Consider the following 144,179-nt stretch of genomic DNA (forward strand, 5'->3'; position numbering starts at 1 on the left):
TATATTACATTGGAATGGAAAGCCTTATAGATGATATTTATCAAAAATATTATATATTATTTCTTGTATTTCTAAGAACAAGTGGGCAGAAACATTCAACTTTCCTCCTTTGTGCCATTATGTCTTGTTCCTCTGTAGTATTTTTATTCTTCTCTGATTCAAATTATTACAGTGCTTTGGTTGTCTTCTCATACAGATGTCTTTCCCAAATTTGTTTTCCATTTGTTCTCTTGACCATTTTTGACATGTTCTTTATGTGTTCTTTCACTTAGTGAGTCAAGGTAAGTTGTTTAGGAGACTATCTCACTGACAGATAAAAGATGTTGAAATACACTCTTCTTTCCTCTCATCATCTTTGTTGTTTCCAAGACTGTTTGCATTGTTAACTGTCACAGCACATTGAACTGAGGCTTTAATGTCAAGATTTCTCTTTGCTGAGATGTAAAGTTAGTTTAGAACTCAACACATTGCTCCTTTCTGCACACATTACCTTGCATTTGCCAGTGCTTAATGTCATCTGTTTGACATACAGACTGACTGACTCTCTGAGGTCCCCTTGACCTGCACTAGCATGAGATTTCATTCTGCATTTCTCAGTTTAGAGGAAATGAAGGCTGGGGCCCTTTAAAGCAGGTTTAATGTTTCTGTAGGAAGCATGCTTATCTTTCATTTACTCTGTTTGAAAAATCAGGTGTTTTTTCCAAGACAATATCTACATTTTGGGCACTGATAAATACTCATAACTTTGTTTACTTTAAAAAGTATTTTTCCCTGAAATAAGAGATTGATATACTTGGGAGTACTCTTAGAAATGCATCAAGAAAAAAAATCATACATTTTGAAAATGTCAAACGTTTGAATTAATGTCTCAGACCATTCACTTTGGATCTTGGAGAAGTGTTTCTGTTCCTCCCTTTCCCTGAAGAGGATTTGAACTCACAGCACGCAACCCTTGAAGCAGGGAATTTTTGCTCATTGAAGGAGTGCTTGCAATCTCTACTTGAAATTGTTCCACTTTAAAATTGAATATTTAAATATTCTCTGGGCCATAAGGAGAGAATGTGTTTTATAAGGCAAGGCTTCAAGCTTAATGCCCTATGATTGGTTTGTTTCACTGTTTTCTGTCAAGAAGAACTGTGTGTATCTCCTGTACTGGTAGAAATGTGGGGGGTCTCTTGTTTTGACTGGCACTGCTGGATTTAAGTACATGTGTTTGATTTAAATTCCGCTTTAGACACCTACATTCTTCTATGAAACAGGAGTTTAATGTTTCCTGACATAGGCAACAGCTGAATGAGTGTTTTAGAATTTAGATTTTGGGCCTCAGCACTAAAGACAGATAGTGGAGGTACCTAAATTCTGCAACTGCATACATGTATGATCTTTGCAGCTATTTATAAGCTTATATTGTTTTTCAGCTTAGCTCAAGCATGTGATTTGATTAATCAGCATTAGATGTTTTGATTCTTCTACCTAACTTCAAGCTTGAGAAAGCTCTTGTGAACTCATATTCTTTCAATATATAACACCTTGTATTTCAGGTTTCCTGTCTTATTTCTGTTTAAATCAGTGGCTATAGGAGTAGGAATGTTCCCATGTTTTGTTGGAATTATGAGAAATTTGTTTCTCTGATGTAAAAGAAAGAACAAATTCCTTTGAACTCCTTTGGATTGTTTGGGGTTTGCTGGCTTTCAAAGCTATTAGAGCACTTGCTTAATGGTTAATGGATTTACTCTCAGGAAGTATCATCCTCTAACAGGAAGTCTTTGTTATCTCACCATGGAATATGCTTCCTGCAGTTCAGGGTTAGGTAATACTCCATTAATCTCATCAAGTCTATGTTTTCATTTAGATCCATTTGGTTACACAAGGAAAGGGGAGAATATGTTGACATGTCTGTGGTACAATGCCAACAGTCAGCAAAAGTAAGATGATCACATAGCATTTTAAAAGAAGCAATTCCTGGATTATTGGCATGGATAATCTGGTGAAGATTTTAAGATTTTTTAATATTGTGGAAATGTAGGACTATAAATAATTGCACTTTACTGTTCTGAGCCTAGTCATTACCAGGAAAATAAAAAAAGTTTCCTGCAGTAATATGTACCAGTTTTAGTTCTAGACTGGGATTATTTTATACTTACTCACACACCAGTTTTAAATGAAATTTAATTAAACTAACTCCTTAAAAATTTGAGGATTTAGCTTCTGGCACATTCATACTCTTGCAACAATAATGGTATAACTTATAACTCAAGTAAGGTAGAATATCAAAAGTTCCTCTGAAATTTCTCTATACTGAATTGTTTTAAAACATTTTCCATGTAGAAATTGAAGCTGTCTGCTTTCATATTCCTGATTCAACATGAGCTGAATGCCCCAGATTTCTAAAGCTCTTACACCTTGTTCCTGGAGTGGGAAGATCTGTGTTTCACCAGAAAATTATTCCCTGGTTGTGACTGAAGGCAGTGTGACCATATCTTTTGTGCAGCCTTCACCTGTGTAGTCTTCACCTGTGAGGTCTTCCTGTGTAGTGTTTGCAAGATATATCACATCTTAACCCACACCTGTATCAACATTTGCACCCCTAAAATGAGATTACTACCTGGGAGAACAGACTATTTGGGGTGCTACAGAGCTGGTAGCAGTCAGCATCCTCTGGGAGGTGCTAGTGCTTTACAGTATTCCCAGACTGTATGTTGTGGGACCTAACCTCCTCAGGAGGCTCTGAATGCTGTTTATTCGTACACAACCTGGGGAAGCTGAGCAGTCTTGAAAAACTGGTCTCAAAAGCATTATACTCATTATATTCAAAGAATTAAAATATTATAATTTTCTCCTTTTTATTTCAGCTCTATGTGTGGCACAGTTACAGTATTTAGAATTGCTTCTAATAAAAAAAATAGAATGTTTGCAAATTTCCCTTTTTAGAAATTGGTAGAAAATGGAAGACTTTTAACATAAACTACAGAATATTTAGCTGCACTTAACAGTATCCTCATAATCTATGATGGTACTAATCAGGAAAATAATCTCAGTCATTTTATCCAAGCCTAGTTGCACATACTTTGTTTTCAACTGGCATAGTTATGACCATAATGCAGCAAAATCTGGCATCCTCTGTTCATTCAGAGAACCAACAATCTAAAGAAAACAGATTTACAAAGACTATATCAATAAAGTTGTCTTAATATTTTTCTTGTCCATCTATCACATGCTTAGTGGCTATTTAAGTTTGCTAAAAAGAGACATTATTGTAACATCAGAGTATTTTAATTTTCTCCTTATAAATAACTCAGAAAACCACTGTGGCTACCCAGTGACCACCTTCTGTACACCCCCGCTCTTGCTTTGGAGAGCTCTCTTACTGTCTGCTCCAGGTGGAATAGTTTTTGAAGCTATGCTTACATGGCTCTCACCTCGACATTAAAAAGCTCCTACTGTCTTTTTTTCACAGACTAGAAACCAGTTTTGTTCATGTGACAAACCTGTAGTAAATGAAAAGAAAAAGAAACAAAGGTTAAATTGGATTTTCGCATGGTTATCTTTTTCATGCTTTTGTGAACACTTATAAAAAATTAGCAGACCTATTGTATTACCTCAAATAATTTCAGGTATTTAGCTTCTTTTAAAGCAGCAGTAAAACCTATAGTGAAAATACTTAATCTTAGTATTAAGTTTCAGGCTTTAATCTAACCTGTAACATCTTAATATTGTATTTTAAAAACATTCTCAAAAGATGTTTTTAGTTTGCATTGAAGTTCCTTTTTATGGTATGACATATTAATGCCAAGGGTTAGGGGACTTTTTAAAAACTATATTTATCTGAAGAAAAGACACTGAATCTATGGCCTGATTCTCAACATTGCTTAGTATCTGTAGTGCCCAGAAAACCCAGAATTGCAGAGTTCGATTCAGAGCCTAAATGTAACATACCTATTAGCCCAGGAACTTTTCAAAGTTCTTGAGGTGAAGCTAAGATAATTTTTAATGAAAACAAAGCACAGGCATCTCTCAGGCCAAGTAGTGTCTGCATGCCAGCTTTCAGCCTGGAAATACACAAATAGCAGTAGGAGTAGGAAGAAGCATTTGACCAGAGGTGTGGCTCTGAGCAATTGCGTAAGAGCACATCACTGACCCTTGGCAGCTGAGCCAATTGCTCCAGAGCGAGACGCTGCCCTCCCTCTGCAGGTGGTGGTCCCAGCGGTGAGGACACGGCCTCACTCTGTCCCCTTTGCTGGCAGCTTTCCTGCCCCAGTTCACTGGATCAATGGCTTACTGGTGCAGATAATATGGAGTTGTACCTGCTCAGACCTGCCACAAGCCTCGGCTCCCCAGGCAGTGCCGGCACGCACTACCCAGACCGAGCCGGCAAACCCGGGAGCTCCCTGTGGTTCTGGGAGATTACTGGCCTTCCATGTGGAGTTTCTCCACTTTCACTTAGGTTTTACACTGTTTGCTCTTGGATGGTGAGGTACAGCTACACTGAGTACTGGAGCTTGCTGCAGAAATTTTGAAGCCTGTCAGGCAAGAGCAATAAGAAAGAGGGTTTTACAAAGAGATTTCTCAGCAGTTATTCTGAATTCGTACCTAAGATGGAAAGGACATCCGCAGCTTATGCAAAACAGTAAAATTTACACACCTGATTTCCTTTCGAGTGTTTTTGGGAGATTTTATCTAGGCCTGGACTCTTTTGACAATCAAGATAGCTCCTTGACAAAATGTATCCTTTAAACCTCTCATCTGAAGGTTTAAAATCCGGCTCTGGCACTTATTTTCACTCCTTCAACTCTTTAATTTTCCTCTTTTATATCTCTGTGGACAACATACAGTGAAGCAATTTTCTAACCTAAGTCCCTGCATATCTTTTTCTGGATTGATTGCCTCATAAGGAGAAAATCTGTTTTCTAATTTCCTGTCCTGACACATGCCAGTTCTGGTTTAAAAAAAACAATTCCAGAAAGCATAAACTGATGATTTTACGATTGCATGCATAACAGAGAGTTTATAACATGCAGGGTTTGTTGCTTTAATATATGAAAACATCACGTCTGAATTTTGCAGCAGATAGAACAACTCTATTTAGTACTGAATGGAGAAAACAAACCAGCAGACCAATTTTCATTTCAATCAATGAAATGAAATGATAGACATGAAGTATTTTTTTCTTTTCTGCCCATCCTATAGCCTCATTTGATGAGATCAGGAGAGGAAAGGCCTAAATCTACTAATGGTCTTGGATATCACAGTGTGAAGTAAGTCTATCTTCCTTCCTGCATGTGTCAGTTAATGCTTAAGCATTCTAGCCAGATAGGTCCTGAAGGTGCACATACAACCTTGTTCTCATCCTCACCTGTCCCAGATGGGATCTCAGAAATACAGATGGGAAATTTTAAACTACATTGCAGCAATTTTGGACAGAATCCCAAGTCAGCCTGCACTCAGAAAATGCAGCCAGAGAAGGTGATCTTAAGACAGTAGGTCTGTGCTAGGTTTGTTTAGAATAAGAAGGTAAAATTTCATGTCTAATGTAATTAAATGGATGGAATTTGAATTCTTAAATTTAGCTACTAAAATATGTGACCTGGTTTTCAGAGATTCTGTAGGCACAAGAAAATCTCTTTGAAATGCATGAATCTTTTTGGTCAGTATAATCCAGTTTGTTGCTGTAATGCAGAGGACTTGTCATGCTCCTGTTTTCTGCCCTGCTTCTTCCATTTTTATTGTGGTCTCAGATGTGCCCGTTCCAGCAACTGAATGATTGCATTTCATGGGTAATTTCTGTAAATCTTTGACATTTTAGCAGCTGTTGCAGAGGCACACCTGAAGCAGGGCACCTTAACCTTCCAAGAAGATAAGTCACCATAATTCCCATGTAATCTGTGCATCCATGAATTACAGTCTTTGTCTTCATCTGTGGATCACATTACAGTGCTGACTGCTAGAACGAAGCCGATACACCCTTCAAATGTAAAGAGTGGTTCTTTTGGAGGTCTAAATTCTACACATGTACTCAAGACTACCTTGAAATCTAGCATGTCCTGTACTTTTGTGGAATATCACTTATGACTTAAATTCAGGCAGCAGTCCTCAGATTCATTTTCCATTTCATAAAACAGGACTTTTTAAGTGCTAACAAGTGAAGAGCCCATCTTTTGTGAGGATGTGACCTGCAAATCATTAATTTATTTGTATCTCAAATATTCTTAGTTACTCAACACTTATCCTAGCCAGAAAAAAGTACCTTGTGCACTTCTGAGGGACTTGCATGGAGAGCTTAATTCTCTCTTTAGAGAGACTGGAGGAGGTCTCTTGGGTCAATAAAATGTGGCTTTGTGAAGTGTCCATTTGACAGTGACTCTGGTGGTGACATATGGTGGCCACTGAACTGCAGCACCATCCGGTTTATGTAATGTTCATGCTTGTCATTGACAGAAATAATTCAAAGTGCTGAATTTAGAAAGGACTGTTGGAGGAAACTGTCTTTCTCTTCATTTAAAGGAAATGCCTTATGAAATTATCTGCTTTACATGAATTACAAGTCAGATAATTCAAAAAGAAACTACGTGTGACGTTTGCCATGGGCAGAGACTACAGGATGGAAAGCTGGGGAAGAGAAAACTTGGGGCTGCAATGAAGAGAAGGACAAATTATGAGAAAAGGTGAAGTGTTGGGACAGCTCTGGGGAGAATGACCAGCTGTGTAAGACTGGAGAAATAGGAGGAAGTGGATTTGTAGAGGATAGAGGTCTGTTGTGCCTTACTGTGTACCAGGATCTTGGAAGAACCCATCTATCGTGAGACTGTGAACCTGGTGTCCTCCTGTGAGGCCAGACATTAGGCCTCTGACCTTAAAGAGTAGGAGAACCACTTATCCTCTAATCACCTCGGTCTCCATGTCCCAGACTCCACCTTGAGCAAGCTGTGGAGGGCATTAGACACCACAAAGCAACCTTCAACTTTTGCCAGCCACTTCTTGTTTTGTCAGTAAAGAATAATGCCGGCAGGCTCCAGCTTCCTGCTTCCTTTACAGGTGCTCAGCACACAAGCAGCCAACTGGGGTGGAGGGCAGGGGCTGCTGCTCAGTTATGGTGTCTGTTCTGGGCTCTCCTGAGATGGGCATGTGATACTGCATTACCCACTCTGTAAAAAATCCCATCTGAGGGTACCTGTTTTGTTTTGGCTAAGTCATTCCACTGAGTACCATTAACTGCCACACAAATGTGTATTAAACATTACTTCACAAAACAGTTTAAGAAAGTGGTATAGAGAATGAACATTTAAAAACAGCTATTTTCATGTGCCACTGCAACATTTTGGATGAGATGACAAATCCAAAACTAAAGATCTGTCTTCACAAGGGTATTTATTTCGCATTAAGCTCAGCTACTGCTCATAAAAGAAGCTGCAGTGAACTAACAATGCAAACCAATTAGAGTGTACTGACTGCCAAGACAGTGTTTGTTCTTTGGTTTGTTTTGAAGGTACTTTCAGTTCACTGCTTATTGATGTAGTACAGCAAAGATAAGCTTTAATGCATGGCAGCCCTTCTGCTGTGTTTCACAACAGGACCAAGCAGTCCTTTTGCCTTCAGGCCTTATCCAGCTGTGGAGAAAACCGTGGGCATTTTTACCTGCACAGCGCTGGCTTCAGCAGCAGCAGAATATGACAGTGGTACTCCAGCACTGTGTCAGCCAGCAAGGGGCAGACTTCTGTGACTTCGGGAAGAAGGGAAGGTTCCAAATGGACTTGTGAAATATCCCCTGAAGGGGTACCTGAACCAGGAGACGTCTTGGTTTGCCCATTGTATTAACCAGCGAGGTAAAAGAAAATTGTAGAATAGCTAAAGAACAAACAGCAGGTTTAATGAGTAGCAAAACTAAAAAGAAATTAGTTACCTGCAGATTTGAATCTCCTAGCTGGACCCTCTGATGATTTGATGGCACTAGCCATGTTTTACACTATGGCAATAGGACATTCAGGATGTATTTACTCCCCTATGTGGTAACCAGCACCCAAAGTCCATTCAGCCTTTCATTCAAGAGGGGTGCTTATGAAAGGTCCCCCTTCATATCCTCTGCATACTTTTGTGAAACCTGTAGGAACCTAACATCTCTAACATGACATGATACTATTTTTATATTGATTACTGAGAACACACTTGTGCATACACAGAGTTACTAAGTGCCATCTCCATAGGAAGCTGGGCAAACTCCAGGTGTCCAACAGTACTTTTATTGTTTTCTTTTTCGACAAACTGCATGGCATTTTATCAGAGAGCAGCCCACAGTGAGCCTCTCTCAGCTGCTGACAAAGTCAGGCCCTCAGAGCTGAGGACAGCTTCTTGTGCACAGGGATGATGAGAGAGAGGTCCAAGATCATCCCTGTGGCATCAGCAGACAACCTATCTACCCTGAGAGTGTTTTTAGCATGCCACTTACTAGATTTAGGGTTATAAAACCTTCCAGTGAAGCAATTTTATGGATCAGTCTAAAAGCAAAGTATCATTTAAAGCAGTTTGATTCATTTTTTTCATTAGGTTGTTGAGATGACACATACGACAGATGACTCAGAATTATGTCTCAGTGATAAAGCATTTAATTGCCTAACAAGGCAGTTCTACAAGGGAATCCTACAGAGGTTGTTATAGCTGGTGAATGAACTTTGTACCTATCTGCAGGAGACACTGAAGGTACAGCTGTAACACTGCCAAGCAGCATTCCCTTCTCATCTGCTCCCCTACATCAAGATATACCCTTTCATGCCAGCAGCATTTTGTGAGGGAATCAATCTGCCTGCATCTCACTGAGTTTCCATTTGCCTCCTTGAACAAGCACATCTGTGCTTTTTAACACTAGAGACAGTCTGCAAGTGGAAGCCACAGAACAATGTTAGCTTACTTCCTGCAGGCATTCAAAGCATGACATTTCTTCCATGGCCTTCCCAAGCATTTCCCTGCCAACATCCTCTGAAAACTCTTCTTCCTTTTCTCGCTGCAGTGATGGGAACTGTTTCTGCTGGCTGTCAGCTCTTCTTGATCAATGGTCCACAACAAAAAATCACCCACCTGCCCCTACTGGCCATATGCCATGGCAACACACAGAGAGGACTCCTGACCATATGGTGGCATACTTGTGGAAAACAAAGTGGGGAAACACATTTCTAGGGAACACAGTCTAGGGAAGATGCAAACTTCTCTTAACTGAAGCGTGTGGGACATTGTATCTTTTAAGTAATCCAAATAAGAAGTTCGTGTTAGTCTGCCTGCTTTTCACAGTAATGCAACATGAGCCATTTGTGCTGTCAAGCACAATTCCTCCTTCTTGGCAAATCTGAACATAAGGAGAGAAGAATCAAAGGAGGAAGTGCTTGAACAATATGTAGTAGCTGAAGTCCAGAGGTGGGTCACAAAGTTGAAAAGGAGACTAGAGCAACTCTCCTATGGAGACAGGCTGAGAAAGTTGGGGCTGTTCAGCCTGGAGAAGAGCTGCTTGAACACCTCCTAGCATCCTTCCAATACCTAAAGGGGACCTGCAGGGAAGCCAGAGAAGGACTCTTCATCAGAAACTGCAGTGATAGGACAAGGAATAATGGGTTCCCACTGAAAGAGGGGAAATTTAGGTTAGAAATATATAAAACAAATTCTTTACTGTGAGGGTGCTGAGGCACTGGAACAGGTCACCCAGAGCAGTTGTGGATCCCTCATCCCTGGCCAGTGGGAAGGATCATCCCAGTGTTCAAGGCCAGGCTGGAAGGATTGTTGAGCAAGCTGGTCTGGTGAGAGGCATCCCTGTCCACAGCAGGGGCTTGGAACTAGATGATCTTTAAGGTCCCCTCCAACCCAAACCACTCTATGATTCTAAGGTGCTGACAAGCATTTTCAAGGCAGTTTTCAGGATCTTGCAAGGTGGGAAAGAGAAAGATGAGGGGTTAGCCATGTTACAACTGAAGAAAATCTCATCATAAACAAAAAGACTTGGAAAAACAAAATGAGTGGGTATCACTACTTTGTTTTCTTAAATGAAGAAGTATTTTTCCTCTGTGTAATTGAAAAAAGTTCTACAAAATGTAACTTTCAGCCAAAGAAGTCCTGCTCTCATATTCAGCAATTTTCATGAAATATCAAAAGTATTTTAAAAAGACTCCCTGATGTTTGCATAAAATATAGATGCCAGTGTATAAAAAAAAAAAAATTAAGATCTCAGTGAAATGTGTTCTAAGTTGGGCATACTCCAAGACAACACATGCTCAGTTTTCATGAAATTATATGTTGCATTTCATGAATAGTTCAGACTCCATATTTTACAATATTCATTACATTTCATAGCAATATTCATGGCATTTAATAGCAATGTGCATACAATATTAAACAAAGCATAAAAAACCCCATCAAAGCCACAAGCTTAATGAATCACAGGAATATAAACTCTCTTCCAACATGCAAGGAAACAGGCAACTTCCTTCATATTTCTTATATTTTGTTAAAGGAAGACAAGCAATGTTTCTAAGTAGATTCACAAAATAGATCTTAAATTCTCACCATCTGTTCATAGGCTGGCCATTCAGAATTACAGAAAGCATGAAGACAGTATTGCTGCAGCTTCACTGGAATTTATTTCAAATTATTAACTATTAAAAATAACCCCTTTCCATCGTAGCAAGGAGCTGACAGCCTTGATCAGAGACAGTATAAAGCTCTTCTGGAGAGAGCAATTTTCTAGTTGCTCACAATTTCTACCTCTGTGCCTTCAAGTATATAATCTTAACACTAAACTCTGTTAAATGGATGTCTCCAGCCTTGCAACCTGCCTTTCTGTTTTCTAAATTCATACTTCATCCTTACCTTGCAGCTAATTAGACATTAGCCAGCCATTCAGGACAAGGCTTTGTTGTTCAGGGAAGTGGAGGATAAGGTGGGTCTCCAGAGGGAAGGTTGTCAGTTATAGCAGTTAGGGTAGCTGAGGGAAGAAGCAGGTGCTTTACAGCACAGGGCATTAATGCTGACCAACATCATGGCACTAAACAATCCTTTGGAGGTGGGGACTCCACTAAAATACAGACACAGTGTAACAGCAAGGAGGAGTAAATAAGGTTCTTTAATTGCTTCTGCCCTTTTGAAATCATGTAATGTCCTACCCACCCCAGCTGAATTTTCTTTACATCAGCAGAGCCCAGTCCCACCCCCAGCCAGCAAGTAACCTGCTCAGGCCCTAGTGCTGGCTGATGAGCAGAGGTAGCAGGCTTCTGGGTGGTGTGAGTGACTGGCTTCTGCAGAGCTTGGGAGCCTGGTACCGGTATGCTGCTTCCCCAGCTTTGCTGGCTTTATTTTATTGTATCCCTAGAGACATGATCTGTCCCACTAGGAGGTTCTTCAGTTGGGGCAGGAAGAAATGCATCCTCCCTTCATCCAAAGAAATTACTTCTCCCTCGTTGTTTCTCTATTTTTGTAATGTTTTGCTATACTCAGCTGTCAATGCCTGTGGATGGCAATATAGTACAAAACATATCAATTAATGTGTGCAACTACTCATGAGTAATAATACTCTACCTGTAATGTTAAAACACTGGGAAAGTACGTTTTTCTTCTGCCGGGATGTGCTGTATTTGCTGGGCAACATGGAGAGACACTAGGATTCTTTCTGGAGTTACTGGAGTAACTATTCTGTTACTTCTTAGGGAAAGTATCTTCTAATGGCAGTTTGTAAGAAACTAGCTCAGAATTTGTCTCATTATGGCTAAATTAATAGAGAGAAAGCAGTGTTTTGGTTTAAATTTTTGGTTCCTCCTTAGAGGAAAATACTTACTTGTCAAGAGAGGCCTTAAAGTATTCTCCTATTCTCAGCTCCTGCTTGGCCAGTAAGTGGCCACCTTCAGCTTTTTCACAGGCAAAGAGCATTTGGGCTGAGAAAAGTCTTCAGGGTAATTCATGTAAGCACCTGAAGCAATTGAATCCCACACTAAGTTTTTCTCCTGTGTATGAATGAGAGGTGTTATGTTGGCATTTGTGATCCATAAATATTTAATAGTAGTGTTTAATATTTCCAGACATGACAAAGCTGAAGTACAATATACTAAAGTGACCTGCTTTTTTAGTGTGTGTAGTGGTTGAGAGAGGAAATTCCCATGCGTACTACTCGGAGAAGGGTAGAACAAACTGACAACCACATGCAGGAAAAAGAAGAGTTGGCATACGGTGCCAGTAATGCCTGGAAAACACAAAACATTGCTGACAGTAGGATGTTCCTGTGAAGCCATTTGGTGCCAGCTCATTACAGTGCTTTGGCAAGGTTATTTGGCATAAAATAGATCTTATTTAGAATTAGGGATTCTGCTGCCTTGCTCTTGGCATGGAATGAACTTGTAAATTAAGCTGTCTTGTAATATAATGACATTGCCTGGTATTATGAATCATTTTAGAATTAGAAACATTGATCTGAATAAGAAATAAAGGCTTGCTAAGAAGTGGAGAAACATGTACAGCTGACACTGAGGGCTGGTAGGCATAGGCCTGTGGAGGATGCATTGCATGCTGCCCCACCACTGCAGAGTGTGTTGCTTCTGAGCCTGTGGTTAGCACCTGGCTCCTCATTTGCAAAGGTTTTCAGGTACTCCAGGGGTTGCTTTAGCAATTAGCTTTTCCTCAGATTCAATTTCTTTAAAAACTTTTCTTCTTCACTGGATGTCTCAGGTGGGTTAATATTAAAATTTTATATTTGCCAGGGGCTTACTTTTCAATTAGCAAAAGTTTGAAAAGTCTGGGTTAGGGTGGAAGAAAGTTTTAAATACAGGGAGAAGGTGGCTGGGCATGTGATGCCTCTCTAAATGTTTGATGAGGCAGAGGACTGTGTTCTTGTTTCCCATACTCTGTACGGGGCAAAATCCCCACGGGGATGTTTGTACATTTTTGGAGCAACTCTCTAAGTATAAGTTTGGCTCATTTCCTAAAGCAAATTCAATATTTAAAAACCACCCCCAACAAAAAACATGAAAAAGAAGCCTGAAACAGTGTTTGGGGTTCCTGTCCTTTTTATAAGAAATGGATACATTCTCAGTCTGATCAGCTAATTTCCCTCAACATCCCTCAAACTCACAAAACTACAAGTGGAGAGAACTTTCTTGGTATTTCCTGGCAAATATTTCTCTCTCAGATCAAAGACACCACCCAGTCCTCTGAAGAGAGCTAAGTTAGGGAGCACTGCAGCTACTTTCCTCCAGCCTGAGCATATGGGAATGCAACATGTTTTTCTGCATGTGTTGTGCTTTAGCATTCATGGGTATCTTTATGAAGGCAAGTTTCGAGTCACATGCTGCGTCACACTACAAGGAAGAAGAATATCAATTACACAGCATGCTCAATCATGAGAGGACATGGATTTGACTAACTGAATATGCAAATGACAATTCAAAATAAAATTATGAGCTCTTCCTGATGTGTAAATGCCACTGGTGAAAAACATTTTAATGTATTAGTGCTGGACTTGAGGAGAGTGTGGTTTATGAAGGGAAAAGAGAAAAATGTAATTTAATTTCTTCTTGCATTGTATTATTCCTGTTGGTATTTTTCTAGTTTGGAAAAGCATAGCTGATGTGAAGCTTTAAAACATATTTTGACATTTAAAATGCAGCTTCCTGTGCTTGCATTCATGCATGGTTTCCTGAGATGAAGGGTGGTAAGTAAATACTCACTGCTAATTTTCCTGTGAACACCATGAGACTGTACAGGATGGGATTTTGTTGTACACAAGGACAAGCTGCTTCTGGAATCTTATACCCTCTTGCCCTACTAAATCAACAGCTGTTTGGCAAGGAGACGGGAATTTTCTTATTTACCCACAACTTAGTATTTACAGCTCATCCCCCACGGTGTGGGTGGTCATGATGCCTCGGAATGGCTACCTGAAAACAGAGGCTAGACAAGATTAAGAGAATAAAAGCAGGTATTTATTGAAGTGCCTTCAATAAAGGTACACTGTGGGTACAGAACTCCAGGGCTACACCCAAAATGGACACTGGGTCATGAGTTTTCCACACTTTTATAAGTTTGGTCCATTTGCATATCACAGTTAATTCTCCAATTACAGTTTCAGGTAATGATGTCATTACCCCAGTGGCTTAGTTCACATATTTCAGGGCCTGGGACAACAAGGTGTCCTTGAGTCCAGGCCCAGAGAGGACTTGTTATGTCTAACCAGAATGGGAGAACAGTAGCTAACAGGCTATGGAGTTTTAGAGTTACAGAATAAAGCAGTACAGCATCTGAAAAATATAAAAGCTAAATCCTAAGGCATCAGTCACAGTTCACTTCCTGAGGCTGCTCAGTGAGACCAGCACCTCCCACCTGCTGTTGCAGAAGTCTCTGGTGCAGCATCTTTTCCAGTCCTGATTGCAGAAGTGTTTCACTTCACACAGTGTGGTGAGCTGGCTCACAGGAAGATGATGTGCTGTACTCAGGAGCATAACACTCTCCTGAGTGGGGAAACCTAATCCCAAGTATCTTAAAATACTGTTTAATTTAGCTGGAGCGCTGGCAATCAAGGCCAGTTTCCAATGTGCTCAGTGAGTACTGGAACCTGTCATTGAGTTAAATAGGAAAGTCTCTTTCCCCTCTTACCAGCTCTTGTATGGAGCTCGTGTTTGGGGGTCTCATTTAATCATACCCACGAGCTTAACTTTATAAGGCAATTGTGTCCAGCTGACTCTGGAACCCAAGTGCCCACCAAAAGCCACTCTATCTATTCAGAGTTCATCAACCTTGTCCTGCCTTGCTGGTGGCCTCAGGGACCGGCTTGCACACCTTGCTTTCTTGAAATCCTGGGTGTGGGCAGCACCGCACCTTCACACCATGCGCTGATAGTAGGTGGAGGCTCTGGGGCAGGTCCTCTCTTCTTCTGGAGGGGGGGAAATGGCCTGCAGTGTTTCTCCACAGAGCAGCTCTTCTCTAGCCCTGCACATGCTTCAAGGTGCAGCTTTGCTGTGCACTGCATGTGAGGCTGTACACAGCTCAGGTGCAGGAACAGGATGTTGCTCTACACCAAGGAAACCCAAATGGAGGGCTGAAAGCAGAGTTGAATTTGTTTAGGTGGCAGAGTAACATTTGGTGGAAAAGTGCAATCTGGGTCCTACTATGTATCCCACCAAATTGGGACATTTTAGGTTATGTTTCCTTTTGACTTGTCAATAAGCAAACCAGTGTTTCGTAGACTGTAGGCAGAAGCACCAACGTGGGTGTCCAGAGCTTTACAGACACAGGAGGCTCTCATGAGAGCACTGGGATGCTTCACTCAGCTGCCTGCAAGCTCAGTGGTTACTCTGCTGGTGCCATTCTCATAACAGTATTGTCTGAGTGGGGTTTGGGGTAAATCTGTGATAGCTTGAACAGGAGCTGTATCTAAACCATGCACTCAGACCGGGGATTTCTGCTGTGGGAAATACTACCACATAAATAAATGAAAAGTGAAAGATGGATGAGCTGGAACGAGCTGTGAACTGACAGCTTTGTGACTGGTTTTGACTTATTTTCTTTTTGTGGTCTAAAGCCGAGTGCCTCATAAATTCTGAAGACATCAAAACTCTAATCAACCCAACTAGAACCATCCTAGGTTTGCTGGAAATACAAAGAGCAGTGACTAACTAGAAGACAAGAGACAGTGAGAAGGGAATGAGTTCTCTCCTCAAAGTGCTGGTTTTGGGTATTTACTTCAGTTTTGACACCAGGATCAAACCAGAATGCAGACAAATTCTGGGTATTTGGGATCACATGGTGACTGTCCTACAATCTAATATGGACCTAGAGATGAAAATATTTTACTGATGGATCTTAAAGGTCCTGGGATGCCCAAATAGATACCTGCTAGTGCACCTCAGCCGTGAGGTGACACATCGTAAGACGCCATTTGGCAACTGCTGAGCAGTGTGCTGGTCTTGGGGGCTGTTTCCCACTTTGCTCACTGGGTAGACAGGAGGGCAGCAGGCTTTCTGGGGGGAAGGAGGATGTAAAATGAGAGCAGCTGCATTGGATCTGGTCAGAGCCCCATCCAGTCCAGCACCATGGTTCTCAGAGCTGCCAAAATGGGATGAGCTTTAAGAATGGTTCAGACGGTCCTGATCTTAGGTTACTAGCTTTGTGTCTAAGAGCCCAGGGTGCAGCCTTCTCCCATGAATCTGCCCCAGATCCCTCAAATCAATACAAGCATCTGGATCATCCTTTGGCAGGACTCATAATTTTACTCTCTATTAGGGTTATTTAGTGAACAGCTGGCTAAAAAAATTGGAAAATGAACTACGGTAACAATACTCCAGCTGCAACTTGATATCCAGCATCATGCAATGACCAACAAAACTTTTCTCCAGGGTGTGCACAAGTGAGAGCTGTTTACTTTTCTTTGGCAACAGTTCATTGTGCAATTTTGAGTAGCAACTTCCCAGCTGCCAACAATTTCTTTTGTTTCCTCAAAAGAGCCACTGGGCACCTGATGCACAGCAATGAATTGCAGAAAAGTACTAGTTTTTCAGATGCTGGGGTTCTGGTTTTGCCCCCTTCATAGGAATTGTCTCTAAATAACATAATTTTGTAATATCCAATAGACGTTTTGGAGCAGATGTTCAGGAGTCCCACACTTACTAAGCTTAAGTCTGGCATAACCCAGCAGGACAAACTGCTTGCCCCAAAGTGAAGATGCCTGAACACTCTCTACATCTACTACAAGTCTCCAACAGCTAATCTTGATGTTTATGTACACATTTTTGTGCATCAAGAGCAGGCTCATTCAAAAAGTTTCTTCCTCTTGTCTGTAGGTGGTACCAGTCTGTTCTGGCTTGTTCAGACAAGGACAAGTTGTGGCCCATTGTGCCCTTCTGTATTTGTAGCTGAGGTATGCTGCAGGTCCATCATCTGAATCCTTCCTAGTACTAGTCTTTCTTTTATACACCTTTATCTCTTTTTACACACCTATGCCAAACACACAGGAATTACAAAATACTTGACTTCCTGCCCTAAACCAAGCAGTCTTGTGGTACGTCTGGATGCAAGACCAGCAGGATGCGGTTCCTTTATAGGGCTCTCTTTCCAGCCCTGTGTTCTGTCCTTCTCCAGCTCATGTACATCGTCAGTGTATTCCAGCACTGTACTGTCTCCATTCATCAGATCTCTCACATGCTTGATCTTGAGACAATTTAGTTCAATGAGCAGTTTTTGATATTAGAAACTTGGTTCAAATTCAGGCTGGAAGGTACCATGTTTCCTCATCCACAGAAGCATCTGGAGACTCACCTGAGAGTAAAAATGAAATAGAGGCAGAGACCAAGCTTAAGAGGTCTGAGCTACCTTTCCCATCAGCCATGGCAGAAGATGGAATCTTCTGCATCCTCAGTGCTGCAGCAGATGTTTCATGCACAAACACCACTGTGGGAATGTGCCTGATGGCAGGTAACATCTACTACTGCCTTGTACTATAATAAAATAATAAAAGCCCCACTGCTCAGCCAGATGTAGCTGTGCAGCCTTACCTGCTTTCAGGCACTGTATTCAACATATAATCATCATAATTTTTAGACGCCATCTTTAGAGTGTTAAACGGTGCCAGGACACAAGCCCAGAATGGAAACTTGCCTGTCTATCCTGTCAGTTTGTTAGGATGGGCCACAGCATGCTTCTAGTGTGAGTCCATACACAGGTTGCCTCCACAAGAAACAAAACAGATCAGTCTGAAGCCTTTCTCCAGTTCTAGGTCTGTGATTCCCATTCTTCTGGCCACAGCACTGAACATGACCCATCTGATACTACTTTTTCTCTTGGCTTTTTTTTTTCTTCATTCTTTTCTTCCTTTTCTTCAGCTCCTTCCTTCCTTCCTTCCTAAGAAAAGGAGTAACCTTTGTCTAAGGATAAAAATCTTTATACTCTTTTTGCAAGGCAGAGGAAATCTTTAGGGCTTTCAGCTATAAAAACCCAATTTGTCAGTTTTTTTCCCCCCTCCCCATCTCTCTTAATGGATCTCTTATGCATTTATAATGCAGTCAGTACCACAGTATCTAGGGACCTTATAAAGAATTTATAGAGCAAACATTTTTTTTGCGAACATTTTCTACTTCTCTTCTGGCTATTGCCAATCTCTAAATCAGGCTGTTCTCTTTGATTTGCATAGGAAGGCAAGTTGTCTGTTTTATACTCTTAACACAGACTGTCTTACAGCATCTTGGCTTTGCGTTTGGGATGATAAAACCAGGTTCACTGGGATTTACTTTAGCAGTTATTAACTACAGAACTGTCTCTAATAAGCAGAGCTGGCTGTGTTTGCCCATCAGCATCAGCACTGGCAGTTCCTTAGCTCCATGCAGAGTGGTATGTGAGGTAAGAGCCCAGAATATTTCACAACACCTTGAAGTGACTATATAATCACTATGTAGAGAAAATAATTCAGTGCTGGTGAGGAGTGAAATTTTAAATTTCTGTGTCACTAGTAGTAAGTAGCTGGATGCTGCAGGCACCTGTAGGGGATATCTTCCTCCTCAGTATCCCAAAGATTTCAACTGCTGCCTGCAACGTGACCAACCCCTCACAAACACCTAAGGTGTGTGCATATGATTGTGTGAGGAAGTCATACTCATTCAGTGCCTGAGTCTGTAAAGGTGAGCTCTGTAATAGTGAGGGCCTTTACTGATCCAGCTTTCTGGGCTCCAGCACAATCCAGCAGTAACAGTTTGATTTTGACTTCGCAGCGGTAGTGAGCAATGTGTTCCAGAGCCAACAGAGACCAGGTGAGGGCAGTGCTGGTGCAGCAGGTAACACTGATCAATGCCTTAGTGCTTTTCTTGATCCAAATCAACAGGCTGAAATTTTTGCTACACTTGTTTTCCAATAATAATGTATCTGTGTAACAACACCGAAGGAGAAACATTCTTTCAACACTGACAGAGCTATTTGCACTGACTTTTATTTCCTAGGTAACCAAAACAGTTGACCAAAACTCCCACACCCAGTGCCATGGATGGAGATGTGTATTGGGTTGTTAAACTCCATTCAAAGAGCCTTAAAATGAGCTGCAGGGCAGCACTGAGGGTGAGCTGTGCTGCTCTCTAGGGCTACCTCTGGATTTGTGACAACAGAAAGGATCTACTCAAGTAGGATCTACTAAGGAAGGATCTACTAAGATTACTAAGAAAAGAACACTGATTAGTAAATTGCATAATTAAGGAATTCAATCACGAAGTACAAGAGTTAAAATTAAACTCCTTCTGTTAAAAAAAAGCCCAACCAACCAACCAAGCAGTGCTGCTAAATCATCCTTGTACTCAGCCAGTCAATGTGCCAGAGGCACTGCCTGTGGTCAGTGCCCTTCTCGGCAGCTCGGGACACTGGATTACCGCTGAGATGCCCATCACCCCGAATCACAGTAACCACTCTGCTTCTCCATTGCCCACCAAAGTCTTCACTTAGCAAGTCCAGGCTTGTTAGGAGGAATGCTGGGACTGTTCCATGAGGACGGAGTGCAGGAACCTCCTCAGCAATTTCTGTGAGAAGCGGATGTGCGGATTTGTCCTCCTCACCATTCTGCAGCAACAATTTCCTTCTGCTTCCTGTCTCAGGCTTGATCTCACACAGGAACCCTCCACTAACTTGATCTTACTGGTGATAACAAGTTTGACTAACTACAAGCAGTCATGTAAAGGAAGTCTTCAATTATATCTCTATAAAATTATGTCCTGAAGTATAAACAGCATTTTTACTAGCTTGTTGAATAAGTGATAAAAAAATGACAAGGTGAAAAGTATTAATAATTTAAGCTAGTATTCCTCATTTCTATTAAATTATTAACCTAAAAATAATCCTTAGAGTATTTTCAAAATACTCTATTGTCAGTAAACTCTTGCAATTTCTAGCTATAAAAAACCTCCTGTGAAGCAAGCTGTACAGAAAACCCCCATGTAATTCAAGAGGGAGCCCAGAAATCTGGGAAGGGATCAAGACATAAAAAAATGAAATGGAAATGAGCATCCAAACCAGCAAAATATATTTACGTAGTATCACAAATACACTCAAAAAATCCATTTACATATCTAAACCCCATATATTCAGTAAAAATCCTCCCACAAAAGGTATTTATAAACAAGAAAATTAACCCGATTTCATTGTCTACTGCTGGCAATAGAGGTGCTTGACTGCTAGCATAGCATTAACTATGCCTTTACAAAGTATTCTGGGAAAAACCTGAACTGAAGACTGGACAACAACTAAAAGGCATACAAAGCATAACAAACTGCAAATACATAACTCTAGTAGTGCAAAAATCAAGAATGGCTTTTTTTTCCTCCAGTACTTGTTCAGAGAAAAATACTACTGTGAATATGCAATTTGAACTCCTTTAAAAGATGGAAATTAGCAGAAGTCAGTGCATTTGCATGTTCCAGCAAGGCTGATACTACACGGGAGGTAAATGAAACAAAGTCAACATAAAATTATACTGTGACACAAGTTTATAACAAACTTTATAGCAAATAGTCTGAATATACAGTACAGAAACAAACCTCTCAAAAAAAAGTTTTTCTCTACCCAGAAATCTGTACATGTTACCACAAAACAACGTGTGCATAACTGATAGCATATGTAACATTCTTTGGAATTAGATTTAAATTTCTTTCAGGCCCTGTCTTTTATACAGGAACAGCAGAAGGATAACTCCTCACTTGGATTACAGGATCTCCCAGTGTTCGTTCCTCAGGCACATGCCTGAGGCTGGGCAGAGACCTGCAGAGAGGTGTAAGCACCAGGAGCTGGAGAAAAACTCCACCTGGGAATGTGGGTCACTGTAGGATGCCTTGACAAAAGTCAGTGCAGAAGTGAAGAACTGATGCAGTTGAATTCCTCATCATCCATAGCCCTGGTTTGATTGTGTTTTGAAACACATGACAAGTCTCTTTCTACAAAAAGGCCTCGTAATTTGAACAGCTGTAAACATTTCTAAAGTTAGCATTTTCACCATGCCTTTGCTGTTTAAAACAGTAACAAAATCAGAAGTAGGAACACCTTAGCTCATGTTAGAACTATTTCAAATTCCGAAAACCAGAGGTCTATAATTGAGAAAATAGAAACAAATCTGCGAACACGATTAGTTTTGCAAATAGTATTTTTGCTCTATTTTTCAGCTCTTTATCTGCCTTTCAGCAAATAGCTGAATATCACCCAGCCTATCCTAGAAAAAAATCTAACTTTAATAAGTAAACTGGAAACCATTTAATATCCAGAGGCAAAACAGCAGCACAAACTGTTGCATTTATTCTGCCCAAAGCTAAGTCCATCAGTGCACTGCATAGCAGATTCCTGCTCACAGACTCAGGACAGGTCAAGAATCTCACCCTTTTCCTGTTCCCCTTCATGTACAAAAAGAAAGATACAGATGATGTCCATAAAAACGTAACAGTAGCAGGTAGAGATTTACCCATTAAGATCTGTCCAGTATAATTAGCGGCAAGTGTTGTGGTTGATATTTAAAGCCTTTCCAAAACAGAAAGGACTTCTTGACTTCAAATGTTCACAGAGTTACTATCAGGTGTTTATGGGGACTTTATTAAAAATTTCTAAGGCTCAAGATGCAACAGTTCATGATGCAATCAGGTGAACTTTTGCTGAAAGAGAAGTCAAAACAATGGTGATTTTACAAACCAAATGACTGCCTTTATGCATCTATACTCAAGGGCTGTTGACCAGGAATGGAAGACACTGACTTCTGCAGGAGGCAGTGCTGCTTTTCTGCAACCTGACGGATGCTAGTTCAACCCAATTTCAAGTATCCAGTTTATGTGCTTGAACAAGGAACTTAGGTACTCAGCTCAGGCTCCAGAGAATGGCTTACAATTGCTATAAAGTTATTCAAGAGACATATGGCATTTGCCTGCTTGACCTTTGGCACGGGAAAGCAAAACCAAGAAAAATGTAATGCCCTCAATCACAGGAAAATTCATCTTAGAATAGAGACCAAGTCAAGTCTTCCTCTGGAAATATTTACTTCTCCTTGCTAATGAGCAGTGGAGCTGCTGAATCCATGACAGTGGCTGCTAGTGACTTCAGGTCACTAGCATGGATTCAGATATCTGGCTTTTGGACATCTAAATTTAAATGAGAAGACTCCTATCTCTGGCTCCCACATTAGGAACTTCAGTTGGATACCTGAAGTCAGACGGTGTGAGCACCCTCTGTCCTTACTGACAACAGCCACCCCTACAATCCGTGACAGAGCTGCAATCACAGCATTTACTCAGAGAAGACCCAAAGGCATTGAGTCTTCATAGGATATAATTTCTCTCTCATTTCTTTATCCCTTTTTCACATTATGGAAGGGAATGCAGAAAGGGAAAGCGGTGTGTGGGGTGGTGTCTTGCTAAACAACATTGTGTAATACATACTAATGAAGAAACTTAATGGCTGCCACTTCTAGATCTGAGAAAATCACCATTTTGAAGTTGGTGGGTACAAATTGCTTTGGCTGTTTTAGCTCTCATTAATTTATTTTTGGAGTTACTGATGGGTATCAGTGTTAGCAGGTTCTCTAACTTAGCTGGCTAAAAAGCTCAAATGGCATTAGAAAAAGCCATGACGGCAAAGACTTAAAGAGCTACATGTTATTTGCATGTATTTAAATCAAAAAAAATCAGTAGGTTACAATTTAGACAAATATCAGCTACTCCCTAAGATCTTAACGAAAATACTGATAGAAACACAAGGAAGTAAACTGTAGGTCTACTGAATTGCACACATATATGCAAATAAATCACTGCAAATGGTACTGTCTTAGCCATTTACTTGTTTCACCCCTAATTTTCTGTACTTGAGAAAATGGCATAAAAAAGCTGTGCAGCTTCTATGACTAAAGGAAAGGCCATGACAGGATTTCTAGAGTCCCATCCAGCTCTGCAAGTGGAAGGATTAAAATTAGGACCTTGTGGGTGGGAGAAAAGACTTAAGGAATACTGAGGATTCCCTCCTGTCCTAAGGGAATAATCCATTCCGACAAGCTTTGCTTGTGGTTTTAACAGATAATGAACTCAGTGGTCTAACTCTGTACTCAGAATTTCACAGAATCAAGGTCTCAGGCACACCAAAGACTTCAGATAAACACGGAAGCAAGGCAACACTTGTATTCCCATTTTTAATCTATGGATTATTTTCTTCGTTAAAGTCCTTGGGTTTTGTTTTGCTTTGTTTTCTTCAGGGTAGCTTTTCAAAGAACAAACTAGTAAGAGCTTGGAAAATTCAGAATCACCTTAACAGGGGAGGGAAAAATGCTCAGTGCAGCTTTTATTCCATATATGAATTAACTACTGGGAATGTATGCTCAAAGATCACCAGCAAGATATTTGTTGTAACATTGAATGTTGAAATTAATACTGAATGTTTTTAAAACTCACTTCAGAACACATTGTCAGAGAAGTGTCAGAGCATTAGAGAATCGTCTGATTTTCTTGTTTTCAATGTCAAACTTCCACTGATGGCAGTAGAGAACTGAGGCAGGGCAGAAGATGTAAAAGCAAATAAAACTAAAGCATCTTGGTAGCTACTTACATACAGTAGCTATATATTCTGGGGGTTTTTGGCTCAGTGACTGCACCACATAATTTCAAGGACATGTAAACTGATCGGAGTATTTATTAGCTTGGTTCCTTTCCTGTATTTAAACCGTATAGTGGACATAAACGACAGATCAGCCCGGTGTAACTAACAGGAGCTCCTGTCCATTTAACTGGTGTCTCTAAACAAAGGCTGCCTTAAGTAAGACATATGAACATGTGACCTGTCTCCAAAATGCATGGTCATATTAAATAATCTCTTACATATGTACATACAGACCAGTAACAAAATTCAAAATATCATAGTTCTACCCTCTTCTGTTTAAGATTGCGATTTCTAACTGTTTCATATAGTGTAGCTGCTCAAAAAGCTGAATAAAGTGAGTAGAGCAGATTTTTTCAGAGAAAAATAGTCACATAAAAAGTTTTAAGTGTGGTACAGTGAGAAAGTTCACAGAGCTCTCACTTCATTTTCTCTTTGGTTGCTGATTAGGATTTGACGAGTTTGAAACCCTGTCCTGTATCCAGCACTGTGGGAAGAAACCAACTCATTTTCAGTCTTTTCAAGCACCTAAAGCATGCTTTACAGACCCAGAACAGATTGAGACCACAAAACCAGTTTGCCAAATGTACTAATGGATAGGTGATGCGCGGGAAGTACATCATCCAGTGTTTGGCAACATCACTCCCTGTTGGCAAATGCAAAGTGTAGTCGCTCCAGTGCTTCGACACACCATACACTGCTTTCACCGTGCGGCCCTTTTCAGACCAGCTGATGTTGCTGTCAGGGTTACAGTTGTACTCAACCCATTGCCTGGTGAAGTCACCAAGCTGTGGAGGGTCTGCTTCCTCGATGTCTACGACTCTGGCCATTTCTGCTCCTTGCACGGCAATATACTGGTCATTTACTTTTCTTACTTCTTTAACCCACGGCTGAGAGTTCTCACAGTCTAAAACAATGATCAATCGAGAACAGAAAGTGCCATTCTTTTCTCTCCACCACTCCAACAGTGTGTCAAGTCGTAAAGCATCACCCCCTGCCACAAGGACAAAAAGATTTAGTATTAGGATGAAGAAACAGAAACTTCTGCAGAACTTTAACTGTTTTGACTGGTTCTAAAAATCCCTTACTTCAACAATTTGGACAGATACAGCAGATGTTTTCAATTGATCCTTTCTGTCTGTAAATGGTGCATATCTCCACAGAGGTATTAACTGCATTCACCTGACTTGCTGTGGCCCACAAAGCCATTAACTTACCCTTCATTATACAGAAAACCCACCACCAATAACAAAAAAAGGAATTCCTTCACAGAGTGGAAGAAATTATAGCCAATTGAAGAAACCTGGAAAATACAGATAAACAGGGAAAGAAAACCCAAAATAAAGTTTATTTTGTATTAATAACCTTAGGAACAGGAAAAGGACTCCTTTTTAATATGTTTTTATGAATATTAAAAAAAGGCTCCTCTCAAAGATAAATTTAGAACAAAATACATTTTCAAATGGTGGGAACCAAAACAGTTTTAAAGCACTATGAGAAAGCCACATGCAAGCACAAAAATTCACATGATCAGAAATGAAGAGATTCTCTCTATAGAGACAGTTGTTCCAGAGCTTCAAGGAAATTAGTATGGATTTACAACTCAATGAAACAAAAATCTCACTGGGATTTTTCCACAATATTTTTTTCCTATGAGATCAGAAGACCCTTGCAACTAGTGTCCAACTTCTCATGTTCTCAGCTCCAACAGGAAAGAGGAGATTGTAACTAAACCTGAAGTGTTACCTATAGTGGGAAGTCCTTCTGCTTAAGTGTACTGGATGCTGCATGATCTACGTAGCTTTGAAAAGCAGACTACTTCCTCAGGTACCTAATGACAACATCTTGCTAACAAGTCAATAAATCTCCATTAGTTCTACAGTGATATTAATGTAAAGAACTGGTATGTCTAGGTTTTGGCTAGTTGAAGCTATGATACAGGTTTACAACAAAACCACTCCAGTTTGAAAACGTCAACTTAAAAAAAAATGAAGAAGAGGAAAGGTATAGAAATGTGATTTAAAATAACTGAATTTTAATTCTAGAGTGATTTTTCACTACGGAATATAACTAAGCAGTGTTTAAAACATTGTTAGCTGCGTATTTCAGCACTTACAGTTCTACCTGCAAGGGGTGACAAAAAAGTGCTTCAAATTAATATCTCAGAATTAAAGTGTTGTGCATGCTATTGCAGTTAAAGTAAAAGCAAAATTACAGAGCTGCAACTTTGTCCAAGAAAATGAAAAACTGGAAAATTCAGTACCGAAGAAAATCTCTAGGATACAAACCTAAAGTAATGACTTGTCTTGGTACATGATCTTCAAATTGCTGTAGTTATTTACCGCAGAGACTTATATAGAAGCAGTTTTGCTTTTCTAGGTAATTGACCTTCTGTGTCAATTACAAAAATTTCTTTATTTGTTCACATTTCAAAGGCCTATAAATAAACTTTATTTTAGTGTAGCTATGTAGGAGTGCAGGTGATTTCAAAACAGCATTGGATAGAATCACCCAAAGAAACATCTCATCCTTCACAGACACAAGTGAACACATGCTTGGCTTCCAACCCTATGGACCTCAAACACATGGGCTTATCACCCAGCACAAGATTTAGGCACCAAGCTGTGTAAGAAATGCAGATGTCTGGCCACCTCTAGCTCTGTGGCAGGTTTAGAAGGACAACAAATATGCCAACAGTTTCAGGAACAGAGACAAGGCTTTATTAGCCCAGCTCATGCCTTTGCCTTCTCTCAGAAAACATGACCTCCCAGGTTGTTTGACTGCTTATACTTTATGCATGACTAGTTAAGAGTTTCTTTTATACACCACTGTGTTGCATCTCAGCTTCCAACAACAGAGAAACATCATTACTGAATTAATAAATTCAGTAAGCCTCCTTTGAAAGATGTCATTACAAAGCAAAGACTACACTGCTACTGCTGTGCTGTACCATGGCATAAGCTGGCAGTGAGAAACTACTTTTTCAATCAGATATGAACATTTTATCTCATTGTTGTCATCTCTTTTCATTGTCTTTATGGGTCAGAGGATAAGTACACATTACTGGAGCTGATGACCAAGGTTCCATCTGTCACACAATGCCAGTATCCAATACATGGGGCACAACTACAGTCAAACAGTCTTTATCTTTTCAGTTTATGCTTTCAAGTTACAAGTGGGAACAGTGCTTTCTGGAAGGAGGATCATGTTACACTCCATCATTTAACTAAAATTAATCACAAAAAAAGCATGCAAGACCTGTGACTGCTGCCTGCTCCTCTCCTTTATGTGACTATACATGTATCCAAGTAGAAGCTGAAGATGTGGTTGGACAGAGAACTGTAAAGGAGCCCTTGAGAAAAAATACACACTGCTCTTCAGCAAGTCTAAAGGTTCAGGGATGGAGCTGCACCAAAACAGGTATAGAGCCCCAGATGGAAATCGACCTGTGCCTGAACACCTACCTCAGCATAAGAACACATTGAAGGGTATGCCCTACTGAAGGGCACATGTACCTGGAGAGACACTGCTGACAAAGAGCCCAGAGCACACAGGCAAAGTGCTATCCAAAAGAATTAATTCTATCCCAGGAAGAAAAAAGTTGCAAATTTCCAGTGTATTTACTATGAGATTCCCATTCTGCACACAGTGACCTCAGTTGCCTACAGCAGCAGAGCAAGGCTAAACCTTGCAATGACTTGACAATTTCATTAAGTTTACCAAAGAAATGGTCCAAGAAAGGGGAAAATGGTGAAGTCTGTGCCAAGCACATGATGAGGTATTAAACTGGCCCTTTAAATAGAGGTTTACAGTCTTGAGGCTACACTGTGTCTAGAATGTCAGCAAACCATACCTGTTTTTATGATACAAGGTTTGTTATACGTTTGAAGACCTGTTTTTCTAGTGTGGATTGTGTATCTGCCTCCTGTTTCTTTTACTGATTCTGTCTTTTACAAAAGAAAAGCAAACCACATCTTAAGGACATAAATGCAGTCCTTCGTGACAGTCTAACTGACACAGTGACACAGAGCACTCTGTAATTCACTCTGTCATGTACAAGGAATGAGAAAAGATTATACTTGTTCATTACAGTGAACAGATACTCCTCAAAATACAAGGAAAAATCTGTCTTTAGAGCAGGAGCGTGTTAATTTCCACATTTAATTCTATGTGGGGAAAACAGCAATCTTTAAAGTTAACTTCTTGAATACAAAAATCATGCGGCAGGAAAATCAGGGGAATATGAAACTGTGTTTAAACCTGAAATAATACATGTGGGGTCAACAATATTAGACAATTTTGAGAACAAGTGTAAGATTAGCTAGCCGTAAAAGGATTTTTATCAAAGTCAGTAAATACTAAAATGACATAAAGTTCATGAAGTAACACACCTGACTCATACAATGCAAGGGAAGAAAAGAGCTACCTCTTAACAACAACTTTGCTGCATACCAAATAGGTTTCTGCATTTTTCCATTCTCTCCACTAGCAGAGGTAGTCAGCCTGCAACCTGGCTTGTTTTCTCAATTTCTTGTAGTCTCTGAATCTCTCAACAGTCATGCTCTGTAATATTGCCTTTTCCTTTCTTCCCTCCCTGCCAGGAGCTTGTATAAACCTGTTCTCCAAAGACTGATGGTTCTTTGCCATTCTGAACAATCTGACAATAAGTACAACCAAAACTTCCAAGTTTTGTAACACAGTATTATTTTCTACAGAATTAATGAATTGATTTGGAAGGTTTATCAATACCAAAACATAATAAAAAAAAAATCCCCAAACCACTTACCTGCCAGTGCCCATTCTCCAGTGCCATGTGAGTGACCACTGTAATACAGAATGTAGGTATCGTGTCTGGGCCCATCTGCTGTCCGAAGTTCAAGAAAAGACTTGATTTTGGAGTGAAGGGTATCAAAGGTCAGTCCACTTGTAGAGTAGTCACAACCATATGTCTCAATCATGTGATATGCAAAAAATCTTTGTATGGCATTAAGCATGCCAGTAGACCTCAGGTTTAACTCTTGAACATGCTCAGGTGGAAGAAGAGTTGGTTGGCCATCAGGACTAAAGAGAAGGAGAAGAGCTAATGACTATGGTTGATAATTATTTCACCCTTAGTGGACTTTTAGTAACTGGTGATTTTTTCCCCTGTGCATATTTTCTCTGCTATGAGGTAGCACTATTGTAAATTCAAATTTACTTTAAATTTACAGTATTAACAACTCAAATTACTGTATTTGAGTGAGGTCACACTTCAATTCAATAGTCCTTACTCAGCCCAATGCTATTCCTGCAACTGAGAGACAGAGGGAGAGAAGGAAGCGGCAATGGGAAGAAGCTGGGAGAGCTCCAACAATTTCATAAAGTTCCACTGAGGAGCACTGCCTTCACAGAGGTATTTTTTCATGCACAACTCGAAAGAAGCACAAGGAAAATGAGTGCTAATCTGCACAAAACACAATGCAAACTAGTTTCCAATAATGGACAAAGAGAAATCCACATACACACTTTGCTCAGACACTTTGAAATATGGAACTCACACAAATACATAATTCTTTCTTGTGTGTGCTGTTCAGATGCTGTTCTTTCAGCATAAGAAATATGTTTCAGGTAACAGTATTCACAGCTTAGAAAATCAAAGTTTTAAGAAAGTTACAAACTAGACCTGGAACAAACCATGCATGTGTATTTATGTCTACATAGATATGAATAAGCATATATAATAAAAATAAAAAAACAGCCCTATGGTTCCAAAATGCATTTTATTTGTATCAATATATATATTTTATAAAAAATATAGATAAATTTATAATATATAAACCCAAATATATACATTATATAAAATATCAAATAAAAATAGACACTTTTTTTTGTTTTTAGGTCTACACAGCTATTCATTAATAATAATAATAGGAGATTTGGTCTTGCAAGACACCCAGTTAGGGGAGTGCTCTTCAGAATGTATTTTCAGAAAGAGAAAAGCATTCATCATTCTTCAGCCAATGTAATAAGGGTAATGATAAGGAACATGACTGACAGCTGGGCCTAATTGGCCTCATTTATGCTCAGTTACAGACATGAACAGGTTTTGTGGGTGAAAATATGGAGGTAAGTCTTACTCTATTAATACAAAACATGATGTTATTGGTTTTTTCCCTATATATGTTTGTATGTGTGTATTCTTCGTGTATTTTGTTTGCAAGTCAGTGTGTAAAGCTATCTAGTCTCCTTATTGGTCTAGCTAATTAAATTTTGCACCTTCTCACCTGTCTAGGGCTTTTATGAAAATCGATATTCCACTGTTATAGCTACACCGAATAGCTCATCATTACTGTTTGTCTCAGCAAGTGAAGACTGGACCCATCACTGAAACAGTCAAGCTTTGTTAATAAGGAAGTTCAGTTCTGTCAGGTCTTAAACAGCTGCTCAAGAGTATCTAATTTGCTCAAAATTAGAGGGAACTGCCTGAGCCAGAACAATATAATACAATTAAATAATTAAATTGTTACCATGGAAACAAAATTAATTTATTTTTATTGTAATGTAAATTTTGAAAATCTATTTTCTAAATCTGTAACAATAATTGACAGAGTTTTTTAAGGGTGCACAGCTGAAAGACTGAAAGACTACAGAAGCTCAGAAAATTTGTTTTTTACAATATTTAAAGTTATCTAAGATTAGCACACTGTCTTTGGTTTCTCTGCTGTTAAGTTCTTCCTTATCCACTGAATCCATTACACATACTGCAGCTGTGAAGTTTTCATAAATTGGGCAGTTCTATTTTGAAGCCTGTCGTTTCAACTTACTACTCTATTTCTCTTGTAACTTGAAGAGATAATTTATATAGCTCTTGTTTATCATTTACAAAAAAAATGTGCACACACCAATTTTAATTTTATGGCAAAAGCAGCATTTGCAAGTTTTAAAGTTCATAAGAAAACACACAAATGGGCAAATAATAATAATACAATCCCTCCACAATCATGCATTTCTCATATGGTAACATTTATGTTGGAAGAATAATCAGCTTCAAATTCTCAATACCAATACATGACATGTAGTCCATTTGCAAGTCTACTTTCAATGAACTTTAAATGTAGACACCACCTCATTTAATAGAATTCAAAACTACTTTGAACTGATCTGTCTGGTTTATTAAACCTTCTCATGTAAGATATCTGCTCTCAGTCAAATGCCCCAGTCCTCCTTTGTGTGAGATGTGGACTGTGAAATCTGCCTATGCACAACCGGTCTGTATTCATTGGCTTTCTAAAAGCAAATTACCTAGATAGAAAGGTGGAGTTATTCATTCCAAGGTGAGAAAAAAGGAAAAATAGAAAATATACCTATTATTTAAATTTGTATTTAATTGTTGAAAAATCCAAGCAACAGCATTGCATTGCCTCCACGAGCAAACAGTACATTTACACTACTGTGAAGCTGAAATGCACGGTTACAATACCTGCAAAAGTTGGTGGGAATCACAACAGCATACCCAACACATGTTCCTCCCAAGCAGTTTCCCAGTTCATGGAAAAGCCCATGAGCCATGGACTCCAAAGGTAAAACGATGAGAAATGCACTCATGAAGATCCCATTGGTTGGCTAAAAAGAAAATAAAGAGATTTAGGCATTGTATGAAAATCCCTTTGTTTGATCATACATATTTGGGTCCTGAAACATGCAAAGTATTACTGGTAACGTATATTTATTTTTCCACATATTACACGGTGAAGTACTCTAAAGACAAATGAAAAGCTTGGGGAGAAGGTAACTGGTAAGGAAGGATCACTCTTTTGAAAGGAATGCATTTGAAAACATTGACAGCACAGAATTTAGGTGTAAAAACCGTGATGATAGCTTAGTTTTACCAACTAAGGCAAGAACATCAAATGCCACAAAACTAATTGTGTGCATAAAATAAGAAGATCTGTAAGCATCTGCAGGGTCAGGCCTTAATCTGTAAGGTACAGCACAGATATTACATATCAGATAACAGCACACTGTATTGCATCCATCCCTGGAGGTATTTAGAAGACGTGTACATGTGGCACTTTGGAAGGTGGGTTAGTGGTGGACTTGGCAGTGCTGGGTCAATGGCTGGATGTGATGATGTTAAAGGTCTTTTCTAACCTAACCCATTCTACAATCATTAAAAATATACATTTAACTATTCATGCTCTTTAACATCAAGGAGTTTTTAAAACATTCTTTGTGGAATACTATGTATAACACAAGAGATGAATTCTGAGAACATCTGTGAACATTATTTCAATTATAAAGACAATTCTTTGTCAGTTACATAAATAGCAGATGATAAGGAACATCCTCTACAGGACTTCCTAACATTCACAGAGCTAATACCCTATATTGAGCTTTCCTGCTTTGTAGGGAATAAGCAGTTTTGGAAAATATTACACTTACTAATACATAGGTGATTTCTGTAACAAACAAACAAGAAGTTTCAACAGTTACATCTCAACCACTAGTAGTAGTAAAATAAAAATGGACTTCTGAAATGTCAAATGTCACTGAGAGGCGGAACAGATAAAGAGTCATTTTAATTATTTTAGTATGATGTGAATGAGTTTAATGAGGTACTAAATGCTTTAGGAAAGAGAGAAACAGTATTATAATATATAATTAAACAAGAACTTTAATATCCATGGTGCATTTGTTAAATATTAATGTTTGCTATGTAGCAAAGGAAGTAAATTCATAGCTAGAAATTTCTGTCTCGAGAAGAATCCTGTGGTCTCTGATGCCCTCCACGTTTTATTCGCCCTCTTTGCACAAATCTACAATATTAATGTTTTTTTTTTAAATCTGGATATTGCCTTATTGTGTAAGGCTCAGTGACTTGATGGGGACTGGTAGTTCAACTTAACACAAAGTCAACACTATTAATAATTTAGAAAGTATATTATACTGAAAAAAATGACACCTAAACCAACCCAGATCTTTTTGGCACATGGCAGTAGCTCAACTACATCCAGTTTTTAAACACAATGACTTAGCCTGAAAGAACAGCATTACCCATCTAATGTGCTAAGGAAGAATAGTTTGCTACCTGTCCTGGTTTTAAAAAGTGTCCTACAATACTTCTGATGGAAGGATCCCACCTCTGTGTCCTTGAAATGGTGACAGCAATACTTCTAATCGCAAATAAACACCAGAATCTGATATTAAATGATAACTAACTGATAGCATTATTAACTCATAGAATTAATTGCCTGAAATCACCAGAAGACAGAAAAGCTTAAAACACTGTAACTATTATGGTACCACCTCAATTTGTTTTGTTGTCAATATGGAGAAAAGAAATCCTTTAACTAAGAAAATACAATTTTTGTTTCAAATGTGGTTTTGAAACAATTTTTGTTTCAAACAAACAATTTTTGTTTCAGCAGCAAGTGCTCCTTTTTGTTGCTCCATTTCCCAAATGTACTCTGAAAAAGACTCAGAGTGGCAACAACAGAATCTTACAAAGCTCTAGTTAGATCTTTTTCTGTAGAAACCTTATAAAGTATAAGACTTTGATGCAAGAGCAAAGTTTTCTAGCTAAATTAGTTTCATAACTAGCTAATTAGTTTCTAGATAATTAGTTTCATTTGGAGACTTAGTTTTCCAGCTGTAGATTCCAGAAGGGTAACGTGTTTTAAGTTACAAAAAAAAAAAAAAAGGGGAAGTATTTTTGTGACAACTTCAGCTTTTCCACCATATAAAAGTATCTTTTCTTGGACTTTGCTTGGGCAAACTGCTTCGATATTGCATTAGTGTTTTGATCACAGTGAACATATTACAAAAAAACCCCCCAAAACATTTGCCCATAAAAACTAGAGTGATCATAATATCCTCAATAATACTATTATAATATTACGGTATGTGAATTTTATTTTAGTTTTCTTACAACATGCCATCTTGTTCTAAATACTCCCTGCATTTCCCCAATCCCCTAAACACATGCAGGTTATTAAACCCACAGCATTCTGCCACAACACAACTTGATATTCCAAAGACTCACTCTGAGTTTAACTCCTAAAAATATTTACATTTAATTATTGAAAGTGCTCCTACTAATATGAAGATACTGTCAAAGAAAATTCCCAAGTACTTGTGAGGTAAGGATCTCACATAGAAACTCTTAAGGATCATGTTGGTGATCCATCTTGCTCTGTATCCTGCTTTGAGTTTGTACCAAATATTATAACAGGAATGGGAAATAAGCTCTACAGTGTTAGGAATCAACTCAGCTTCATCTGAGGTTTCAACTGTGTCCTCTTCTAGTGGCCATCTTATGCTATGGAAAGGGAAAATGTTGGATATCTTACATTTATAGACATCTATCTAATGCAAAGATGCCAGTACTTGCTGTCAGCACTTATTCAACAGTTTAGATTTAGAATAAGTAAGTCACAAATGTAAAAATGGCTACTGACAATGAGAACAAATCTACAGCAGGATAAAAAAAATCTTAGTCCAGAAACTGCAAAAAAATGACTGGTAGCATTTTAAAATACCTGAACAATAAGAACTTCAAATAGCAAAAAATATCTGATTTAGTAATTACAGTAAAACTGAAGACAGGCTCCTCCCTTACGATAAACAGCTAAAATTCCAGGTGGAAACTGTCAGTGCTTTATTAAATCCCAAAGATTTGATGACTGGTCCTTAATGAAGCAGATGGCCATGGATGCAGAGTGAGAACCAGAAAGGGATTTTGTTCTTTCATCTGTTCAACCCATTTTCATTGTTTTCAATTGCACTAGCAATGTGAGCCTGCAGTATATCCCTAAACTCCAAATGCCCATTGATTCCACACAGACTGCTCAAAAAGCAAACAGAAGACAGGGATCATCTAGGCAATCCTACTAAAAAAATCATGAGAAATCATTGTATCTCTTATCTTTGTTTTTTTTTTTTTTTTTTGTCTTTGTCTGTCTTGTTCTAAAGGAATTAATAATGAAGTCTCATTTCAAATAACATAGAAAATGTGAAAGAAGAAAAAAATCTTCTTGCCTCTGATGACTGAAAGGACAGGCAATAAAAGATTGGTGAGATTTCACTAGTAGTAGTATCTTTCCACTTTCTCTAGTTTTTTGAGGATTGTTTATTGTTAAGTGTAACTGTTAGAACACCAGAAGAATTTAGAGGTATTTTACAGCCAAGATGCTAATTTTATACTCATGGATAGGACAACTTCCATCCCAAAAAATAACACTGTTTGAAGCAGAATAACTCTGGAACTGTATTTAATTATGGATGTGTGACTGATGAAAAAGTAGGGAAGAAAAAAAACCAAAATGCATAAAATGTTAGTTTAAATTGGAAGCCAATTACAAAGAGCTATAGAAGACCCCATCTGTTCAAAACAGAAATTAAACAGAAGTATGTCAACTAAGATGATCACAGGATCACCAAATGGTTGGGGTTGGAAGGGGCCCCTGGAAATTGTCTGGTCCAAGCCACTGCTCCTACAGCAGGGTGCCTGGGATTATATCTAACAGACCAATAACAGAGAAAGCTTACAGAGATGCCTTTGTGCATTTCCAAGCAAAAATACTGCCCTGCTTTCCATTATCCAAGCTGAATATTTACTTGTCTTTATACACAGACACACAGAGATACACAAAAAACTCCACACAAAAGAAGTACAAAAGAATACTCTCTATGACAGAGAAGGCTCAGGAGAAAAAGGGTAACATGCTAGCTAATCTACAAATACTTGGTGAACAGCTTATCTCAAATGAGGACAAGATATGTGATATGTATATTACAGGTAGAAAAAAGCTTAAAGACAAAATTTGTAAAGCTACAAAGCAGATCAGCTACCAGAGGAAACTGTCTTACAACAAATTACTGAATGAACAGTCTGTGGAGATCAATAAATAATCCTTTACTTCTCACTATTAGAACAGCAGTGGGAAAATCTAGAAAACAGTTTGCAGAAAACAGTTGTCACCATCCCTGGCAGATGGATTTAATATGTTGTGTTTGCCATCCCTGACTCCTGCTCTAACCATGGGAAAGCCTGTGCTTTAATCTATGTGCATTTGTTGCAGCAAAACTACAAGTGGTTATCAGTTTAAAAGCATACTAAAAACTCTGATGTCTTCAAATGCAAAAACGTGAACCCTGAAATTAATGAAATTTTGACAGCAAGCTAAACACATAATAGACTCTTCAGACTAACAATGAATACTTTCTCTTGTCACCAGAGATCCCCTTTGGGACTGAGGGGCTCTGGTGGTGACAGCAGCAAGGTGTGCTACCGCTGTGGATTTCAGAAGGCAACCTGAGGTAGCCCTCGGGACAGGACAGGAGAGGTAAAGAGCCAGGGAGGGCTGAGCACACACTGAAGAGGGGAAGACAGGCAGCAAAAGTACACATGGTAGAGGGTGAGTTTGAGAAGAAATGATGAGCAGTGAGCCAGGGGGACTTGTGATGCAGCCTGAGAGCTGATGGAACAGTAGGAAAAGAGGGAATAAAGGTATTACAAAAGAAACTCAACAGAAAAGTCTTTAAAATAACAGCAAATTACAGAAAAGTCTTTAAAAAAACAGGTATGGAAGGCAAATCAGCAAGAAGGGGGAAAACTGTCAGTGATGAAAAGAAAGAGGGGAACTAGACATGACCAGGCAGACAGATGAAAAAAAGCAGGAGTGGCATGGATATTTGCGAAAACATGGAAAGAGGCCAGAAGATGCAGCAGGGCCTCTGCAGGGAAAAAAAAAGAAACCAACAACAAACAGCCACGAACAAGCCAAGCCTGAGGAGGATTAGGTTAAAAATACAAGCTAGGAAGAAAAGCAGGGGTGAAGAGAAGGAGAAAGACTGGATGTGACTTGCATTCAAGTTACTTAACCTGTGATGTTAACAAAAGCATGTCTAAGTAAATACAGATGCTACTATATATACAGGCAACCACAACAGAATAAAACCACAAAAGCATTAACTCTTCCCCAAAACAAAAATTACTCAAACATACAGTAAACTTATTTTGTCTCCTGTAAATAATTTGAGTTAAACAGTACTGTCCATTTAAGTATGACTACTCAACCATGTAACGAATACTATTATTTTACTAACCCATAAAATTCACTAAAACCAAGAATAATGTACTGAAAGTACTTCATTCCATTACTTTACCTGCTCTAACATAGTTAATTTTTCTCTTGGTAATATTAAATACAAGCCTTCCAGGGATAATAATTCTCTTTGGCCAGTAATTCAGAATACCTGTAGTTACCTTGGCATAGAGCACTTAACAAAATCTGCTTTTAAGTTCTTGAGAAAAAGAGGGCCCCAAACCTTTCCAAGACCTTTGTCTGAAAATTACAAGCTCTTCATCTGCAAATTTTTCATCATTTTATTGGCTTCTGGAAGAAGTAATGCCTGAGTCATTTGCATGACTTCTGCTGGATCTTGTCCCATCCAAGGGCCTAATTACAAACAGGCACTTGACTAATTGCTGAAATAAGTTGGCACTAAAGAGTTTATTGATCTGCCTGAAATTACTCACACAAATGTAGAGACAGGTGCTGACCATTTCCTACAGATTTTGCAAAGAAAACGTCCGTGTATTTTTGCCAACAAGACAAGACCTCTTTCCTCTGCAGCTATAACAAGGATTATTCTCAGAAGCAGACCATGTCCCAGCTGAAAGATGCCCCACTGAAAGAAAAGCTGTTACTCCATTTTTTAATGCACCCAATTTTAACACATTACTTTTACAGTTCTCCCCAAGCATATACTCAAGCACCAGGAACAGACACTTTAAATCCTTATCTTATTACAAGGGCTATGTTCCCCTTAAAGAAAGGTCCTTGGCTAACAGGACATTTAGCCTCAACACCTCTGCATCAGTAAGAAAACCACTGTCTCTGCTGCAGCAAGTTAATTCACCTCACTTTAAAAACCCTTCCACAAAAGGAGATTCGATATTTTTCTGTCAAGTTTAATCAAATAGGATACTTCTAGACACCAATTAGCAGACAACTGGCGCTCTAGGTCTTGATTTTTCATACATGTGAGATTTGCATGAAGGATAGATATTACAGTTACTAGAAAAGTTAAGAGGGCATATATAATGTGCTTGCAAAAAATTTTCTATGAAGGGGAACCTCTCCTCTCCATTTCTGGCCGTAAGTTGGATTTTTTTGTATGCTATTGCTAATTATTTATAGCTGGCTGCTGGGAAGCACCTTTCCAAGGTTTTTAGCAATTCTACTCATAGAAGGTCAAATGGCAGACCACGAAGTGATTTCAAGCAACCTCTCTTATCAAATGCACTATCAATAAACAAGTTTTCAGTAGTGAGGAAAGGTATAAACAAAAAATGCTTCACCTTCCAGGTAACATTTAATAGATTTCAAATATAATTCACACTTACTGAAACAAGTACAGAAATTCCAAACTAATGTTGCAAAGACTGAAAATTGTTCATCTTACACAAAATGTTTTAAAAATGTTTTAAATAATCTTTAAAAGAGCAAGCACATTTTCAGGAACTGGTGACTGAGGAATACTTGGCATTCCTAACAAACTATAGAAAAATATGTTAAAAATCTAAGTTTAAAAATTTTCCTTAATATAAGAATGCATGAATGGCTGTATTAATCTGCAGCAAAGGTCCATCCAGAACAATGTCTGGTCTCCAAAGAGGCCAAATGGATGCCTAGGAAAGACTGTAAGGACAGACCAAACACGTTTCCCGAGTACTCTTAACCACTGGTGGCTCAAGAACTTCCTGAGGCAGATGTGGTTTCTAAATAGTACACAGACCCCAATTTTGTCCAGCTTCCTCCTGAGCCTCTGCAACCGTGGGGCACACATGGCCTGCCACAATACACAGCTCCAGAGCTCAGCACTGTATGAGGAACTATCCCTACCTACCTGGCTCCAACCTGCTTCTTGCCAACTTGATTCCTCTCAACTTTTGCACTGAACTGATTGTTTATTGTCTATTAACATTTACCTTCTCCCACACCACGCATTTTATACATTCATCATATTCTCACTTAGTTGTACTTTTTCCGGACTACAGCATCCTTATTTATTCATTCCTTCCATGTAAACTCTTTCATGTCTACAATGAATTACATTGCCCTCCTCTGGACCTTTTCTTGTTTTCTTATCAATAGGAGAGCAAGTAAAAACTGCACAGTTATTCAAAATATGAAAGCTATGGATTTATACAGTGGCATAATGATATCTCCAGTCCTTTCCTAATAATTTACAATATTTAGTTTGCTTTTTTGGTCACTAATAAACATTAAACCAATCTTGTAATGGAAAAGCTTCTTATCTTACACAGCCTTGAGATCTCTTTTTACCACATACTAATATTTGTATATCAAAGTTTTCTTAAAAACAGAACAAAACCAACAAAATCCTCAAATCTAAACCCACTAGATATTTAGCAATAACTATTTTTTTTTCAAGAGTAAAGGCAGAGATTGATCTTTAACAATCTGATTTGTCTCTTTTAATTATTACAATATATATAAATCACCATAAGAAAAGTACATATTCACTGGAGAAACTTACTTTCTGCATTACTGTTGAGCTTGTTAGACCTCCTGAAACACCAGACTCAAAAATCCAGCAAAGGATTCTAGAGTCTTAAGGCCTTGAATTCCACCTACAAAGCAGAAAAAAATCCCCTAGTTTCCTTAAATCTCTAGGAAAAAAGCAAATGCCCTGCAAGAGGGTAAATTGTGTGCTTATGCATCCCTGCTTTCTTGTTTCTAATTATTTTGAAATCTGACACTATCCAGCAAAATACAGAAAAGGCCACAGCTGCCTGCAATCACCATAATAAATGATAGAACCATTTATTAAATTACGTTTTTCACAGGCCTAATGAAAGTATTTCATTTTCCAGTAATATATGAAAACTTCCAGTAAACAGCAATCTGCAAGGTGAACATCACAACATCTGAAGTAGAAATGCTTTTAGGTGGAGCAACTGCATTCATAATCTTATGGTAATTCATTACTAATAACATACAGTGAAAGAAATATAAATATAGTAAGAGAAATATAAATGTAATTATCTACTAAAAATAAATGATTATCACAAAACCCTGGATTTTCTGACAAGTGAAAATATTGGTCTGATGCCTTTCACTTTTACCATTATAATTAATCCTCCCACTGACTAGGCAAATACATAACCTCTCAACAAAGGTGATGACCAACAGCCTATTTTACTTAAACACAGGATGCCAATAACAAATATTAAGATCTTAGCTGGATTACCAGTTTGTTTCTTGTGAACAGTCCTACACAAGTAATTTCACAGCACAACAGCACATCTTCAGAATTAACAGACGTGGAACAATTACAGTTATTTTGGGACAGAGGACTAGGCAGAAGAAAATTACAATTAATGGATTCAAGCAATGTGAAGAGGAAAAACTACCAAGATGGGTATGAATCCAACCCTCCTCAGTTACACTCACAGCCTGCAGTAAAGATGCAGTTCTAAAGGAAGCTCCAGTGTGCTTTAAACAGATGGCAGGGGGAGAGGGAGCCCTTCCCACAAAGGGCTACAGCAGGAGATCCTGCCCAAGCCTGGCTAACTCCCTGCCATTAGGCTCTGGGAAGCACCAGGAGAAACAGCCTCTCTCTCACAGACTTATCTGGACAACTTATGCCCTTGATTTGTTCTGCTTTTTCTGTGTAACTAGGTGGTGTGACTCCATCCAAGGGCAAGAATAGAAAAATTAGTAAGACTGATAGATATGGTAAAAAAATGTTTTTACTGAAAAACGGTCAACTAGCATACAAAAAAATTAAAATCTAGCATTTTTATACTCAGAAGAAAAAGTATGGAAGTTCGCAATATTATCATGCTTGTAGTCCATCGTTATCATTTCTGTCTCCCAAAGTACTTTCCCATTTCTTTAGGTGCCACAGCACCATCACTTTCTGTAAGTACATTTCAGGGATATTTCTTCTCTACTTTTTTGGTCCTGTTTCCTTCCGTCCTTTCTGCAAGTCCTCACACCATAGCTATGAGTGCTGATAATTTTCCAAAAAAAAAAAGCAAAACTACCCAGTGTTCCTTGCAGGCTTGTCTGTGAACCTCTCATGCTCTTCATACAAAAGACAAAACCCCAAACCAAACGAAAACCCAACACATAGAACACAAAGTAACTGTTAATTTCATCTTCCACTAACTTCCTTAATAGCATTCATCCATAAAGTTATTTAATCTAAGAAAATCTGCAGGATTAGAAATTCTACAGGAGTGGGCAGGAAATTGTTCTGGAAACACTACAAAGACATGTCTGTAAATCTTATCTACCCTGACATTTTTTATATATTATTATATGCTTATAATTCATATAAGAGGGTGTATGGGCAAAAAATTAAATTGTTATTGTGGTTTACATCAACTTGAAAAAGAAGACAGACTCTGAATGCCCTGCTGCAACTATGAAAATGCACATCTTAACTTGGGCACTGAACAAACATTTTGAAAGAAATGTATGCTTTCTGCTAAAGAAAAGACAACATCCTGAATTTGTAAACGGAAAGAGAAGTCAAAGGACGCTGTGTGATTTTAAGAATTGGTCTTTCAGATACCATATCCTGAGGTGCATTAACCAGATTTGAAAGTGACACACTTAAAGCTCATGTTATACCAACAATTTATCAGTTTATCAGCTGATCTCTGATTCCATGTAATTGATTAAAAGCAAAGCAAAAATCATTAATACACTTCAATCTAATCAAAATAGTCCACAACAATAGTCCTAGATTTAGTGCGTATTACTAGGGTTTAACACAGTGATTTATTTTGAAAACAAATTTTATGGCACAATGAATTCAAGAGCAAAATAATTTCCTACGTAGGTAAACACAAAATACTTTGCTTACCTCTTTTGCCCTGGAAGCACTACCTTTTCCCATGCTGCCAACAAAAGGAAGCTGGTAAGATGCACTTGCTTTAATAGGTCACAGTCAAAGCAGCTTGAAGTGTTAAGTTCAAAGTGCATGACGGTGAAACCACGCATTCCAACTTTGAATTGCTAACCCACAGCACAGCATTAAATTTTAGGAATTTTACGGAGCCAACAATTTTCAGGATTATTGTCAAGAGGAGATGAAGATAAAGAGATTATTATTTACCTGCCAAGAGACAGCTCCTAAAACAGCCGTCGCAACAAGGCTGAAAAAGACCAGCTGTTCTGAGATCAAACAGAAGTGACGCATTCCTTTAGATGCCATGACTCTGTCCAGGCTGCTGTTTTCTGCACGGTGGGTATAGTACACTTTGTGGCAGTCATTTAGTTTTGTGTGAAATCCCCAAAGAGTTATAAAAAAAATCACATGACAGATCATCCAGAAAATTCCAAAAATAGAAAAACCAGGTATCACAAAATACCAGAGATCCAAAAAACGTAGTTTAAAGGCTGCAAGAATGAAAAAGATTAGTTCAATGACTCCAACTGAGATGACAGAAAGCCGCCTGCAAATTTTACCACGGTACAGGTAGGGCTTCCATCGCTCAGTCACTGAAAGTCCACTGAAGTAAACGTCGAGAAGGGGATCTGAAATCAGGCAGCTGAAGAAACATGCCAAGGCAAAAGGGTTTGTGGGGATTTGCAATGATGGAAAAAAGAGTAGGGATGCAATGGCTCCAAAAATTGCCAAATTTGGAATTGCCAAAAAAGACTTCATACGTAAGTCAATAATCAACATGGCCAAAGCCAAGACCAACAGAATAATACTCACAGATTTTTCTACCAGCATAGTTGTGCTGGCAATTGCAAATCCAACTAGCTCCAAAAATTCAACTGTTGTGAGCAGAGTTGGTCGATGATGGACACAACCGCAAATCCTCTCAACTAAAGCACATAATATCCTTAAAACAATGGCAGAGAGAAGCAAATATTTTGTAGCTTCTTCTTTCACATCTGTTTTGAAGGCAGAATTATTGAGAAAACAGAGAAGGCCAAGCAAAAAACCAAACCAAAGATTGGAGAGACTCAAACTTGCTGTTTCCATTGAAAAATAATAGTACAGTATGCTGGCAATTCCAAGAACAAAGAGCCCCAGAATAAATATTACCAAAATCAGTGCATCTGCAGTTTTTTCCCATCTGACATAAAGGCCCATGCAAATGGCAACCAGTAGGTTGATTCGGGCAAGATAGCCAAGGTATCTGACTGATGAGTGCATGTTCACTTCTCTGTTTGCTTCTTCTAGCCTTGTCATTGCTGCATAGAGACAATGACTAACACAGTAACGCAGTGACCTACACATGTAAACTGCAGTTCGGGGTTTCACCCACTTGACTAACAGTATATTTGGGTTTCATCCAACGAACACAATGCAATTGCTGCCTTCTGTAATATCATTTCAGTAACAGTGGTCCAGAATCCTCGTAGTCCTGGAAGAGAATTAAGAAAAGTTTTAGTGGCAAATAATTCCTTTTAATCATATAGAACATGACGGATCCTATCTCACAAAGAAGTTCAATGTCTAGAGTAAAAAGACCACATAAAAACACCAATTAAGTGTGAAAACCGATATAAAATGGGTTCTGCATAAAACTTATTTCATAACTTGAATGAGAGGAAAACAATCCTGGCCTGGGCAGTTTTCCACAAAACTCATTCATTAGGTATTTATGTTAGATATCTATGGATATCCAAAACCCTTCAATGATAGCCACTGGTTTCTACAACAGTTTATAATTATTTTAGAACACGATTTTATTTCACCATTACATTTGGTAAGTTCTCACTTTATATTAAATTTTTTCAGCATGCTTTGCAAGACTTCCTGTTAGCAGTCAAATAAGTATATGATTTACAAGAACTTCCCACTCAGTCAATGAGCTGAATCTACAGTAAAAAAGATATTATCTCCATTTCACAAAAGGAGAGTGGACACACAGATGTAACACCTGATTTGGCATAATTTTCAGAGATTTCTCCTAATGTAAAATCAAAGCCTTCATTTTCACCCCTTCAAGCCAGTTTCCCCCCTCCTCCAAAAGCAAGCAAGCAAACAAACAAACAAGATGATCAGGATAAATATTACATTTAGAACACAAGCATCTCCTACTCAGATCCATTTAACTGATGTGATTTTAATATAGTTAGGAACCTACAGTAGTATTTTTAAGGGGAATTTTGTAATGTTATGGGCAGAGTCTCCAACACATAAAAGACTCATACATAGCCTCTATCATTTTTTAAGTAATAAACTAACTGCCCATCTTACAGAGACTTCTGAAGAGTTACTGGTATGATAGAGAAACCAATGTGCCAAGAACACTCAGTGCTAGGTTATAGCTTACTGCTTTTATTTATAATGCTGGGGGAAGAATTAAAAGACACCATGACTCAAACTCAAAATTTAGACTTTATTCTCTCTTGATTTTTAAATCCTCATTTTTTAAACCAGTGAACAAATGAGAAAGTGAATTGACTGATTTGCCCGTAAGTTTTGGCAGATTCGAAGACTGACACACAGCGTAAAACCTGCTTAAGTAATTGCTGCAGAGAAAAACCAGGACTAAGAAATCCTATTGTTTAAAGTACTTATTTGGTAACATGTATTTTCAAATTATGTTATATACCCAACAACAATGCAGATACTCCTTGGAAGAACTATGCATTAAAGATCTGTTTACCTGAAGCAGAATACATACCACATATTTAAAGCAAATTGCTATTACATGAAGTTATTGTAAATTAGAAGTTCTTTGGATTACAACTGTGCATGTTCATAGTATTCCTTATTGTTAATGTTTTATAGATACTGACTTAATTCTGAGTTGCCTGGATGCTTAACATCTCACAATATCTCCTCCCTCACTTAGAAAGGTACTTTCTGTTCCTCTCACCCTTTCATTTGTTTCTCCATTATACAGATAACGCAGACCCAAGTTAGCTTTCATATTCCAGGTCATGATACTTTAGGTTTCACAGCACTGACTGCAGTTTCACTGTTTCTTGTACTACAATCAAAATTCATTTTATGGACAACTTGAACCATTTATTCCAGCTGCTAAACATGCCCTCCCCCTGCTTCCCACTCTCTCTAGTTTAAACCATGAATACAGACAATTTCCCATCTCCTTTCAACCCACAGCAATGACATGAGATTACTGCTACTCTGAAGAACATATGTCATGCCATCCCGTTTATCTTGATTCCTGAGCCTTTCTGGAACCCCTCCATGTCAAGAGGCTAGCCCTATAGAAGTTCATTTGGACAACAGCCCCACAGAAGCCAGCAGGAATGAGCCCTTTGCATATGAGCAAACAGCAAAGCTCCCGCCTAACGCGTGGCTAAAATTTTGCTGCGATCACTAAATTATTTTCTGTGGGATCATTAACAGCAGTAAAGTCCCTTCCAGGCAAGCAACGAGCCACTCTGACAGAACACAAGACTCACTGGGTCAGCTCATGCGAAGTGGAGTTTTGTTGCCATCACACCACGAGAAGCATGCCCCATCAGCTGCTTTGGGTGCTGTGGTGGGGGAACAAATACGGGAATATGTTTTCCTACTGCAAAGACACAAAATCTGCTTGGGCACACAGGATTTGCAAAATGACAGCTTGGACTGTGAATGCAATCTCTTCTTCCTGGCTCCACCTTCTAGCCAATTAGCAAAAAAGTATACTCTTAAACCACATTATTAAACATTAGCATTCTTTTAACCAAAATACACGATCGACATTTTGTGAGGAGGAAAAGGAGCATTTTCATGATTAATGTATACCATCACACAGCTATTACCAAATAAAAAGACAACAGCAATTCAATTTTAAAGAGAAACTTCAATAACTAATTTGTTCTTTAAAACACAGCCATGTGCTAGTAATTTCTGTCAATACTTTGTTTACACACAGACTGTTCAAAGTCCTGGGGGGGTAGTGGTGTTGTGTTTGTTTTAAACTAATGTCTTTAAAGTTTCAGGTTGAACATGAGTTACACCTCTCTGCAAACCACAGATTCAGAACAGAATGTGGACACTCACTTTTAGGTATTTGTCAACTTTTGCAAATATATTTTTAAGGAAAACCTGGAGCCTCATTAAGATTTAAAGACCAAACTATCTAACAGCTTTTCTATGTGCAAAGGAACATTGCTCTCGAAACAGTTATTGCTAGTTACCCTTACTTGTCTAAGTTGAAAAAACAACCAAACCCCAAAGCTCGTTCAGTAGTTAAGTCCAGGTGAGGCCTATCTAAAGTACGGAATCCACTTTCCTTCCGCTTTATTCTTCCAGTTTAGCACTTTTCTCTTTTTTCAGCAATTCTGTAAGAGGTTTTTTTTTAAAACAAAAAGTGGTATTTAGCTAATCCATTATCACAGCAGACTTAACCCTCCGGTGGAGGACTCCGTTAGTTTCCAGATGTTAACACGGCGCTCACAGCGGGGCTCGCCGCTTTGGGGCGAAGGGCGCGCTCCCGGTTGCAGCTCCCGCTGCGGGGCCGGCCCGGCCAGTGAAGGTCAGTGACGGCATTTGGCTCCGCGGCGCGGGGTTCCCGAGCAGCCGCCCCGCGACGCCGATCCGTGCTGGAGGCCCCCGCGCCCCCCGGGGGTGTCCGCCCGGCCGCGCTCGGTGACGATCCCGCGGCGCCCCAGCCCCGCCCGGCCCGGCCCGCTCTCACCTCAACAGGCGGCCCGGAACCTTCCCGCCCCCCGCGCCGGCCGCCGCCATGTCGAGGCCGAGCGCGGCCCTTCCCGCTACAGGCCGCTACGGGCCGCGCCGAGGCTCAAACACCGCCGCGCCGCCCGGGCGCGGCCGGAGAGAATTATGAAAAAAACCAACCAACCAACAGCCCCAACCAAACCTATAAACAGCGTCAACTGGTGCTTAGGCATGGAAGCGGGAGAACTGGGCTTTAATTAGGACTGCAAGGCAGACTGAACCTTCTTCACCCTCTGGTCCGGCGAGACAGGTGCCACTTCCTCGGTCTCGGAGTGCGTTTCTCCACACTCAGTGTTGGAAATGCACGTTTTGAATTGGCACTCGCAGGCAGGTGAGCAAATAGCTGGAAGGTTCTGGATCACAGTAACTCTAGGCCATGGCTGAGAGAGGCAAAACAAGAGGAGTTTGAATGAAACTCGGGGAGTGCTGCTCAGGGGCTCTGTGAACTGCAGGTGGGCTGGGCTGCTGCGGAGACGCATCCTTTGTTCCTGTAATTCTTCATCACAACCAGCACCTTCTGCCCCTAGTCAAGAAGCACTAGGGCAGCCTAAATATCGAAACTTGCCCGTCTTTCCTCACTCAATTATTCAAACAACTGATTCACAAGAATCTCAGTCATTCCCAAAATTATTGCACCTCTTGGTAAAACTGGCCCAAAGGCCTAAAAATTAACATGGGTTAAAAACAACAATAAACAAAACCAATGAACCTCCCAAACAAACAAACAAACAAAAGCCCAACAAAACAAAAAAATCCACAAGCTAACAGGTTTTCCTTTAACAAGCACTACGGTAGAAATCTCAGTTGCCTAGTGAGGGTCACATGCTTCAGATAGCTGTACCAGCATCATGGACAACACTTAAGTGGTACTGTATCAGTCCAATCGTGATCTTGTTATACTCCTCAAGATTCTTGGTGAATCTTTCACTTAAAAGATTAAAATAACCCAACTAAGTTTCTGTGCAAGTTTGTGAAATGAAACCTTTCTAAAAAAACACCTTGCTATTCAACAGGTTGAAAACAATTGAGGGAAATAGAAAAAGGAGGAAAAACGAGCGGAAAACCTGCTGCTGATTCATGGAGATATGATTAAAAAGCCTTAGAATGACCACACTTTTAAAGTCAGTCAGCAAGTCTTCCTGAAGCAGAAAAAGGCAGAAAGGATCTGCAGGAAGCAATACTGAGCACAGCTGTGAAATTATATTTACTCATCTTCACTGTCTCTTAAGAGACCAGAATACACCAGGTAGGCTGTGCAGTGCTAGGGACACACTTCAGTTCTGCTGAAATCCAGTCTTCCTACAACTTGTATCTGAGCAGGAGCCTTGAATTTTCAGTTATTTGGTTTTGCCACTGCCATCCTTTTCCCAACACCTCCAGTATTCAGAATCACAATGTAGAAAAATACAATAATGACGTCAAAGGGGCAACATACAATGGGTGCTGCAAAAATATTTCAGTGCGCTAGAGAAGAAATTAAGAACATGTAGAGAGAGATCAGAGGAAGTGCATTGGAAAGTGGTCACAGCTAAGCAGGCAGGCAAAGGAATATGATAACAGAATCAACTGCAGGAACTTCAAAACCCTTCTGAAAAGCAAAGACCTCAACTGAGATGTAGAAGCTGAAACTGAAGTACCAAATTGAACATTGTTATGGGTTATAAAATAAACCCAAGACAACTATCTCCTTGAAAATAAATAGCTTTGCATTGATTTCACTGGATTTCAGCATCAACAGATTGTACAGAAACAAAAAAACCCACAATAGCTCTATCCCAAAGAATTTTTAAAAATGTTTTCAGTTTTTCATTTTTTTTTAATAAATGTGCTTTGTTCACAAAAGTAGTGACATAAAAGACAACAGAAATGCCAATACACATTTTCTTCCTTTTCTTCTCCAGCACTTTAAGAATGAAAGATCTCTTGCACAGTCATAATTTTCAAATATTTCATAACCTAGAAATAATCTTCTTGCACCAAAGCCAAATATACAACAACTCCTGATATTCACCACTTTATTATTCAGGGAGGTGTAAGTATTTATGTAAATCACACTGTCCTCCTCCACCACAATCTACTGTCCCTTGTGAAACAATACAAACCAAACCAAACCAAACCAAACAACAAAAAATCCCACAAAACCAAATAACCAACAAACCCACTTTGGGTATTTAGAATGATCAGCAAGAAAACCAAGCTGTTATGAATCTCAGGTCCCTTAACCACAGTGTTATCATCGACCTCCCAAAAAGGAGGATAAAAAAGATATTTTGGGGGATAATCTTGATCTGAATTTCATTTTTTTGTATATGAATCACAAACCAATTTACAGTAATCAATGCCAATGCATATGTTTGATGGTGTACTACTTGTTTTTAAACCAAGTATCAGTTAAAATATTAGGTATACTTTGAAGAATGCACATATTAACTTCCCATAAACAGTTGAATTTACAGCAGCAATATTTTAACATGAGCACTGCTGGAATAAGTGGTTAATTGGGAAGAAAGGCTTTGAATGACAAACATTTTAATGAAAATACTGACTTAAAGCCAGTTTTGAAGCCACTGTGTATTTCATTAGAGAAGTATTCTCTGTAACAAAAATTAACAAGTGAACCATGACTCTTGTATGTCTAACCTTAATTCTTTTTTTCTTTTTATACATCAGAATAGAATTGTTTGGTTTGTATAACTCTATCATTCAGATTGAATAACAAATTTGAATTAGGTATTTTGGAATGCTTTAAATTCAAGAAGGGACACAAAAAGCTTATGTTAAAGAATACAGCACCACAGTCCAGATCACATTTGAGTGTAAGCTGGACCAATGCAATTGCTCTATGTAGAAAATACTATAAAAGAAAAACAGGTAGGTCAGACTGTGACACATTCAGTGCAAAACTTCAATGGAAGGAGTAAGTTTCATTTTTGTAGCAAACACTGTAAAATCCACACTACAACTTCAATTTATCTAGCAACTTTCATATTATAAATATGTGGCAGTTTAATATGGTGTAAGATATATTTCATCACAATCACCTGTGAAACTGTATTAGTATTTTTTCACCAACTTTCAGAAGTCAGAAATAAATCATGATGTGGCACCTAGTTAAAATCATTTACTACTAGGCACTTACATATAGATTTAAGAGCCTAATATTAAAATCTGAAAATTCTGGCCATTATTTTTAAATTGAGGGAAATATAAGCTAAACTAATAATGAATCCTCTTTTTTTAACCACTGAGCAGAATTGATTTTTCTGCAAAAACTCACAGATTCATTACACAAGTTAAAAACTTAATAGATGTAAAAATAAATGTTTCCTCTCCTTACAGTGCAGACCAGTTTTCAGTTAGCTATGGAGTTTTTATTTAACTGAAGACTTTTAGGTCCTAATACAGCAAACAAAAAGTGTATGTTAATTTCACTTGTGTGGTCTGAATTACATGGCTTTATGCAAATACGTGTATCCTTGAAAAACTTGTACAATTATGTTTCTTTTTACAAAATCAGTTTGTAGTCACTGGCCAGCTTAGAAGGTCTACAAATAAGGACAATTCAAGAAAAAGTTGTTTCTTTCTAAAATGCATAAATAATTTACTTTAAAACATGACAAAACCCACCCTGTCCCCCAAAAACACAGTTGGAAGGGAACACAGAACACCATAGTTGGGGAAATACTGATATATGTTAGTGCTTGTATACTCATAAAATTGCAAAACATATTCCAGCTTTGAAGTGAAACATAATTGTCTAGACGTACCATACTCCTCTGGGGAAAAAGCCTCTTCAGAAATTGCTGTTTATGCAATGAAATTACACAGTATGTATAACTATGGATGAACAGATTCCTGTGTTTTGGTGTTATGTCAAGAGGGCTGCAATAAACAGAAAATCAAATGTGCAAGCATTGTAGTTTCTCCAGCCCGGGCTTAACCAGAGTGAAACAAATTTTGGAAGAAAAAGTTTTGTTCCATAATTAAGAAGGGACATTTGTAACCAAGTGTCTTAACCTATCTGCACATTTAATTAAAGTGCAAATTATTTCTTCCTACATACACTTCTCAGAAGCCCACCAACTCCAGTGCCTTAAGCTCAACCACACTGAGTTAAAATACTGAAACAACATTTAACAAATTAAATAGAATTCACACTTCACAGCACTAAAGAATGGTACCTTTCTTGAAAAAAGAATAGTGATACAAATCTAAAGAAAGTAACAGCAATTTATGCTATGACATGAGTCATTTGCATAAAACTTGTATTTTTTCACTTTCATACAAGAATAAATTTTAAAATTCAAAAGTAGAAAAAAATAGCAAACTCTGTAAACCTTTGCATTTTCTTTATGCAAACCATTTTTCTGTGTTGAGCCCATGTTAGTATAGCAAAATTAGTTAAGCAAGAGATTTTACTGAAAGGGCATTTCAATGACTACATTAACTTAGAAGCAATATAGGATCTTCTAGCTCATAGAAAGGAATAGAACTAGACTGGCTTTCTCCAGAGTCTGAGTCATAGGGAGCATCAGGTAGCTCCATAAAACCGTAAGCTAGCTGTTCATCTTCTGTGTCTGACCGAACATAGCAGGCAGTGTTGGAATACTCCTCATCCTCTATAGTGTTGAAATCCTGTGGGATATACAACATGCCTGGGTAGTTCCTGCTAACTAAGTCACTTGTTGTTTGCAGGGAAGTTTTCCTAAATGCCATCAGGTGCATGTGAGAAAACTTGGAATACTTGAAGCGTTTAAAACCCAAGGACTCTATGGCAATTTTCCAGCTTTTCATCATCATAGCCCGGCGATTCTGATGAGATGAATCAGGAGTTATTACAAGCAATAAGCCATTTAATACGAGAAGTTCATGTGCCTTCTTGCAGCATATCCATCGTTGATAGGGTGATGGAAAGTAAGAAAGAAGAAGTGAGAAAACAACAACATGGAACAGTTCTCCAGGTAGAGAATCAATGGGATTTTTCAGTTGCTTAAGAAAGGCATCTATAGCATCTTGTGCCAGTTGAAGAGGTTGCTGAATTTGAAGATTTAGGAAGTCACATTTGTATACGCTCTGGTGGAGTGAAAGAAACAGAAAACCGAACATCAAGGTTAGTTTAGAAGAGCAAATAAAACCAAAATCCACAGAAAAATCAGTGATTCCCTTAAAGAAATGTCAAGCCTGCTGAACATTCCTCTTGCTATTAAATCAATCAATCTAAAAGAAAAATTTAACACACATGCAAGATTTTAGATGTGCAGTATTTTACTAGAGATTTGATAGCAGAGAACTGTTAATTAAAAAAATATCCTCAAAAGAAAAAAGTATTGAATCAACTATCTCACAAAATATTTAAGAATTCAGAACATTGCTTGTGTTTTTACAGGTGCTGAAAGCCTTTTATAGGTTTTTGTAAACCTGAAATAAGTAATTAGAAACTAAATTTGATACCTCAGAATTTCTACCAGTTCTTTAAAAACAATCCAAATCCTCAGTAGTTTGGTCACTTGGAAAAAAGTGTCACTTTTTTTACTGGTAAAGACACAAGGAATAACAAGGCAATACACATTTTAAAGCTACAACACACTGACTGCTTTGCAGCAGTGATGTAGATTCATGTTTCAACTTCGCTGTAAATGCAAAGTGTAGTGGTACACATTTGGGCAGTTATCAAAGCTAAGGAACTACACATCATCTGTTGATCATTTGTGCACTCCAGCTGTCAAAGACTGGAAATGACATCACAATACAACATACAGAGAATAAATTCTTAACATCCTTAATCACAAAGCATTCAAGAAGTAAACGCATGTACTTTAGTGAATTAAAGTTTTGGCACTTCATATCAAAACCTGGGACTGACTTTTCATATAAAAAGGTAGTAAGAGATAATGTTGTGATCTGATAGCCACAAAAATTCTTTATTAATGCCTAGAGAATGTGCAGTGAATGACAGACACTAAACAGGTACGCAAATATGAAAGCAGACACAAAACATTCTGTGGAACACATCTGAAAGGTGGAATTAAATCTGTTGCATTTTAATACCATAAAAATATCTATAGTGTGTTTTATGAAGCAATATTCAAAAAAGATTGCTAGAACACTATTGCAGGGGCATTTATAAAGGAAATAATATGCACAATTGTATTCAAGTAGAAGAGAATGTTATTTCTGCCCATATAAAATCACAGTCTCTTCTGAGAGTAAGCAGAAAATTACAAAAAATAATCAATGTTCAAAAAAATCTGATTTATTTTTCATTAGCTTTAATCTTGGCCTTCAATATGCAAAGATCTAGAAAAAGACTTGCATTATGTGGCTATAACCAAGAAATTTTAATTGCAACCATTATACCTGTAGGGCTATATTCTGTTTCCCTGTAATACTGAGAACAGGAAATTAACTATAGCGATTTCATTATATCCTCTAATAAGTTTCAAAAGAAATAAGCATTTTGAAAACTGATTGTTCAGAGCGACATGCTAACTTTACTTAGAACTTCAAAACTTCAAGACTTAAAAAGTTAGTGGTTACACATATACAGTTGAAAAAACCAATTTAGACTGCAAGTATTTCTGAGTAGTGGAGGAACACAAGTTAGTTATGCAGAAATAATGTTAAAGACAATTTCAGGACTAAGGTATATTTCAAGTGGAATCTGTAACCAGCTTTAGGACAAAGATGCTGCTAAACTGGACTTTACTACTAAACTTCAGGTATCCAAGTCTTGAACTGATGTTTAACTCCTCATAGACACTGAAACAACAGTAACATCTCACTGCGTCCACTGACACCTAAGAACACAATCCTACCTATGTAAATAATTTTCACAGATATTTCACAGAATATTCTGAGTTGGAAGGGACCCTCAAGTATCGGGACACATATTCTAATTTTTAACTCCAGTACCCTTCCAGCCACTTTTTTTTTTTGGTCTCAGACTATATGTACTCCAACACAACATCTGCTGCAAACTCCAGTCTCAGTTTCCATCCTCCTAGCTTCTAATAATGTATGTTTCCCTTCCCTCAGTATACTTTACATGCGGACACTGGAAATGAGTGAATGCTGCCTAACTAAAGAAAATAATTGATCTTTTCTCAGTAAGCAGTTTCCCTCTCTCTCAAAACCCAAAACCCTTCAATGGAAATATTTCCATATTCATGTATCTACAGTTTGCATTCTCTGTATATGAAACAGAAATTCTAAAAATTTTGAAGACATTTATCCTTTAGTTACATAACTAACATTTCAGTTCCTTTCCTAGTATTTCCACAATTACATCCTTCTTATTCCTCCAAATTAATTGAAGTATTACTCAACTAGTCTATATCCAAAACATTTCTATATGAAGGTGGATAATCTTTTTTTATTAAAGAAAGAATTATTTAATCCTCTAATCAACGTTATTCAAGAACGTGGCTTTGTAAGAAGCCTCTGCGCTTCAATTTGTTTCAAAAGGTTCTTTTGATAAAGATACTTCAAAAGATACTTTAGTATCTCACCCAAGAAACCTGCTAAATCAGCAAATTTTACCAGTTCTTTTACTTTCAGCTTTTACCACAAGTTATCATGATCAATTTTTCAGGTCAGGAGATGACATTAACTACCACAACAAACCTCTGGCTGTTATTCCAAAAACCTTAAATCAGCCCAGTCAACTGCTGGCCTAGAGATAAATTAATTCAAGAGGTTATGGTGCTGATGCAGCTCTAAGTAGAGTAATCTTCAGTACATCAGGGCTCATTAATTCTGTTTTGCAGGTAGGACTAAGCTTATTCTAGGAGATGCATTTGACTGCTCAAACTATACTCTCTGTCCCTCCAAGAATGCTTGCACAGCCAGGCTTCAAGATACTCTGAACAAGCCAAAGCATCCAAGAGAATCAAAGATGTTGGTGAGTCTGAGACAGGCCTCAGAGCAAGCATGTGTGTAACCACATGTAGATTAGAACTCTGGGAAGCTCCTACCATAAAGCTATGGTACTAACCACGTCAGACGACCAGAAATCAATTATCTCATTGTTCATTTGTACTTGGAGAGAATCTAAAGGACTAGCTAGTACACAGAAATTGCTTGTGCTCCTCCATTAAATCCATAGAAGTTATTTTTTCAGGACTTTTACCAATAGTGGTTTTGGTCACTGTAGATTTAAATTTATTTTCATGAGAACAAATGTAGCTTTCTTACGAAAACAGAACGACAGATTAGAAGATAGAAAAATGTTAACTAGGCATACTCAAAAATGAACGTTTAGGTTCAACTCATGTAATGTTAGGTACCTAGGCTGCCATTATAGTCACTGGAGAATTAGTCAATACAGAACACAATTCACCTCACCATCAAACAGCAGGTATTTAGGTTTAAGTGCTTTTAATAGATCTTCACTGACTGTAATTGGAACTTAGAACCTGAGATGTAGACACTGAGGATCATATCATAGCTAGAAATTCACTTGCCATGTATTTCCATTTTAAATGCCAGAGGCTGCCATTTCAGTGGCATGTGACTTTTTTACTTCCTGTGTCATGCCCAGCAGCCCTACACAGTCCTACAGCCTCCAAAGTGGTGGAAAGCAATCATGCTGCCTGTGTTTCAAATTAGGCAAGACGAAATCTACTCAAAGTTTGTGTTTCAGACAGAACTAACATTGAATTGCTTTTAAAAGCAATTTATCAGACCCAAATTTTTAAAGAATATCTTTCAGTATCTCTCAGCATATATGCAAAAATACAAATGAGGTGTTAATGGACAGAACATGGTAACAACAACAACAACAAATGACCAGGCATTTCAGGCATGTAAATCACACTGCAGCAAAAATAAGAGAACATTACTTTTCAGTTAATGGTATTATTTCACCTGTACACTTCTTTTCACCTCTCCACTTTTAAAGAGGGTTACCTTAGGCCACAGATTTTAACAGAGCCTGATTTTTAACTGTAAGTAGTCAAGGTGTGTATAGTCAAAGGCTTTTCTGTTTTCTGCCAGAAATGTATTTCCGTATATTTTTAATAATTTTTATTCCACCTTATCCTTTTGCCTGGTTGATAAATGCAATTAATGCTGACAGAAATTGGGTCAAGAGCAAAAGACAAAGAACATACGATAACAGCAGAATTAAGGCATTTGAGAACCCTACTGCCTAGAGAAAATGAAGCAATTTGCCCCAAACGAGCTGATAAATTTGTCCTCTGGATTGTGGAAGTTCAAAAATATTTCTAGCAATAAACAGAAATGCTCCCTTATAGTGCACTGCTGATTACTAAATCTCCCCAGAAAAACCCACCAAATACAGTCACTGATCATTTCCTTTGGTCAGTGAATGCAGCTTCTGAGAGGTTCTTGCCTAAGGATAAGCCTACTTAATTGTTATTTATACCTTTTAAGATGCAGGGACTCATCTGAAATACCACTGAAAGATGGCTACTAAAATTTTCCAATTTCAAGATTAGAAACGCCATTATAAAGGCATAGCTGTGGGAAAAAATCGTATTTTTAGAAGAAAACACAACTAGGACTTAAAGCCTGTTCACAGGAAAGAATGCAGTGTTTAGTTCCTACTAAAACAGATATTTAGAAAACCTATAAGTATTAAACATACTTTTTTTACAGTCAGTTTGAGGCATTCCAAAAATCTGAGGATCAAATTTATATTAAATACCGCAAACATTACATACCTCAACAGCTGGAACAATGTCTATGCCAACTGTAAGAAATTCTTCAAACTTCAGAAATGGATTAAAGCAGCTACCAACATCAAGTAATCTGATCTTTCCCAAGGAGTGAAGAAACCTAAGGAGCAGCAAGAATTAAGTTTTATTAAGTGTAACTTTTAAAGCTACATTCTGAGTTACAATTTCAGATAACTAATGCAAAAGATTCTCACAGAACACCACAGTAGTGACCAATAGAAGTGAATGCCTTACTTCAGTTGCTGAGATACCCAAAGAACCAAGTTCTGTCAGTAAAAGCAGATGGTCCTCAAGCAGAAGAGTTCTGTTCAGAGCACCAGTAATACTACTAACTTGTGCACTTGTAGTAAGTAAATAAAATGGGAAATTGTGTGTCCACTAGACAGGCTTTCTCATATTGTTTTGTGTTTCTCACTTAACTTTTTTTGTGGTATTTACTAATTTTGAAGTCACACTAGACACCAGAGTTAAAATTTTGTGAGTTGAAAAGGGAAACTGAGAACAACTACATAAAGTGCCTCATTTACAGGTCTGCAATCTAAAAAAATTCCATGATGATTTGTAACATCTTAGAATGTCCAAAATCCATTAACAGAGGCAAACAAAGTCACAGCTTTCGCAGGGACTTCACAGAGAAGAGAATAACTTTTCCAGAAAGCAAATGTTTTTTGCTTCAAGTTTCTGTAGCCAAAACCAATTGGCATCTCCAAAATACCACTTTCTGGGAAAGGCTCAGCCCTGGAGAGAACTGCAAAAAAACTTTCAGAAACAGATGTGCAGGGCCAATAGAGTAAAACCAAAAACAACGTGCCTGTACTCATAGCAACAACAAAGCAGTAAGGAATACTGCAGGGAAAAAAAGCCTCTAAGCAGCAATAAGAACTGTTGGGCTCTCTGGGCTCCTTCTGGACTCCCAGTAACCTACCAGAGAAAGGATGTTGGAAAAACAAAAGAAAATGTCTCATTGCATTCGGCAAAATAATAAGGCCAAGTTTAAGCATTTTGCTTCTACATGGAATAGAAGATATCCAGGGCATTCTTCTCTCAAAATACTATCATGACCAAGGCAAACAGTGCAAAAATTACCTCTAAGTTAAAGCTGCAAATGCTACGAAGCTGCCCTGTAAGTCAATCAGTACTGGAGTGAGATTTCAGAATGAAGATGAAAGCAACAATTTTTCCAGACTTGGAACAGGAGTTTGGATACTGTGTAGGCAGATCCTAGTAGCCATAAATCACAAAGGGCTCAAGTCAAGCAGCGTCTTTTCCCACATAAGAGCAATATGAGGTTTCTCATACCATTGTATCCCCTTGTCTAGCAAATGGAGACACTAATGGCAGATTCTTCCTCATTCAAACACAAAAATGCATGCCTATATGTATTGCTTGCATTCTATATGAGTCAAATATGGTAACAACAAATCAATGGACACATGGGACACAGGAAGCATTACAAGAGGAGAGAGGACTCTACAGTGCAGAGAAAACTTCCCATAAAAAAGAGAGCCTCTAGAAATCTAGAGATGTTCCCTTTAAAGTGTTCAATGTAATACTTGTACAGATTAAAATTAAGCAGCAAATCCCAGAAGCCTCTAATTTCCAGGACAGCCACTTCACCTATGGTACAGTGAGAAAAAATCACTACAACGTATTCTGTCTTCCTATTTACAAAACGTGCCTTCTTTGCTGCAGTGTTATTTTTGACTGCTTAAAGGGGCACTACTTCACACTACTACAGCTTTGGAGCTGTAGTAGCTTGTGGAAAGCTACAACTCTGTATTCTGAGCTAATCAGAACCCAGAAATTCTCATCTACACTAATAGACAACAAAACTAAGACATCTGATCCAGGGCAAATTCACTCTGATAGGTGTGTCACATCCAAGGAGTCTCGTTGACTATGTTCAATGCAAATATACTTTGAAACCATAAAAGTAGCAGATTCAGATGCTCACTTGTGTCTCGACTTCCTGTTGCTTGTCAGGTTTTGCTGCCTCTTGGAATACAGACGCAATGATTCAGTAGCAATTCTCAGGCTGTCAGTTATCAGCAGGAATAGGATACTAGTTAGGTGCTTGAAAAAATTTTGAAGCTCTTCAGAAGCACTTAGATACTGTTACCAACATACACAGAGAGCAGGGACCACTGATTTCTGTGCTCTGAAGATCACTAGTTCAGATACCTACTTTTCAGCACTGTAACTCTTAGGTCAGATTCCTCAGTGAGACTGTAACTGTAATCTGCACGACAATCATGGAGCCAGTGACTCTGTTAGAAATGTACTCTCGTTGAATTCCTTGTTAATCACCTTCAGCTCCATGTCTCCTAATGATTTTCAGTCAAGGCAACATTAACAGTATGGGAACTACTTTGCCACTGTAAGTAATCTCCAAGCACATCTTGCATCCACAGTTCTTAAATGCATTCGTGTGCAGGTAGAAAAAACAAAATGTGAGTAGGTAAATTGTAAGAAACTATAAAAGAAGTGGACATAGTCTGGAAAATGAGTGCATTTTAAATACATCCCACAATTGTTTTATTTAAGAAGTTGTCACTGCCCACAGCAGGGTGGCTGGAACTAGATGATCCTGAAGGTCCCATCCAATCCAAACAGTTCTATGACTCTAACTTGATTAAATGGACTCCAGCTCTTGACTATTAGCCCCCTTAAAAATGCATCAATGCATTCAACTAGGTGCTGTACAGCTAAGTGACATTTTCTCTTGGAAGTAGATAAAAATAGAACAGTTGCTTGGCCATAAGAAAAGTCACTTATCTCTGAAATGAATCACTTCAAGCGCTGATTGCCTTTTTTACAGTTTTAAATTACTGTATTATTTATCAAGCATGGGAGGGGAAACAATTCATGAGCCTTATGCTGCTGCCAGAAGAGAAGAACAAATACATAAACCTGGTTCTGAGGGGTAACACTGCTAGGCCTCAAACCTTTCATAACATCCACACATAAATACACCCAACAGGAAGATGTAGCTGTCTGAGATACATATGAAAGAAGGAATGATAGGTTGTACCTTCAGAAGTCAAATCACTATCTGAAAGAATCCATACCAAAATGGTTGTGATTTTTACCACTAAGGATAAAAAGCAAGACTGTTTAATTTGACACAAAAAGAAGAGAAACAATACTCAAACAGAGAAAGCAAAGGTGGGGGACTGATTTATTGAAGGGAGGAGCTGTTAAACAGCATATAACAGCCACTTTTATCTCAAATAACTGAGTCACTTTGATGTCCAGCTTCACAGCAGGTGCAGTTGTAATGTTTCTAATTACATGTAGAGAACTCATTCTGGGATGGAATGAAGTAACATGGACAAGTGGAAAGGCTTACTTTTCATATAGATGAAAGCAAAGAAAAGGACTGCTCACATTAATTGTTTTTGAGAGACTCAACTTTATTCTGGCAAAGAGGTGAGCAACATGACCTACTCGAACTGGGTTCATCAAAGTTGCTGACATTCAGACCTGCAGTAAACTTTGCACTTCTGGTTCCTATATTTCTCACCATACCCTTTAAGAGCTGATGGAATGCCTACTTCTCTTCACATCTCCCAGCATCTTTTTTACTACCTGTAGAACTTTTTATTACCAAGCTAGCTTTGCTCCTTACCAAGCAAAGTACAGTCTCTCTACAATGGCTTGTAAGGTAAGTTCAGAAAGAGCTCCTACCATTTTTAATAATACTTGAGAGAGGATTATGTATGGGATGAACAGAATTACTGTCTTTACACCTACCAGGATAAAACAAAAAGTCACAGGCTTAGTCTTACTGATAGACAAACCCACAACTCTTATTTGTAGTGTTACATGACCAGAATGGAGTGACTGTCTTTAAACACTGTGTGGAGATTCCCTCATACCCCTTGTACCAAATTTGAGACTTCACTACTAGATCAGTGTAGACATGATAAAAAAGCATTTCAGGAGAGATCTCTGCTTTGTGTAATACACAATCCATTTTCTTTCTGATAAACTCTGTAATTTCTTCTAAAAGGCAGCAAGAAAGAAACAGAATTTTGATTTCTCTGGGCAACTTAGACCAGTTATGCCTTGTTGTTGAAGGTCTGTACAGCTACTAATCACCTTACGATCATTAGTAGCTTACTCAGGTAAATATTATAAAACTTGCCTTCACCAGGTATGTTTTTAGAGGTGTGTATAAAGTTTTGAGAATGAAAATAAAAATCATCAGCACTCACTGTATTAACAAATACTTTTAAAATAATTTATAAATATTCTCTATTAGCTCCTTTCTGTACACATTAGTCAGACCAAAAGAGAAGGCTACAAACAACTGGTAGCAAGCAGGCAGGTGAAGTTAGCTCTGCAACAGCCAGTATTAACTGCAGAAAGTAGGAAGACAGAGAGAGCTAATGCTTTATCCTGACAATGCCTCCCACTGGTAGCCAGTTTTAAAGCTTGTATGATTATCAAACCTATTGATTTAAACAAACATGAGAGACACAAAAGATAGTGGCTCCTAAGCACAGACACACCTACTAATAGGATTAGTAACATGTCATTCTCTCCCTAACCGATACTACATCTAGCTTCAAGTAAGTGCTGATCACATCAGACATGCTACAATGATGAGGAAAAAAAATCTCTTTACACAACAGAAAAAACACTATTGCAGGAAGTTCTAAGAACTAGTCCATAAAGAATATGAAACAAATCACAAGTGTATTTTTAACAGATTCTATGCTTACGCATTCATTATTTCACTGCACTTGCAAAATATGAATTTTTTTCCATCACACATGGAATAGCCACAAGCATGACCCATGTTATTTAGGAAAAAAAAAATGGAGGGTGGGACTTCAGAAATAATAAAGTTAGCCCTGGATGCCAAAAATAAAATTCTTACATGAGTGAAGGTCACAAAGAAAATTAAAACTGTCGTTTGGAAAATACCTCAAGGATACTACAAGTTCTGCAAAGCCAGTCATCAGAAAGCTAGCGCATTAAAAGTTAAGGGTTGTAATTCCAAATTGCTTTTGAAGTGTGTAATTGGAATCAAGAGTTTCTCTGCAATTATTTATGAAGAGAAAGTTTTAAGTACTCTGATATTTACATTTGGCACTTAGTACTTACATAAGCAATTGACTTTTCAACAGTGCTGAACAGCCATTAGATTCTAACTTAATTAACATCTCCCTTATTTCACCTCAAGGTTTAATATAAATTGCTTTGCACACCAATGACATATTAAAGTGAAATTGCTCTAGCACTTAAATGAAGATGACTAAGTTGTCATTCTCAAGCAATTTTTTTTTTTGGCATTCAACAAAATATACTACAACATAAACAGCTCTTGGAATGTATATATTCACATGAAAATGCCCCTTCTTAACTATCAAAAATACATCAGACTGGTCTAACATGATATGGGGAAAAATATGTTGGGGTAAGTTTTAACACTCAAAAAAGGGAGAAAAAAAAAGTCTGAAAACCAAGTCAAACTTACTCTTCTGTCATAGTTTCATGATTTGTCAAGCCAAAGTTAGGCAAAGGATCTTCAATCTTGGGAGTCTGAGGAACATTTAAAGCTGGAGTGGTCTTAGAAGTAAGAAGTGCTCTTTTTTCATCTTTCTCAAGTGCTTTTCTTTTTCCACCATTCTGAAAATATTCTCGGCATACACTGAAAAGACAAAAAGAAACATTCCCCAGGAAAACTGAATGCTCTTGTTAGTTATTACTATAGCTAAGACACATACCAGAGGTTTAAGAGATACAAGTGCAGTCAGCTTTTAAACAAATCTGGATTTTATTTCAGCTTTGGTAAATCAGCTTTAAAAAAGATGTGATACACCCAGCAACACACTTAAAGTTGAGTGGTGGGTTGTTGGGGTTTTTCCCCCCCCCAAATTATGCCGTAAGTCACAGCTGAGTAACCAGATTCAAAATACTTTTATCTGGATAGACTTTTAAAGTAAGACAGCAGAAGTCTAGTCAGAATATTGCTAGAAGGTAAACTTCAGCTCAGTTCTCCACTATAGCGCAAAGAGTTATCAAGTAGCTCCCTGTAAATACAAGGTTTTGAAATGTGTGTCTTGCTGGCACATAAACTGAGGGAAAAGAAACATAATCCAGATTTATGCGCAAACTTACATCCACCAGTTTTTAATTTTAATTGAGTTTGCCTGGGTCTATTTTGTTTTAAGTAACATATAGTAGATGTATTATTGTGAAAGACTTATTTTAGGTTTCAGTTTTTCCCCGTATTTACTTATTTTCCTTAGAGAAACCAGAATGAAATAATCTAATCATACTTGAACAAAAATCTTAGCCAGTTTAAAGAAATTAATGTCACCAAAAAAGTTATATAGCTTTTGTGTACTTCAACCAGTAGTCAGCATGAGTGTATGAGAAGCACTACGTTCGAGAATAACTGAATTTCACCCACAAAATATAACTAGAACTGGAAAAAAATTGTTGCTGTGAAATTAAAAAGCCGGACACGCCCTACACAATTCAGTTTTTTTAATTAAATGTGCCAGCCAAGTATTTGCATGGAAATTTTAACAGAAATACTACTTGTTAGAATAATGTTTTCCTAACAACCCATTTTTATGATGCTTTCTTGAAATTCACTCCATTTTCCTCTAATAAAACTGCAGAGGTTTGTCAGAAACATTCCAGAAAACATAAATACAAGTGTAGTTAAATAATACCTTATACAAAGCAGAATCAAGATAATGACACTTCCCATCAGATTTAAGAATGGACATGCTAGTATAGTGTTGCATTTAAATCATAAATAGTGACAAGGACATCTGGAATACACAGGGCTTATCTAAGGTTTGGTGATATTTTAGGCATCAAATATACTCAATCTCTTCATCATATAAGATGTGAAGGACAATGAGAAAAATTCAACGGAGTGGCATTGAGTTTCTTAGATGGAAACATACACAAACAGATAGAAGTACCGATAGAAGTCCCTTTACCCCAAGATAGGTAGGAAAGAAGCACATTGAATCAGAAATGTGTAATCACAGAATGGGTCGTGTTAGAAAGGACCCCAGTGGGTCATCTGGTCCAACCTCCCTGCTCAAACAGGGTCATCCCAGAGCACATGGCACAGGATTGCATCCAGAGGGTTCTGGACTATTTTCAGTGAGGAAGACTCCACCTCTCTGTGCAATCTGTTCCAGTGCTCAATCACCTGCACAGTAAAGAAGTTCTTCATTTTCAGGTGGAACTTCCTGTGCATCAGTTTCTGCCTGTTGCCTTTTGTCCGACCAGCTGGCATGACCAATCAGTGCCTGGCTCCATCCTCTTGACACCCTCCCTTCAGACACTGACAGACATTGATGAGGTACCCTCTCAGTTGTCTCTTCTTGAGATTGAACAGGCCCAGCTCCCTCAGCCTTTCCTCAAAAGAGAGATGCTCCAGTCCAGGCTGCAATACTACCAGACATACAGGTTGCAAAATCATAGCAACTCCATCTATTAGAGATTGTATGTATGGAAAGACAACAATTCTAAAATTAACTAAGTATAAGGAGCCAGTCACTTAAATTAGCAGGAAAGAGATTTAAAAAAGATCAATAAACAAAAGAGAACCTGAGAAAAAACCACTTGAATTACTGCTGGTATGCTAAATAAAGTGGTTTTACACATTGTATTATTTATTTATAAACGTGATAAATTAAGAACTATTTAGTTCTGTGTATCAATTAGTCAAAGAAATGAAACTTGGAAAGAAAAATCTTTTTTGTCAGTTTATCAGCTACCACACCACTTTGTTAGCACCCTGCAGTCTCTTTATTTTTATTCTGTCTTTTATTCTCATTACATCTCTTAAAACATCCAGAATCAATGGCAGTTTAAGTAGTGTTGCACTGACACGTAAGACACGAGAGAATTCACATCGTTGGAAGAATGTGGTCTTTTTTTTCTCAACTATTCATGTTATCAACCTTGTCACTCCCTAGAAGCTGGTATGTTACCCACCTTAACACTTAACAAGCACAGGAGAACCACCTACTTGTAACGTGCGAATTCCTCTTGTCACTGAGAAGCCATTTCTTCCTCATTCTTGGTAGTGATGGAAATGCATATTTTTTCCAACCTTCTACCCCTATCATGTCAACTGAGTTCTCGTAATTCTATATTCTTCATAACAGACCTTCATCATATGCACATAAGACACTATCAAAGTCAACCACAAGGAGAAGCATCTCCCATTTCTGCATCTCCCCTGGCAGACAACTGGCCAGTGCCACAGGAAGGCCCAAGAATGGATACAATTCTTCACATTCAGATCCCAGGCTCTACATATTGGTGCAGTACCACAAGGTACCAAAAGCCCCCAGCCAAATCCATCCAACCCAAAGAAAAAAATCTCAGATCATACTGCACTTCATAGCCACTGAGGGTCATCTCCCCTTTACGCTTTTCTGACATCACAGTCGTTCTGGCCTAATTACTACATGTTGCCCTTTTGGCTCCTTAGCTGTCAGAGGAGTTGTCTATGTAGTCCCCCTGTAGAAGTGACCCTCACACCTCCTGTGGGGTAACAGCGAGCATGGAGGGACTCACTGCATTAGCAGTTAGCAGAGATAATGCACTCTGTAATTTACCCCATGGCAACTTGCTGATGTAGTCAGGATGTTTAATTTCACAGCCATTAAAAGCCACCATTGATCACTCTGGTTTTGAGTATGCAGTTTTATAAGACTCTACATTTAACAATTGTCTCAAGTAAGGAACAGAGCATCTCAACTATCTACAAAGCAAAAATTAAGGAATCTATTTTATAATTCTAAAAACTGACATAGCTCCATTCTTAACTGACAATTAAACATTCAGTCTCTGATGACACAATATTAGCTCAACAATTAACATGCTTGCAAAGAATTGTGCAATGTAAATGCTATCTGAGCTGACACTTGCTACAGTTCACACGAACTGTGAAATAAATATTCAGGTCTAAATTGTTTCAGTTTCTTAGATGAGAGACAGGTTAGGTTTCTGGGTGAAGTGTGTAGTTCATGTCTTTGCTTTAAAAAGGAAACCAAAAAATCAAATCTTTGTTTTTCCTCAGTGAAACTTATTTCCATACTTCAAATCTCAAACGGTAAGCAACCTGTTCAGTTGACTCCCCTGTTCTGTCTGCCATTTGGGTTGGACACATAAAGGAAGTCTCAGAAAAAGCTAATATGAATACATATGATTTTGTTAATACTCTCCAGCAATAAAAGAGAAGCTTTGTTTTCAAAAAGAGTGACTAAATCCACGAGTTTCAATAGAATATAAAATGAAAAAAAATAAGGGAGGCAGTGTCAAGAAACACTATATGAAATGTAAAAGCCATAACAGAATCGTTAAGGAATCCTTCTCCTCAAGTAATAATGAACAACTAAATTAAAGCTGGTGTGGTCAACTTTTATCACGGCAAAAAGCAGTCTCTGATAGCTGTAATCAATGAGGATTTCAAGCACCCAGTTTTACTGCCTGACTCTTTCCTTCTGCTTTATAATGAGGAAAAGGTGAGCTTGAGTCATGTTCCTTAGAATATTTACTAACCAAAACCTAATACTGAAGATGGCTTTCAGTGAGGGTACAGAGAATAACAAACTTCCCTTCAGAGCTGAACAATGCCTGGACTTCTCATCATGGTTTCTGTCTGCAAAACTATCTCCCCTCCTATCTCACACTGAGGAACAAGTTTATAAATGTTCAATCTCAGAGCTGCTAGCCTGAAAAAAAATAAAATTGCAAATGCTTCTACAGGTTTAACCCATCCACCTCCCAACGTCCAAAGTGAAGGGAGGGAAAAGTCTCAATTGCCCTTGTACACATTAATCACACCTTGAAGAGCAGTCAAGTTTCCTTTGGATTAAAAATATTTCATTATTGTCATGGGCACCCAGCTTCAGATTAAGGAAACAGTGTTCAGCATTGGTGAGAACACCAGGTTTCTCAATGTAAAGTATCATAATTTTTTATCAGCATAATCATATTTTTTTAAACTTCAAGTTGAGAAACTTGTATATAATACATTTTTCCACTTTGTTTTTGATATTTGGTCTCAGTTCTAGGGGTTTGAGACATTTTTCTTCTGAGAAACACAACTAGATCTGTAATCATATGTTTCTCTTGTGCTGTGTCCACCCCAAGCCAGTTTCTGGAGGTGATATCTTTTATTGCCAGAGGATTCAAAGAACTTGAAAATAGTCAGCAGTTATCATATGATCATTGGTCTAATTAGCTCTAGTGTTCTACAAACAAATATGCTCTTGTCAAAACAAAGCAGTCATAGAATCATAGACATATCCTGAGTTGGAAGGGATCCATCAGGGTCACTGAAATCCAACTCCTAGCCCTGCAGAGAACAGCCCCAAGAATCACACCATGTGCACAAAAGTATGGTTCAAACACTTCTTGAACCCTGTCAGGCTTGGTGTTGTGACCACTTCCCTGGGGAGCTGGTTCCAGTGCTCAAATACCCTGTGGGTGAAGAACCTTTTTCTAATATCCAACCTAAACCTCCCCTGACACAACTTCAGGCCATTCCCTTGGGTCACCACATTCACTGGTCACCACAGAGCAGAGATCAGTGTCTTCCCTTCCTCTTCCCCTCATGAGGAAGTTGTTGACTGCAATGAGGTTTCCCCTCAGTCTCCTGTTCTCCAGGCTGAACAGACCAAGTGCCCTCAGCCACTCCCCATACAGCTCCCCTTCAAGTCCCTTCACCTTCCTTGTGACCCTCCTTTGGATGCTCTCTCATAGCTTTATATCTTTCTTATATTGTGGTGCCCAAAACTGCCCCCAGGACTCGAGGTGAGGCTGCCCCAGTGCAGAGCAGGGAGGGACAATCCCCTCCCTTGCTTGGCTGGCAATGCTGTGCCTGATGCACCCCAGGACCCGAATGGCCCTCCTGGCTGCCAGGGCACTGCTGACTCAGGTTCAACTTGCCACTGGCCAGGACCCCCAGGTCCCTTTCTGCAGCGCTGCTTTCCAGTATCACATTCCCCAGTCTGTCCGTGCCTCCAGGGTTGCCCCATCCCAGGTGCAGAATCTGGCACTTGTCTTTATTAAAATTCATACAGTTGGTGATTGCCCAGCCCTCTAATTTGTTGAGGTCTCTCTGGAGAGCCTGTCTGCCTTCAGGGGAGTTAACAGCTCCTCACAATTTAGTATCATTGGCAAACAGTGTGTTTTAACAGCAAAAATTAAGACTGTCATATAAATGTGGACATTGAACATTGTCTTTTCCCATTTTAAATGGTTACACTCCTGCTGTTTCTGCCACCTCCCTCAATTCCATCCTCCTTGCAGTGAATTGCTCAACTAATTGCATTCATCAAAAAAACCTGCAAAATGGTGTTGAAGGGACTTGCAAACACTCATTCATTCAATCTTCCAATTCAACAGGATCAGCTTTCCAGTTCTAGCAGAAATCTGCTATTCTCAAAGATCCTCTAATACATTACTTAGCCTTCTCTTCTTTTGACTAGACAGCTCCAGTTTCTAGAAAAGAACACCAAGGCTTTTGTGGAAAAAAACAAAAGATTTTTGATAATTTCTTTATCTTTCTTGGAGTTGAGCTGCTGTTTGTTATTTTTTAACTGCAGTGGCCAAGGTGATATTTTGGCTAAGAGCAATGCTAAATAAAGTCAGAGTAGTACATCACATATCTTCTGGACAATCTCATTAACACAATCAAGTATGATATTTGCCTCTACTGCAAAAGCATCCCATGACCACTTCATATTCAGTTTATGGCCTGCTTCAGAATCCAAATGTTTTTTTGAAAAACTGACACAATCGATTATTCCCGGGCCTTTATTTGTACAGCTGGTATTTAATATAGTTGATAATGTTTAGTGTGGTGGTCTGTCTACCCACTGCTTTTCTGATCCCATGTTCCCCCTCCCACTCTCCCCTGCCCTTAGCCCTGGCCCTCCCTATTGGTTCCTGTACCCCAACCCTGCCCATGTACCGCCCCTGAGAAAAGATCTCTGCGCCCAGATCAGGAGGGCTCTGCCTCTGAGGGTCGCCGGGACAAGATGTGATTAAAGTCATCTCAAACCCTCATGGGAAACCCTTCTCTGCCTCCTTTGCCATCACTGGTTGTAGCACTGCTAGCTGCTGGAGCAAGACTGCGGGGCTGTCCGAAATGAACTACGGGATTGCAACCGTGGTCACACTGCCCTAAGCATCCCTGCTGAGCTCTCGGGAAAGCTGCAGCCTGCTAAGCTAAATCTAGCGACTACAACAGTTTAGTATAGTTTATAACTGTATTAACTTTAATTCTGCTCTCAGAGTGACAATTTCTCTCTCTTTGGTCTCATTTCCAAATTTAATAAATACACTTTACTCTAGCAGACTGCTAATAAAGGTATTGGTTAGTTATGGATACAGGGACAAACTGTGACAGAATCCTACCCAGTAAATCACATTTTTAAGATAAGCTTCTTACATTTATTCTCTGCAAATTTTTCCAAACAGTTCTGTACTCACCTTTCATTAATTTAATCAGAACTGTATTTCTTTGCTCATTAAACAGTCAGATGACTTTTTTTAAAAAATGCAGGTCTAGATAGTGTTTTTTCACGATAATTAGAAGAGCAGATTTAATTTTTGCTCTTTAAAAAAACCAGTCAAGTCAACACAAGTCAACACTGAGGCAGAAGCAACAGAAAGAAGCAAACCTGCTGGTCTGGCTTATTCTGTTCCAACTAGAACCAGAACAGGCTGGCATTCATTGTCCATACAAAGGTTCACCAGTCTATCTATGCCAGCAAAAATTAAAGAGTTACAAAAATTATTCAGGGTAAACACCATCTTACCCTGTTTTTTTAAGTTTTGTGTTGTAATATAAATGAAAGAGAAACAGAAGTGTTAATTTCCAAATACCACTTGCTACTTGCATAAAATTTTCTATATATAAAGGAAGGAAGGAAGGAAGGAAGGAACAGTTGAGTGTTGCCCAGGCTTTTTACACCACCACTCAGGGGATCATTAACCTGGATTTGAAAGCAGATAACGTTTTAATCCCTCTTCACCCATCCCACTCCCCAGTTAACGGTTGTATAATGTTGCCCTGAACAATAAACAAAATTGGCCCTATACAACTCAGCATATGGCGACTAGCACAGTCTATCATGTACTGCTTTCCATCTTTCATGGTTTCTATAGTCTGGATACATGCTCTTTAAATCAATGCTAATGAAGAAGTAAACCAGTAAGTTTTATGTCATCTGGTTTAAGAATTAACATCAGAATTTTTCCAGTGTCTTCAACTAAATAGCTAGAAAGACTGTTGAAAGAAAAGCAGAATTGTTATTCTTGATCCTGAGAAGTACACATAGCTTCTCTAGTGGTCATTCTATACTATCTGATTTATTTTATCAGATCCTAAGAGAATACAAAGAAAACAAAGGAAAGAACAAAAACCCACAAAGTCTTTTGTACTTTTTTTCCCCTTTTAACTAATGGAAAAAACACTTCTCAGTTTCAGATCTCTGAAAAGATCTCCTTCAAATTAAAACAAAACTCAGTCTCTCCTTTCTTCAGGAGGGATATACTGGTGGTTCCAAACTATTTTCAGCATTCCACTCACAAAATTCATCTGATGTGAAACAGCTACCTTCCTGTTGTCATGGTAACGTAGTAATAAACACTGAGCAAAAGCTTTCACTTAAGTTTCATGCAAGTTCTCTTGCATGCAGTTCTGCACCCAGGCACAAGGAGGAGTAACAACAATGGAATCTGCCACCTGTCTGGCACACCTCTGGGCTCTGTGAAAAGGAACAAAAAGTAGCAGAACACAGAGTCAATCTGGTATGCTCTGGTATTTAGCAATCCAGGCCTCGGTATAATCTGAGACATACGAAGTGAAAAGTACCCTCTCTTTTTCTACTAATATAAAAACTCATGATCCCTTGACTTTGCAAACTGAAAAGCTATGTGCTTTATCTGAAGCTTTATACCAAGACAGAGCATTTTAATTTTAGTGTCTCTTAGTGGGTTGATTCTCTTCCTAATATGAGCTCAGGCTGCAAAGCTCAAACTGGACATTTATTTCAATGTTTACTTTGTAAATGATCTATAACAGAAACCAAGTGGGAGTCCAACACCTTCAATATACAAGTTATCAACCGTCCTCCCTGTCCACAAGAAACATTATCCTGTCCTACAGGGTAACAGACAAACTTTCCACAAACTAAGGGATTACTCTCAGCTGAAACTGAAGTAAGAATACACAGCTCTATTGAAAACGTTTCACATAGTAGCTGACAATCAAAATGTAAGAAAATATCAAGCAATGTTCTATGGAATCTGCTCTGGGTCCAGTACAACTATTTTTTTCACAGATAGCCTGAACTGAAGAACAGTCAGTTTCAGCTCCTTGTAAGTGATCTGAGAATGATGCCAGGGTAGGGTGGGAGGAAGACACTGCAAGAAATTGCATTATTAGAATTCAGTATGATTCAATGGAGCGTAATGTAGAGAAGAGAAATACAAATACCAGCATTTCTGCAGAAGTAATGAATAGCACAAATACAAGTAAATAACTATCAACTCAGGAAGCTTGTAACACAGAAATAGGCACCTGGGGATCACAAGTTAGCGGAAGTCAGTGCCATGCCAATTATCAAAAAACAAAACAAAGCATACAAACAAACAAAACCAACAAAAAACTACAAACAACAAAACCCAAAACCAACAAAATACCAATCCCCCAGCAAACAAGGTCAACAGCATAAATGAGAGTCTATTGCAACCTCAATAAAATCTCTTTATTTTATTTATCCCTGACAAAGCCATTGAAATGCTCTGTCCATTTTTGGGCTTAGTTCTCTATAACTGAGTCACTGCTCATGTAATTGCGACAAAGACACACAAAGCATGTCCAGAAAGGCGTCTATAAAGAAACACTTACATATGATGGATTTTTTCTGAGCTAAAGGATAAAACATTGGTAAGTAAAGGAATGGCTTTCAAATATTTAAGAGTTTATGCTAGGGAAAAAACCCCAGCTTGTTATTACTTGCTCCATTTCCAGAAGCCACAGAATAGCTCAAGCTGCCACCAAGATCAACTGCTTCACAGTCAATTTCCTCTTCTCTTTTTGGTTTTATGGGCTCAAGAGAATTTAAATTTAACAATACCACATCTACTGTTCTTTGCTGTCTTTTGTCAGCACTTCGAAACACTCACCTGCAGGACCTACAAACTGGCACACAAGATCACTTTTTGGTTTTCTGAAGTCATGGCAAGACCATTGATACACCCTCTTCCCATTTAAATCTCAACAGCATTTTGTTTTATTCTGCTGTACAAATTCTATAGTATGTCTTGGATGCCAACTATGTCCAGGAATTGAATGACCAACATTTCTCCTCTTTTTAGTATTTATTTTCCTCAAGGATTCAAATAGTTTAGCTCCTCATTTCATGACTTTACAGTTCAGATAGCCCAAGAAAAACTAGATGTTTATGACTAATAGGAATTTTAGAGTTTTCAATACATTTAAAACAAGTTTCACAGTGGTTAAAGCCTGTCACAGGAGATTAAGAATTAAATACCAGAGATTTGCATTTAGAGATCAAACACTATTATATGTACAAATCAAACTAAACCCCTGAAAATTAAACTTGAGTTACACTCACTGCATTTACCCAGCTTAGGTTCAAAACCATGGAAAATTACTTCATAGGTTTATTTGCAAACAGCTTCAGTATTTGAGGAAAAAAAAATTGTTTGTTGAAAATACTTCAAAAAATGATCACCTAATAAAAAAACACTTCATAAGCTATTTCCTTAGTAAGCTGGAACACTAAGAAGGTACTTCTTTAAGAAAGCAATAAATTATTAACATGCTATAGGACAAATGTTAAATGTGGCAAAAAGTAAAAAACACTTAAGCTTTGTATTATAAATAATTGCAAGTAGAAGCATGCAATTGCGTGTTTCAAATACATTATTTACCTGCAACACCATTCAATTCGGCCTTCCCCTTCACAAGTTTTTGCCCAGTGATTATCTGCAAGGTTTTTCATTGCCACAGCATATTCACACAGAGTTTCCTCATCCTCACAGTGCTCACGCCAGATCTTATCAAAGTCTCCCACTAAACAAAACAAAACATAACAAAACAAAAAAATTGCACATCAGATACAAAGTCTCTCATTATCTCCATGGCAAAATCCCCATCCAGTTAAAAAGTTACATAATGCACCAAGAGATTACTTTACATGCACATAACAAAAACAAGTTCCCCTTTCTCTAGCCATAAACACAGAAATCCAAGTTTTGAAGCAGGAAGGGGCTATCAGGTACTTGAGAAACGAGAAATATCAGTATACAGATTTTGTTCAGTTTGTTCTGTGAAATTAAAATCCCTGGGAAGATTTGCTTTCAGGTTTCTGTGCATGAACATTAACATGACAAACATTTCAGAAATGAAAGATTTAAAGGTTTCTGCTAGTGTTCACATCCATGGCAAATCCTGTGGATGACATTGCATGAAAAAGCCATGAAAGTTTAACCCAGAATATAGGTTTCCTTGGGTACATGGGAAAAGAAAAAGGAATTCAAACCCTCACTGACTGCTGTCTAATCTAGCCAATCTCAGTAAATTAGCTTCTAGGGGATAGTACTGAAGAATCAACCAACTATGATAAGGAAATCTCAGACAAACACCTCTGCTGATCTCTAGGGACAGATTTATTTCCCTGCTCCTCACCTTGCTGAAAAGAAGTCTTGCAGGTTTAAGTTCTGGCACTTCAAAGTAAGTAAACATAATTATTTTCCTTATTTGCTCCTAAGTATCCACTTCTCCTAGCCTGCTTTACATAATGTACTGCTAAACAAAAACAAGATAAATGCTAGTCATGGCTAGCCCCAATTCCTATACAGCATGCAAACCCTTGGTGTACCTTACTGAAAGAATATTTCTGCCTAAGAAAGATGCTTTCCTGATACGATGTTCATTAATTTCTTTTGTGTTTCTTAATCACAAATGCGTGCACACATTTAGAATATATGTCAATCTGCAGAATAAAAAATAGGTACCAATTTTGAACTTACAAGCTAATACAGCTAAAAAAAGTTTTCAAGAACACAGCTATATTTTAAGCTTCAACTCGGACAAACAACACACTTATCACAACATGGTTCCATCTTGTAGCATCTTTGTATTAGAAGGAAATACTTTAAAAGTATATCAGCCATAAGCTAACAATTAATGTCTGTTAAAAGCCTGAAAGTAGCTTACAGTATGACCTGTCCTCAGACTAGAAAGAGATTTCTGTTTCTAACACACTTACAGCAATTTCTTTGATGTACTTTGTCTTAATTAGCAGTAAATCAAGGATTTTTTTCCAGTGACAACCTTTTTATTTTTTCCCTCCTGTGCAAAGCAGCAACAATCCTCACCTCATTTATCCTCCGCTTACAGAAAGACTGGCCCTGATGGACAAGTATAGAAGTATACTTAAAAGATTTAAATCAACCATCCAGGTTACTCCCTACTTAGGTTTGGTTTAGGGATGTCATAGCAATTTTCAGAAATAAGCATCTAGTACACTTGTACAATCATCAAAGTGAGTCATGTGTAAAATTAGGTGTTTATACTCCCTTGTGTGAGATGGCAGTTGAGATGGAAGGGAAGGGAGTGGCCACAATTTAATGTTATCAAAATGAGGAAGCTGTGCAAGAAATCATGTATTCTACTTGCTATTCAACAAGCATATATGAGAAAGTTACACTGGACAAAAAAAAGGGTATAATACTGAATGGCATCCCTCATTATTTTCCAAATGATCCAAGTTCAGAGAGGTGTGCTTTATAAGAAGTGGTACCAGCAAGGTCATCAGCTGACCACCATGGCAGAGAAAACATCCAAGTTTCAGGCAAGTCCCCAGAGAGGCTCCTGCTAAAACCTGTGGGGCACTTTTCCAGAGCTTTCAGGAGAGCCTTCTGTAGAAACCAACATGCAGAACATAACATAACCCACTGATAAAAGAGAGCAGAAAATGGCATCAACAGTGGCCTACCAGCACAGGGGGTACACAAACACAACTCCTATCAATCTGTATTTCTTGTATCAAAGTGCAGAACCTATACAGCACCAAGCCAGAAAGCACTAGCAAAGTTTGAAGTGATTCTCAATAGCAAATTAATTCTCGTGCAACTTAGATAAAGTGTCATAGTTTCTCTGACACAATACTCTGAATCTTACTGCACGCTCCAGACAACTGTGTAATGCTTTGAACACTTGCAATTGCTAAAGATTTGTTTGAATACATGGCCAATTAGAAAGGTGGAAAGTAAATGAATGAACACTTATTGAAGGAAAATATCACAAATACAAAATCCGAAGTTCATTACTGTTCTTTTATTTCACTACTTCATCTGGTCTATCCTGAAGCAATTATTCTATTTCCAAATACCCCTTTTCCTTAAAACTTAAGAAATAAGACAGATGGGAAAGAAGAAATATGCAAAGACCAGATGTTCTTAACTAGCCTACCCTTAGTAACAGAAAAGTAGTGATGCCTTCTAACACTGAATACTGCTCTCATAGCAGTTGCTCTGATTTCCTTCTGAACAAGGCATAGATTTGCACCTCTCCCTGGAAGTCAGATGAGGGTTAAAAGCATCCACAGATAAGGGATCTTAAATTGAAATATACAGCAACAGACCCAGAGCTGACTACCAGCATGCTGGGACATGAACTTTGGGTTACAACAGAGCTGCCTATAACAGCAACAGCTTCTTGGCTCTGAGCTGACAAGAAAATAAAATTGAATTATATAGACCACGAAGAGAGAGATGCAGAATAAAAGTGAAAAATTCGTCACAAAGTAGTTCTGTCACACATCCTATATTAAGTCAATTCTGTGAGCACTTCTGGTTTATTTTCATTTACCAATACAGAGATACAGAAATTGTCTACATGAGACAGATACAGCCCTGCTCTTGTATGAGGAACACTGAAATAGAGGATGGAAGAAAGCACATGAAACAAGGAGAGGACAAACTTCCACAAGATCACAACTGACGGAAGGTAAATGTGGAACAACTTCTGGCTGTTTCAAGAAAATGAGGCATTCAGAAAAAGCATCTTAAAAGAAAAAAAAAAAAGTTATTTCCTCATAAAATGTGTAACTAAGCTTAAAGTTCATGAAGTTTGTGCAGCTGGGCAAACTGTGGGAAGAAAATCCATGACAAACTCCATATTCAAAGATGAGATATCTAACTTAGGAGCTCCTAGACCACAAAATCACTGAAAGACATAATGGTAAGCAAGCACACAAGTGATACTCCAGCAGCATTTTTCATTTATTCCTGTCTAAGCATCTGCTGTTGACCCACTGTCAATACTGATTTTGATATGATGCCCATTTCTCTACCCTTTCATGAACACAAGCTCCAAACAACTGCAGATAATGGGTCATGTTAAGGCACTGGCACTTTCAAAGTGTCTGGGGTCTAATTTCCTTTGAGCAAATAGCATGGAAGTGAATTGTTTTGTTGTGGTTTTTTCTCCCCCATACTTTAACACAGTGAGCTTTGAGAAGACACAAACAGGCACACTAGATATAGGAACTTTAAATCCAGAATCATGCTCCAATACTGAGTTGAAAATGCAAACAGTCCTTCCTATCTGTTGAGATTTTGAGATAGTGACTACAGTAAGTCTTGTAGCATTCAATTTCAAACATCAGATATCCAGAACACAGAAAAGTTATGTATTTTTTTTTAATCAATACATTATAATCCATTGTGTACTAATTTTTCAAGCAACACATTATAATCCAGGTGCAAATATGGCATTAACTCTGTACTAAACATTTATTTATGAATCAATAAATTTTTGCTTATGTAACCAAAAAGGCAGTAAAATATGCAGGAAGGTTTCACGACAGAACTAGTAGTTACTAGAGAAATAAGATACATAAAGTCTTCTGTTAAGCAATCAGTAACACTGTAAATTAAACAGCAATTTGTGGCAGGCTAATCTAATAGAATACAAAAAAAAAAGTCTTTAATCTTTGATCACATCCTAAAGTTAATATTTGATTTTGTGTATTAAACTTTTAATCTCACATACTCATGCCCATACCGTAACATAAAGTTGAAGGCACTAAACACTCCTACTCTGCGCTTACAGATTACCTTTTATACAATTTACAACCTCTTTTGAGTGCTGAACGTTCAGAGATCTTCATAGGCCTGAGATCTCCATCAAGGAGCCAGTTATGCCACTGTCCAGCTGAAAAGTGTGACTGGCAAAACTAGCTCATAACAGGAGTTTCCCACACCTCTCAAACCACTATATTCATGCTACTTTAAAGTTATTTAATGTTTGTTCTACTTTATTCAGAATTATCTAGAAAATAAATAAAATAAATACTCTTCACCTAGAAAATTAACTATTCCTTTAAAAACAAAAAAGGCCAAAGCCCACTGCTTCCTATAATTCTGTCAGTGAACAAATATCTGACCAACTTGTTCTTCGTAACACAGACTTTACAGTAACAAAAATCCAATACTACTTACCTAGAACAGATGAATCTCTCTAAATAATTTCCACCCACATCAATACTGCCCACAGAATAGCCAAGTCATAACCCTGAACTCAACCACAGAGTAATCAGCAGTTGCTGAGTACTGTCACAGAGAGAACAGGTCAGGCATGTACAAGTTATTTTTAAATGATCCTAATTACAAGATAATTTTAATTGTGGATAACAGCAATAGAGACCAAATGTTAGCTGTAAGTTTCAACAACTGAAAACATTTGTAATAGAGAAGAATCATACAAAATTAGTTAGAACTCCCCTTGTTCCACATTTATTTACAAGTTCTTACCAGAGGTTCCCAGAACAGCCTGAAAAGACCAGGTTTGCCATTCTTGGTGGGACAAACCTACACCATAATTCTTCTCTCCATGAAGTCTATTATTAAGAAAAAAACCATCTAGCTTTCTTCCATCCCATTAAAAAAAAAAATTAAAAAGACATTTATTTGTAGAGTGTTAAATTCAACTATTATTTAAGGTATGCTTATAAAATAAACAAAAAAAATTAAGTATGCAATTTTTCTTCAACTTCTGAACAAATCATGTCAGCTGGTATTTCAAGAAAACACAACCTTCTGTAATATAAAAGAAATAGAGCTCAGTTCTGCTAAAGGCAGTATTTTTCATTTCAGAATGGGATGAAACCTAAAACAACTGATTTGAATAATTCTGTTTTATCAAGCAACACAATAGTTGTCACGGAGAGTTACAAAAGTACTATCTGCACCCACAAGAAGAGATTTGTAATTACTATTTTCCATAACTTCATTGGTACTCTTTGGAAAAACAGTGCAGTCATCTCTGACAATCTCAAAACTAAGTACAAAATACTTCATCCATCACCAACCACGACCTTGCATAGCAAAAGTTAACTGACACTGACACTGCGCGTTTAAGTCTTCAGGCACATGCAGTGCAGGTCTTAAGCAACAACTTCCTCCAAAAAAAGGAAATAAAAAATAATAATGATAAAAAAATAGTCTTGGTTACCTACATACTGATATAACTTAGTAATGTAATAAACCAAATTCAATCCACTCCCTTTTCAATACTTTCATTTAACAACACATCGCCTTCCTATTTTCTCCTCTACCAGAACTTTGATAGCTCTGGTAGAAGAGAAAATAACCTCAATACATTGACTAACAACAAAAGACAAAAGCAAAACTGACATGTTAATATTTGCACAATAGCTATTAATACCAACACTACCTCAATAAAAATTAATAAATATTGCTCATGGTAAAAAGGAAACCTATCCCCACAACTAACGAGTGTCCATGGCAATGCTGGGTAACTTCAGATGACTGGCTGCTGGCCATAGCAGTGCCTAGCAAGATTCTTGGGGTTTCTTTTGCTTGTTGATGGCAATGCACTGCAGAATGAAAGCAATCTGTCTCATTTTGAGTCTCTTAAGATCACTTCTCACTTGCTGGAAACAGTAAACTAGCTTCTCTAACACGCTAAACAGTAAATGAGGAAAGCAGTCCTACACTGTTCACTAGGCCAAAGCTGGAATCGAATTCCTACAAGTATCTGCCAAAATTTCCTCATTTACTGTGTCAGTTGAAATTTAGCAGTACTACTAATGTATGGATGCTGTGGCAATGATAAGAAAAATTAATTACCTGAGGAGTATCAGCAAATATTATGATACTCGTCATTTTCATTGTATACAAGATAAACTTACTGAACATCTGTCTTACTAAAAGCATATTCAGCATTCCTTGCAAAAGACATTAGGTATTTTTGGCTTCTCTGTTTTCCAATTTTACATGTCTATATACAGAACATGAACTTCAACTTGGACAAAGTTCAAGCAATCAGTTAGTATTTTCCTTCTCATGTCTGACTTGTATTTGCTTCACACTTAAGAATTACCTGAACTATTTCAGAACAAAATATTTTTTAAAAAATCAAGTGCAAGAATCTAATTTTCTCTATCTCAGTATCAATGTTCCTCCCTTCAACTTACATAGAAAGGATTCATTTGACCAAATGTGGATTCTACATCTGACCTTAGGTAAGTTTCCTATCCATCTGTTAATATGAAACAGACTGTGAGGGCCCAATTCACTGATATTTCAGTATCTACTGGGGGTCAGCTTAGATCCCTCTGAAGATTTGTGTCTCTGATCATCTGCTATAAATCTCTGATGGCTGTCACACAAACAGCATGTATGTGATAGTTTAAGCAATTACTGCCCCCAGGTGTTGGATCTACTCTACTGGAAACTTCACTCCCCTCCTCTTTCCCAAACCTGACTTTCTGGGATGGACTACGTGCTGCACCTTAACACAACCAACACAGAGATGAGTGTGTTAATGGAAACTACTAATTTTGGTAATTTTTGAAAATGCAGGAGCAAAACTTAGAAGCAGCTGATGCATAGGTACAGATTTTATTATGCTGACCCTGTAATGGGAACACCATTGTCCCTGCCGGGGCAACAAAGGAACAGGGAAGGTGACGTACACCTGTTTGTCCAGTGAGTGCAAGCCCATGCTGTAGCCAGTGTGTTTTCAAATTTATGGGTTAAATAAATGATAGCAGTAATTAAATTCCCCAAATGTAAAATCTTGGGCGATTTCTAATGAAAGCCTTGTTGCAAAACTGTGGTGTGCAAACTGTAAGGGCAATGCTACCTTAAACCTCATGTAATAAACTAGCATCAATTTTCATTTTAATTTAATAAAATTTAGTTTTTTTCTTGAAAATTCAGCAGTGAGTATTATAAAATGTCTTCCTCTTCCAAGTAATTAATGCAAGTGGTAAAACACAAATTAATATCTTGAAAACTTAGGTTTATTTCCACTGTAAACCAGTTACATTTAATAAGAAGGAGTCACAACTGTTAACTTATCGTGTAGAGTTCAATGACAAAGTTTTTCCTGTCCTGTGAAAAATGACACCATTTCAAAATGTTTCCTGTTTCACATCAGGAAGAACTTAAGCTCTCTCACGGTTTTTCATGAAAAACATGAGACGAAGAGACCATGAAGGAACTGAGTTCAAAACAACCCTTCTGTCTAAACGTCTAAACCACTTACCTACTTGATTTACTTATTATCATCAGGCAGGGTCCTGTAAATTTCTCCTAATTTTCTGAAAAACCTTTAAAAAAGTTGTTCTCAATTTCTTAGAAGTTTCAACAAATCTTTCTTTGAAGGAATCAAACTGCCACTGTTAGCTTCTGTGATATGGTAACTAGTAACAGGACAAAACCCAATTCAGTGTGATTCTCTAAGCCTCAACAGCATTAGCAGGCATATATTAGGAGAAATTAACTGTTTTAGTGAACATACAGGAAAACATTTCATAAAATACCTTTTCAGATACCTCAGCAACTTTTTCCACTTGTACTCATTACAGGATTTTGAGAGAAAAGTAGATCGTCTTTCAGACTATATACAAAACCATCTATAACTGAGGGTCATGCTACAGAGAAAATGTTTACTTGATAAATACAGCTCTGCATGACTACAAAGGTAATAAACAACTGAAAGAAAAACTGAAAGAAAAACTGAAAGAAAAACCGAAAGAAAATACAGCCCCTGTATCAGGGGAAGGGATTTTTATCCCAGTAAAAATTAAACTTATTTGGTTACTACAAGCAGTTAGAAAGAAACAAACATACATCACATAGCAGATTGTTCAGTAGATCTCGCGGAGGTCCTTAGGAACCACTAAATCTGCTTTTACAAGTCTGTCTGTCAGGCTTGGCACACATCAGCCTACATGCAGTATATGAAACATTCATGCATATATACAAGCCATACAACACGCTCCAGCCCATGGCTGCAAGTGCCCAAAAGATGCATAGAGGAAAGCTCTGTAAAATTTGGGGTCACCTGTGGTACCAAGCAACAGAACCAACAGCAACTGACTAAATCAAGCATTGTTTTACCCCTATCTCCATGTAGTAACAGAAATTCAAACATCATGAAAAACTGTAATTTCTGTACTTTCTAAGTGCTTGTGTCAAACATCGAGAACCACCCTGAAATTTCTCATTAGTGAATAACTCACTACTTGAGAGCAATTTCAGCTTTTGGATTTTACTGTGGTGTGTAAAATAATTAACATTAAACTAATCCATCTGAACAGGAAGCAAGAGTAAAACTAAAAAACTCCATGAGCTTTACACTAATGAGAGACACCCCTAAGTGAACATGTTACAATCTCAGAGTAATTCTCACTTAAAAGTTTTCTTCATGATGAGAAAGTTTATAGGGTAACCTCAGGAATTATGTCTATTTTTAGGAACCACTATATAGGTACTGTCTTTCTCAACCACTGCCTAAAAGTAGCCTGAAACAACTTCTTAATGAATAGTTGATTTAGCTCAGACATTCTCTCAGTGTGGACAAGGACCAATCACTGATTTAAAACCTACACTCATATGCTAAACTTCATTAAATAATTTCAAAATATCACATAGAATACTACTGTAGGACCCACAGTAAAAAAAAAAAGCAGCCTACAATTTCAAAATACCAAATCTGCCATGGCATTTATGATTACATGCTCCCCTTTATTCTTATTGACAACAGAGATGGTAAGAGAAGGGAAGTGGAAGACAAGGAAACACAGAAGGAAAAAAGGAAATAAAAAAGGAGAAGAAAATTTAAATATTCCCACTATAAGTCGTACTAGTAATACACAAACAATAGAAAAGATAACTACTAGTCACACAGCAAAAAACCTAAAATTGTTGAACAAAAAAATGCACTTCAGTGCAAACTTAAACGTATTTCAGCTGCATAATTTAAAAGAAGGTAAATGATGGTCATGAATGGCATGGGGCTATGACATGACATGAGACACAGTACAGAACTACATATAAAATCCATGCACCATACTCACAAGCATAAAGTGCAGAAATTAAAAAATAAGCCAAAGTTCAGCTTTGACCAATTTCCAGAATTACAGTTTTTCACTAGGAAAAAAAAAAATCTAAATCAAACCCTTTACATGACATGATGCTGACTGAACTTCTAAACTTTATTCTAGTAATTCCCTAGTAACTGCAAAAAATTTGCTGCAATGCTTCCCTAGTTAAGAAATACTGCTCTTGCACTTCTGACAAGTATGCAACTTCTTCAAAAACATGTTAGCTTGCAATTTTGGAGCACACTGTCACTTTTTCACTGGCTCATCTTTAAAAAAGAGGGGAACAATTGCAGAAAACGGAATGAAATTATAACAATGGTGCAGTTATAAGCAACTCAGATAATATACTGGCTTGCCTGTTACAACTGCCCATTAAAACACAAATCTTGATAATGTCAGCAAGGCAAATGAATTGGCAAAGAAATCCCCTTATTAAAATCATGTCCAAATAAAAGCTATCAACACACATCTCAGTGTCTCAAGGACGCATCTATTTCCTTTCAACACTTCTAACAGAAGACAGTAACTTAGGATCATAATACAATACCAAGAGCTTTCTTAGACTTATCTACCCTGTGCAAAATAATCATATAGCTCTCAGGATACTGAACATGATTTTTAATCTCCCAACAAAATCAATATGGGATTCTACTTTAGCTTCTACAGACAAAGCACTGAAGTCCACTCAACAGCAATTCTAGTACTGTTTGCTTATTTAGACAAAATGGAAACTAGCTTCATAGAACTCTAGTAAAGCATAAGAGGAGGAAGAGTACAAAAAGAAAAGAGGAAAAAAAGATAATACAAGATTGCAGAATAATGTTTCTGCTTTGTATGGAGGTGAGTGCACTGAATTGTGGGGTTAAGAGGCTTTCCCTGTGTGAAAAGCCATAAACACCTAAGCAAGGATGAGGGGATTTTTCCTCTTTGCTTTTCCATACTCAAGTCGTAATTCAAATTGTACAGCAAAATTACAGACGATTTATTGATTTTTTTACTTCTATTCAACAAACTGTCACATTTAATTTTGTCAGGGTAAGATACTTGCCAGTCAGTGTCACAAGCATTAGAAAAAAAAATTCCAAGAAAAGACCTTTCAGAGATCAAGCGTGTCCCAGTATTACAATTTCAGAATGACATTAAAGGCATTTAAGAAGGAGATTCTCAAGTCTGCCTTTAGAAGCAAAGGCAGATGTAGATAGGAAAGACTCCAAAACTAAAATTCTTAACCTGAAAGAACCTAACATGAAGTACTACTGGCTACTAAGCACTAGTAACCTGTAAGGACCACCTACTATCAGATGAGAAGGTAATGGGTGGAGCTCTTCTCGTTGCATAGATGTGACGAATTGTTTGGTTTTAACTCTCTCAGTGAAATGACATATCATGTTGCTAATTCGGAGTGACCAGAAAAATCAGTGTAAAGTTTTCACTAACTCATGATTTACAGGTCACATGAAGTAAATGAAAATGTTGTTGGTTCTTTCACTTAACCAGCTACACACAATTTACCCTTGAGCATGAACTTGCTTTTTGCTAAGAAGTAGGCTCACAAAAACTTCCACCTAATTTAGGCTCTCATCTAAAAAAAATCAGTTGTTACAGAGATTGCTCACTTTAAAAAAAAAGTTAACAATGCCAGTCCTTGTCTGTCTTAATCTCTTGGCACTCTGAAATAACACAGAAACATGTAGTGCTAAAAGCTGGACTCCTTTGCCAGGATTTGAATGTTTAAGTATACTATGTTCATTCTCCCAACATTTGAATGAAGAAGCGAGATCCTCCCTTAAGTTTTGCCTCACCAAGGCCAAAATAAACAGCGACTTTTGATCAGTATCTAGATAAGTAGGTATTTGTGCCCAAATCCCACGAGCTGGCTCCAGGGGAGATTTTGGGAGTCCAGAAGGCAATATGACCTTGTTTCTTTAACAGAAGTGTCATATGCAAACACAGAGGGGAGGCAAGAACTTGTGCCTACAAGAGGAAGAGGTCCCATTTTATGTGTGCTCTTCTGGAAGTGAGCTCACTGAATGGAGGGATGGATTAATTTTCTGTAACCTGTGCTAGCATTTCAGGGAGGCTTTAAAGCATTCCAATACCACCCATAAAAACCTTGCATAAGGGCATTAATACCAAGTAGATTTTTCGAAGACTACAAGTAATTTGTTTTACAACAGCTTTACCCCAACCCCTTCAGTCAGTGCTCCTGCCTGAACTACTGCACTACGACTAAAAGACAAGAGGCACATATAATTCACAAAGACCTGTGCCTTTCCAGATCACCATTCAATCTCTTTTGGCATTCATCATCTACTGTCCTCACGGTTGCCGATCCTCAGTTTGGAAGACACTGCTATACGACCGGGAAGCTCCCTCCTCAGCCAGGAAGGGGGCTCCGCTGCCAACAGCTCCAGGAAAGCGGCACAACCCCGCAGACCCGATCGGGCGCCTTCGGCGGGGCTGCGGGCAGCCGACGGCAGCGGCGAACCCGGTCTCCCGGGGAGGAGCAGGAAGCGAGCGCGGCGCTGCTCCCGGCCGCCCTCCCCCGACACACCCCCTCGGCAGCGGCCGGGGGCGCCGGGCCGGCCCGCCGCCCCCCGCCCGCGGGGGACACCCCGATCCGCCTCCGGCGAGGGCAGCGGGGCGGCCCGGCCGGGGCGGCCCCCTCCCCCGCGTTACCTTCCCGGTACTTCTTGCGCAGCCGCCGGTGGACGCTCTTTACCACCCCCGACAGCTTCTCCTGCTCCAGCTTCCGCTCCTGCTCCGGGGGTGGCGCCGGGGCGGCGGCGGCCCCGCCGGGCCGGGGCCGGGGCTGCGGAGCGGCCTCCATGGTGTTCCCGCTGCTCGCCGCGCACCGCCCGGCCCAGGGGGAGGCGCGCGCTGTGCCGGGGCTGCGCCGGGCGGGCATGCGCGCGCCCGCCCCCGCCGCACGGCGCGCCGGGACCTGGAGTCCGCGCGGCCGCTCCATGGCCGCGCCCCGCAGCCCGGCGCTCCCGGCGCTCCCGGCGCTCCCTTGTCCGCAGGCACCGCGCTGGCCGCGCCCCGCCGCTCTGGGACGGGTTTCTTCCGACAAAACTCCCGACGCCGCACATCTGGAGCGGGTCACTCCGCGATGCTTAGCAAAACAGGGAGGCGGAAAACACACCAAGTGTCCGGGGCGGTGCGACTTCCCCTGTAGCTTCTCTGCATTACCCCCAGTTCACGGCCTTCCCAAGAGACCCCCGTAAGAAATCTGGCTGTGAGTCCGTCTGGCGCAGGGTGACAAAACCCATTCCCCGCCTACAAACGACCTTGCGAGAAAAACCTGAATTCAGAACACACTCGAGCAAGCCTGGGCGGCTTGGTGCCCGTGGTGTGGGCGCGGGCACTTGAAGAGCACAGTTTTGTACAGGCTTTTTTATGTCTTCATGAAGCTGCTGGGCCCGTTTCTCTGCAGAGCTACGCTTCTGGCATTTATTTGGGTAGAAATGCACTGCCGGAGCAGGAGCAACACCTGCAGCCAGCAAAGCTGCCCCTTACAGCGGGCACTTTTGTCGGCAGCTCTCTGTGCCCAGCCTCAGCCTTTCCCCAAATCCCAAAGTACTTCAGTTCTCACTGCTAGTAACTGTTCGAAACGGGACATACAAAACCATTCCTTACGAGATCATGGCAGGGAAATATGCCATGAAGCTGCTTGTTTGTCTTGGCCAAAAGCCGCTAATTGTCTTCTCTGAAGATGTTAAAAAACATTAAGGCAGTAATTGCGGCTACAATTAAATCTGTGACAAATCTAACAGTGGGGTAGGGTTGAGATTTCATCCTGATGAGAAGTCAGTGACACACAAGTTTGTGCGGTGGGGTGTATAACAGGTTCTTATCATAACCATGGTGGTCCTGTAAGAAAAAAAGTTACAGCTATTAACAGAACATGATGGTATTCTGCTTTTCTGATAAAATTCTTTTGAAGGTGCAATTATCAAGGCAAAACTTTAATGTCCAAAGAAAAGGTTTTCATTGTTACTGACTGCAAAGTCATCCCTTTTTCACCACTCTGAGTGAGGTAGGCAAATACTGATCTCACCCATCACCTTGAAGTGCCCACATAATGCTCAAAGGTCCAACATTTTCTGTGCTGGTATTTTTCAGAGAGTGTTTAAACAATTTCTTTGTATTTGCATCTTTCATCACTATGTTAATGTGTTATCATGTATTTTATTGTCAGAGTATTTCCATTTTGTTTTGTTGGGTGGGGTTTTTTCCCTCAAAATACAGGAGAATAATGGAAGGAGAATTTAAAGTTTTGCTACTGACATCAGCATTAAGAAAGAAAAGTCCAGTGTAGTGATGGAGTTTTTCCTTTAGTTAACATTTTCCTTTAAGTTCTGAAACTCAAATAACTGGCCATGTGTTAATGAAAAAAATATACCAGTGTCTATTAATTTTACTTTGACTTGGAAAATATCCAAGAGTCATCTTCTAGTATGGATTTTTGTATTCCATATTCACCAAACTAGTTCAGAAAGTTAAAACTGAATTAGAACTAAAACTTGATGCTGGGGTTAATTATAGCTTTCTGAAATATTTTTATTCCTAGTTTTATATGCAAGTCCACCTAAGAAGGATTAAGATGGTGTAAAAAGAGATTACAGTGATAATTACTAGGAACATTTCAGTCAACAGGGAGCCTACATGGTGGTTAATATTCTTTACATTTTCACATTGTGTAGGATTTGGGGAAGCACAGACTGAGGAGGAAAAGCACGAGCCAGTCTTCTGTGTGGCATTATACTAGGAGAGCACCGAGGGAGGCATCTCAGAAGAGTAGGAGTATCATAGTGACAGAAGAGAGATGGAGGCATTTGGAGGATGCCTGACAAATACTGCTGTGGCATCAACACTCCCAGTCATGAGCCTCCAGACTTAGAAGTGTAGGTTACACAGTCAAAATATGAGTGTGTCTGTCATTTGGAAAACTGGAAATATAATTTTAGAATTGGAAAACTGGGGGGAAATTACACTTACGTGAAATCTCTCAGAATAATAAGTTACTATTTGAATTATAACTGTTCTTTTCAGTTCTCAGGATTTCTTTCTAAAACTGGCAAAGTGGTTTTAAATACAAGGTAGTTTTATCACAGTGAAGCAACATAGAAGTTTAGTTTCAATAAGCAAGTAGAGAGCATTTATCAGATGTCAAGTCTTTCCAGAGACAAAAATTAAAGAATACTTGAGGAAGAGGCATTATACACACAGGACACACAGGTATTTTCCACAGGATATGTGATGGCAGTGGGGTCCCAGTGATAGGCTTCAAATGCAAAATGATTGAAGGAGGTGTTTCCCCAGAGCGCTCCATGGAGATATCAATGGGCTACGGAGTGGGCAATTAAAGCAGGGCTGTTTCTCTAAGGCCTGATGGAACTGATGTCCCAGTGCTCTGTCAAGGTAGAGATAAAACATGTGTGATCTATACATTTCTTGAACACAGTACAGGAAGACTCAAGGAACAAATTAGGATGAACATAAATCTATTTGTCCCCAAGGCATAAGAACAGAATGAGCAGTAAGGATGCCTGCACTGACTCCAAGGGGATAAAAGCAATAAACTATTCGTGTCCTGATAGGGGTGATGGAGTTTCACTCTCTGGGAAAGAACAGTTTTGAGCAGCTGGACTTACTACCTTGAATGTAGAAAATGGATGAATGATCCTCTATGTATTAGTTACTTTCTAAATAAATAAATTAATTTAAAAAGCCAATTTAGGGCAGACTAGACTAGTTTCTTTTGACATTTCTGGAATATTTTAATGCCCATCACTTTTCATGAATGGCATTAGAATCAAAATTCTTGGTTCACTCACTGGGAGGAAGAATAATACCAGCACTTTCCAGTTCTTGAGTGGCTGGAACATTCACTGAAGATGTGGGAAAACCAGTTCACATCCCTGCTCTGCCCACAGGGATCTGAACCCACATCTTCACTATGAGATTATATAAAGTGGAAGTGCTCTTCCTTCCTGAGGGAAGGGTGAGAGCAGCCTGTATTTTCAGTCTTTCTTCCAGTGAAACTGTGGAAGAAAAGTAACATAAAAACTTTCTAAGGTGTGAATCAACAATGCTTTGCTTCCATCTTTTTCAGTGGCAGTTTTGACAATCAAGTCTTCTCAGCCTTTTCATCCCTTCTGTCTTAAAGATGCTAATTGTTTGAAGAGGAACTGAAAAAAGGACATCAAAGAGAAGAATCTGTCCAGTGTGATGACATCATCATAAGAGTCTCTAATGCAATGTAAGCTGCAAAAATATTACCGGAAACATGTAATTGTTTTAATGGAATTCTGAAACGCCGTGGTGATTTAAAAGGAATAAAATATTCTTTGTTAGATGTGGAAATGTTTTTGCTGTATGTATCTGAATGGCAGACAAACAGGCAGCAATGGAATATTCGGGTTGAAATAAAGATTTTTTTCTTCATTAACTGTGGAGTCTTATAAGCCGTGAAAATAAGATAATTTGGTTTAAAAGGTGGGAGTCACATCCCTGAATTTGCACTGATGCAGTTATTAGGAGTTGGTCCATTATTACATTCTCCAGACTACACACTAAAGTAATTTAGTAATTAAAGTTACATAGTAATTAAAACTGCTACCCCATAACAATAATTTTATAACTACAGATCTTGGATTCCATGTCTGGAGACTGACACATTTAAAAGTAAGTACACGCCAGTAGTCCCTTTACTTAGTCCCCTGTGTATTTTAGTGGCAAAAAATAGGCTTGATATTGACTTTGTTTTGCATCTGAAGTCCCAATATTGACATAAATAAACATTTTTGGAAAGCAGGGGATTTTTCTACTGCAGGACAAATTAAAGTTGCTCTTTAAGTAGGTAGAGACACACAGCTTGTAGAAGCTTAAAATACTTCCCACATAGGGTCTTATTGTGGAATCTAATTTAGTATCTTTAAGATCATGAGAATTAGATACTGGTAAAAGATTTTATTTATTGAAATTGTGTCTCTTACTTGCTAGCTGGTGTTGCAAAATGGAAGGAATAGTTTTAACAGCAGCCAGAATTTCTGATAAACAGTACATTCTCTACCTCCATTCTGGCCAGCAGGTACCACATATGTCTGTCCATGGAAAGGAGCTGTTCCTTTTGACACAGGAGGGAAAAGTTAAGAATTTGTAAATCCCTACAGACTATCACTTGTGTAATAGTAAAGTGGGAATTAAATTTCATGGAACTAGTGAAATATTTACTGAAAAGCAGTGAAGTACTTTATACCTAAATTATCCTGGACATTATGTGCATGGGTAGAAAGTAAAACAAGTCTTTAATGCTGAGAGCAGACAATGCACTTTCCAATAATTGCTGTATTCATTGCAACTTCTTTGCAACATCAGCATCACAAACATACTTAATACTCTAGTAACAAAGATCATTAAATATAAACATTTTTTTGAAAATCAATCCTAAATTCCTTTAAAAATCTGTGGGGTTTTTATTAATAGATTTTAGTCTGTGCACATTCCCCTGTTTTTTGGAATGTATGAATTATTCAATGACCAGAGTCAATACCATGATAGCTTTAACAAAGACTACTAGCTACTCTTTCTAGATCGAGCTTCTTCTTAGCTGATTTCTTGCTGCCATAAAAGATTACCTTGTAAAATCACTTTGATTTAGCAAGAGATGTCAAAACATCCAGCGGGTCTAACTGGTTTTCTTCCAATGTCAGTCAAAATAGTATGTGGTTTTAGCACTGATTCATGTTTCTGTCAGCTGCTAGGCATAAACTTGCTGAGTATTCAATTCAGACACAGTAACTTCAAGAAAATTTGGTACTAGTAGAGAAACTTTTATGTTTGATTATTTGTGCATCTGTGAAACCTGATAGTCTAAAAAATGTTCTCAATTTTTGGGATTAACATTCCAGTCTTCCTGTATGGCTCAGGTGTGTATAATTCCAGTACCTCTCAACAGCAATGTAGCTGTACAGTAGGTCATTTTCAACTTGGGAAATACTGCAGTATCCTGTAATCTTGTACTGCAGGTATGGTAGCCTGACTCATAAACTAAGATGACCTGATTGGAGTTGTGTTTGCTAAAAATTACCCTGAGGAAGGCTAAGATGCATGTGAATTTTTGAGTTGGGAAAAGAAATAAATTTGTGAGGAATAATCTATTTCTGTGAGGCTGTGGATAGATCAGGGTATTTTGTATCATTTCACTTTCCTCCTTCTTTCCCCTCCTAAGTCCTGGGAGGGCATGGGAGAAGATATTTTAGGTATCATTAGATATGACCTATAAAAGAGATACATCTCTAGAATGAATCAAGTGTTCTTGTCTGTTCCAATGATTGCCCAACTCCTTTTAATCTCTCCTGCCTCTTGAATGCTGTCATGTGGCTTATTTGGCTCTCTACTGAAGTTCGAGTCAATTTTCAGCTAAGCAGATGAGAGAACAACAACAAAGTCTATTCATACAGCATCAAACGGAGCTTTATCTTCAGGACAACATATTGCAGGCAGTATGATATACTTCAGGAAGAGCAAGGAATGCCAAAGCTCTAGCTTGTCCTGCACATAGAGTATTTGACTTGTGCACAGATCACATGTTAGGTTTGGTTAAGTCTGGCCTCAGTGATGGTAGTATCTAAGATGTTATCAATAAAATTAGAAAGGCTGTGTTCTCTTCATTGTTTTGAAGGAGTCTAAAGAATGGTGGTAGGAAAAATTAAGTCATGAATATTAATGCTGCTTCAGAAATTTTAATTGGAAGTACACATAGGTTTGCAGGAATTTTCCCATATGAGCACCACAGATAAATATTATCTATTAGAAGAATGGTTTCTTTTTACTTCTCCAGAACATCTAATAAAACAACTGTGACACAAATACCATGAAGTGAGCATTCTCCACACTAGATTTTGTCAAAATTTTGTCTCCTACTACTATGGCTTAAGAGTAATCTGATAGCAGCTGCCCTGAGGTGTGATTTATACTACAGACTGCAGAAGAAGAAGGCAGTTCTGAAGTGCTTATTTAAAGATAGGTTGAGTTGTGATAAAATTAAATAACCATTTCAATTTTTGAGGATACACTGATAGACTGTTATTTTTAAAATGATAGGAAATAGAACAGAAAGGTAGTGTAGCAGTTAATGGAGACACACATTTCATACTGGTATTCAGATTTTAGTTAACACTTGAAGTCTTTCAGATTTCTGGCTAATAAAATAATCTATATCCTCTCTCTATGTGCAAGGGTGTTCCTGGACATTACCCATCTTGTTAAGTCTTAGCAAAACTTTAGACTGGAAAATACTTCTAATTTCATCTAGTCCGACTATTAACCCAGCACTCCCAAGTCTCTAAATGATGTCTCTAAGCACCACATCGACATATTTTTTCAGCTCTTCCAGGGGCAGTAACTCTTAATTTCTTCAGAGTTGTAGTTATTTAGTGAATCCCTTGTCTTTACAGAAAATGTGTTCTGTTTTTCAAAAGAGGCTAAACTTTGCTGGGGATCCAGTACTGAAATGCTCACATTTGCCATTTCTACACATTCTTTTAAACACATTGCATGTGGTACTCTTTGTCAGAGAAGTTTTCTAACCAATGCAAACACTCCTTATAAATGTTGATGACTTCATTACAGAGGGATGATATAAAGAATGCTGGAATAATAAAGATATTTTGGCTACAAAATATTTACTTTTCTACACTGGTCACCAACGAGAAGGCATCATTCTGGAAGCCGTAATGACAACATACTACAAAGCAGGTAAAATTATAACACAGGATGTAATGTAAGAAGGTTGTAAGAACCAAAGACAGCTTTTGCTTGCTGAAACATGACAGGTGGATTTTTGCTGAATGACTCCTTTAAATCCAGGAGAAATGGCTGTCAGCTACCAGGACATATTCTCAGCAGGAACATAATTTCATATTATAAGGTTGTAGTATCTGCCTCTTTTGGAGCCTAACATGATCAGCAAAATGCAGCCTGTGGCTTATCACACAGCCTGACAGGTACATGAAGTATTGCTATCCTTGCCTTTTCAGAAGGTAGAATGGTCTCCTGGAGGCTTTTCTACATAAATAGAAGCAGCCTTTTCTTAGGAGACATAGAAATAATTCTGAAGCATCCATAAAAGTAATTGTGGCCAATTTTCTGAAATAACTTGTTACCTTTCAAGTTCTATTTGTACTCATGAAGGTGAATTTTACCCATCATTACCTAAAAGGTCCCTGAACCAGAACTAAAAGCATAACCAAAAATCTCTTTTAAAAATAATATTGAAGCCAGTCTTTTCATTAACTTGTTTTTGGTTTTGCATTTCTTTTTCTTTTTTTTTTTCTTTTTCTTTTTCTTTTTCTTTTTCTTTTTCTTTTTTTTTCTTTTTCTTTTTTTTTCTTTTTCTTTTTCTTTTTCTTTTTCTCTTTTTTCTTTTTCTTTTTCTTTCTCTTTCTCTTTTTTCTTTTTCTTTTTCTTTTTCTTTTTCTTTTTCTTTTTCTTTTTCTCTAAATACTCCTATGTGAACAGGTGGGAAGAAATTTTTGGTTTAAAAATATTGCAGACTGTACATCCCTTTGGTAGGAGGCTACATCCAGTTGTTTTACCATTCAGACTGAAGTCTAAAGACTAATAGATATATCAAAAGATCTATCTGTCCTTATGGTTGTTGGAGGGATGTCCATGTGAGTAATTATTTTTACACAATTAGCTATTTCAAAAGAAGTTGCCTGTGTGGGACAAATAGAATTCTATTGGCCTGTGAAGGCCCATTTATGAAAGAAGCATCTCGAATGAGATGGAATGTGAAAGGCATTGTATTTGGTATGGACACCAGTTATATTTAAATCATGTTTGGTGAGTACTCCTGAGGTCACTTGTATTTTCATCTTTTTCTCAGATCTAGCACGAGGCATCCTATGAATCCTTGTGGACTTTTTTTTTAGGCTACCTTCAAATCTCATTGACTCTATGGTCTTGATGTTGCTTAGGATGCCTAGGATTTCCTAGGACAAATATGCATTCTTAGTTATGATTTATGCCTGAAGTTTTTCCTTAATTTTAGTATGTATTTTGTGGTGACCCGGCCGTTGCTTCATGAATAATGGAGGGAGAAACCTCTGAATGAGGGACAACAGTGTCCAGCTGTGAGCAGCAGCTTCTGAAGCCACCCCAGTGCAACCTACAGGAGACAGAGTGGTAAGAGAAACAAGACAAATGGCTATTGTACTTCAAATTCACACCTGACTTGTTTGTTTTGCAATAGCTTTTTCATGCAGATGGTCATGAATGGGACCTTAGCCAATTTTCTTTTGCTGGAATGTTGCAGTGGGGATATACCTTTACACTGGAAGAAACATTTGCTCCTGAGGATTGAATGGGTCTGCCGACATGAGCAATTAAGAGCACTGCATAAATGTTTCTATGATGTGAATTGCCTTTGCCTGTGAATCTCCTACACTTGGTGTTCTTTAAGTTGCATTACCTAAGGCCTTTGGAGGACAGGACTTCTTTCTGAAGAAGCTTAGCTGGAAATTACACACTAGGAATTTTTCAAACACACCCTAAAGGTAATGGGAACATGTAATCTTTGGGCTGCTGAGAAGGAATACAGAGGTTGATCCTGTTATTATTTTGAATGGTACTTCAGCATAATTTCCTCTTTTATCCTGAATAAGAGAAATACCAACACAAGGGTGAGCTTTTAAAGCTCTCCGTTGCTGAGACTTCTACAGAAGTGCTAGGATTTCCTTTTTGCAATCTGACCTACTTTGTGAGGTTTTTGAATCTGTGAAGAGAGGGACTTTCCAAAATGCCTGTGTTATTGGTATGGGGTAAGAGACTTCCAAAAGACTTAGCTAATCTTCAGTGAGTCACATTTGTAATGGAATTTTGTTTTAAACCAGTTATCTTGTACATTGTCTCCACTCTGGGATATATGCTCAGTGACTATAATACTTGCTGTTCTGATATATCAAGTTACCAGGTCATCTGTAAATGTTTCTGAGACTCCTCTTCCTGAAGAAGCTGGCACCTAAGTGAAGGTGACAAGCAAATGACTATAGTCTGAAGTCTTCTTTTGCTGCTGGAGATTGCTGAACTCACATGTGCTTGCTGGGTCTTGGAGATGACTGACATAAGCAGCTACCACTTCTGACAGCAGGTGCTTATCAGGTCTAAATTTGAATCTCTTAAACTCAGTGGCAAGATTTGGGTCAATATGCTTAGTAAGTGACTTTTGATCATTATTCCTCTGCATATACTCTTTTTACAACAGTTTTACAAACAGTTGGCTCCAGACTAATGTAATCGGTCTTTTTCCAAACACAAAAGCGGTAATGGCCATTAGATCACATGTTGGTGTCTGGTGTGTAAATCTTGATTGATAAATAGGCAAAATACCTTCACAGTTTTGGAAGAGGCTGCAATTCTGAGTGCAGGAATTGTAGTCAGTGTGTTCAGAGGAAGTATGTTCTCACTTATGTCCTTCACTGTTTCTTGCATGGTTTTGTAATTTCAGGCCGGTAGAAGTAAATGTAAATTTATTTATAAACATACTTGTAGAGTTGAGTCCTTAAATAAGAAGAGATTGCAATCAGAAGAGATTTGTAAGCAGATAAAAAAAATACCAAACCAATTTTTCACTCTTATATACAAATTATTGGCATTTTACACTGTTCTTACCATTCCTGTAATTGGGTTTAATGTGGTCATGAGTGCCGCAGGAGCAACTTGCCAGTCTCAAAATGGGCATGTTGGCCAATGTGCAAGACTCCACCATATTCAGGATCATATGGTGTGGAGAATTCTTGTTGTGTAGGAAGTATGCTATGATTTTGGTTACACTGAAGGATGATCCCCCTGTCATCCCACTGTGGGCCCTCCCTGGCTCCTCTTAAGGCGGCACAGCAAACGCAGCTTGCCCAGCTCTGTCTAGCATGGAGCCTACCACCATGGAAGGGAAGCACTTTGCTGTTGATTATTGACAGTTAGGCACCAATGCAAGGAAGCACAAGGCAAAGACCCAGTAAGTGAAGGTCATGCACAGTCTAGAAAATCTGACAGATCTGTGAATAAACATATTTACAGCTGTAGCAGGATTATGGCAAGCTGCACTCTAGATAACCTACAGCCCTAGAACAAGTGCAACTCCCTGCTTTAGTATTGAGATTATTTCCAAGCCAAAAGGACATCACTGATTGCATCTGGTTCAGACTTTGAAGAATCTCCCAACAAAGAGCAGCACTATATTTAAAATTTTGTATTCTCAAAGAAAATAAGTCGTCGACACAAATGCATCATCTCACAAGCCGTAGGTAAATTGGCTGTTGAACCTATACCTCAGGCTAGTGTGGATCAGAATATTACTTTTAAGAAAAGAGATTTCTTTAACAATAATAAGATGGGAATTGGGTCTAGTTCCATCATGTTCTATGACTCAAGAGCATTAAGTAATTTTTTTCTTGTCAAGTCACATGCTTTGTGTAGTCACTTGTTCACAAATTACATGCTAAGGAAAAAAGGACCCTTTGCATTGTATGGGGTGTTAGATGTACTGTCTCAGAGAATCATTTATTTAAGTTCTCAGGTTCCTTGTGCCACCTGGTTTAAATGTGGAGATGAAGCAAAGACTCTTGTTTATCAGCCATTTTTGGCACACGGGCACTTGTGCCAGTGCTAAAGTGCCACAGAAATCCTGTAATTCCCAGGACACCCTCCAAAATTAACCAAGGGGCTTAACCTACACTGCAAGTTTTGGGCCATCCATCTTTAAATAGTTGAGAACAAAGTTGCTGTCTGCCAATTGAGTCTTGAGGTAAAGGAGGGTAATGAAGAACTGAGTCATAAATCAGGTTTTTGGTCTTGATACTCTACAATTTCTGTCTCCCAATTTGGTATTTTAATTGAAAACTAGTACTTCATTTTTGAAGAGTCATAGTTTGAAATGGTAACTTTAGCCAAGTATTATTTTTTTTAAAAAGTTGCAATATGCCTTGTTCATGATTGAAAGTAATCTAATGAACCACAGAAAAAAAGCAGAAATTAAAAAACTTATATTAAATATCTGTCTTTTTAGATTTCACCAGATTGATTTTAAGTTTATAGGCTAAGTGAATGTAATACTTATGAGACTGCAGTTTCACAAAGATTTTTTTGATTTATACTGGTGAAGCTGAATTACAGTACTTGCAGATCTCCTGTAAGTAAAATCTGTAGATTTCTTACCAGTATATGAAAAGTAACCAAATAAATACAGTACTTAGAGAAAACAGAAAACAGAGGAATAAAACATTTATCTAAAGCTCATAATGTGTTAAAAATAAAAAGAGATACTGTAAGAGTGGTCCACAATCAGAAAAAAGAATTGCAAACTGATTTCTAATATACTCTAAACATTTGAGAAATAGAAATCAAGAGGAGGAAAGATCACATGCCAGGAACACTATTAAATCAAATCATCCAGATATGTGTTCAATTAGACAACATAGCAAGGGCAAACAGATCAGTGGTTCTATCTTCAAATGAAAACATATATGATTATTTACCAATATTTGCATCTTTAAGATAAACATAAACTCCTTTCATGTCAGTTAAAATTCCAAGTCTTGTTGGGGTTGCCTCTTCTTTTCCTCAAACAATTACATTTGTATTTGCTTATTTTGCCCTTACCTGACCTTGAGCAGAGACTGGCTGCCAGAAAGGAGGCAACTGCTGATACCATGCAGCTTTCCTTAGAACTTCTGGTAGGAAGTTCACAGAACTCATTCTCCTTCATGCTAAAGTCATAGATTCTGATCTATCCTATTTGGAATTAAAAATAATTAATTTCTTATTAGTGCTTTTCAGTAGCTTCTTATCTGTCAGGGACAGTTTCAAATGGACAAATGCCTGGGTGGCAGCTGTTGCAGTGGGGATCCTGCAACACGCATATATCAAACCAGGAGTCCCGTGGAAAGGAAATATATATGGACAGACAGATTCTTGCTAGCTGTTTCAGAGATGTTTATTTCTCCAGCCGCATGGCCGGGGCTCTGCTCAGGAACTGTTCCAGTCGCGGGACCAAGGGTCCTTCTGCCCGCGCAGGGAACACAAACCAACCAATGGGAACGAGGCTGAGCAGGGGCAGGGAAACCCCGTGTCTGTGCCCTCAGGGCCCCTCTCCCAGGGCTACACGGCAGGGGAGGGACCCCAACACCTCACCCGTTTTATTTTAATAAAAGGAGAATGAAAACAACTGGATAAACATAACAAGAACCGTTTCAAAACAAAACAAGCCACCCTCCTGAGTCTTTAAATGTCCAAACAGATTCTGTGGAACATCTTAGGGCTGACAGAAGGGAGACAGAACTCTGAGCATGCTTTGTGGGGAAACTGAGGCAGGAGAGGGTTTAACTTCTTCCCTCCCCCTTTTCATCCCCCACTCGGCATTGGAAAGGGATTTTTGGGGAAACAATTGGCAAAAGCATGGTTTTGTGAGGGAAACCATGGGTGAAAAAACGGATTGGGAATACACTGGGGGTAATAGGACATAGGGTAAAAGGGAAAGGTGGGATCAGGAAAGGGACACTGTAGGGGGGGCTTACAATGGAGATACTGTCTAACATGACTACGATTTTTTGCATATATACTGCCTTTTACAGAAACACCATCAGGCCCAGTGACCTGCGATGCTTGTAACCCTTTTCTCCCTAGTACAATATTAAATTCCACCACCTCTCCATCTCCCAAGCTTGGGATGCATTTTTCAGGGTTATTCTTTTTAATAGCAGTTCTATGCACGAATATGTCTTGCTGGTTGTCACACCTTGTTATAAAACCATAATTTTGCTTAACATTATACCATTTTACTATCCCTAAGGTCTTAGTTGCTATGATCTTTTCCTTTTTCCGAGTGGCTGCTGTTTTCTGTCTCGCTGCGTCTTTGCTGTCTCTTTCGGTCGCTCCCGTGTTGGAATTGTCGGGGCTGCTCGTGCCTGCGCGCTCTTCCCGGGGTCGCGTTCGGGGCTGCGCGGGCCGGGCCGGGCCACGCCGCTCAGTTCTCCGTGCGTCGCCTCCTCTGGTCGCAGCTTCGCTGCCGATGCCGGGCGCTGCACCCACGTCTCGGCCGGGCCCCCGAGCGAGGACCCCCCCGCGCCCCGCTCCAGCGCGCGTCTCGGCCGGGCGCGGCTCCGTTCCACCGCCATCGCCGCCAGCCGCCGCCCGCGCGCCGCCCCTCTCGGCCGGGCGTTCACGGGGCTCGCTCCACCACGCGCTGCACGGGGCCATTCGGGCACCGCCGGGTCCCGCCGCTCCCGCCGCGCCTCGCTCCGCCGCCGACACTGCGGCTCGCGTGGCTCCGCCCGCGCGCGGGAACTGCCTCGCTGCTGCTCGCAGAGCGCTCGGTGCACGTGGCCTGGGCCGCACGGTCCCTGCGCCAGGATTCCCTCGCCAGGACACAGCTGACATTGCTCAACAGTCTCGGTAACTAAATAATATTCACGAAAATATTCTTCCATCGGCATATATTTTGACTCCAGTATTAACTGTGTCCAAACGGTTTTCCAAAAGCCCTTGGTAAGAATTAAATCCCAAGAAACATAGAAAAAGTTCTTAAACAACCATGCCAGGAAGTGTTTCAGTTCTTTTTGAGCTTGAATCAAGCTAAAATTTACAAATCGTTGTTCAAGAATCATTTTAAGTTTAAGATAAATGTCCATATGCGGCTCTGAGAGCCAAGAGTCTTCCCACCGTTCCTCCATAGTTTAGATACGGAATAGCAAAGCAAAACCAAGAAGAGGAATCCAAAGTTTCCAGGGTTTACTCACACAAATCAGTCGCTTAGGGATCGGGGATCGTTCTGCTCACAAATCTCCACCATTTGTTGCAGTGGGGATCCTGCAACACGCATATATCAAACCAGGAGTCCCGTGGAAAGGAAATATATATGGACAGACAGATTCTTGCTAGATGTTTTCAGAGATGTTTATTCCTCCAGCCGCATGGCCGGAGCTCTGCCGAGGAACTGTTCCAGTCACGGGACCAAGGGTCCTTCTGCCCGCGCAGGGAACACAAACCAACCAATGGGAACGAGGCTGAGCAGGGGCAGGGAAGCCCCGTGTCTGTGCCCTCAGGGCCCCTCTCCCAGGGCTACACGGCAGGGGAGGGACCCCAACAGGCAGCTGGATCACTAATGGCATCTGCAGGCTGTTTCAGGAGTGGTGAAAGGACACACTGTGTTCACTAGGACTAATCCACCACAGTCACAGGAGGTCCTGTGATGTGTGTTCTCAGCATCCATAGGTCATCTTACTTCATGTGCAGCTCTAAGTTTGATGTTCTTAAAACTGAACTGAAGTAGACTTGAAGTAGAGGGTCATGAAGCATAAGCAGGAGAGGGACTTCTTAGGAAGGACTGTTTCAGAATGGAATAAAAGCACCTCTTTTCAAAATATTTTATTCTTTAACATAAAGGAGGAAGTCCTCAGGAAAGAGGAAAGTGCACTGCCACTTCCTGAGCTGTTTCCAGAATGTGGGAAAGAAGGATCCATTTCAGGGTATGAACCTCAAAGCTTCCACCAGCCCTGCATTGAATATTAACAGTCACTTTGGTCCTTCTGTTGGTGAATTCATTAGGGAAACCTTCCAGTCATAAAGCCTGCACAATGCAGAGGTGGCTGTGTTTAGCCTTGAGCTGAGCCATGCAAAGCAGGCATCAGATGCTCCTGTTCTGCCTGGTGTGCAAGCAGTAACACCCTGTGTACAGTTAAGACTAGAAAACCCAGGTTTGTCATTCTTAAGCTTGAGAAATTTTGGGAATGCTTCTTAAATTATACTTCTTGTGAAAAAACTTGTTTGAAAACCATTGACTGATATTATTGGTGTTTATGAAGATACCGTCTACATTAAACTCACCCTCCCACCACCTCCACCCCTCCCAGAATCTAAGTATTGTGCTGTTCATTTACCCCAGGGAAGAAAATCAGCTGGAGCCACAGCTGCACTGGAGCAGATGTCACAGCCATACTGCTCATTCCTTTTACATATATATGAAAAATCCTATTTACATGGAGAAGCAAGACACTGGTATGGTGGTGTCTGAGCTATGGGGACTAAAAGCTAGCACCCACAGATGAAGGTCTAATGAAATAAAATTAAACTGTGTACATCTAATAAATGTAATAGCAAGTTTAGCTCATGCACAAGTGCATCAGTTCTTGAAAACACAGGTGGAAATGTAAAACCAAATCTTTACAGCAAGATCTTGTCTTCCTATTGCTCTGGAAGAGTGTGAATGTGAGCAGCTTTCTCTGGGTATACAAGCACTGTGAAAATGCATGGCACTCTCAGTGAAATGTGCCATCAATGCCCCAGTGATTGTGTGCAATTACAATATATAGTACCTGGACAAAAATGAGTTAATTACAAAATCATACTCAAATCCTGTTTCCTGCTCCCCACAAACAAACGCTGCCTTTGTTCAGTCTTTAGGTTTGGCTTGTAAGTTAGAAGTCACAACAAAAGTTGTTAATATTGCTGGGGAGCTTAGCTGCTCAAGAAGTACAAGAACACACATCATATTTTTTTTTCTGACTTGAAGTAGGTAGGTGTAGAGGGATCCAAAGGCACTCTGAGTTCTGGGGAGAAAAGTCTTGGGAGAGACTCAGCATGATACAATTCAGAGCAACTGTGGGAGATGAGAATGCTGGGATGTTCTCAACCTGCTTTCCCATCACTTGTTTTTTATCTGCTTTGCAAAAGTCTGAGTTTCAGTGATTGCTGTCCTCAGCTGTCCTTGGCATTATGTCTTATTGATGAAACTGCTAGGAAGAAGCCAACCTCCCTCTTTCTGTCTGCAGTTACATGGCTCAGGTCAGGGCTCAAAGGCGAATTTGCTCAATGCTGACAGGAGCAGTATGCAAACAGTTCATTACTTGCTGTGAGTCACCCACCCAAGCTGCCAGAGAGAAAAAGATCTTTTGTATTTTCTGCCTGCTCCTGGCTCTTGTTGCTGTTGCTGTTGTGAGTCAGGAAAAACAAAGCATCCTTTGACTCTGTTTTTATTTTTAGATGCATTTTCTCCTCTTGCCATATTCAGTATTTGACATCTATAAAGCACGGGGATACAATTGACTTTCCTACCACTTTCACAGGCAGACCAGATTCCCAGAAGTGTTTGGAAGGAACCTGTGGATGCCATCTACTCTGTCTCCTGCTTGAAGAAGAACTTGTCCTGGAAATAAATCAGGTCAGCCATGGCTTTGTCTAACCAAGTCTGGAAAAAACCCAGGGATGAGCATCCCTTTGCCTTTATCAGCATGTGCAGTATAACATGAGTAGAAACAAGCTGACTGTAGTGCTTCCTTTTTCACAAGTTTGCTGCTTGGTAGGAATGCAGTCAGCAGCAGAGAGACCGCCTTACAAACCAGGAAGCTAAATTTGCAGCAGTTAACCTTGTTGGTAAAAAGTAAACCATGTTGTAAAGTGGGGGTTTTTTTAATTTCTTGATTTTCATGAAGCATCAACTTTTAGAATCGTATCAACTAAGAATGCCGTCTTGCTCTGCTTTATGTGTAAGTTTCTAATGGTATTGATTGCAGAAATACAATATAAAATACATCTTCAGGATACTCCAAATTTAATAGTGTAGTGCCCTTGCCAAACAGAAGAAAGCAGTCCACTTGCCACCAAGCAGGAATTTTCCAGCTGTGTGGCGCTTTGAGGGAAACCAGAGATGGTTACAAAATGCTTCAGATAGGAGTTATTAATTAAAAGGTGCTGGAGCAAAAGATAATAAAGCAGCAGTTCTTATTTCTACTCTGAGGTATAAAGAATGGCAGGATTGTGGCATTGTGCCTTGAAGGAACACTTAACCTTTCCCTGATAGGACCGGAGCCTCTGGCTCAGTTTTTTTTTTATGTTCTTCTCTATTTCTTCTCAAGCCACTGCAAAGGCTTTCTGAGAAGTAATTATAATAGGATTACTGTGTGGTGGGAGTAAATGTGCTTATTTGCAGTGTGACTAGAGAAGATGGAGTTGGGAGAGTAGGGGAATATTCTGCTTGATTGTCTGAACTCTCAAAATTCTGGGTAAGGGCTGATTGAGTGGGTTATTTTTACTTAAGGCCAGTTCCCTAATCAAAGTTGCAGAAATGCACAGAAAGTCCTGAGGGTGATGGAGAGCAAATGAGACAGGAGTTCACAATGTGATGAAGTTGCAAAAAAATTAGTATTGTAGCAGATATATAAATAGAATATGACTTTTAAGGACAGGAAAATAATTCTGCTTCATGCAACTTTACTCACGCTTGGGAATACTGTGTCCAGGCTTAAAAATATTTTTGAAATTTGATGGAATCCTGGACAGCTAACAGTAATCCTAAGGTTTTGGGGAATCATTTCTATGGAATTAAAAAGGAATTTAAGTCTAAAAAGAAAAAGCTGAGGCTACACTCTGGTTCCTTATCCTGGAATAACCTATGATATTTCAGTCATGAGAGACAGTTGCTGATGTAAAACAAAGAGAATGCCCTGAAATGAAAATAACTGTCCCACTATTTAATTCTAAATGAGATTTGGTGATTTGGCCTCTTTCAAGAGTGGTTTTAGGTACCATTTTAGGCCTGTGAAGTATTTTCTGCATCACAGAAAATTGTCACAGATGCATCAAAACCAGGATGGTAGTAGGCACTAAACTCCCCCATATCAGCTTGTCTGCCAGCATATCTTAAAAATACAAGTTATTCTTTTCCATAATTTTACAACATGTGAGATACTACTTCTGAGCAAACGTAAATGAAGAAAGCATATTTCTTTCAATCTATAGCCATGCATAGATATATCAGTATATCAGTCATGAAATGTGCTTTACCTAAAAACACAGGTCTAGAACTAAGTGTTAGTAGATGGGTAGAATACTAAAGACCAATATTTTTGCTAGCTTGAAGTATTAGCCATTTGTTTAGGGTAGTAAGATGTTAACATCTAACATCATGGATTAAAACCAGGCAAACAGCTGGTGATGTTATTAGGAGCTGCCAGACTGAATGCATCTACTAACTCCAACCAGCTTCAAAGTTTTCACAGGCTTTCATGAGTTTGCACTGTTTGCAGTGGTTTTAGTATGTAACACATAAAAATACTGGATCTGTGTATAACATGAGACAAAAAACCATCCCCAAAAACCTTAGCTCTGTATTTGTCCAATGGCTTTAGAAGACCCTTACCTAGTCTGATTTCTATCCTTGGATGCTATGTCTCTAATATATCTTCTCTAGATAAAAACATCATGGATGCCAAATACCAACACGATGCCAGGTACATTTTGATACTGCTTCAGTGTACAAGTAGATGTTATGTGGCTAATGCCAAGAATCATATACAGTCTTTAAATTGCATGCTCTTGTAACCCAGTTTTGCTCCAAACTCCAAAAGGAAGAGCTGAAAAAAAATGATAACTGGAAATAAAAATCTTTGCTTCTAGGCCTAAGTAGCTAGTCAATAATAATCTCTTATTAAATATCCAATGGGAGAATTAAAAACTCTATTTTTGTGAGAAGTCTCTGTGTAAGAAAAGAAAAAAGTTGAAAAGCTGAATGAAGTTTCAATTACTAACTTCTCCTTTTGAGGAGGATATTGTTCCTTAGGAAACAAATATTTATGAACATAATCAATCATAAGCTTTCTTTTATCTTATTTATAAAGTGAAGTAACATTTATGTCAGATGCATTCAAGGTCTACTGCCATCCTTTTCCCAGCATTTCCTCTAGTACACACAAGCTACAACAAAGGCAGGGATAATATCATGAAAGATCTGTTTCTGGTGATATGAGTGGGAGCTTGCAGAAAGTAAGAATGTTGCTGCTGTGTGGTATTTTGTGCCCTTGAGGTGCCTGTGCATCCCTGCTGATGTCTGAATCCCAGACAGAGGGGTTGTTCTCCTGACTTCTTCAGTGCTGTCAAAAATATCTCTCATCATGTACAGAAATTTCCATGAGCATGTGACCTATCTTACCTTCACAGTTTTACTTCTCTCCACTAAATAAACACATTAGGTTCAAGGTCACCTTCCTCTTGTATAAGGCCCTGAAGGATGTTTTATGGTATGCATCTGGGTTAAGACAGCAGCTGTCAACTCAGGTACAAAGAATCTGACTATCACAACAGAAAAGTCGGGGGATGAGGCAGCACTTTCCTGGAGACTGATCCAGGATAACGTCTGATCTCATTACTCTCTGGGCTAGACAGATGAGGAACTTGAGGCCTGCCTTCATGTATAAAAGCTCATGGACTTCATGATGAATGAACACATATGCAACTTTTATTGTGAAAAACAGGGTGGACTCTGTACATGACAGATGCTGTGGTTTGTGGCTCTTTGTTTTTTTTTTTTTCCTTGCTGTGTTATGATTTGAAAGCATGGCACAAAAAATGACATAGAAATCTGAATGGTGCTGCATAGCCAGGCCTACTGTTAATGCAAATTGTCTTTTTTCAAAGGCCTGGTCCAAGGCAGAAGTAAGGGTTCTATATAGACATAAACATATGAATATCTTCTATGTATGTAGATGCATCTTTCTCCCCCTTCACTGTACATTTTGATGGGGGCCTTGTGACCTAGGAGGCCATTCAGATGAGGACTGCAAGGTTCTGTTTCTTCGGTTTTATGCCTTTTCATACGGATATTTTTTCTGAACAATGGCCTCATAGTAATTCCGTGTCCTTTGGCACAAATGGTTTGCCGATATTTGGAAGCTCTTCTGGCGTCCTTCAATAATTAGCAGATTTTGATAATCTTTGGTAATTATTTCCAACTCTGTTAGCTTAATTCCCCTAACACAGTATACAAATAGACTTCCACAAGCAACTTTTTAACTTACGGTAGCCAAGTATGACCTTCCAACTGGTTCTCTACAACACTAAGCCCTGCATTTGCTCCCAATGAACACAATTTGTGCTGTCTGCCAGGTGGCTTTTAGTGTTTCAGTTTCCCTCAACTGCTAATAATGCATAGCTAAAAACATCTATGCCTCTACCCATTGCCTGGCAATCAACTGAGAAATCAGAGAAGCCTTTTGAGTAAACTGGCTTAACTGCTTACAATACTGACTTTAACCTTAGGCAGGAGTTTCTGTTTCAGGTGTCATCATACATGGGAATATTTAATTACTCCTTCCTTCATCTGAATGAAGGGTACTTACCAGACTTGTGTGAGTAATGGATATTGTTGTGGGGCAAGCATAAAAATCAGATTTAAAATTGTTTGGATTTACTCCACATTAAATGTATCATTCTGACTGGGAATGAAATTGTAATTTTGGGATGACAATTGTTTTAATAAAAAAACCCCATTAAAACTATTCACTTAATTCAAACTAGTTGTAATTCTTTCAAGATTTGCCTTTGCTCTTGTAATTTCTAATCTCTAAAACTTCTACCTCTAGTGTTCAGTATATGCATTTACTTTAATGGTACTGGTGAATTAGTGGCAGTCTTTCTTATGAATATTAAAACTAGACTTTTGGGGATCATAGTTTGAAAGCATCTTTTTCCGTCTGACATTAGTTTTGAAATCCATTTTTTTGAGGAGGATTTATTTTCTGATTCCTCCTTTCAATGGTTGCTCTCCCCAAATACAGAAAATGCAGTCAAATGCTCTTTTCCCAGCACCTCATGTAAATGTGAAGGTCCTCATGTTTTCCTATAATTTTTGTCTACTTATATTAATGTCTCATCTTCTCTTACCACATGCTTGGATTTCCCGACTCCGTTTTGTATCAAATGACTGTAGTTATTTCTGAATCATTGTTAATTTCTCAACCTATTGCTCTTTCACATATGTGCGTGGTAAAGCTCTTCATAATCCTTTTACCCATTTGCCCAGCATTACTAACATGGATTCCTTTTTTTGATGTTCTTGCTCTTTCTGAAGTCCTTGAAATTTGCTTCTTGGAATATAGCTGTTTACATTCAGAAAATGGATCTTCTCATGTTATGCCAAGAAAATGGTGATCATTTGGATTAGTTCTTCAGAAAGGTGGATTCTCCCTTGCTTGAAATCTTTGATTTTAGGATCACAAAATTGTAGCCTGTGTAACCTTGAATGTTTATGCTAACTTCGACTCATGATCAGAAAAAATATGCAGCTGGAGAATCCGCATCTACTGCTAACTTTCACAGATTTCCGCAGAAAGATGTGAGGTTTAGATGTTTTAGTAGACTAGACTAGATAGTCACTCATACACTTAAGGCCTATGATGATACAGTTATGTCTGCTGTTTACTGTTCATGGTCTGTCAGCAGGGCCTTGGAGCTTTTCTGATATGCAGGTTAACTCCTCGTGTTTTGCTTTTTGAAGCTTTCAATTGTTTCTATTTTTGTAAATGGTATCGTGACATTCTCTGAAGATGTGATCTGGTACCTTTATTATACACTAAGCAAGACAGGCTTTGTGTGACTTTGCATGCTAAATTCTGTATAATCTTAATGTACTCTATAAACAACTCATAATCTAAAAAGAATTGAGATATATAACGTTGATGTATAATTCATGCACTCATTTATGGAGGGTGCAATATGCACATGCTAGCAGTTTCCTCTGGGGCCTGCAAACTGAACGGAATATGGTTTTGACTTATGTTCAATGTAGTGTATAGTTTAGTAATTTTCCAAGATAAATCTTAATTGTTGGAGGAAGAGGTGAATTACTATCTAAAGTAGAAAGTAGAACAACAAAATCTATGCTGTGTCAAAGTCATTAGTCCAATCAGCATATGAACAAAGAGGAGGGATGGTGGAAGTGCTAACCTTGTCAATCATAAAGGAGAACAACCTCAAAATTGAGATTAATCACGTAGTGATTATTTATATGTTATGAGTGTCTTCTTTTATAAAGTGTTTTCAACTCGTAAGAGTGGTGTCTGACAAAGTATATAAGGAGTTCTAATGGATGATTGGTTGGGAATAAGAGAATAAAATCATTATGTATTGAAATAATACTCATTTAGTCTTCAAATTTGTAAGACTAATTGGAAAAGCAGATACCAGTCCTATTCTAGAACTTAGATAGTATTTTTCCTGGCCTTTTTAGCAAGGAGGAGATCTATATTATCCGTATTTGATTAACCAGATCTTGTGATTTTAAAAGTACATGTAGTACTTTTAAGTAGGAATGAACAGAAAGTGTTAACAGGAAGAACCAAGAGTATTGTGGGAAAACCACTTGCAAATGTTTGGGGAGCTTTTTATTTCTGTTCTTTTTTTTTTTGTGCTGGTTTGGTTTTTCATTTGGTTTGGTTTTTCTTTTTTTTTTTTTTTTTAATTCTAGTGTGTTGGCTTTCCTCAACATTTTGGGTTTTTTTTAATTTGTAATTTTTACCTCTGAAAAGGCTTTCCTATTCTTGGCTTTTTTCCTTTCTTAGTTAAATTTTCATACTTTTTTTTTCCTTGTCCACTTCCTCTCTTTCCCATCCTCTCTAGCTCCATTACCTTGAAAAGCCCTTGTCTCTGTAGCATCGTCTCTTTGAGATCAAGCATGGCCTTTCTTACCTTTCTTTCTATTGCTCAGTGTTTGTAACAATTTAGAAATGCTTATTTCCACTATGATTCACATCTTATCCATCAATGTTAACGTCAGTTACTAGAGTACAAGGGTTTACGCTGTTGCGTTGTTCTGTAAGTATTACATCATCCCACTGTGGGCAGATATCTTGCTCTGTAGCTGAGGACTCTGGAACAGGAACTTCATTCCTTCAGTCAGCAGCAGAGTCCGGTTGGAGCTGGTCCTGACGTGCATCTCTCCTTCCCTGAGCTGTTAGTGTTTATTCCTTTGGACTGAGCCATGTACTGGTCAGAACAGATGTTATACACATTTGCAAGTGGCTCCTGCAGATTTAGCAGGGAGCATGTGGTGGCACTAACAGTCCTGGAAATTTCAAAATTGGTTTCAAGCTGCCTTCAGTAACAGAGGAGTTGTAGCTATAAACTGCCCTGCCTGGATACATGGAAGAAAACTAAAATAAATTTTTCAGAGAACTCTGTCTGTTAAGTACAAAACATTATGGGAAGATCTGTGAACACACCTGAAGTGAATTTTGACATTTCTAGCAACTCCAAAACAGGAGAGTAACTGGACCTCATAGGTCAGCTCTTAAATGAGCAGTCTGGCTTGGGAAGGCTTAGGGACACCAGACTCCACGTGTGTGTGCTTGGGTGAGCTGGTGCTAATGTCAGGCACATCAGCCGGGTTTCCTACACTGCAACAGAATTAAAAGAATATATCTCAGTGCTTTGGAGACATACCTCTGTGGAGGTTTTGTCCCAGTTCTGCTTCTCTTGTCATTATGGGGCATGTGAGTTTAACCACTACAATAAGCAAAGTCATGATGTTTAAGAAATAAAATCCCCTCTGTGCATACTTCTACAGGGCTTCGTTTGACCATGGGCTTTCTTCCTCCTGCTCATGACAGCATTGGCAGCATAAGTCTACAGGTATTAGATAAATATGTGAGTGTGGTGCATTAATTTTAATGAGCTGGTCAACTTAGGGCAGCATATGACTGCCATAATTTGGATGAATTCGGAGATCTGAACATCTTTGTTGGAGCCCTGTCTGGGGCAGTTACTGTGCCCATGGCAGACAAGCACGTATAGGCTAAAACCAGGGCTGTGCTGGCTCATGTCCAGCTGTGTCAGCTCTTCCAGAGCTGTGTCCTATGTGCTTTGCCACTGGGGTAATCATGAGGGGAGTGAATGCAAATCTCCCTGCCTGTCAAAGCAGGCATGGCCTAAGTGAGTTCTCAGTTGGACTAACTGCCCATTACAACCATATTTTGACACTGGTCCACATGCCCTGTTTTCCTCTGAAGCGTAGCACCTGAACATCTGAGTACATTCCTTTTGCATAAGGAAACAGTGGATGGTAAGAAATAGATATATCATAACTGTAGATACCTTAAAATGACACGATTCTGTGAACATAAATTCAGCCACTGTCCCATGAAGTAAACAATTCGTGTGTAAACTAAAGCACAGCACAGGAATAAAGTAAAAAAGGAGCAGGGAGCACAAGCTGTCAGTGAGCATAATGGACAATGGTGTAACTGTGAGCCAAACCTGCTGTTCTGTGGACAGTGCTGTGGAAGAGGAGTTTTAGGAGGTTTTAGAAGACTTTGCAGACTTTTATACTGAAGTGCACTTCACTGAGGAGTAAAATGTTCAGCAGATTTTTGAAGACTTGGCAGACTTTTATACTGAAATCCACTTGTACATGAACGAGGCGTGGGGGAAAAAAAAAGCAAGCCATGAAAACCTTAGACATAGCTGCTCAAAAACTGCTTATGAAGTTAAGAAAGGGGGGAAGTAAACCCCAGGCACAGCAGAGAGTAGAAGAGAGTGCAGCAGAGAGTTCAAGAGTTTAGAATAAAAAGAATGCTGGAAAGGGGAAGAATAGGTATTTAACCATCACCTTTCATCTGTGGTCATCACAAGTCCTACTGGTATGCTGGAGACATTTTTGTGCCCTACGGCACAGCGATGGTGGAGTGGGCAAGTGGTGAAGGGCTGCATTTCTCCCCTCTCCCCCTCCTCCTCTGTGCTCTCCATAGCAAGGGCTCTACCACCTCTAGGCTCTGCTCCCGCCCTGACTTTGCTTTTCTCACCCTACAGAGCCAGTATGACAGCCCCACCACCTGGGAAGGCTTTGGCAATGTATTTTCCCACTGTCTGCAGCTCCACCTCCAATAGCAGTTGTCAGACACTCTCTTGCCCCTTTTGTGATCCCTCACACAACCCTACAGAGTGCTATGAAATACTGTCAAGCAGAATAGCACTTTATACCCACTTTACCCAGACTTAGTGACTGTGCAGAAGTCACTAAAGTCCACAGAAGCAGAGAACAAGTACACAGTGTTCTGAAAAGTAATTAGTCACTGTATGTGAAATACCAGTGAAGCCTTAAAGGGAGAAATTGCTAAATGAATCAGTCTTGAAAAAGTACACCCATTTAATCAAGTGAATTTAAAAATCAATCTGGTTCATGTTGGTTTCTGTCAATCCTTTTAACCCTTGTGTATATCAGTTTTGATTGTGTCAGTAAGTTACTGATGGTGAGCAGATAAAATAAAGGGCTTAATACCCATGAATCAAGTGCTCCAGTGCCTGAATTCTAAGTGCTTGGAGTAAATTGCAATCATATATGAAAGCATCCAGGCTCCTCGTACAGGCAATGGGAAGAATTAAGTGCCTGAGATGGGGTTTGAACCAGCCCTTGTGCAACAGGAATCTCCTCTGAGTTAGTGATGAGGAATGTTGAGTACAAAGTTATGTCGGAACATTTGCTCCTTTTTGGAGTTTTAATGTCTAGCCTCAAAAAAGAGGTTGTGAACCTGTATCAAGAACTCCAACCCATTTTTGGATGTCTGCAAACACACAATTTTAGAAGCCTTGCCTTCTGTCTGGTTGTGCTTCCCACTTTCTGCATAACAGCTGAGCAGATGGAGCAGTTGCCCAGAGAAGGGGAGCAAACCCAGGCCATCAGCTTTCATGGCCTGGAAAACCACAGTGGTTACTGCCTGATTCACCAGGGGAGGCACCTCCCGCCCCTTGTGCAGCTGTGGGATACTAGGGAGCAAGGAGCACAGTCATCATGTGTTTGTAGAGCAGATAGCTGCGAGTCTAGGGTGGCAACACAGGGGTGGGGAGTTTCCCCAGAACAAGAAAATTCTAATTCCATAGCAAAGTCACAGGGTTTTAGCTAGTGAATGCAAACCAACATGCAACACATCAAATTTTCAGGGAACGGGACGGCTGGTTGGAGGCACCTGCCTCTCCAATGTAATGCATTGATGATTCTGTGCCTTATCCTGGGCTCCCTTTAGAGCCAAGGGACTAAGGATTCATTTTAAAATGGCCACAAGTTTACTTAGACTGAGGTCTGAGGCCTTGCCTATGCAGATGTTTGGAGCTGCCCTTTTTTTACACCTCCTTCATGTTCATGATGTGTTTTCATATGTAAGGTAAAGCCCTGCTTCTGCTTTCAAGTGCAGAGGGGGGATGTGCAGAAGAGGAAAGGCAGGGCAGATTGCTGAAACATGGCTCAGGATTGCTGCTACCTGGACCCTTTGGCTTCACGTATGTGTCTGAAACAGTGTTGTCTGGGGAAGAAACAGGACTGAAGGGAAAAAAGCACAAGGTCAACCTCATATTGCACCTAGCAGATCAGCAGAATATCTGTGTGAGAATGGATGAGAGATTCAAGTGATAAGTGGAGAGGTTTATAGAATAAACAATGAGGCATCATTTTGCCTTTGATGGTTATTGAAAGCATATGCTATTTGACCTCAACTAAGCAATCCTAGTGCTGTTTTCATCAAGCTCATGGAGAGTTTTGCTTAGAGACCTCTTGGAGAGTGCTGGGTTAGGCTGATGTCTAATTGAGTTACCTGAGTCTAATTCTGTTGTTGTAATTGCCTGGGGGAAGTAGAAGGGGCTGGTTACCAATTAAGATCTAAATGTTATTAATTTAAGAGGGTTTGAAGGGCATATGTAGTCCAAGGAATCTATTTAATAGATAGAAAAAACACAGTAAATATCCTCCTGCCTCAAATTCTAGCTGTATTCTCTCTCCAGGGAATTCAGTTTTCTATTTTTGCTTTTGAAAGGTCATTTCTTTGCAGCCTGCAGGAGGGCTGGCATAGTCATGTCACGAGAAGCTGAAATCCAATCTGCAGCTCTGACTTTCCACAATGAGGGGCTGGGTGATGAATGGGGAGACATCCTCTTCTGCAGAACAGCTGTAATTCATGTAACAGCTTGGTGTAACATCAGTGTTTAGATGTCTCAAAATCTAACTGCTGTCTTCCAGTAGAGAGAGTAACAGAAGAAGAAAACCGCTTAGCAGAAAGAAACAGTAAGGACTGATAGATTGCCTTCAGCTTCACAGTGCTTTGTTGAGAAGAGATGAACCTTCTTCTAGAAATCATAAGGGAAATGTTATGTAAAATTTTTGCTATATACCCCATCCCATTCATTTTTGTGAATTTCGGCTCACAACTGACCTGGGGTACAGAGTACTACATAGTTACAAGGAGAACTACTAAAATGTGTCAACCATCCTTTTGCAGGTAAAGATTACTAAATCTTCATGACTTAATGGCTGCTCCAGATGTTTGTGATAGTGCAAAAAAATCCCCAACAAAACAACACCACAATTAAATACTAAGAAAATTCCTATTATTTTTTTCTCCAAATTTATTAAATAAGAGAGAGGATGGAAACTGTTAGCTCTGAAGTTGTATAAACTGCAGCCAAAACATAATCCTGCGGTACATTTTGGGTTTGTGTTTGTCAGCCCGTAAGCAACTCCTGTATAAGCAGTGCATTCACTGAGCCTAGTAAGTCTTATGCTACTGAAGTGACTTTTGGGATGCTGAGGCTTGTTTTAGTAAGGTAGCAGTGACTTTATAAGGAGCGAAATTGCAATTTATAATAGAAGCTGCAGAGTTCAGTTTCCCAGAGTCTGACATAGGGCAGGTCTGTCTTTGTGATCCAGAGGGACTCCACTTGTATGACCTGAAGGGCAGACCATTGTCTACTAGTCTTCAAGAATGAAGCACTGCTGTCAAAGCAGAGCTCTGTGCCCTTAATGGGCTCTTTGAAGCCACAGCAGCAGAGAAGGTGAAGTACAGCAGCTCCCTCCCTCCTTCTGAAGAAAAGCCAGCACAGCACGGCTCTCTAGAAGTTACATCTATAAAAGTAAAGAAACTAAATATGATTTTGTGGAATACACTGCTCTTGGAGAGTTCCTGTTTCCATTTAGTTACCTTATTTGTCACTGAAACTTTAACTGTAAAGCCCTGCTCTGCTTTTGATAACACTTCTCTGGTCTGCAACTGGCGAAACCTTGTGTTGCCTTCTCTACCACTGCAGTCACTTGTACCAACAGTCACTTGTACAAACCTCCATGATGTTCATGTAAATGAATACACAATATGAAAAAAACAACAAAAAATTAATTTGACTCTACAGTGAATAAAGATTGGCTGATGCTTTAGCTACCCCATTTGTTAAGAAACTCATGTAGCCTATTTTCATACTGTTTTGGTGGTTTCATTCTGCAGGGATAGCAACTAAGCTAGTAGGAGTGATTGCCAAAATGGAGAATAACTGAATATTGCAAAATATTGGTGAAACACAGTACTGAATTCCTGTCCTCATAGGGGTAAATTTATTGTCTGATTTACATCAGTGCAATCAAGGTTTGAAAAAAAAGCCCAACAAAGCAACATGACTAATCTATTGAAATAGTTCATTTTTAATACAGACTACTGGCAGCAAACTACTTACTAATGAGGTTCAGGATGTCAATTATTGTTGAAATGAATCATTGAATAGTTTTGTATAATGTGTTGAAGAAAATCACAATCTGTTTGCAACATATTTCAAAGCAGAAAGAGATTAAATTAATTTCACATGTTATATTTCTTTCCAAAAAGCCCCTGGCCCTAATAAGCATTTCCTACTGGTCTTTTATTTTTTATTCCTGGTAAGGGAAGATGTACCTAAAATAGAAATTAAATAAGCAACTTCAGTGAGTATTCTACTAAGTACTGCAATAATAATATGGCTTCTTTCCCATGAGAAATAGGTACCAAAATGTTAACATTAAGGAATTTTGTTCTTTGGTGTAACTTTACTCTAATGTATATTCAAAGATAAATCAGCCACTGATAATCCTGTTACGAATTATAATTTTCTTTGTCTTTTCAGTTTGATCCTTCCTCACTTACAGCAATTTATTACCTAGCAGTTAAATTATTAGAACTTGTTTTCAGAACTGTGAAGGAAAAAAGTCTATTCTGTTTTCTTTCTGGTCATGCTTCAGCCTTGGAAGTTCAAAAGAACCCTCTGGGTTATATTTATGCCTGCAGACTTTATGCTGGATGAGAAAACGTTTGCTTGTGCTATGGTGGTACAATCTTTATAAAAGTCTGAAGAATAACTCCTGGCTTGACTTGCAACCAAACTTGTGAAGTTATCCTTTCAGTTAATAAAGTGCCTTTGGGAATTCCAGTAACTGCCCACTGAGCACTCAGAGTTTACTTTGAATATTGTGAAATATATATGCCAAAGAATAAATAATATTAATATGCTTTTATAGCTTTGTACATAGCTGATGAATTGGGATACTGTATTTCAGACTGGAGCTGGCAATGTTAATAGCGATGGAGCAAAGACATACGTTAATGAAACACTTTCATGCTCTGATGGTGGCAGGTAAGACTTGAAATCAGTGTCTTTGTAGAAGTCACCTTCATTTTAGTGTCCCTGTTTCTTGAACACATAGGAGTTGCCTCAGAAAAGATACACAAGAGCCAGAACATACAAGTAGGGACGTGCCTAAATCTCCCAGTTAAAAAAAAAAAAAGTTACAATTTTTTGCGTTAATCTTTGTCTTGGGGGAACTCATATCAGTTATTTCTCTTATGGCAAGAGTTCCCGTGTCTCCGAGCTAGGTGGCAGAGGAAAAGGAAGCTTGAGGCATGAGCCTGCCTCCATCACAACTTTGAACTATTGTTTTCATTTGCCCTCGCTCCAGCTGTGGGTGCCGCGGGTGCCGCCTGACGGGGCCGTGCCGGGGCAGGGGCTGCAGCACGGCCGCTGCTCCCCCGGCAGCGGCCGCTTCCTCCCTCCGGCAGCCCGCGGCGATGCCCGGCGGGGAGCGGAGCTGGCTGGGCTCCCACCGCACTCCCAGGGCTGCAGGAGCAGCCCCTGTGCAAACACGCCTTGCTGGAAGGCTCCAGTGTGGCCACTGTCAGAGAGAAGTGAAAGGAGATGGCCAGAGCTAAGGATTAAGAGAAGACGAGGAAAACCAACATCCTCAACTCCGGAGTGGAGTTAGCACATGGGGAAGCATGGCCAGACATGTGTGCACCTATTTGGTCAGGAGGGCTGCTGGCATAAACTATAGGATCTGTTGGCTGATGTCTTGGGTTTGGGTCATTTCATGCATTTTGATTTGCCCTAGCTTTCCTCTATTTAACGAAAACCAGCTGGTTTAATGCAGAAACCTATTTAAATTGCTAATATATTTTCTATCCCTCACTATTGGAGACTGAATGTGAAGTTACCCCATTCTAATTATTTGGTAATGTTTTGTTTGTTTTCTTTCAGCACTCCAGTTGTGCACTGAAAGCAAAACCTACATGTAATTTTCTCTAGCTTTTTTAATTTGTCATTTGCTCTTATAGATTATTCAGTAAACTCAAAGTGCTTTTTGTTTTAATTGGGTCTTATCTGCATTCTGCCCCAGCCAATTTTCAGCCTATCACCTAAATTGCTTTGTGCCCTAATAAGAATGACTGGTTGATAAGGGTAGTAAAACATTTATTTTACACCTCAGATTCCCCTCAGCTTGTGTAGAAAATTAATTCTAGAATTAACATATTTTACATCTGATTCTAGCAGACACCAGTTTGCCAGAATGTCTGGCTAGCTAAAAGTAACTGGGAGAAGACTGTTCAGTCAGACTCTCCATTCAAACATTTAATTTTTTTTTGCCATCACCCATCTAACAGTAAAATTTTCTGAAATCAGTTTTTGGAACTTTGATACTTTTCTCAAGATTGAACTAAACTTTCCTGGTATACACTCTGGGTTGGTTTTGTTGGCATAGAAATCTGAGGTTGCTGGAGTTTAATGGTTCTGTTTTCTCAGTAACTAATAAACAACTACCTCTTCAGCTCAGGCCTCTCCCTCTCTTGGGTCTGTTGTTAGTTTTTAATGCACTTTAAGTAACTTCATATATTTTATTGAAACTAAATGTTATATCATGGGTAATAGGCACTTTGAATACTCCAATCCAGTCATAATAAATCTGCTGATTCTTATTCTAAAAAGGACATATCCTTGTTTCTAATTTCTCTCAACTCATAAGAAAAACTACAGTGAAACTCAAAAGGGATACATCAAAGGAATACATTTTGGTATACAAATATAACTGGTTCTATCTAACTTATATAAAAATTATCCAGAGATCATTTGTGTGTGACACATAAGAGAGAAAGTATCAGAACAGTGAAATTATAGTTTATTTATTTTCAGATAATCATCCCAGAAATCTTGTGAGTTTGGAGTTTGTCAGGTTTTTTTTTGCAAATGAAGTGAATCTGTAAGTTTACCTCACAAACGGAAGTTAGAAATTACGTATTTATGGGAACAGAGGGACTGTGAGGTGAGTTATAACTTGTTGGCTCTGGAGAGGTGGCTTAGCTGTTCTGTTTGGCTACCCCCAATGGTTATCTCCATATGCACTCTGTGTGTCAGGGGCCTGGTTTAGGTGGGCATTAGGCTTCAGAGCCGCCTGGTACCAGCCAGCTGAAGCAAGGAGCAGATTAAGCCGTGCTGGTCCCTCCCTGGCAAGGAGAAACACCTGCTTCCCAGAGCCACTCCTGTTCTTCTGTGTGTGAAGAGTCCCCTGCAGCAGTGTCCTTCTGTCCTCCACATCCAGCTGTGCTGTGTGGAACACCAGCTGTCTTTGCACTCAGTGCACTCAGAATCAGAAGGGGGTTTGGGAGGCCACACTGAAATTTTCTGTCCCTTCCTGCTTAGCAGAAATCTGCTCTAATGGGGAACGCAAACAGTGTTGCATGTGGTTTCTTCCTCCTCACAGATCCCGTTGGCTGGGACTGAAATGAGCCTTCACTGAGTCTCAGTCAACAGAAATCTGCATGTGAAATCTGTCTCTTTTTTTGCCAGCCATGATTATATGGTAATCATCAGCTATCCTTCCTTATGTTCTCTTCCCTTGCTTACTTGTAGGTGTCATGCTCTCTTTTCTCACTTGTGTTTCAGCTGTTAAATAGTCAAAAAAGGCTAATGGTTTCATAGTGTTGAAGCCGCATTCAGGGCTTTACAGATTTTGTTTTTATTGTGGTTTTTTTTTCCTTACCTGTTAAAAATGGTAACTTTTTTTCCTATTTCCATGCAGTATAAAAATGAATAGGTGGCAGCATGGCTGCATTCTTCCACAACCTGGTTAGGAAACATGGAAAAAAAAGAAAATTTTCCAGTAGTTACTTTTTCATGAAAGCTAATCTCTAGTAGAAGAGCAAGAAATATACATATAACTTACTTACCAGTATTATCAGCACTGTATATTCATAACTAAGAATACATACATCTTTAAATTGGTGCATACAATGTATTTAAAAAAAGGGTTTCTTCTGTTTATATATCCCTACAATAACAAAATGAAAAGCAGAAAGTGTCATTATCAATGACCTGTAAGCAAGTAAAAAGCTTGTGTGGTCCAGAAACAGGATTTAAAAAGAGACCTAATTTTATGGTGCTGATACAGAAGAAACATGTATCCATTTTTCTTTGACAGCACATGATTTCTGTGTAGATTCATTATAAAGTTTTAGAAATAACACTGTGTTATCAAACAACCTTAAAACTCAGGATATATAGGGTTTGTTATTATTGCCAACCACTTCAATAGAATATAAATGTCATCACTGTACACAAAGCCAACCGTCCTATAAAGCAGTGTAACACATCAGGGTGTTACAGCTGTATATTTTATAGGAATTTTCATATGCAAGCTTAAATTAAAATAACTTGTCTTTCCATAATTAGTATGTCAAAATGGGTGAGAAACTGAAGTGCAACTCTAAGAGTAGAATTTCAAATGTTATTTTAAATTTTTGTCACTTTTCTGTGAAAAAGTACTTCATGTAAGTGTTCCCTTCCAAATTCCCCCCACCTGTACTTCCATATTTCATTTTAGGCTTGGGAAGAAAACTAATTTTTCTTTTTGTTTTTTTGCATTATTGTGGATTTTGTGCAAATATGGGTTCTTTTTCCATAATATAGGAAATTTGCTCTAGTGTAGTATGGAGAAGAATATAAGTTTTTTTCTGCTGATGTTTTCTTCATATTTTGATGCAAGTATGAGGCAGATAGATTGTAATTTTAATGCCCACAGCTGCCAGAAGCATTGATTAGAAGATGAGGAACAGTAGGCCTTATTTCTCCTCCCAGTTCAAACTAACTATAAAACTTCTTGTTATACCAAATTAAAAACGTGGTACTCCCTTTGAGGGAGGAGAGTTTAGGTGTGGTGTTGCACTGGTTGATATGTGACCTCGATGTTGCAAGAAATTTTGGGACCCATGGGAAAAAGGTGGTTTTACCCCAGTCTGCATTGGAGCCGTGGAGAGGATTTTTCCTAGCCTGTACTTCTAAATTCTCTCTTCAGACAGTTGTACTAAGGAGATAAAGCTGGTGTCATTATGCAGAACCTTCCTGCTGAGAATAAGGTATACCATGGCAATGCATCAGAAGATGAAGCTATTTGAATAGTTTAGGCTCCAGCTATTTCTCACCATTCAGAGTTTGCAAAGAAGCCAGTTGCTTTGACCAGACCTGTACTTCTGCTCAGCATGTTGGAAAAGTCCTCCTCAGCCTGGGGCTTCTCCTGCTTCTGCTTTCCAGGTTTAACTGTTATAACACCTTGTTTCATTCCTCTGACAAGAAACAGGGCACCATGTAACTATCTGGTATTTTAGGCCTGAGTTTAGAGGAGCTGTCCAGATCCAGCAAGTGACTCAAGGCAGGCACCTGGTGTGCTCTGCCCCTGCCATTCCAGCACCGTGCACCAGGCTGCTCCTGGCTTGGGTTTTGAGGGCTCCTGTGGGTTTGTAGCTTTTACAGAGTGCACGTGTCTCTTTTGCTACTTTGCTTGTCCTGCTGTTGGCCCTGTGGTCTTTAAGGAAGGCTGTTTCTGGGCTATTTACTTAACTGTTGATCGTTAATGGTAGGATAATTTCCTTCTAACCAGAGATATAAACTGGTAAGTTTGACTAATTATTATATCTTACTCAACATTGCCTACTTTTCAATTGTGCAGCTAGGAGTTTTGTGTATTGTTCTATTGACAAAATCAGTTGGTTTATTTTTTTTAAAAAAAGCAAAAGTCATTAATGTGAGTTAAGCAACAGCTGTTAGTTGTTTATTGTGGTATTTTTCATTACAAATAAGTAGAACACATTCTTCCCAGCTGCCTTTTAGCAAATTTCAGCTCTGTCACCCATCTTTCTTGAGCATATAATGCTTTCTTTGTACAAAATCAGTGTGGCTTTTAGTATTGAAGCAATGAAAAAAAATCTGCCCTATTTAACAGCTGTCCTGTGGATATTAATTTTTCTGCACACTGAATGAAAAGGCACTCCCTCAATGCTTTTCACATCATTCTGTTTCTGACTGAATTGCTTCTGTCCACTGAACCTCATAGGGATTGAACAAAATTTAAATATCAATTGCATCTTAAGCATATATAAAGTATTTGAATAAAAGCAAAAAAAATAGTGTATGGAAATAAATGCAAGGTTTCTGGAAGGAAATTTTTTGAAGGACCTCTTTTTCTATTGAAGATTACAGTGCAGTTTTAGCTAATTTTACTCAGACATCTTATTTTCTATATCCTTTTTGTAGTACAGCTACTCTGGTTGTGTGTAATGGTGGTCGTTCTCCCCTTAGTGCTGTGAATCTCAAGCCTACAGACTTTATTTGACTTTCATCAATTTTTTGGTATTCTGGAACTTCTTGAGTACAAGTTCTCATATGAAAGGTTCTGCTTTGGCCCCTGGGGACTGCAACACAATATTGGATGTGGGGGCAGTGGAGAGCTGACATAGCCTATTCTTTGATCTGCTGGAACTTCTATTGACTTCTCATCCTTCTCCTGCCTGACAAACTACTGGGGATAGAGAGGAATCACTGAAACAGAGATATGAAAGCAGGGATTTGTAGTGCTCCAAACTCAAACATGCAGAAATACAGGGATACACCCTTTATTAAAGGTAGTGATAGTACCAAATTAAAAAACCAAACAAACCCATACTTTCAGGAAAAGAAAAGGGAAGGCTAAATAATTGATCAAGGAGGAAACCTGTTAAACTGACTGAGTGCTCATCCTGCATTGCTGCAAACAGCAGATATCTTTAAAAACAGCTCCAGGATTGCTTGTTTGTCTTGCTAGGAGCTTTGTGTTCATACACATTGTTGTAGCATGTGAACTCCAATAAAATTGTTGTGTTCAACTGATTTTTTTACACTGTTATATCTTGCTTTGCAAATAAATTTGAAATAGCTAGGATTTTAAGAAGAGCACATCTCTCTGCAAGCAACTAGAGCAGAAAATCTTTGTAGTAATTGATCTGCTGAGACTAATTCAAATATTCAGTGGTTCTAATGTCTTCTGCCTTCACCAAAACCTGAACACAACAGTTGTCAAGAGTAACTACAGCAACTACTCATTTCCCCAGGACATTGTTTTTTGGGTAAGGGAGGGAGGCAGGGAAGTGAGAGGCAGGAAAGATGCTTGTATTTGAATTGCATGGTCAGGTTTCAGTAGCAGGGGTCTACAGGGGTGGTTTCTATGGGAAGTTGCCAGAAGCTTCCCGTGTGTCGGATAGAGCCAATGCCAGCTGGCTCCAAGAAAGACTCGTCATTAGCCAAGGCTGGGCCCATTGGCGATGGTGGTAGTGCCTCTAGGATAATGTATTTAAGGGGCCAAAAAGCCTGTCTGAACAGCAATTGCACCAGAGCAGTGATTCCCCTGCAGCCCGTGGGGAAGACCCTGGTCAGTCAGGCTGTCCCCTGGCAGCCCATGGAGATTCATGATGATGCAGAGATCCACCTGCAGCCTGTAAAGCACTCCACACTGGAGTAGAGGGATGCCCAAAGGAGGCTGTGAATCCGTGGGAAGCCCATGCTGGAGCAGGTTCCTGGCAGGACTTGTGATGCTGTGGGGAACCCACGCTGAAACAGTCTGTTCCTGAAGGACTGCACCCATTGAAAAACCCGTGCTGGAGAAGTTTTTGAGGAACTGCAGCCCGTGGGAAGGACTCACAGTGGAGAAGTACATGGAGAACTGTCTCCTGTGGGAGGGATCCCACCCTGGAGCAGGGGAAGAGTGTGAGGAGTCCTCCCTCTGAGGAGGAAGAAGCAGCAGAGAAAACATGTGATGAACTGACCACAACACCCATGCCCTGTCCCTGTGCTGCTGTGGAGGAGGAGGGAGAAAAAATTGTGAGTGAAATTAAACCCAGGAAGAAAGAAAGGGTGTGGGGGAGGTGTTAAAGATTTGGTTTTATTTCTCATTATCCTACTCTGATTTGATTGTCAATAAATTAAGCTAATTTCCCCAAGTCAAGTGATTTTGCCCATGGCAGTAACGGATGAGTGATCTCTCCTTATCTCAATCCACGAGTCTTTCATACTATTTTCTCTCCCCTGTCCAGCTGAGGGAGAGAGCGATGGAGAGGCTTTGCTGGACATGTGGTGTCCAGCCAGGGTCACCCCACTACCACAGTGCTGTACTTGAGTAGAGTTCCATCTGAAAAAACATTTTCAAGTTTGCTTTCTTTATGGAGTTTTGGGGAAATATGTTTTGTATTTGAGAGATGTTGGTGCATTTGTTTTACCTTCCTAAGAGGAAAAGCCATTCTGGAGCACTTTGGGATGGCATGTGTGAGAGACTGAAATGTTATGGCAGCTGCTGTACATTGCTTACCTACCTGCTTTTATGACTTTTTGCAAACCCTGAAAAAACTGGTTTTGGAAATAATTTCTTCAGGCTTAAATGCAGCTCTATTTTCCTCCATGGCCAACTTTTCTTTCAAAGGAAATTCAATTGAAATATATTCATTGTCATCTTCACTGCCATGGTTGATGGGTAAAATGTCCACTGGGTGTTAATTTCCCAGAACCTGCCACCTCCAAAAAGCGCTTGTGAAGCAGAGGAAAGTGTGCTGCTCTAGCTCTTGTCAGGGGCCTTGCTACCCTGGGTTTGGTGAGCATTGGACCTCTCCCTGGGCACAAACCCCTGTCCTGCAGCTGCTGCTGCTGGCCAAACCAAGGGTAACCCTGAGGTGTGTGGTGTGATTCAGTGTGTCTCACTCAGACCTTCTTGACAAGATCCATGGCTGCAAAGCCCAGGCTCTGGGCACTGGTCTGGAAGGGCCTGCAAGGTAGCACAGCTGCTGCTAGGGTTGCCATAGATCAGAGAAAAGGTAAGATTTCCTCTACTACAGGTTTTAATCCCGTGCACTGCACAAAAAACATACGGGACATAGCTTTCCATGTGCTTTTGCATATAAGGCATCTGGAAAAGGAGTTTCTGTACATCTGGAGCTGGGTGGCCCTATGCTGCCCATATGAACATTTTTTTTGTGCCCATGATTGACCTGTGTGCTGGCAGTTATGGCTCTTCCAACTTTTCATGATAAATCATACAGCCAATAGAGACTTCCCCAGACAGAATATTAATATCAATGTTGCTAGACAGCAACTATTTATTTGCCATAGATTCACTGCTCTGAGAGATTGGAGAAAGGCAGCCGTTGGTTTCCCAGCTTGAAGTCATTCACCAAAAGCTTTTTGTGGTTTTGAGAACCTCAAAACCCAATTTTTCCAGGGCAAGTCTGGATACTTTGGAGGCACCTGGTCTTGAGAAGTCCTGGGTGGGATTTTCCAAGTTCTTCTTACTTGATGTCAGACATGACATAAAGTGAGTATTTTAATCAGATGAAGTGAATGGAAGAAGGGACAGAGATGATGTGGAAGAGCCAGCAGATTTTGCAGCGACTCAACTGTATTTGTAATTAATTTGTCATTACTATATATAATTTTAGTCTCTTTATTTATTTCTGCATTTTTATTGCGGTTTCATATTTGTGATTACTTCAGCTCCTCACAACCAGCTTTTGACCTGTTCAACCAGAATTGGCCACACCTGGGAATGCCACCAGTTTAGTGATGTTTAAGGAGCTCCTGTAAGGGACCAGCACACAACATGTTTTGCTCACAAAGCCTTCTCCTCCCTGGGATGAGGGATGAGCAGAGTGGCTCTCTTTGGCTCACATGGACATGCAGAAGCAGGAGATCCTCAGTCTGTCGGTACCCATTCCCACTCCCAGCTCCCCACACCTCATCAAAGTGTGACGAGAGATTTGAGAAGTACCAGAAAGAAGGTAAAGCTAATATAATTCAACTGTGAGACATAAAAACATATAAAATAATAAAAATATATATATATCTCAAGGAGAGCCATTAATTCCAGTGCTCATAAATGGCTTTTCATTTTCCCTTATAAAACATAACTTGCTTCATTTTTCATTGTCTTTCCTGGCTCCATGTGAAATCCACAGACAGTAATTGTTCCTCATTTCCTTCTGTCAAACAGGTGGCATACTGAACAATTAAGGTTTCTGTTCATAATAAGCTGTAATGTCTAAAAGAAGAGAAAAAGTCTTCATTTTAAAATAATCTGAAAAATTAGAGGACAGTCTGCTGTGTCATAGAAACCGGGCCTTACTTTGTAATAAAGTAGAAGCCTTTTTTAGGACTATGAAATAAATTTTACCACTCACCACTTTTGATTTTCAGCATTTGCAATTGCTGGGGGAGGTAATCTACTTTCTATTGTCCCAACCTGAGATGATCAGTGGTATATCGTTATCTAAGAGGGTTTTCTTTGCTATTAGAAATCCTGTCCTCAAAGAATACAACACTCTCTCAGTGAAGCCAGTCTCAGTAGTGCTCCAGTTCAGGCTGCCTGCACTGTGTGCCACTCCAAAACCAATTACAAAGTTGTTATCAGGAGACAGACAGTGAAAAAAACCCTGCACGTGTACTGGTGATTCTGTGCAACTCAGTTCACTTCGTAGGGCTGGCTGCTTCAAAACCAGCCCACACATAAACTGAAAAACCAATTTTAATTATTGTTCACTTACTTGAAGTCTTAAACAGCTGAACACAGCAGTAACAATTTAAATGAAATTATAATGCATGATATATAGGAAATAATATTGCTGATTAGTGAGCAGATTAGTCCAAAATGTGTTTTTCAACTCAGTTACGAACATTTGGAGTCATGTTTTCCTCTCAATTTGAGCATGAAAAGGGGAAAAATTACTAAACTTGAAGTAACCTTGTATGAATGGCAGATGAGATGCAAGTGAAACATGTTGCAATAAATAAATATACAATTTGGGTTCTATAATTTTCCATTGCATTAATTTGTCTGAATATATTTAGAGCACTAATTTAGTCTGGAAATTAAGGCTGTTTATGGCAACTGCTGCATGTTGATGGAAATATTGTTTCATGTGCTATATTTTAAAACCATGTCATTGACTTTTTAAAACTGCTTCAAAGTTAACTGCACAAAATTACTTTAGCAAAATGTTTTGCCATACAATTAAAACATAAAAGATGAGAAGTTAAAGGTCTTACATATTTTATGCATAAGTTTTAATTTTTCCAAGAGCAATTTAACTGACCTGGAATTACTTTTATAGAAAGACACTGTCAGATGTAGTAAAAAAATCTTAGCTAAATCTTGCTTTGTCACTATTTTCAGTTTGAAATTCTGCCTTTGCTAATATTTGCTCAAATTTATTTTTGGCATTTTAATTTTTCAAAGCCTAATTAAACCATCCTATGGTTATAGAATAAGAGCAGAGTCTCAAGAAACTCTGCGAGAACTCTGATTTAATGTTTCATTCCTGGGAGAACATACTGAAATAGTGGATTTTCCTTCATAGTGCCCAGGACTGCTTCTGAGTGAGAGAATTCTTTGCCTGTGCACCTATATGTGGGTGGCTTTTGTTCTACCATTTCATTGCCCATTTCATCATGAGTGCTTCCAAAACCTTCACAAAATCATTACTTCTTGGAGGGGACAGTGTTAATTTCAGTTTTATCCACATCAAGGATGGATAGCACATAAGTGAGTCAAATTTTGCCAGTGTCCTGGGTGTCCAGAGGAATCAGTGGAAACAAATGATCACTTCCTACCAGGATACCTGCCTCAAGAACAGTTGCTCAGACTCAGGAGGACAGATATGTTTTGCCTGCTCCTAGAGATAGGTAGTAGTGAGGAGGCAGAGGGGAGGCAGATAGAAGATACTTGTTCCTGCAGTTCTTGGTGGGGGAAACCAATAGACTCCAAACATTACCCATGGTGGCAAGGGGAGGCTGGGATTGTCTTCAAAGAGAAAAGCAAGAGGTTGGGTATTTGAGGTGAGAGAAGGGAACAGCGCAAGCAGTAGGGGAAGAAAGCAAATAATGGTAAAAATAAGACCCTCAAAAAGAAACGTCGATACTTGTAAAATTGAATGCTGTTCCTAAAGTAACAAGTAAGGCTTTGCCATGGTTAAAAATTTCATTTCGGTGGGAGAGAAGAGTGGAATGAAAGAATTACATTTCATTAAATACAGAGAGAGCTTTTATTCTGTATTGTCAATTGTTGACTCTGAAGGGGTGCTCAGAAGAAAATGAAAACCTGAATAAATATATGAAAGGTTCTCGAATATAAAGGTTCTCTTTCTAATTGAAAATCATGCATGGCAAAGCCTCTGGCTGATGGACAACTCTTGGAGAGATAGCCACTGAATCTGAGTGTCTCTGTTCTTGATTGCCTTTTCTGATATGCTCTATAATATGCAATAAATATAAATACATAACTGGGCAGGGCTGATGACTGACAATGACTGGCATGCAGATCCACAAGCTGCAATTGCTTGACAATTACACTGTTTGTAAAGACACTGTTTGAAATTGTTATCCATTGTAATGAGTACTGCAGTACTTAAAAAGAGAGAAATGCAGAGATAGCTGTAAGCAATTACCACAATTAACAAATGTGCCGCTATCAATATTCTATCCAATTTAACAGAGACATTATTCTTCATCCTAAAGATCTGCTCAGTTTTTCTTAGTGGTAAGTTATCTTATATTCCCCCCTCTTTTTACACTGAAAGGCACTTAAAATTACTTGAACCTGTTTAAAAAGTGGTTTGATTATAGCAAGAAGGACAACTTGGATAAGTGCTTTGAAAATGCTTAGAAATCAATCATCACTTTCAAACAGATTTAACTCTCATATTCTGTCTCCTGCACTTATTATTGCACAAATTAAAAAAAATTATACAATTCCTTCCATAACCTGCATTTTAAAAACATTTGGAGCTCTCATAAGCCATGATATTACAGCTGAAAAGTTGTTGCAAAAGTTCAGTTTTGTTTAGATATTCTTTCTAATCCTTCCTTCTAATTTCTAGGATGTAAGTAATTAATACTCACTTGTTTTTTGTGTCAGTTTGTTTTGTGAATTGGTGGTTCTGTTCCCTTCCTGCAGTTAATCACTGAGTCACATCCTTTCTAATCCTTAGTTCTAATAACCAAACCAATTTTTTCTGGTATGATAAACTGGGCTTCCCTAGTCATTCAAGCAGTTTCCTCTGCATCTACCTGACTTAAAAGTGGTGGTGCTGAGGAGCCAGTGCTCACATATTTTTGTTTCCGTTTTGGACTTCACTTGTCTCTTTCTGTGAGCTGAATGCCCATTAGCAGTCAGGGCACTTTCAGTGTGCCTCTTGGGTGTATCTTCCAGTCTAGTTTCTCCTCCATGAATCAGGTCCATGTGCTCTTTGACCACGCTGTGGTGTGAACCAAGGCATGGTACGCAATGACCCACTTAAAAAACATCCGCCTTGTCCAGACTGAACTGCTGCTGTAGACAATCCCCAAGAGCTCCACTGGACTTTCTTGAGGAAGTGGGGTTTAGTATTGTGTCCTTTTCCAAAACTCTTCTGTCTGTGTACTGAGTCACACGTGGTAATTGCTTGTCGCCCTCCACAGCTATCCATTATAATGAGCAATTGGGGTTTTTTAATGGAGAAGAGAATGTTGAGATTGCTGTAGGCAGTTTAAAAATATGCCACTTCTTACCAAATGTCTTGATATTATATTTTTTACATAGGATAAATAAATTAATAGGAAATCCATTTTTAATAGGAAACAATTCTAAAATACAAGTGCTAAAAGGAGTGATCATTTAGACACTTCAAATAAACAGGCTTCTCAGTTTTTGTTTTAAGAGTTTCTTTGTTGGTTTTTTTTTTTTTGTTTGTTTGTTTGGCTATTCCAAAATGGCATGATTTTACTTGGATCTAAATGTGTTGAAAGGCACATTAACCAAGAGAGGGGGAAAAAAGGAGCTATATATAGTTTTACTGTCCCTTTAGGGAATCATTGCTTGAGCTTCATTAATATGCATTTTAGCACAATCTAATTTACTCATATGGCTGGCCCCAGGTGTTTGGAAAGGCAACCAGAGGAAAATCAGATCATACTAAAATTAGAGACAAGAAATATTGAATGCCTTCCCTTTTAGGTCCTTGAAAGGCACATATTAATTATAACTGTATGAATTTATGAAAACTAATACTATGAACAGCTCCAGTAGTAATTATTTTTGAAAAATTGTCTTTACCAATAAGTGTATGTGGCCAAAGTGCAGGGAAAATTTTCTATTTAAGAACATATGTATCTACTTCCCCCTCCAAACATTAAATTTTTAGTGCAGTGTCCCTGTGACATCTTTCTGATATATATTTAATTACTGAAAATCACAATGAAAACCCTTATTTCATGTATGCTGTTTTTTGAACAGTTTCAAACGGGGCATTAGAATTTGATGGATTTGTCCATTTTTTCTAAGAATGCATCTCTGCTGCATTACGAAACGCCAAGGCCAGCACACTGGGGAGGGAAAAGTGGTGGGGGAAAAGGTTAAAAAATTATCTCTGTGTGGTCTGATTAAAAGCTTCATGCTTTCACGATGTCAATAGGGAGCTTTGGCAAGCAAGTGTTCACAGCTGGTCTCTGAGCTGCTAACGGGATGTAGTGGTTCAATAAAGGGGCTTTATATATTAATTTCCTAAGTGTCATCTTGATTTGCAGCAGGAAGTGTAAGCAAAACAATGTCAAACACATCAGCCCTGAAGGTGCCTTTGGAGCAACACTCATTGGTCTGCCCTTGCCCGGGTACTCTGAACTCTTCAACTGGGGAGGTGCTTGCCTGGGGAAGAGACTATTTCAGAATCAGTCTTTAGGGGTTGAACAGCCTGAATTACAGTGGTAGCAGGCTACTGAGGGATGCATATGTTATGAAAACACTTAGTCATCACTAGTGAGATTGTGATCTGAAATATCTGACCTTCCTATGATTCAAAAATAGTGAGACTCCAGGACAAAGGGCAGTAACCACATGTGTAGTAGCACAGGGGCCTGTATGACCTGTGCTTGGAGAAGCAGTGCTGACTAACAGGACTGCTTCCCCCTGCCATTCCCACCCAGAAGACAGTCTACAAGGCTTCAGAGGAGCTCAGTTCTCTCCAGGCTTCATGTGTCTCGCCACAGGGTGCTCTGAGGAGTTTTAATCCTCTAGACAGGAATTTGGGAAGAGATCCTGTTATTTCAGCTGGGAGACAAATTTGGTTGTTTGGAAAGGAGCGTAGTTAGCTCTGTTTCAAGCAGGGTGTGATTTCAGGAGATACCCCACTGAAATGTGCTCACATGCACATCGTCGGATGTTTGTCAGGCACACTGCTCATTACAGCCCAGTGGAGCACTGCGGACACACGTTACTTTGATGTGATGAGCAGGGTGACATTAAAGGTGAATACTAGAGTGCACTATTAAGAAGGAGCTTAAAATGTACTTACGGAAAGGAACAGAGTCTTCACAGAGGGTGTCATTTAAGAATAGTCCATCTAAAGAACATTCCCCTAAAGCAAAACATCAAAGAGAGGATAGGAAATATGTTTTAGGCTGCAATTCTGGAAAGAAATCTAAGTCATATGAATTTCATTAAATCACCAAGGACGTTAAGAAGTAGATTCAAAATGTACATGAAAAATATTGCAGTAAGTGAAAAATAAAGTATCCAGTGACTGGAAAAAATAGAGAAAAGAAGATGATGAAAAAATGATTATTCAGAAGTAACTTAGGGAAAGATGGTAAAACATATCTGTGGGAAGCAGTTTTTGCTCCTATCTGACCACAAACCGAAACAAAATCTATTCCCAGAACCAACCTATATATAAAGGTGATCCTTCAACCTTGGCACGTGAATAGGGCCTTATTAAAAAAAAAAAAGTATTGTTGAATCCTTTTGCTGTCTATATGCATTGTTTCTTCTAGACTAAGCCAATGAGCTCATTTACAGGCATGAGAATATTGCCTTTAATAGTTCAACTACCTGTTAGCAAAAGTACATGCTTTTGCAGTATGTCAACGAACCACCCTTCTCCAAGTGTCTCAGTAACATTGCTGCATTAGTAGGAATGACCACAAATCTTAATGAGATGGAGATTTGTTCTGCCCTGGCACTCCAGCATCCACCCACATGCAGCTGTGACCCATGGCCATGTGTGCAGGACTAGCTGTGACTTGTGGAGTTAAAAACCCAGCAGTGAAAAGGACACGCAGGAGGAAACACAGCATCCTGGTGCCAGAATGTGCCATGATCAGAGACCAGGCTCTTGGCAAAAGGAACTGCATGAAGCCAGAGCCTTGCTAAGTACCCTTGAACAATGCCAGTAAACCTACAGGGAAGCCCTTCCCCTTGGCCAGCTGCTGTCCCGTCTCTGTGGCTGGGCTGCAGCTTGTGGCTGGGGAAAAAGCAAGGCTGGGGAAAGAGAAGGAATGTGGGGGTAAGGAGAGACAGGATTGGGGCTAGAAATAGTGGCTGGGGTGTAATGTGACAATTAGTGCTTTAATCCCTGGAAAAAATAAAATACTTGAGCAATGCTAATTATATCTATTCCACAAGACTTTTTGATGAATAAAGTCACAGAAGAACAAGGGTATCATTCAAATGGTATTCTGTGTGTCTTCATTATGTATGGTGCCACTGATATATGTATTTTTGCACAAAAATTACATCCACTAATAAGATCCACTTTTTCCCAAGAGTGTGTTGGCAGGTAATGGCTTAGGGAGTTACATAGAAAAAAACTTGGATGTATGGGACCATGAATCTTTACTGACACTATTCTTTGATGACTGGTTAAGTGTGTGTAATCCCGAACACTGTAGTTTTACCCAAGGATGCACCATCAATGTATATACTTGAAAACAGGGATATTCAAGGAGATCCTGATATGAACAGTAGGCAATTATGGTTTCTGTTCATTCAGACAGCTGAACTCATGAAGAATCTAAAAGAGGAGCTGCCTCTGCAGCACTCAGGGTAAATGCTGGACTGGTTAATGATGAAGCAGAGCAGGAAGAAAAAGTGGAACTGTGGATATGTAGTCTTACTTAGGTATGGAAAGGAGTTTGTGCCTGAATTACACCATATTTAAACCTGAGTTGTATGCATTTACTGCTTAGGTAGGAAATTATCCATCTAGAAATAACTGTACAGTTTTGTATATATAATTGCATGATTTTGTTGCAGACTTGGGAAAAGAAAATTTTCTGTGTTCTTTGCTTTACTGGCCCTGAGGAACCCACACAAATTTACATCCATAAGTAAACTATGCAATTGTTATTATTAGCTAGTCGTGCTTCACTGACATCTAAAATTCTCTGCTTGTCAGATGCCAATACACTGTGAATGGATATTACTGTGCTCAGCTGTAAATATTGTGTCCAAAACATCTTTGCAGAGAGCATCTTTGCCCTTGCCTTATCCTGGAGATGTTGTCAAGGTTACTCTGAAGGCTCCTCAGGCACCTAAATACCAGCATCTACTTCACTTGGACATGTGCAAAACATATTCCCTGAAGAACATCTACTGCAATCCAGAGTTCAGGTGAATTTTCACCTCAGTTCACCCCTCATATGTGCTCTGAAAATCCTAACACCTAGAAAAATAACATTAGAAGTGGAAGCTGGAGGTCGTCAAATCCTCTGCTAGTCCCAGGCTGGATGAGTTTGTATCTGTATCCATCCTGTAGCTCAAGTATTTTGATGATGGAGAATCTACTGTTTCCCCTGGTGAGCTGTTCTAGTGCATAATTACCTTGCTGCAAGAAAATGTGCCTTTTTATCTAGCCTAACTATCTGTTCTTTGATTAAAGGCTACTGTTCCTGTCTTATCGCCACAGACATGGATAACAGATCCTACCCACTTAGCAGCAGTCAGTCTTTGAGATACCCAAATTTCTGATCATGACCTCCACCAACAACCCCAACTCTCCCATAACTTTCCTTTTAAATTCTGGATTTTAGCCATTGCCTCATTCTCATTGTTACTGTGTTTTCTCTGTTCGGTTCATATCATTCACAGTCTGTGGTGCCAACAACTCCACACTGAACAGATCAGTTCAGTTTCAGGCTCCCCAGCACTGAATGCTTGAGACAAAATCCAGAGACTTTGCAGACAATATTGCTGTTTAATTCATTATCTACATGGTCATACTTATAGCTGACATTTGGAACCACTTACCCAGGAACAGGAAATTCTGATTTCTACCCATTCCTGAGTTTATAGGTGTTTGGATCCACACTGTCCCTGTACCAGGAGAGTGCTCTTTTTTTCAGCTGGTTTAGCTAGCTCTGCCTTCAGCTATAGAGTTGAAACTCTGTAGCTAGAAAAAGAAGATCCACTTGGACAGAGAAAAAAAGTCTCAGGATGGAAAAATGCAACTAAATGGTTATGGCATTGGTATGGTACTGGGCTCTGGGAATAGTCTCTGGTGCTGATCTTTATTTTTGTAGTTGGCCATCCTAAGTTTATTCTAAGAAGTTCTAATACAGGACAAACCTAAGAGGACAAAATGTGTTGCAAGGGTTTACTCTATTTTGTCAGATGGGGACAGGACTGATGTGTTCAGGTTCATTTGCACCATTATTTTGATTTCACATTGCTGGGGCAGGCATGCCTCTGCTTCATGGGAGCTGCAATACGTATGATTCATCTAGAAAAATAAAATTCAAGCATAAAAACCCCATGCATAGATACTCACAGGATAAAGACCAGAGTCTTAGTCATAATGAATTCACTAAGATCACGTAAGAGGAACTACCTTTCTTCAGAAGAACAACAGCCATGGAATAAGAAATCACTGAATAAAAATTTCCATTTTAGGCAATGGAAAACTATGTCACATATATTGTGTATGTATTTATCATCAGGGACACACGTGTGTCTGAAAGAGAGACCTGAATTATAACCTGAATTAAAATGTTAAAAATAGTAGGAGTCTGTTTAGCAGAGGTGACATAAAGAGAGCTCCTTAGTCTCCCAGTAATGCACACTATGGTTTAATGGCAGACTGCTCTGTTTTGATCACCAGTACATCACCATCCTGCTTTACAGTGCTTCATAGGTCATTCTCCCCTCATTTCTCAGACATACCACTTACCATTCTGCCTTTTGGGCCAGTAATGCTGCTTTTGTAATCATCCTTATGCACTCAGCTAAGATGATTTATTCATGATGAGAGGAGGAATTACATGCTTGGTGAGGGTATGGAATGTGACTTACCAACACAGTGCCCTTGCTTGCAAAAACCCCGGTTACTGATCTTTGTAATGTAACCAATAAACACGTTTGATTTGACAGCAGGGTAAACAGAAGTATTTTCATCTTCTTTTCAGCTGTGAGTTTGAGGATGATCACTTTTTCTTTAAAATCTGTAATTTCTCTTAATATTTTAGCCATTGTTATTGCTTGATGAGGTCAGATGGGGACAAGAAAGAACAAGTCACAAGTGAAAAATTTGCAATTCAGTGTTAACGAATTACTTTAGCCATCATTAAAGTGACTTAATTTGTACCAAATCAGTTTGGATGGCCAGTCAGGCTATGGTGGATCTTCCGCCACAAAATTCTACCATGTTTCTAGGATTTCTTGCCCACACAGACTGCCAGGCTCCACTGCCGCGTGCCTATGCAGCAGGTAGGGGAGGATGGTCTGCAAGGGCTGCAGCAGGTGGGCAGTGCTGTCTCCAATGGTGGGAAAAGAAAAACCTTTAAAATGGAAGTGAGTTAATAGGTATTAAGATTCTTTTATATAACTGAGTGCTGTGAATTTCCCCACTGAAGAAGAAAACTCAGGTTTAGTTCTCCTAGCATGACCCTAACTGGGAACTACAAGTCCCTTTGCATTTGTGATGAGGCTCTTGGCCTCAGCAGCCTGGCCTGAGAGAAACCAGGACCATTTCCGAGGTGTATATATAGTGGTGGGCTACGTGAAAGGGAATTATGTAAACCAGAAATATTAATTATTTTTTTACAAATTATTTATTCAAATTAGCATTTTTATACAGTCTTTTCAATATTATGCATATTTAATGGTAGTTTCTTTATTAGGTTGAACAGGTAGCTCTTACTGAAATTAAGAAAAAGTTTCCTACAACGCAAACAAAAAACTTTAATGGGACTTCCACTGCCTGAATGAGCTGCTGATGAGCAGCTGATGAGAATCCACCAGCATGCCTCTTAATCCATCTGAAACATGAGGGAGAAAACCAAGGGAAGAGGCTGTCCTGCAGCTTGAATGAGAGGTTTGCCACCAGAGGGAGTCGTGGGAACACAGTAAGAGGGGTTGCTTTGGCACAGGAGAGGTCAGTAGACATTTCAGCCATAAGGCTAAATGATCAGAATTTTCGCTTTGGCCACAGCAAATTTTTTACGAATTCATCATGCAATGAAAATCAGCTTAAAAGTTTGGCTTTTGGCTAAACATGCAAAATTTCCTTACTAAAAATGTAATTTTTAGCTACCTTCATGTTTCATATTCTACCTTCATAATTTGTGCAAAGTATGCACTTGCTCAATTAAAAAAAATTTGCTAACTAAGCCACACAAATTTTGTGCTTGAAAATACAACTCCAGAACAGAAAGTCAAGACATGCTTTAAATACCATGTGCAATTTTACTGAGTTAGTATAAAAACTGTGGTAATCTGAAATTTTTCTGGCAACATCTTTGCTGGTGATAAAGCAGATTACATCTGATTGCTGTAATGCTTCTACATTGCTGATAGCAGACTGAGCTACAGAGCATCATGCAACAAATAGTCTGGCTCTGGAGATGAGCAGAGGGTGGAAGAAATGCAGCACTGTTATTGTAGAATTATTCTTTTGACTAGATCCAAAGTTTAAAGAGGTGCGGAATCTATTCAAAATAATACTGGAGTGCTTTATGCTGCCAATATGGTTTGGAAGTGCTTACAACAGGCAACAAGAGAAGCTGATATGGTCTGGTCTGCTGCTTAAAGAAAAAGAAGTCTAGAGATGTCTATCCATTTAGTTCCTTCTTTGGTCGTATGCGCTACGCTTCAACTCCTGGTGTTTCTGATACGTGCTTTAATGTGGAAATGTATGTACACCCCTCCCTGAAGTGACAAACTTAATAAAATTTTAGGACCCATTTGTCACTCATTAAAACTCAGGTTCCCATTGCTGCACAGGGTTAAGTGCTGTGTATCAGAAATCGAAGAAACAGCGGACTGGAAAAGAACTCAAATGAAAGAGAAATAGCAGTTTCAAGCCCTGAGGGTGCCCACAGATCCCCCACAGTGCTTTGTGGCAGGTACTGGGTGGAATTAGGTTATCTTAGATATATGTAATAAATATAATATGTATAAATGCCTCTGCTTTTCCCTGCTTGCTGCCTATTCCCCCTTCTACTAACCCACTCACTGCTGCTCCTCTGTAGCAATTACACAATTTTTCTGCAGCTCTGCCAACCCAAAGTTCATTTTAAGGCTAGAGCACATCACAGAAGAGGTGCTGATGAGTCTTTTAAGTATTCATCTCTTTCACTGTGGGTGAATTCTTTATAAGCTTAAGATTTCTTGTCTTTTGGGAATTGTGACATTTTCATTCAGACAGACCAAACATCCTTATGATCTTTGCAATTTCCATCATCCTTTCCCCTTAAACTTACAAGAAATTCGATGTCTAGAACGTGTAAAGACTGAAATAAACCACAGAGGTCTTGCTTTCTATCTTGCTTTTCATACCTATCTGAATGGAGCTGTTCTGGTAGGAACCAAGTAACTCTTGAAATTATGGCACATGTAGAATATCACCTGTTCATAAACATAAATATAACAATTAAGGAAAAATATTTGTAAAATTTTTATTATTATAACCTCCATACTTGAAAGAAAATTAACAAATACTTAAAGATATATTAGTTAAAATAATTAAAATATTAAAATGGAATTTATAATTTGTCTCAACTGTGTTGTTGTTAATATTTAAGACTATTGATACAATCCTCACTCATTTTTCTGGGGAGGGAACATGGAACTTTTTGTTAGTATCCATGAAGGGAATTTCATCACAATTTTCAGGAGTAGTAGTGAATCTGTTTGCTGTTTATTTTATAGCTCAAGCAAACTTTGTAGGCGTTGCTTTTTCTGCATTTAGTACTGGAGAATAGCAGAATCTGCAAAGATTCATGATCCTCCTGTACGTTCTTCTCTATCCTGTTTTTTGTGCTTCGCTCCAACAAACTATCATGGGATGTATCTCTACATCACAGCTCCTGTGCTTGGTGCTTTTGAGGGCTTTTGTAGGACGTATGTAATGCAGCTGGAGTGTTGTGCCTTCCAGAGCTCTAGAAGACAGATATACTTGTGGAGGGAAGGAAAATAACTCGACTTTTTGAAAAAAATCAGTTAAAATTAGTTCAACACACTCAGCAGTGCTTATGTGGCTCCATAAGCAATGTTAAATACAGTTATTGTCCTTTCCTGCACCTTTGGAAATGAAGAGGTATGTTCACACCATTTTAAATTGTACACATGCAAAATTGTGCCCTATTGCAGTTTTACAGGTTCAAAATATATATAAAAACTTGCGCCTGAGCAGGTATTTCTAGGATTATTTTACTTTAAAATTGATCATAATATTTTTCGGTAAAACATCTTCTGACAATAGTTATATTAATTTTTAAGTGCTAGTAAAACGTATTTCACCATTTTTAACAGACAATTTAAATGTATTAAATTTAGTTAAGTATAAGTGAAGAAAAATGGCTCATATTTATGGGACAAAATGCTCAGTTCAACTATCATTTTGAATCACTGTAGATTTGAACCCTAAAATGTCCATTTTAATGTGATATTTTTAACATCAGTATTTTCTAATGTTCTTATATAAAACAGTAAGTGTTCCAATATTAAGAAATCATGCTACTTCTGCATAAATACAATTCTGATTTTACATTTTTATCCCTGTTTGGAGTAAAACACTGTGAAATATTGTATTTTCCACTGAACTACACATTCTATTTTCTTACAGATTCTATTTTGTTGTTTGAAAAATGCCACTAAAACCAGTTCAAACCTGATAATGTTCCATATCATGAGCAAGAACTTCATAATGACATGCCTGGTGCCTTCTAAGCTTGAACAAAGTGAGTCAGATTTTGTAAAATGCTCAGGTTTGTAAGTACTTCTAAAAACACGACTAGACCAAATCCTTTATCTTTAGTAATATTTTAGTCAACAGAAGAATCTCAACAATTAAAATGTTGCTCCCAAAGCTTATCATTTTCCCAAATGAAGAATACACAGATTAGGGGGATTTTTGTGTGTTTCCTTCTAATTTGGTAAGAAGAACAATGTGGAAGAAGGGCCGTTTTCAGAGCTGATTAGAGAAACCTCAGATTTCAGGAAATACACAGCTCTTTTAAGAAAAGAAGAATATTAAGTAGCCTTTGAGCAGCACTGCAGTGTGACATTTTTACAAGGAACTCATTTGGAAAAAAGTAAAGAAACGATACTCAGAAGAGACTCAGAAGAGTGCAGCTATTATGCATTCCTATCATCTGGGAAAGGTAATGACTTATTATTTGTATCCACTAGAAAGTATTCCTCAGCAGAACCAAATCCCAGCAAAATAGATATTGTCTGCAGGGCCTTTCTTCTTAATTCTCCCCTTTTATTTTCAGTAGCATTTGTCATTCTTAAGGCCTTGCTTCTAATCTCCTTGGAAAATTAACCAAGCTGTTAACAGATGAGAAAAGATACAAATGCTCACAGGAGGAGATAGGCACAGAGCCACAGATCCACTCATGAACAGCTCTTAGATACTAAAGAGCAGTTCCCGCAGGCAATGAGGTGAATATGTTGAACATTTTTTGCAAAAAAAGCCTGTGCAGTATTTCAGAAGCATTTCTACCCAAAAGACTAACTGAAAAGCATCTCCACAAAGATACTTTTAAGGCACTCGCTTTCGGTGTTCTCTATGGAGCTGGACTTTGTGCAGCTGTGAACATCCCAGGAGTCACTCTCAGTTCTGGCAGACATCCATGGAGAGCTGATGACTTCCTCAAGACCCTAAGCTGCTGCATTGGAGTGCTGCTGTCATCCCTGAGAGAAGCTCCTTTGGATCCCACCTCCTATGAGCAGGAGCTAAGAGAAGGACAGGATGGACCTGCACAGGCATCCTGTGTAACCCCTGGCCTGGTGGGGGAGTGGGAGAAGGGCTTGTACACCTGGTACAACTGACAGCTCTCACAAGCACTGCCTGTCGTAATACTTGCCTGTATTCTGACTGAAGCCATGTGGACATATAATAATATATATATATATATATATTAAAAAAAAAAAAAAATATATATATATAGCAGCTGCATAGGCTGTTCCAAAATAATATGCCCATTTTCACCACTGCTGAAAGGCAGACCAGCTTATTCGGATTCCTTGCTGCTGTGTGAAACCATGCATTTGATTCTCATTCAGGATGCTCTAAAGAGAAATCATACTGGAATTCATCTGAAAACTGTGCAAATGTGAGAAGAATTAGGTTCATTTTGTGCAGTTATTTCCTGAATGTAGATAAATGCAGATCACCTCACCCTGTTTTTGGATTACCTTATTCAGCTGACGTATAACTCTTTCGGGGAAAGCCTCAGTCTGCTGAAGTGAGTCTAGGTAGTCTCACCTGTTTTAATTTGTCTTGCATTTGTTTACTTGCAAAGATTACAGGACAAAGGTTTACAAACCTGTATCTATTATGGATGGCTTAAGGAGGAAAAAAAGCCCATGTATCTATTTGCCAGGTTGAAGTGGCAACATCTTCTCTGCACCACTTGAGGGCTTTATATGAGGGAAATTACCATTCCTACTTGGAATGAAAACCTTTTTCTGGTTAGCTACCACTAGTTTTACTACGGGCTACATTTTTTCCCTTTGTTTTGTGTCCTCTCTGCTGTGCATTGTCTGAGCAATGAGCTGTGAAACTGCGTTTGTTCACAAAATGAAATTCAAGTGATTTGGTCCCAATGCAGCAGAAATCCAGAAATTTGCCTTTACCTATAAAAGAATTTTTGTCCGGAGAGTTACAAGGCTTTAATGGGTTTGGATGGCCAGGTATTATCAGTAGGGGGCTACAGAGGTGGCTTCTGTGAGAAGCTTCCAGGAGCTTCCTCCATGTGTGCCAGGGCCAACAGCAGCTGGCTCCAAGAAAGAACTGCCACTAGCCAAGGCCAAGACCATCAGTGACAGTGGTAGAGCTTGTGGGATATGGTATTTAAGAAGGGTGAAAAAACCCTGCAGAATTCCAGCCAGATAGAGGAGTGAGAACATGTGAGAGGAAGAGCTCTGCAGCCACCCAGGTCAGTGAAGAAGGAGAGGGAGGATGTGGTCCAGGTGCCAGAGCAGAGATTCCCTTGCAACTCTTGGTGCAGACCCTGGTGAGTCAGGCTGCTCCCCTGCAGCCCATGGAGGTCCATGATGGAGCAGAGATCCACCCGCGGCCCATGGAGGAACACACACCAGAGCAGGTGGATGCCTTCTGGCTGTGAGCCTGTGGGAAGCCTGTGCTGGATCAGACTCCTGGCAGGACCCATGGACCTGTGGAGAGAGGAGCCCACACTAGAGCAGGTTCTCTGGACTTGTGACCCTGCAGGAGACCCATCCTGGAGCAGTCTGTTCCTGAAGGACTGCACCCACACAGCTCCTGGCAGGGACCCACGCTGGATCAGTTTGTGATGAACTGCAGCCCATGGAGAAGTTCATGGAGGACTGTCTCCTGTGGGAGGGATCCCAAACTGGAGTAGAGAAAGAGTGCAAGGAGTCTCCCCCTGAGGAGGAAGAAGCGACAGACACGTGATGAACTGACCACAGCCCCCATTCTATTTGCCCCTGTGCCACTGGGGTGGGGTGAGAAAAAAGTTAAGCCCAGGAAAAAGGGAAGTACGGGGGAAGATGTTTTTAAGATTTGGCTTTATTTCTCATTGCTCTACATTGCTTTTATGGGCAATAAGTTAAACTAATATCCTCAAGTTGAGTCTGTTTTGCCCATGATGGTAACTGGTGAGTGATCTCTCCCTGTCCTTATTCCAACCCATGAGCCTTTTGTTCTATTTTCTCTCCCTTGTCTAGCTGAGGAGTGGAGTGGTAGAGCAGCTTTGGTGGGCACCTGGTGTCCAGCCACAAAAGGGATATAAAAATAAATGGAAAAATAAGAGCAAGTAGCAAATATCTGAAGTTCCAGTGTGGTCTACAGTAGGGCTTTGCAAGGCTTTATTTGTTTCAAAACACAAAACAAGCAAGCAAAAAAACAAACAAAGAGATAGTCCTTAAATTTTGTGATGCACTTCTAAGTGCAAACAACAAAACTCTTTCCATAGATATTGTCATATAGCAAGAGCTGGAAATACAGAAAGAGTTTTTTCATCCACATTAGGAAAAAAGAATATGTCAGAACCCCATCAACAGCATCTGTGAGCTGGTCAATACCTGTCAATACATTAGAAGGCTCCCAGCCTTGGCATAACACAGGCTAATAAGCTACAGACTGTTAACTGTCTAAGAGGCCAGCTGGAGGAGGATTTGAAAACAAAATTCCCAGTGAATTTGCAGGACAAGTATTTTCTCCCAGTCTCAATTTCCAGTCCAGCAACTTCCAAAGGTTCGCTTTGTAGGGGCTCCTCTGAGTTCCCTAAGAAGCTTCCTGTTTTTAACACCCTTGAGGTTAACATTGTTTCTGTACCCTGCTCCTCTCAAGCATCTCTGGGACTGCGCTAACTCCCTTCTGCTCGCCCCATCCTGCAAACCCAATGCCTCCTCCAAGTAAGCAAGCACAGCTGTATTTGAGGAAGGGCCAGTTTCATTGCATCTTCCCCTCCCTTTCTCTTGTTCCACCTCACCAGCTGTGGTATTTTTCCCTCTGCCACAAAGCTGCTGGATTATTTTATATACAGCATACACTATACCGTACCATTTATTGTGAATAAACACAAATCAAACTTCACAGACAGCAGCAAACGGGACAGGGCAGCCCTATACATAGCTGTGAACAGCTGAGTATCCTGCTGCTCTGGAGAAAGTATGGAAACAGATAATATGAACTGGTATATGAAGGAAAAAGGAAAAACTCACTCTCTTTTACTCCTGCAGAGTTCCCCATTGCCCAGCCACATTCCTCAACTGGATGCAGAGAATATTTTAGCCTGATGAAGACATTCTCCTGACAGAATATAAAGGTCAAGACTGATATAGTTTTCTGATACAAATACTTAGTCCTTTTAATTTCCTTAGAAAATGTTACTTTTTAGATTGTGTGTGTTTCAGAGTAAGCCAAACAAGTTTGCTCTTTGATCTACAAAGACAGAGGCTAAGCCATGAACAAGCTTCTCATGTCCTCTCAGATATCCACCAAATGCTGTGCTCTTTGAGGATCACCAAGCAAAAATGCAGTAGTTTTGGCAATCTAATGTGGATTGCTAACTCCCACACATGATGCTCCTGCATTGTTATTGCTTAGAGAGTAGATGGGTGTTTGGGATTACATCCCTACATCCCCCCTGCAGAAGAATTTTTCCAGGAATGGAGCATCTTGGTGCATGGCAGAATTTTGTCTTGGCATAAGGCTAGATGGAAGCCTACTCTTCCTACACATTTTGTGAAGGAATAGGGACACAAGGTTGTATTTGCTAAGTCAGATGTCCAAAGACAGAACCCCTGTGTAGAAATTCTACAAATGACCTGTTTTTCATAATCACCAGGAACCTGCACCTATGATTGCCTCTAGTTTATCATCTCATAAACAATCCATGGCAAAAGCCCTTGACCAGTGTCTTAATTAGACCACTTGTATTTAGGTGAGTTTTAACAGGAGTTCAGCTTGAATAATTCTTTTGCAAAGTTCTAACATTGCCAAGGTGGCATTTAGCCAGTAACACTTCATGAGCTCTAACATTGTTTAAAATCTCAGAGCAGTTTCTCTCTTCTTCTGTTGGAAGCTGCCTTGGGTAGAGTGGAATGGAGGGTAAGTGGTTAGCATGGTTAGTTTGAGACCCAGGAGAACCAAGCTCAGTATTCAGGTCCACTATAATCTTCCCTATTGACAGCTCATTGTTTCTGCTTCAGTTCATCATTTTTGTTACTTTTGAAACACAACTGAATAAATTCCGAGTTTTCTTTTCAGACCATGAGTTGTTCTGGTCAGTCTGGGAGTCACTAAATGGAATGGAATGGCCTGAAAATATGGGAGGTTAGAGTGGGAAGGTTTTATATCCCTGGGAAATAGGGATGACACTATTTCCTTACTTAGAGCTGTAAAGTCTACTGAGATATCAGTAACTTGGCCCTTAAAGTACAATAGCTAAAAATAAAGTGTTCAGTTAAAAATCTGATACAACAACAGCAACAAAGCTTTTAAAATTAAAATATCTGGTATTTGCTGGGGATGGTGGCAAGTTTCAATTTTTTCAATTTTTGGAAATCCTGTGTCAATGTCAACAGAGTTCATAAGACATCCGAGTACTTGATTATGTAAACCCACAAACAAATAGTGAATAATTGAATAAGAAGGTTGGTCCAAATTTAATTGTAAGAAAACTCACATTTTAATACACATGTGGACTTAATATGAATTTCCCACCATAACCAGGTAACTAAGAAAACAGCCATTGAAGCTGCAAAAAATCCAAAGATTTTGTGATCTTATTGAATCAATGACAAATCATCTACTGTCTCAGTGAGGCCTGAATTTCACTTACAACATGAATGGAAGAGTAGCAGACAAGGAAAACCTATTGGGTTTTCATTTACTTGTATCCATGACCACAAAAAATGGACTTAAGAGTCCAAGGTTACAGTTTGTGAGGGTTTTTTTTTTTGGAAGGGTATAAAATATTTCAAAGCTTTTAGCACATAAGCATTCCCAGGGTTACTAGGTCAGATGAATCTGACAATCCATTTCACACTTTCTTTTCTCTTACCTGAGCTAAGTGATGACAGAGTTTTAAAAAATATTAAAATTGATGTCTAAAATATGGTTACTCAAAAAAGGGAACAATGAGAATTTCATTTACAAAGGCCTGAGAAAGGACAGGAAAAATGAGTTTATTATGATGCAATTCACGACAAATGGGTTCCTTTGGAATAGATTGGAGAATGGGTGATTGGAGATCCCGGTCTAACACTGTTCTTAGAAGAATGCTTAACATGAAGATGCTTGTCTCTTATCAGTTGGAGAGAAATGTATTCCTTAGTTTTGTGATGAGGGAAAATATATAGTGTTTCCTTATGGCAGCCTGTAAGAACTGCCTCTGCCGTGTTAGTAACGGGGGAGCAGATGAAGGTGCACAAGTCAGCTTCCTTCCCCTCTCCATTTCCCTTGGCCACTACAGTTGTTCAAACTGCTGTTTGAAGTTTTCGATCACACAAAATGGGTGGTACTGCTCTCTCCATGTAACTGAAAAAGACTGACTTGGCAGAGCACCAGAAAGGATTAGACCTATTCAAGGATGAGCTCCCAGCTTTACAGCTGATGTCAGATATTCTTCATGATGAGACTTTGACATTTTTGAAAAAAGGATTTGTAGAAATAAAACTATCTCTCCGTCCGTCCATCCATCCATCCATCCATCCATCCATCCATCCATCCATCCATCCATCCTTCCATCCGTCCATCCATCCATCCATCCATCCATCCATCCATCCATCCATCCATCCATCCATCCATCCATCCATCCATCCATATGTCAACTACTTTAACAGTAAGGCTGAGATTTCATGTGGAAAAATTGTGGACCGCAAATGAATCTTAAAGATGACATCTTTGCATAGCGAAATGGAGGCCTAAAGGCATTGTGAGACATAGTCTTTGGTTGTTCACATCATTTTAATGACTTGACATGAATCGACGAATTTGCATGTGAGTTTAATACAAACAAAGATCTGTCACAAGTTTTAACTGTTTAGTGCTTGGGAATTAATTAATTTGTGAATTAATGTGCAGTTTTGACCTTTCCTGTAATGGAAGAATATTCATCATAATAAATTATAACAGAAACCAAATTCTGGGACTACTTTTGACTTTTTGATAACTTGAACATGACTGAAGTTTGCTGTCTTACCTTATATCATCAACAACATAACTGTCCCAGGAACCATCTCAGAGGAAAACTGAGTTAAAGTTCTTCATTAACACCTCTTTCACCTTATGGATGGAATGAAAACCTATTCCATATTCTTTTTTGGGGCTTAGATTACTTCTGAGAAGACGTTGCAGTCCATATTCATCTCCACAAATATCCTTCTGAACCACATCTCACAAGTTAATTTCCCACTGAGAAGCAGAAATGAGTATTTTGAACTTAGTTCCAGAATTTCTGGTTGTGGCCTAGGAACCAATGAACAGTGATCTGAAACAATTAGGAAAACCAAACCAAACAGATCATGCGACATGATTTGGTTACACAAATTTGACTCAGACATGAGATACTTACTTGAATCTGGAGAAGATTGCTAGAAAAGGATTCATAGGTGCAACTCTGTCCAGAAAAGAGGTTAAAAATTATGTAGAAACTTGTGGGGAACAGTTACACAAAAAATTGACAATCTGCTGAGTCAAAATAACAGGGTTACCTTGCTTTTGTCAATATTCTGTTGAAGTTAAGAGACAACAGTTAAAACATCCACAGATACAACAAGCTCCACACATAATAATCAAGTCTACAGAATTTAATTTGGAGCATTCTTCCAGACTTTTTTCTAACCAAGTGTATAGAATTTTGATTGATTTATCATAGTCCATTACATTCCAGAAGTTTTTAGAATCACTTCAGTTGGTGGTATTGATTTTCAATGGTCCTCTTGGTCTCTAATTATACAGTCCTACAGGACTTGACAGCCCTTATCAGTGACAAAAACCAGTCCCACTGTAATGATGGGAGAGTCTTTATGAAAAACCATGTTGTCATTAATATTTGCTCCAGAACAGTATCCACATGCTGTCCTTAGTCATGACTGAATTTCCTTTAGAGTGAAAGATGGAACATAATATGGTGCAAACAGTATAATTCATCTTCTTCGACAAAATTGTAATTTTACTTACAACTTTCATCACAATATACTTACAATTGAACTTGAGCTTACCAATTTATCTCCAGGCTTTTGCAGAGTCTCACCAAGCACAGATATTATGACCCTACACAGTTATTTCTACAGCAGGTAGCAAGGTATAAGACAAAATAATGCAATAGATGTAATTTTTCCTTAAATAATTGTATAAAAAGGTGCACAAATCCATCTCTTTTTAGGTAAACACTCATACATATGCTTTAATTTGAACTCGTGTTTTCATTGTTTTGAATACAATAGAATTTGTCACATTGATGCTTTCCTGGGATGGAGCTGTCAAGAAATGCGTGAGGGAAGATATTATTAAAGTATTATCAAGCAAATAAAATAAGTAGACGTCTATAATATCTATTGCCTACCCTTCATAACCAATATTATGCATTATTTCTTCTTTTTCTGTTTAAATACAAATAAATTAATATTGTTAATAGCAGTAATGTGTGCACACAGAACTTTTCAAAAGAGTTTCAGGAACATGAATTAAAGAAATACAACCTTTGGAAATATCATGAAACATGGCCTTTACCTTTTTTTTCGAAAATATAACTTCATACTGTCATGTCTGTG

General features: G+C 39.0%; 2 protein-coding genes and 1 long non-coding RNA gene across 5 annotated transcripts; all 3 read right to left on the reverse strand.

Moving 5' to 3' along the window:
- Positions 1-19,982: 19,982 nt before the first annotated feature.
- On the reverse strand, positions 19,983-46,325 carry TMEM168 (transmembrane protein 168). Of its 3 annotated transcripts, none has more exons than XM_048301119.1 (5): positions 46,241-46,325; positions 41,737-43,000; positions 31,058-31,200; positions 28,385-28,659; positions 19,983-24,592 (listed from the first exon to the last, which is right to left on the reverse strand). In XM_048301119.1, exons 2-5 carry the CDS (start codon positions 42,871-42,873, stop codon positions 24,045-24,047), a joined length of 2,103 nt encoding a protein of 700 aa, XP_048157076.1. In that variant the 5' UTR covers positions 42,874-43,000; positions 46,241-46,325; the 3' UTR covers positions 19,983-24,044. The 3 variants fall into 3 exon arrangements, with proteins under 3 accessions (XP_048157076.1, XP_048157078.1, XP_048157077.1); XM_048301121.1 differs by lacking the exon at positions 46,241-46,325 and adding an exon at positions 45,747-46,147; XM_048301120.1 differs by lacking the exon at positions 46,241-46,325 and adding an exon at positions 45,018-45,738.
- Positions 46,326-48,076: 1,751 nt separating this feature from the next.
- BMT2 (base methyltransferase of 25S rRNA 2 homolog) lies at positions 48,077-84,293 on the reverse strand. The gene is made up of 5 exons (XM_048301276.1): positions 84,119-84,293; positions 71,946-72,087; positions 61,465-61,638; positions 55,965-56,079; positions 48,077-51,354 (listed from the first exon to the last, which is right to left on the reverse strand). The coding sequence occupies exons 1-5, from the start codon at positions 84,267-84,269 to the stop codon at positions 50,725-50,727; spliced, it is 1,212 nt and encodes a 403-aa protein (XP_048157233.1). The 5' UTR covers positions 84,270-84,293; the 3' UTR covers positions 48,077-50,724.
- Positions 84,294-121,740: 37,447 nt separating this feature from the next.
- On the reverse strand, positions 121,741-142,085 carry LOC125325363. Its single transcript, XR_007203299.1, has 3 exons — positions 130,722-142,085; positions 127,990-128,052; positions 121,741-122,708 (listed from the first exon to the last, which is right to left on the reverse strand). It is a non-coding gene; the product is annotated as an uncharacterized LOC125325363 (long non-coding RNA).
- Positions 142,086-144,179: the final 2,094 nt, after the last annotated feature.

Source organism: Corvus hawaiiensis, chromosome 4 (assembly GCF_020740725.1).
Source record: "Corvus hawaiiensis isolate bCorHaw1 chromosome 4, bCorHaw1.pri.cur, whole genome shotgun sequence".
Classification (NCBI taxonomy): Eukaryota; Metazoa; Chordata; class Aves; order Passeriformes; family Corvidae; genus Corvus; species Corvus hawaiiensis.

Bases quoted from the DNA above. Each gene is read 5' to 3' on its own strand.
- TMEM168 (XM_048301119.1), bottom strand. From the start codon at position 42,873: ATGTGTAGGTCACTGCGTTACTGTGTTAGTCATTGTCTCTATGCAGCA. The intron at 31,201-41,736 runs GTAAATAATAAT...TTTTCTTTTTAG, and splicing joins TAGGAGCTGTCTCTTGGCAG to CCAACCAATGGGATCTTCAT. The intron at 24,593-28,384 runs GTAAGTGGTTTG...TCCTTGTGGCAG, and splicing joins TGGAGAATGGGCACTGGCAG to GGGGTGATGCTTTACGACTT.
- BMT2 (XM_048301276.1), bottom strand. From the start codon at position 84,269: ATGGAGGCCGCTCCGCAGCCCCGGCCCCGGCCCGGCGGGGCCGCCGCC. The intron at 72,088-84,118 runs GTAACGCGGGGG...TGTTTTGTTTAG, and splicing joins GCGCAAGAAGTACCGGGAAG to TGGGAGACTTTGATAAGATC. The intron at 61,639-71,945 runs GTAAATAATGTA...TTGTCTTTTCAG, and splicing joins CGAATTGAATGGTGTTGCAG to TGTATGCCGAGAATATTTTC.